This window comes from Jaculus jaculus, chromosome X (assembly GCF_020740685.1).
Source record: "Jaculus jaculus isolate mJacJac1 chromosome X, mJacJac1.mat.Y.cur, whole genome shotgun sequence".
Lineage (NCBI taxonomy): Eukaryota > Metazoa > Chordata > Mammalia > Rodentia > Dipodidae > Jaculus > Jaculus jaculus.
Window position 1 is genome coordinate 85,031,242 of NC_059125.1, and position 144,179 is coordinate 85,175,420.

Here is a 144,179-nt window from a genome sequence, read left to right on the forward strand (position 1 = left end):
AGTGCTTATCCCATTTATAATATGCTGACTTCACTCTCCATTGAAGAATCTGTTTTTCTTTTTCAGAAGGTAGCAAGAACCAAGGAGGAAGTAAACTACCCCTCGCATTTCAGCTAAGCCACAGTTGAAACCACAGAGGAATTGGGGAATTGAGAATGCATGCTGTTTCCATGCTGAACCTGATAATCAGCACCCAGGTGTAGGAGACAGATCCCAAGGATACTCAACACCTACCAAAACAGATCCAGAGGCTCCTAAATACCCTTCACCTTATCACTGAAGTAGTCTTAACACTCACCCACCATGGCTGAGAAAATTTTGAAGAGGAGAGATGGAAATATTATAAGAGACACAGGTTGAGACATCATGCCCAGAGCATTTCCTCTCCTCAAAAATCACTGCCTCCTGCTCCCACAATGCATAAACAACAACCTCATGGGGAAATACCTGCAACCTCACGGAGGAACTTCCCCAAAGAATGGAAGCAAGGATGGAGGAAAAGAGGGTACCAACACATGATGCATCCATATGAAATGTTAATAATAATAGTACACATAAAACAGGTCTTATCATTAAATAGGACACATCCAAAGTCCATAAATGATAAGAAACTTTTATAATTAATGATGGTATATTCATGTCATTTATGTTAAAAGTTATTGTTGTAGAAATTCTCTGGAAAGATCACTCCAATACCAGTATGATTTAAATTAGAGGAGTTAATTTCCCAGGGTTCAAAGAGCTTGAAGTAGCCATCCAAAGAGGCTCTGGCCCTGAGCTGAGATTTTATTTCCATTTTATAGTTTTCATAGTTAAGGGGAGGCATAAGTGAACAAACAAGATGTGGCAATTTTTATATCAATCATTTCTATAGTCATGCCCCCCCCTAAAAATAAACTCCATTTAACTTTGTTTTAGCTTAAACTGTCTACCCTTCTTATCATCCCTTTGGGCCTTTTCTGGAAAGTTCCTCCTTTGGGATTTTTCCACCTGTTGACAAAGATATAAATTTTAGCTCCTCAGCAATTAACTCTTACAGTAACTCAGTAAGTTCAACTTTTAGCTTCTTTTTTACCACATTCCCTCCTGTTTATCACCATCCCACCTTATGATTTTATATGTGATGGCTGGTACACCTAGCGTATCAATTGTATTTTAATTATTTCCATCCTAGATTAGAATACAGAATTTTAACGTAAGTCTCAGTATAATTATAATGTGAGATCCCATTAAAGGAGCTAGCCACTGTCCCCATGTAGTCCACATAGGGGATAGGCCCAAGGTCTGTGGTACATCAGCCTAAGACTTCCAAGGTCTTTAAGCATAACCTTAAGTGCCAAATGTGTGAGAACACTAACAACTTTACCATTAAATCCTGTATCTAACTTTCAGCAGCAGGAACTGATTCATGATTATTGTCCTTGAAAATATGGATGGCAACACAAAAGAGTTATTTTAATAAAATAAAGCCAAATAAAGAGAGCCAGTAGACCTTCTTTGTACAAGATCAGTCAGCACAAGTGACTGTGACTAATCCTATTGTGAGGAGAACACAGGACATACCTACACTTAGAGGAAGGGGGCTATAACACATTCCTCAAAAAAGAGAGAGAGAGAGAGAGAGAGAGAGAGAGAGAGAGAGAGAGAGAGAGAGAGGGAGAGAAAGAAAAGAAAAAAAAAAACAGATATTCCCATGAAAGGGAAGGAATGTACTTAAGAGGCAATAGTAAAGAACTGTATCTGTTCAGGGGTGAAACATAAAAGTCCCTTGCAACTAAACTTTCTCTATGGATTCAATGAAGTTATCAAATGAGTTGATAAGTCTAGCAAATGGGAGGAGTTAGAATCCTGCCCATATGTATGATTTTTTTTCTTTTTTGGTATCACATGTTAATGTCCTCAGGTTTTTCTCATGTGTGGACCAGCCAGCTTTCAGAATTGTGACTAGAGCAATGTCACATCCTTTTTGGCAGGGGCAGATGTCCTCCAGAGCTTGACTCTGAGGGACCCTCTGGGTCTCTGCTGACCTGTTAGCTGTTACATTTGGCTGAAGATAATGTCTTCTTGATTCTGGTATGGTGAGTTTACATCTCTTGGATAATGTGTGTGGGACCAATTTCCCAAGGGTATATGGGTCCCTTTGTATTACAGATTTTAAGGAAGCATCATCAGTGACAGATGAATCAGGGTTACCTCTATAAATCTAAGCAAAGAGATACTATAAAATAACAGCACCACCAATGTTAGCAAGTACAAACAGCAAGAACTCTACATTGCTTTCACATCCTAGGGCTATGCTCTAGTTTGCCCTAAAAGTACATTGGGGCTTGATTCTGAAATTGGTCTTATTGATGTACCTCCTTTTAGTAATACATATCAAGTAGGGATTGGACTAATACAAATCAATGACTATCAGGGAAACATAATCAGAGAGGACAATTTTTGGATCTTTGATTTAAAGATAAACATTGGCTAATTAATCAGGGCCAAGCAAAGCCAGAAGGCATGAGTTAATAACTTTCTGCTATAAGCCATCATCTGATAGGGCAGTCTATTTGTCTGAATATTGGTTTATATTGTAATTTCTTGTAGTTATATTCTCTTTGTTCATCTGATGTATACTGTAGGCTTATAGGCATCTTAATCTCAAGTAGTTCATAATCTGATCAAGCACTTTAAGATATAATCAATTTTGTTTCTAAGCATTCTGTTTAACTTATACCTTTATCTACTTACTTTTCTTACCTTACATTCTGTGTAAACATTCTTTAACAATCTTCTTTATCAAACATTTAATAACCAACATTTAAAGTTTCTTCTTCAGTTTATCCTTTTGTCTAGATAATCTCATTATAATTACCAGCAAAACTTTTATTGTCCTTATCATAAGACCTTTTTTATATGACCATTTAAGTGTTTTTTTTTTTTCTCTAGTGTCCTCAATGGCTCTTTGAAAAACTTTTATAAAAGAGTAGACTAGACTTTACTTATATTATTTCCTCAGAATATACATATAGATCAGACTTTATTTACATTGTTAACTCAGAATAGTGGAATTTCCCAGTAACCCTGAAAACATTATATCACTCTATCCCTCTTTTTGTGCCCTTGGGTTTTGACAAGTTTAAGTTCAAGTTTAAGTACCTCATTACTGGACAGTGTTTTAGGAGGCAGCTGTACAGAGGTGATAGCTGGACTTGAAGCTTCTGGTCTGACTCTGGCTGAGGTTTTTTTTTTTTTTTTTTTTTGGTTTTTCGAGTTAGGGTCTCACTCTGGCTCAGGCTGACCTGGAATTCACTATGTAGTCTCAGGGTGGCCTTGAACTCTCTGCGATCCTCCTACCTCTGCCTCCCGAGTGCTGGGATTAAAGGCGTGCGCCACCACGCCCGGCTAGGCTGAGGTATTTTTGTTTGTTTGTTTGTTTTTCCTAGGGGGAGTTTTGGATTTCTCTCAGGGTTACAGGGAAGATCCCTGTTCTTGACATTTTGTAACTTTAAGAGTAGGAGAATCTTGCAATATTCCCTCTGTAAAATCTTTGTTACTATCATTGTTCCATCTGGGGGGGGGGTTCATTTAACATTAAAAGCTGGCTTTCCAAATTTACAGAAACTTTTAATTTTCCTGGTATCATCTTAGTATTATAACCTCCTGAACATTCCCTTTTGAAGTATGGCCATGAAATCTAGGACAGTGGGCTTGGTGGAGGAGTTTGGCCACAATGAATTTCCTACTGTCTTAGTGCTGCAGAAGAGACACAATGGCATGCACTGCTCATGACAGAAAACATTCTGCAGCCTTGGGGCTGTGAGCCAAATACATGCTGTATAAACATTCTTATCAAGTGCACTTTTCATACAGAGTCCATATGGCCATCTTACCCTCACACATTTATTCATTCATTTAAAGTTTTAACAACTTTCCTCATCTAATCTCATTCATAACCCTGCTTGAGCTATTTACAGAGACTGGAGTAACATCAAATCTTATCTAGCTAGTTACCAAGATCAGAGTACCATCAGTCCTGACTGGAACAACATCGGTCCTCCTGACAGAAAGAGTGCCATCACCTTGGAAATGCATCTAGGCTTGTGGATTCCTCTTGTGGGGATCAGTCCACACCAGCTTCTCCAGACCTAACTAATTACAATCCCAATTTCCCCAGGCAATTCTTTCTTTGTCCAGAAGTCTGACTCAGTGTCATTTCCTTCCATGCAAGAACTCTGGTCCAGGGTTCCACAGTCTCCTTGTGGCACCTGGAAGGGGACCCTACAATCATGTGCTTCCCAGTTCCAGAGACCTTTGGCAAGCTTGGAGGCCCAGGATCAGCAATACTTCTGACTAATGGGGGTCATAACAAAGGAAAATCTCACTGGGGCCTCAAGAGATACAGAAATTCTCTGGAAAGATCACTCTAATGCCAATATGAGTGAAAGTAAAGCAGTTTATTACCTCAGGAGCCAAAGAGCTTGAGGTAGCCATACAAAGAAGCTCTGGTCCTGAGCTGAGATTTTAATTCCATTTTATAGTGTTCACAGCCAAGGGGAGGGGTAAGGGAACAAAGAAGATGTGGTGATATGCATATCAATAATTTCTATAGTCAGGCCACCGTAACAATGAACTCCATTTTACTTTGTTTTAGTCTAAACTGCCTTTCCTTCTTGTCATCCCTTTAGGCCCTTTCTGGACAGGTCCTTCTTTGGAATTTTTCCATCTGCTGACAAAGATAAATTTTAGATCCTCAGCAATTAACTCTTATAGTAACTCAGTGAATCAGTTCAACGTTTAGCTTCTTTTCTACCACAGTATGAAACTTTACATGTATTGATATAGAAAGGTCCCTAAATGTAATAAATTTAAGAACTTAAAAACTGTGGAAAATAAGTTTAATAAAGTCTTATAATTTTTTCATTAATAATAACAAATATTGCTATGTCATACTTAATTTTCATATAAGGTATTGTCTTCACAGAACTGTGTCAAATTATTTTTATATTTCTCAGTATATCATAAAAATTTGTACCATTAAACACATTTGATAATTAGAACCATTTGTTAAATAATAATGTAATAAAATTTTAATGAAAGGAAAGTATGCTTAATCACCTAAATTTATAAAACTTTGTAAGTGGTAAAATAATAATATAATATTAATAATAATATTTTCCTACAGTAGTCTTAAATATTTGCATTATTTTACTACTTAGTTACATGAGTGTGGTTTGATCATACTCATCCTCTTCCCACTCCCACTAAAAAAACCTTATCCTAACTAAGCCTGCTCCTATTTTCATGTTTTTGTTTTGTGACCTACTGATTTAAATTAGGGTTGGTTATATTAGTCTGTCTGGGGACTACTAACTGGAGTATGGGCAATTTACCAGTGCCTATACAATTAAATCCCTATGTCATACAAAATATAAACCATAAACAATCTAGGTAAATTTATATCAATGTACTCCTAAAAGTCACATATGTTCTTATTTTACATATATGCCTATTTTTTTGTTGTTTCATACTTTATTTATTTACTATATTTATTTGAGGAAAAAAGAGAAAGAAAGATGCAGATAGAGAGAGAATGGGCATGGCAGGGCCTCTAGTCACTGCATACGAACTCCAGACTCATGCACTACCTTGTTAATCTGGCTTACTGGCGAGTCAAACCTGGGTCCTTATTCTTCACAGGCAAGTGCCTTATCCACTAAGCCATTAATCCAGCCCTATTATTTTTATTTTTTGATACAAGATTTCATGTAACCAGGACTGAACTCATTATTCTGGAATTATAGGCATGACCATGTCAGCCAAATTTCTTTTTTATTGACTTCATTTTATTTTGTTTATTTGTGAGATAGAAAGAGGCAGATAGAAAGAGAGAGGGTGGGCACACCAGGGCCTTCAGCTGCTGCAAAGGAACTCCATACACATGCACCACCTTGTGTATCTGGCTTATGTGGTTCCTGGGGAACAAACCTAGGTCCTTTGGCTTCACGGGCATGTACCTTAACTGCTAAGCCATCAATCCAGGACAAAATTTCTTAATTTGATGTCCAACTACTTTATACAAGAGAAAACTTTTGTAATGTAACATTGCATAATAAGTAAGTCATGTATTTAATACCAATTAGTGAGGATATAGAAGATTCTTATTAACTTAAACCTGTCCTATTTCTGAGCTGGAAACAAATCAAACATAGAAACAAAAAAAAAAATTTACTATTTCACTGATACTTTTCATTATATTTTTCCATAAGCAAATACTAGCTAGCTTCTTGAAGAGTTTTGAGAATTTTCATTTATTTTCTACAATTTTATGACAAAAAGTTACCATAAGGGCTAAGCTACATAGTTGTGGGTGATGACATTATACAATTTACTGTACTCTTTGTTTATTGAAGAAAGGTATACTTCTATGTGTTAGGTATTTCAATAATTATTTCATTTTTGATTATTTTCTATTTATGAAAGCACAAATCTTAAAAGTTTTTAAAAAGACATTGGTTGATTGAAATTATACTTCAGGTTAAGAGAATTTACTTCTCCCTAGTCATATGATTCACTACTCTTAGTTGTTCAAAATATTTTCCAGATCCCTATCTATATCATTAACATTTGGGACTCCGGTCCCAACTAGCCTGTCACTTTGCTCTCACCCTAGTCTTGCTTATTCAAGGTAATTCTCAATTCTTAATCGTGAATAATTAAAATTCTAGCTATTAAAAATTCAAAATTTGAGCCTGGCATGGTGGTGCATGCCTTTAATCCTAGCACTCAGGAGACAGAAGTAGGAGGATCTCCGTGAGTTCAAGGCCACCCTGAGACTCCATAGTGAATTCCAGGTCAGCCTGGACTAGAGTGAGACCCTACCTTGAAAAACAAACAAACAAAAAAAGACAAAATTTGGCTGGAGAGATTGCACAGTGGTTAAGGTGCTTGCCTGCAAAGGATCCAGGTTTGATTCCCAGTACCCACGTAAGCCAGATGTACTAGGTGGTGCATGGATCTGGAGTTCATTTCCAGTGGCAAGAAGCATTGGCATGTCCATTCTCTCTCTCAAATAAAATAAAAAAAATATTTTAAAAAGTAAAATAAAGTCACAATTGAATATGATTTCTTTTGATGTGGGTTCCACATTCAAGCTCTATACCATTTCAAGAGAAATAATTAACAAAGAAGTTCATTTTGGGTTGGGGTGTCCAACTTAAAATGTGATCTTCTCTACCTAACATCTACCTAACATCCTTGGAAATATTTAGTTTCAGAATGTTCAAAAAGGAAGAACTCAGGGCTGGAATGATAGTTCAGATGTTAAAGGCACTTGGTAGCCAAACCTGACCACCTGGGGTTTAATTCCTCATTACTCAGGTAAAGCCAGATTCACATAGTAGCACATGCATCTGGGGTTTATTTGCAGTGGCAAGAGGCCCTGGTGTGTCCATTTTGTCTTATTCTCTTTCTCCCACCCTCTCTCTTTATCCTTGCTAATAAGTAAAAAATATTCAAAATATAAAAAGGAAGAGGTCAAGCTTATTGGACCATTAGCTCCTATAATCTTCAATACATTTGTTTTGAAATACATATATAGTTAAAATGAAACATAAATATATGAATTTTAAAACTCACTATATACTTAATACTGCAGTGATTTCCCCTACTATTTTTTATTTTTAAATTTGCCACACTTTTTCTCAACTTTACCACTCTCCTAACAATTCAGATCTTTGTGTTGCTTTAAGGACACTTAATTGTTATCTGCAGGCCCAACCAATTCCACACTATTCTCATACAAGTTCATGTGGGTTCAAATATCACAAATACAAATACACACACACATACAAATATATGTATGAATACTATGTTATATATTGCAGAACCTAGAATCTGATCAAGTCTATCTTCTATTATCTTATTACATTGCCCAAGTAACCTGTCTTGTATAGTTTATGTGTGTGGTGTATGCTCACGTATATGCCCTTAAGTGCACCTAATGCAGTCACCTGTGGTCAATGCACTCACCTGATGTGGCCAGAGCAGAAGGTTGGATAACCTACCCCAATGCTCTTCTGCCCATTCTTGTTTGAGCCAGAGTCTCTCATCCTGGAGCTTGCTGGTCTTTTTTCACAATCTATAGTGATTCCTGGGTCTCTTTTCCCCAGAAGGGCTGGGGTTATAGGAAAACATGGCCAGGCATGGCTGTTTAACATGGGTTTTGGAGATTCAAACCTAGGTGTTCTCCATCCTCCTTAAGCCCTGTGTTTGATCAGAAAGTTTGCTTAAGCACTGAGCAGGTTCATAAGGCTCTAAAACTTTAGATATTTTGTAATACAACTGTTTGACCAGTGGGAGTGGTATGGGGAGCAGAATAGTGCATTTGCCTTGTGTATCTATGTTACTATTTTCTTCACTCTACTCAAGTATTTTCTATCACCTCTCTCATCTTCCTTCCTCCCTTCCTCCCTCCCTCCCTCTTTCTTTCTTTCTTTCTTTCTTTCTTTCTTTCTTTCTTTCTTTCTTTCTTTCTTTCTTTCTTTCTCTCTCTCTCTCTCCCTCCCTCCCTCCCTCCCTCCCTCCCTCCCTCCCTCCCTCCCTCCCTCCCTCCCTCCCTCCCTCCCTCTTTCTTTCTTTCTTTCTTTCTTTCTTTCTTTCTTTCTTTCTTTCTTTCTTTCTTTCTTTCTTTCTTTCTTTCTTTCTTTCTTTCAAATTCTCTCATGTAGTCCAAGCTGGCCTCCAATGATCTTGCTTTATGGTGAATACCTGGTCCTCCTTCCTCCGCAGCCCAAGTGCTTTTCCATAACTTCTTTAGCAGGCTGTTACTACTGCTGCTGTTTATGAAATCTCCTTAGTATCCCTGCCTGCTATATTGAAAGAAACAGGAAACATTTACATTGACTATAGTGGAAATTCATAGCTCAACTCAGGACAGGAATAAGCTGATTAAGGAGGAAATAGTAACAACTATATGAGAAGAAAAGGAGGAGGTGGCAGAGGTCACCTTGGTCAGGTTGGGAGCAGGAAAGGGAGCAGCAGGCTTTAGTTTTCAAACACAGTGAAATAAAGAGATAAAACAGCAAAGGGGTGTCAGAGGACTGTGTTATGCAGTTCTCATTCACTGTCTACTACCTTCATTCACCACTAGCTTCTTGTGACATTCATAGACATTCAAGGGAAAAATAGACAGACACACATCTCAATAAAGGTGCAAGCACAACAGGTTTCCTGTATTTATACCCTTTCCTTAACCTGCTTATGTGGTTGAATAATCCTACTCTAACAGCATGCATTTCAAGAATCCAAACTTTACTGGTGCATAAATTATTGGCATCTGATCTCTTACCCTGCTTGGAAACTTACAACTAAAAAATACCAGGAAACGGTTTCCAGTTGTTTCTCTTATTTCCAACCAACTTGATTCATCTCTCAATTTGTATTAAGGACTGATAGGAAAACAAACAAAAAGCTTCAAGCACAGGATATTTGAGTGAAACATGCTCCCTGTTTTTACTTTCTTCATTATGTAAAATACAGAGGGGGAAGTTGCTAAGCTTTGTATGAGTTGTTAGAGCAGTAAGGATGTTACATTCCTTATAGAAGTTTTAAAGGTTCTGCTATATGTGAGGCTTAGCAGATACTTTGTCAACCTATACAGCTACAGAACACCATATCTATTACAGTCTTCATTTTATCTCTGTTATAGAAGTAGAACTTCCCTATTGACACACAATAGGCTCAGGGTAACTTTTATTAATGGTTAGTCAGCCAGACAAAAAGACCCAAGGAGAAGATGGATGCCAACATGTCTGTAGTGATAGGACTAGGGCTTACATCTGACCCAGTCTCTTTCTTCCTCAGTTTAGCACACCTGTTGTCTGACCCTTCCTGAATCAGCCTCTTGACCCCACCCAACAATCATGTCTCTTCCTTACATACTTAAGGCTGATGATGAGGCTTATCCTAATTGACTGTTTAATCCACACAAATGGGTCTTGGATATGTGTTTAACATCCTTCCTCTTCTTCTTAGCCCCTTTGGTAAGCTCTGTATATGAGGGAGATATTCTTTGTCTAGTCTTCTGTTCCCCTTCCTACCTGGGAAAGAGAAGTATTTGTTTTTGTGAGGGAGCTTTCCTGCCTTATTTATGGGTGCTTTCCTACTTGACTACAAATGTGATCTCTCTTTAAACTCTGAGACCCCTATTCTCACTGAGTCTTCTCTACCCCCCTATATGAGGGGAATCTTTGGGCTTGGGGTCTTCTGCTTTGCTTTCCACATGTATGTGAACCCCTTCCTCAGAGACATCTCCCTTACCAGCCATGCTTTTTGGCTTGGGCTTCCTTGAATCCTAACTCTTCCTAAAAGAAACCTTATAATTCATAATTAAACTTTCTCTGAGTCCATGTTTTGAATCCTTTGATAATTTGGACATGGACCAAAAGTTGGAATACATGGGTCTGGGGTCTCCTGAATCTATATGTACATTTCATTCCCACTTGGACTCCAAAATCCTGCATCCCTATGGATTTATTATGAATGCAAAATCTCAAAACAGTGTTTTGAGAATTAAATACTGAATTAAAATACTCTCTCCTGGAGGAGGGAGTAAACAGGTCAATAAGTCTAGGAGAGCTAAAACTTAAGACACTTCATTAGGGTTATATAAAGGACAAACAAATACTTGTAAAGACTCTCTGAGCAGCTGAACTGCCTTCAAATGGTGCAATGTGCTCCAGAGATGCAGCTTCCATGAGTCATCACCTATGTTGAGGTGGGATAAGGAAGTTTAGGTGACTAGAACCTGAAAGTAAAAAACCGGAATGTCTTTGGGCCTATCTTTGAAGTCTCCACTTTGCTAGAGAATAGAGAAGAATATGTCTTCTTCTTCTCTTTCCTAAAGGAGTGCCCTAGACCTGTTTTTCCATGAACAACTTGATCCCCTCGGGAGCTCCCCTTTACTAGAATTTAAATCTATTCCTGATATTGCAGTTGGTTAGCTTGGCCTCAAAACTTGATGTCATGGCTGGCCTCTTCTTGAGGCAGTCCCTAGCCCAGACCAATCAGCCATCACTCTAGTTCACCTGATCCTAAAGGTGAAGCCCACCACAATAAGGTTATAAATAAACCCTTATTAGTGGAACAAACTCTGTTAGCTGGCTCTTGAACTTCCAGGATTTGGTTAGCCTTTCCTAGTCTCAGTTAAGGCCCCATCCACTCCCCACCCCTACTGCCATATGGGCTTTAAACCCTCTTGTCTCCTTCAAGGCAGAAGCTCTATGTGCTACCTCCTCTTTCCTTCTCTTAGTCTAATAAAATCTCTCTAAACCTTACCCTCTGGCCTATAGATTTTAATTATTTAAAATCATAAGTCAAGGATCTGGAGTACCTGAAATGTATTGGTGCCTTACTGTATTGTCAAGGAATAACCCCAGGATTCCTGTTTCAGGCCTTTTGGTGATATGGCTACTTTTGAATCATCTGTTGCTCCTGTAAACAACACCCCACCTTGCTCTGTAAGTAATCCCAATGAACATATTGGCTCACCAAAACTGGATTTGGTGCAAGCATACTTGGGTCTATCATTTGAGCCCTATCTGGAGTGAAGAGACTTATTTTTGCATCTCCCCAGGGGAAAAAAGTTTTCCTTAACAAATAGGCACTATCAAATATTTTATCAGTACTATTAAACCAATAGTTTGCTTCTTGATATTTATATTACAATTTAAGACTTAAGAATATGTGACTGGTTAAGTATATTTCATGAGTTAAAATTTTTTTTAAATATTTACATAGATGGGAGGGAAAATTATTCGTAAGAAGCAAAGACAAAAGGAAAATATAAAACTAGATATTTTTATAGGACTAGGATGACTGTTAGGAAATTTTATGGCTAAGAACTAGATAACTTAAAACTCCATCTTCTTCCTGCCAGAGTTCTTTCCTACAAATTCTTGATGGCAAATGTATATTTACTGGAAAATGGAAAATGTGAAATATGATAATACTTGTTTATTTCCATTATTCTCCCTTTATACTGTGTGCAAAGTTCTATGGCAAACTCACTGTGGGGTCCTGGTTCTACTAGTCTCAAACCCAATTCTCAGGATTTAATTACCTTAGGACCAGCTGAATGGCACAAAAGTAAAAGATGATGTCACCTATAAGAAAAAAAGAGCCATAATAATACAATGTGAGCACCTCCAAAGTCAAAATATAGGATATAGGAACATGTGAAATCAACACTTTCTACAGATAGCCTTTCTTGGTGAGATACTCCTGTGGCTCTCCCCCAACCTCACCTTGCTCCAAAGGTATTTTCACTTCCATTCCTTATATTCTACCTACTCCAGGACCATTTTCTTTCCCTCTATCCATTCTCCTCCACTTACCTTTTTTAAAATTTTTTTTATAGATTTATTTATTTATTAGAGATAGAGACTGAGACAAAGACACAGAGAGAGGGAGAGGGAGAGAGAGAGAGAGAGAGAGAGAGAGAGAGAGAGAGAGAGAGAGAGAGAGAGGAAGAATGGTGCTGCACCAGGGCATCTAGCCACTGCAAACAAACTCCAGACACATGCACACCTTGTGCATCTGACTTATGTTGGACCTGGAGAAACAAACCTGGGTCCTTAGGCTTTGCAGGCAAGCACCTTAATCACTAAGCAATCTCTCCAGCCCCCTTACCTTCTTTTACCAATCTCTTCTCCTTCTTCTATGTCCACCTTCCTCTTATTCCTCCCATCCCATTCCTCTCCAACAACTTGAATGGGTATCTTCTAGTTGGAGCTTACAATCTAGGAAATATATCAAAGTTAACATAGTCATCTTTATTAAATTTTTATTTTCCTTAGTTTGCTCTAGTTTGGGTATGATAATATCATTTTTTATAACAGCAAAATACTCATTTTTATAGCATTAAAGATTATTTTACATTCATTTTAGGTTGTAATTAAATGGAAATGAAAAATAGTATCAAATGAAACAACCACTGTTAGAGAAAGGCAAAGTACAACATATAACAAAGAAAGTGTGGTTTCTTTAGCTTTTAGTTACACATTATAAGATGAGGCAACTTTAAAAAAATACTATGCCATATTTCATGTCTTAGTTTAAAACAATAGCTTCATTATAGAATTTATAGGCTGGTATTTCACATAAATTCACAGAAATCAAATGCAGTAATTAACATTTAAACTGTATGCAGGAATTTTTTTTGTCCAAGCAGTAACATTACACAAAAACATATTTTAGTGGTCTAGGTACTTTATTTCTATAGCAAAGAAAAGAAGGCACAGCTAGTGCAAGCATATTTATCCTCTTAGTCTTCTGAGCTGGAAAAAAAAAGAAAGAAAACACATTTGCATGGGTAGTTAAGAACATTGTGTGTGTGTGTGCATGTGTTTCCAAGCAAGTATTTGTATAAGGATTCTGACAGTTTCCACAGGTACAATCTAATAGGAACATGACCAAAGAACTTCACAAAAATCATTACTATAGCACCAAACACAACATGCTTTAGATATAACAGCAGTTTACATATTTTGAAGAACATTATACTACCACAGGCTAGATAGAATTGATACTTAAGACAGTTTTTAGAACATTTTCTACATGGACTACCAAGAAAACACAGAAACACAGGACTATAACCAGTAACTCTGTTCAAGTTATAGGGAAGGTTTTATTTTCAAGGCTATATTGATCCATCTTCATTTCTGCTTGCAAGAATTTTTAAGATTCTTGAAGAATCTTAACTAGCCCCTTCTTTATTTGTAGTACTTCCCGTTTCCATAATACTTGCCATCATGATAGTAGGTACCATTCACTTCTCCTGTGTAGTAATAGATTGATTTCAAGATCACATTATCATGCAAAATTTGGCCAATTTCAAAGTCCTCATCAAGGATAGCATCTTCTATTGGTTCCAGCTTCCCAATCGTAGGAATCTCGGGAGGACTAAAGAAATTGAAGAATGATGAATTGGGAACAACTCTTGGCAGTATTTCAATGTCTCCAGTAGCAGTTGTGCGACTGTGGGTGATTGTAATAGTAACATCCTTTCCTCTTCTCCAATCTATCTTGCAACCTTTGCAATCTTCAATTTCCCATCCCCATGAAAAGAATGGATCATTATGATCTGGTTTTGATTTTATTATGTATGTCTTCACCAGCAGCTCATTTCTGAAGTATGGATTAGGCAGGAAATGAAATTCAAAGGTGTAACTTACAGGCTGGCCAGGTTTTGAGAACTTTAGATTAACATCAGACAAGAACTTCAAAATGGGCTCATCATACTTCTGAATCATAGGCCCAAGCTTGTCAACATTCTTTAAAACAGTCAGCCAATAGTTGGGAATGCCTTTAGGAGCTTCCCTTTTAGGTTTTCCCTTTCGAGCTCTTTTAAGATTCACTCTTTCTTTAGGCCTTGTCTCAGAAAGTCTCTTTTGTGCCTCTCTTACTTTAGGCCTTGCATTAGACTCTGCTCCTTTAGCCTGTTCCTTGCGGTCTACCTTCTCTTGAGGGGCTTCTCTGGGATCTTCTCTTGCTTCTGGAAATGCCTCCACAGAATCTGTAGAATCAGCATTTTCTTCAGCTTTCAACTCAAGAGTATCTATAGGAACTTCCTTTTCATCAGCTTTTATCTCAGGAGTTTCTTTAAGAACTTCTTTTTCAACAATTTTGGCCTCAGGAATTTCTTCACGAACTTCCTTTTCTTCAGCTTTCACCTCAGGGATTTCTTTAGGACCTTCCTTCTCCTCAACCTTTTCCTCACATCTTTCTTTAGTGGCTTCTTCCTCTTCACCCTCTAAGGGTGGCATTTCACTGGGGGTGTCACACTGCACTTCCTCATCACAGCTGAACTCCTCATCCTCTGAATTCCATTCACATTCTTTTTCTGTAGGTTCATATTCAGCATTTATGATTTGAAATCGCCTATCATATAAAGGCTTATTCAGTTCAGCATATTTTCTTTCAAGATCATGAATTGCCTGTAAGAACAAGCCATCCACCTTGTCACATTCATCTTGAATATTTCTGAGTGCCTGCACCCTATTTCTAACTGCCTGAGGCAGGCTATCCACGAAACTTTTACCAGAGGGCTCCCGCCGTGCCCCTCTGAAAGGTTCAGGTATCCTCTTCTTTCGGTAAAAGTAACTGCCACTGCTGCTGCTGCTACTGCTGCTGCTGCTGCTGCTGCTGCTGCCGCTACTAGTAGTGGCGCTGCTAGAGCTACTGCTGTCAGATTCTTCCCCAGAATCACTAGCTGAGCTAGCCATCGCCTCTTCAGCAACCCCCTCAGCAGCAGGTTCCGTGACCATCTTAAGATCTGCGTCTGCCATGATGCAAGCCCTGCAAACCTCTTTTAGGTAGTCGCTACCTCAGAGACCGAGCGCCCGGAGGTGGGCAGAGAACGACTCACGGATGCTTGAGTGGCGCGGTGAAGACCCGGGCTGCGAAGGTGGCGGCAGCAGGGGCCGCAGTACCCGAAGGCTTGCGGCTGCAGATGCGGCGATGCGGAGGAAGCGATGGCCGGAGCCTGGGCGGCAGCCGCGGCAATAAGGCCGACAAGGCCTCTCCGGCAGCAGCTAGGGCCGACCGAGGCGAGCCGCAACGGAATAGCGCGCTGCGAGACCCCAAATCTCTTCTCGGTTTAGCTCGCGAGCCCCCACCCCTTGCAGACAGACCTCCAGTAATTTCCATCCCAGAGTGCTTTAGTTCGCTCTTCATTGGCTGGGAAACCTTGATTGACAAACATTACGCCCAAACCAATAGCCAAATCGCAAAGCCGCTTCCCCGGTTCCTCCCACCTTCCCAGATGCTCTGAGGTGGCTGAGGCACACACCCCTGCAAGACGGTCCCCATCTCCAAATTCTAGCTTTATAGCTTTAAATTTCAAAGGATACAAATAAACCAAATAAAGCATAGGTAGGAGGTAAAAATACCATCCAGAGTTCGTAACACGGGAAGGAGGGTCTTCCTCCTCAACTGTCCATCCTGAATCCCCATTTGTCTGGTCACGGGCCTCTTGACAACACTGTTTAATAGAGAGAGAGAGAGAGAGACAGGCAGAGAGAAATGCTCTAAATGGCGTCATTGGATATTGTGACTATGGATGATTGGGGGAAAAATCCCTGATTTTCTCTAAATATTCTATGAGAGTGTGTTTTTGCACTGGAAAAGAGGGGAGTCATTTATTGACAGAGGGGGGAGGGGCTAGACAGCAGGCATATTGCATTCCACGTAGCAGATTTAATAAATCTTGTCTGTGATGTTTGGCAAGCCTGGTTTATATCCATCTACAAGGTTTGCGAACCCAAGTTGCCGTGAGTCAGTTACACCATTTTTTTTATTGTATTTCTCCTTCTAAACTGTCATATAATATATCCCAGCCTTGCTGCTGAATTGCCACGTAGTCCTTTTCAATGCTTTTAGCAACGTTTCAGATAAAACAAAGGGGTATTCAAATGTTAGATAGTATTATTGAAAAGCAGACGGTTTGTTTTAGACTTTTGTGCAGCAGGTTTCAGTTCCACAAATTGCAGGATGGGAGGGGGTATTGGTGCGAATGAAAGTGCATCCTCTGTCACTGTTTACGATGTCATCTGTCACCAATATTGTTCTAATATTATAAGATTTAATCTATATTGAAGAATGATTTACAAGTCCAGTAAAATGTGAATAAACTTTTACAAAAAATAAGTTTAAAAACAGGTATATACATTTTTTTTTTTATTTACAGGATTCATTTCTGCTAAAGAACAACTCCCTTGGTACAGCCAAAAAGACCAGTGTTTACTTTTCCTTGAAAGGTAAGGAACATATTAGTCCATTTTTATGAATGACAAATATTACCCGTTTGTACTTGAATAAAAATTCACAGCATACAGTCTCTTAGAGATTTGATTGGAAGATAGCTTTATATTTCTGCAGAAGCATAAAAATTCAGAGGTGATTTGGCATACTAATGACAAAATAACCTACCTAGCCACTTTCACTTTTTTAACTTGGTCATAAAATAAAAGTACTATATTAAGTATAAAATATTATCTTATAATTTTTAAATATGGAAAGATGGAAAAGTTAAACTATCTTTTTTGCAATACTTTTCAGTATAGAGTTTGTTCTTTGTCATTTACTCACACATTTTTAAATTAGGAAATAAAAGCTTTTCTAATTTTGAATTTAATTTATTTTTGTCAAATTATATATAAATTCTGAGGATAAAATTTCAATATAGAAAATATCAGTGATAGTAAAAATTTAATTTCAACAACAAAATAATACTATTACTAATATTTTGATGAATTTCTTTCCAGAAGTTTACTTGTGTATATATGCACCTGCTTATTTATGTTTACTATTTTATCTGGATTTGTAATTTGCTAATGTAATTCATTAATTATGTCTATATTTTAGGATAAATCAATATCTTATTTTAAATAGATGCTCATTTCATGAAAATAACTGCCATAATATAGTTAAACAGATGCCTACTGGGGAGAAGATATATCTCCAAATAGTTACATTCATTATATACACACTTTTCATGTTATAAAATAGATGTTCCTGGAAACTTCTAAAATATATTGTTTACATTTAAGAAATTTATCATAGGATTTCTTCATATAAGTTACAGTATTGCATAAACTGTAAGCTTATTTTGTTATTTTATTTATCTTAGTTACCTCCATAAAGTTATAACCATTTACAATGCATGAGTTCATTTATTCCATCGTTCAAATGGTATATTATCCTGCCTTTCCTGTGCCAGGCACATTACTAGATGCATTACAGTATAATGGCAAATACAATGAACTTACCTTTCATTTTGCAATTTTAACACAAACATTCTACTATAGATACAATTATTTCAATCCACAGGATATACATATATTATTCTGCAACTTAGTAGTTGTAGTTAAATTAATTGACATATTTTTAAAACGAGCATTCTTTTGTTGTATGTTCCAGTAGTTTAGTGGTTTGTTGTTGTTGTTGTTAACATGGTAAGTTTTGTAGCATCAGGAATAAGTACTTTTGAATCAGCTATGTGTTAGGAACCCAGATTTATTCATTTTATTTGTTTAGTTTATTTGTTTGTTTTACAGGGCTGTGTATGGAACATAGGGGCTCACATGTGCTAGGGTACTCTACCATTGAGCTATAATCGTAACAGTAGATATTTTTAAATTTATTTTACAGCTACATAATTTTACCATTTAATGAATAATGTTTTCATCTATACTTATTTTAAATATCTCTTTTACCACATTAACTTCACTGGTTGGGTCTATCTGAATTCTATTTTCTATTCATTTGGCTGTACTTTCTGAAATAATAATGAAACAAAAAAATATTACTATAAATCAACACTGATCTCAAACACTTATGAAGCTGAGACTTGACTCAGTAATACTGTAGTTTTAAGATACTGAATTGAGTTGGTTTTTGGTTTTTTTTTTCTGTGCTTTTGAAACTGAAATGTTTTGACTGTCACATTGTTGAAATATATAGTAATTAAATCAACTAAAGAGAGCTGGAGATATAGCTTAGCAGTTAAGGCACTAGCCAAAAGACCCAGGTTCAATTCTTCAGGACCCATGTAAGCCAGATGCACAAGGTGACACGTGCATCTGGAGTTGGTTTGCAGGGGCTGAAGGCCCTGGTATGCCCATTTTCTCACTCTCTTTGCCTCTTTCTCTCTCAAATAAATAAAAGAAAAATTATTTAAAAAAAATCAAGACACCAAGGCTTAATCACTATGCAAATTTTAGGGGATGCCTCCAAAATAATTTATCAATATTATGAATGCATATTTCTTAGATTACTTGTAAGATTAAATGTCATATGTTTATTCTCCAATTGACAAGTATCTATGGCATTTGCTTCTTCCCAACTGAATTAAGAAAGAAATTATTGAGTGGTAAAATACCGAATATAAAATTACATTGTCCTAGAATTAAGTCAACTATGAGTATTTTAGAAGTTTTAAATCTTATAACAAACATTGGGCAACTAGGTCTTGGTAAAACAATTCTAAATTTATCAATTTAGAAGCATTTCATTATCTTAGATTATAATTTTTACACACTGATATTGGAAATTTTTTGAGAAGAAAATAAGGAAATAAACTTGTAAAATTCACATACTGATGCTGGATTTAGGGGGTTCAGCAGGGGTCCCCCAAGTTTGGGTTCTGTCCTACCTTTAACAAAGAATTGATAAAGTCAGACTCAAGAAGGACAAATTATGAATTACCAAGTTTATTTAGGAAAAACAATCACAAATTGTGGGGTTTATTTTAATTGAGGAATCACAAATTGTGGCATTTATTTAAGGGAGATTTGGCTCTATGAAGAGCAGAGTCACAAACATCTGCAAAGTAGTTAACAGGCTTTCTTGTGGGTTATAAGGTTTATTCAAGAGAAGTTGATGGTTTGTGGGGGAAGACTGGAGTAGAGCCACAACACATGGAGGGGATTTAAACTTAGCCTTTCGAGGAAAGACTGAAGTAGGTTTACAAACACATGGAAAGATAGAACTTAGGTTTATATGTAGGGAGACTTAGAAGGAACACATGGCCTCCTCCATGTGTTTTCCTGTGGAGATAAGTTAAGAGGGCAAATGATGAGGCTCAAGGAAAAATAAGAGGGGAAATACCAAAGGAGAGACCAGGAAATCCAGAGGAAAATGAGTAATGGACAGTTACACTCATGCTTACCCTGAGTTTAAAGAAATCACAGATAGCAGACCTAGAGACAGTGAAAGTACTTATATGGTGAGTCAATGAAAGCACACACATGGTAGATCTGGGGTGTAAGGGAAATAAGGATGTGATAAATTAGGAGGCCAGAAGAAAATCATGCATGCAATTAAAAGTAGGAATTTACCCCAAACTCAGCCGGGCGTGGTGGTGCACTCCTTTAATCCCAGCACTTGGGAGGCAGAGGTAGGAGGATTGCCATGAGTTCGAGGCCACCCTGAGACTTCATAGTGAATTCCAGGTCAGCCTGGGCTAGATTGAGACCCTACCTCGAAAAAACAACAACAACAACAAACAAAAAACCAAAACAACAACAACAAAAAAGAATCTACCCCAAACTATAAAGCAGAAGCAGAGGCAAGTGAAGAGTTCTCCCAGAGCAAGAAACAGTTATACACTCCTTTTGATTCAGCCAGGCTGGGTGAGGAAGAAACCAGACTCATGTGTGTTCCTGTAGCCCAGACAAAGAAGAGTGGGGCAGAGCAGGAGCAGAGCTTAGTAGGGTGGAGTAGGTGTGGTAGCGACAGGAAGAAGACAGTTTGTATATTCGGTGCAAGAATTCCAGAGCCAGTGGACCTGGGCCCATTTAGGTAATGTTTTAGACTGTGAGCAGCAGGGGCGACAGTACAGCAGTCTCAAACACACATGGGTTCCATTTCGGGCAAGAGTTCCATTCTTGTGCCAGGGTGAGGTGGCATGTGGGGTACTGGTTTTCATTAGTCCTCAATCTCTAACTAAAGTTACCTTCAAAAGGCTAGTTTTCTCCTATCCTTCAATACTAAAACAATATGTTAATGAACTATTGTGATTTTTTTTAATTGAAAAGTTATTTTCCTTAGCTGTACACTATGACAATAGTTGATATTAGGTGACTTTTCCTAATTATATTCTGCTATATTCTATATTCTGTTCTGGTTGTGCATTTCTTACCTTAGGCATATTATGCTACGCTATTATTTTTATAGTATATTGTCTATTATTTTGTTATTTTATAGAGTGGTTTCCTAAAATAAATATTTCTTTATGTAACCAATTTCATCCCATGTATTTTCTACTGTGAATATATTTACAATATTAGTTCAAGTATATTATATATGCATTTTCATTGTAAGATCATATGCAAATTTCTTAAATAAGAATATGTTCTTTGTTCTATTATTTTATATTTTTCAGGGGAGGGCTAAAAGTTTATCCTTTATACGAACTGATGTTTAACACAAATTCTGTTAGATCACTTAAACCAACAAAGCCCTTTGACAACTGTAATAAATTTCCTGATGTGATTAAACAATCCCTTCAATCTACCACATCTGATACAGACATGTATACACAAAATAAGATAGCAACATTTTTTGTTGTATATGTATAAAAATGAACATTAAAGATCATTTATTTTGGGGATTTTTTCTTTCAAAGTTTTCCAAAGGAGATATTCTGGCAGGTTTTCTCTGTACATAAGTTAATCTTCTTTTTAAAACAGCTGTATTAAAATATAGCATGCACAACAACTTTAATAAATGAATATATCTATGAAATCATCATCACCCTTAAGGTAACAAATTATTTTCACACTCAAAATTTCCTGATGCTCCTCTGAGTCCTTTGTTTTGTCCCTTGGCAATCACCAATCTGTGTTCTGTTTTTAGAGATTAATTTTCATTTTCTAAAATTTTAAATAAAAGATATTGTGGAGTATCTATGATTGTGCTGTATTCTTTCACTAGCATAAGTGTTTTGATATGAGTTCATATTGTAAAAGCCAGACACAATGGTGTGCCTGCAATCTTAGCCCTAGGAAGGTGGGAACTACAGGATCCCTGGGAAATGATGAATAACTTCTCTAAACAAAACTAGTGAGATCTGTGTTCACTGAAAGAATCTGATTCAAAATTATTGTGGACGTAGATTTAGGAAGATCCCTGATGTCAACCACTGGCCTTTAACTGCACACACACTTACACAAGAACCTACACATAAATGACCATGTTCACCACAAACACACACACACACACACACACACACACACACACACAGAGAGAGAGAGAGAGAGAGAGAGAGAGAGAGAGAGAGAGAGAGAGAGAGAGAGAAAGAGCATATAAAAAGGTTGTTTTTTTTTTCTGAGTAGTGATCCATTATTGGAAGAACAACAATTCGTTAAAAAGCATGCATTTGTATAATTTTGAGTACTGAGCTACCATGAAAAAAGCTGCTATGATCTTTGAACATACAATTATTTGTATGGACATATGTTTTCATTTATTTTAGAAAAAAAAATACCTAGGGGTCGAAAGGCTGGCTTATGCGGTAGGTGCATATTTAACTTTATAAGAAATTACCTGTATCTCAATCAAGTTGTTTTCATTATCACAACCAGTAAAAATGGTTGGTGTGGTTAATCTTTTTAAATAGAGCCATTAAGAAAGAGAGTAGTATATTATTGTGATTTGCATTTCCGTATTGACTAGTGATGTAGCTCATCATTTAATGATCTGACTAACCATTCACATATCTTCTGTGTAATACATATTCATATTTTGTCTATTTAAAAAGGGAATGCTGTTTGTGTTAGTATAAAGTTTTCAGGCTTTTTTTTTCATACTGAAGGTACAAGTCCTTTATCAGTTTTGACGTTGTAAAATATATTTCTTTCTTCCAGTATAGACATTATTTGTTCTCTTTTAAACTTTTATTTCTCTCTTTCTCTCTCTCTCTCTCTCTCTCTCTCTCTCTCTGTGTGTGTGTGTGTGTGTGTGTGTGTGTGTGTGTGCCTGTGTGTGTGTGTGTGTGCACATGCCTGTGTATGTATGTATTGTAGGGAGGGAGGTCTCAGGGGGATGTCATCACAAAGGAACACCAGACACATGCATTACTTGTGTCTGGCTTTACATGAGTACTGGAGAATCAAAGCCAGGTCATCAGATGTTTTATGAAAGTACTTTTAACCACTGAGCTATCTACTTATGTCTCTTTCTGTTCTTTTAACATTGCCTTTTATGATTTTCAAAGAGCAGAAGCTGATGGTCATGATTGAAATCCAAGCTATCTTTTCTTCTTCAAAGTACCATGTGCTTCATTTCAGGATCCTATGTCACAAGGTCTTTTGCGATCCCTTTTCCTAGAAAGTTTACATTTTTTTCAGTTTCACACTTAGGTGTGATATGTATTTTTTTGGTATCGTGCAAGAAATAGATTAAAATACACTTAACCTCTTTTTTTGCATATGAATACTCATTTGGGCCAACACTACTTTTTTTTAAAGAGTCTCTTCATTGAATTGCCTTTGCACACTTGTCAAAATTATTAGCCTTTAGTTGTCAAAATTAATTGTTCCATATATGAATGGGTCTATGTTATACTATTTTTCTGTTACACAGTGAACTGATTTTAATCCCCTAATTATTGCATGCATTTGTTAGATATATTAGGGGGAGAATAGAACCAAATAGTGGGAAAGTAGAATGTCCTTACTGCAGAGACAATAATAGCTAGATTTTTTATCATTGGCTTTTCATTTCTGCACCTAAATATTTGAGAGGGACAGGTAGCAGCAGCATAAATCTATAAAGCAAAGAAAAACAAGATACATAAAGGTAATTTAATTTTACAGAGTAGCTGCTATATAGCACAAATAATACTTCTGTTTTTTTTTCACATCTGCCAGAAATGCCAATTTACTAAAATAGAAATAGCAAGTAGTTATAATCTACTATAAAGTGTGGTTGAAAAATAAAAAATAATAACACATTGGTTGTTATTGTTTTACAGTATTATTTTCAAAACAAAATATTTTATACACATTCCTTTGGTAAGTTAGATACAAATGAACAGAATGTGCTGTATTGCCATAAATTTTAGTTTTATAAAAAAATACTTATGAAGGGCTGGAGAAATGGCTTAGCATTTAAGGCTCTTGCCTGCAAAGCCTAAGGACATAGGTTCAACTCCTCAGAACTGATATCAGCCAGATGCACATGGTGGTACATGCATTTTGAGTTCATTTGCAATGACTAGAGGCCCTAGCATGCCCGTTGTCTCCCCCCTGTCTCTCAAGTAAATAAATATAAAATATTTTAAAATATATTTATGAATAGCATTTGGAACTATATAAGTGTAGAAAATTATAAAAGGGCAACACATTATCTTTCTATGACTGGAGTCTTTTTTCATTTAAAATAATGTCCTCCAGGTTCATCCATGACATCATAAATGCCAGGATTCCAATAGTATTTAAAGATGAAAAATGTTCTACTGTGTATATATAGCACATTTTATTTATCCACATTTATGGACACTTAGGTTTATTCCATATCTTGCTTATTGTGAATAATGAGTAATAAACACAGAGAACATACTTTCTTAACATTCTGATTTCTATAATGAGTGTACTGATTTGTAATTCTGTCAACAAATGTACAAGGATTCTTTTTACTCCATATCATTGGCAATAGTTATAATATTTCTACTGTTTGATGGCAGCCATGTCAAAAGGTATGGAGTGAGAGTCTATTGTTCTTTATTATGGTGTCTTGATGAAGCATGATTTATATTTTTATATGAATATTGGCCATTTATATGACTTGTTATTAAAATTGATTACTTAGCTCCTTTGTATTTTTCCATCTTATTATTTGAATGATTTTGTTTTTGCTTGTTTCTTTGAGTGCCTTATTTGAATATTAACGCCTTCTTAGATAATTTGCACATTCCTATTCCATTCTGTAGATTAATTCTTTACCCTGTTGGTTATTTACTTAGCTTCCCAGAAGCTTTTCATTTAATGTACTATAATTTAAGTACTTCTATTATTTTGTGAATGTTAGTTTTCAGGTTAAATAGCATATACCATTAAAGAATATAAAATAATAAATATTACAGGGAGGACACTTTTACAAGGTTACTCAAGAATTCTTTTCAGCAGTACCTAACAAAAGCATTTCACTAAAACTGAAGGAAAGTGCACTTTTTTTTTTTTTTCGAGGTAAGGTGTCACTCTGGCCCAGGCTGACCTGGAATTCATCTGTATTCTCAGAATGGCCTCCAACTCACAATGATCCTCCTACCTTTGCCTCCCAAGTGCTGGAATTAAAGGCATGCACCACCTCACCCAGACATTTTAATTTTCAAACATGGTTATGGTTTATTTAATTTATAGGAAACTGAGGGAAAAGTCAAATAATTTAAATAGTGAAAATGTTAATGGCATATTTAACATCAGTAATTATTTCCACAATTTGCAATTTATTTAAACACAGAAGAAGACCAGGTTGACATTTTCTGTCAATTTACAACCAGAATACTAAAATATATTTAGTTATTTTAGTTAATCATGACCTTCATTTGAGGAAAAGTGATTGTTATGGGGATGAACATATTCCCACAGAAAGGAGCAAATACAGATCGCACTACTCTTCAGACCTGATGATCATTTTATTACAAATTTACAAATAAGTAATATACAATACCTTTTCTTCAAGGGATTTATCACCAACCTTATACTGTCCTATACCATTGTTACATAACATCATCATTATTCCATACTTACTAATCCCATTGCTCAAAGTCACATAGATTATTATTGGAAGAACTCAGATGTTAAAGCAGATGGTATAACACTATATATTGAACCTTAACCATTTAAATACATATTTAATGAACAAAAATGAATGGGGTCCTGGACAAAAAGACAAGGCCACTTTTCCATTGCTCTCTTTTTTTATTATTTATTTATTTATTTATTTATTTATTTATTTATTTATTTATTTATTTAAGAGCGACAGACACAGAGAGAAAGGCAGATAGAGGGAGAAAGAGAGAATGGGCGCGCCAGGGCTTCCAGCCTCTGCAAATGAACTCCAGACACGTGCGCCCCCTTGTGCATCTGGCTAACGTGGGACCTGGGGAAACGAGCCTCGAACCGGGGTCCTTAGGCTTCACAGGCAAGCGCTTAACCGCTAAGCCATCTCTCCAGCCCTCCATTGCTCTCTTAACTATTATCTTCTCCAAAGTACTAACAGCTTTAGGAGCACCATTCCTCTAGTTCTATTGGTTTATACTAGAGTCTTATCTAACCAACCAGGAATAGAAGATCAAAGTAACTTAATCAAAATTATGGTTTTCATCAGTTCTAGCATACCCAATATCTTCCTTTGTTTCATAGCCAAAATCTAGGAGGTCAGAGTTTAAAGCAAAAGCTGTATTGTTTTTACAAGTAAAGGAAAATACTCCAGGAATTTCACCACATAGTATGCTCAGCAGCAAAAATCACTGCAGCATGAGGAGACTGAAGCTGCTCCTGGAAAACATGGAACTCCTTTGTAATCTATGCCTTTTAAATATTTTTATGAATATATGAATTATACTTCACAATTAATTAATTTTAGCTTCTCTATTGAATAAAATGTCCTGCTCCTGATAATTATCCATATATCATAATTTTCAAGGGTTAGCACATGCTCTGGGGAAAGACAACCTGGATGGAAATCTTGCCACATTATGGCATATATGAGCTATAAAGCTTATACACATCTGTATCATGGTTAATTCATCTAGAAAATAAAGATCAAATGTAGAAATTTTGTCACGGGATAACTATATAAGAACTAAGGTGACAATTTATGTAAATTATTCATCAGATGCATACAGGCTCAATAAGTCTTATCTATTATACCTTTGACAGGGCCACACAACTATTTTTATCTCAGTTAAATAAGCATGATCCAACATTGAGGCTAATGGATTTAATCAGTTTCTATTACTGTGCTTTATATGTATGCCCTTTCTTTAAAATCAGGAAATTAGTAAACCTTGCTTTGTGATCCAAGGTAAATTTTTTGGAGGTGGGGAGTTGAGGTAGCCTCTTACTCAAGCTCAGGCTGACCTGGAATTCACTATGTTGTCTCAGGGTGGCTTGTACTCACAGTGATTCTCCTACCTCTGCCTCCTGAGTGTTGGGGATTAAAGGTTTGTGCCACCACACTCGGCTTCCAAAGTAATATATTTTATTAAATAGAGAACTAATATCCTTGGCTAACCTATTCTCTACTCTGGCAGGTTTTTCTATTAAATAGAACAGTGATTCTTCAGCAAATATAGTATTAATACATCCAAGTTCAAGATACTTGATACTTCACTGTTCTCTATTTCAGCAATGAAAGGATGGGAAGAGAGGAGGTTGCATCAGGATTGAATATAAGTAGGAAATTTGCAAGATGTCTATTGAACCAATTATTGTTTTGAAATATCATTAAAAATTTCTAGAATCATTCATTCTTAAAAGAATGAATTGCCTTCCTGGCAGCAACACCATTTTCACTTGCTGCCATCCATACATACATACATACATACATACATACATACATACATACACACACACACATACACACACACACACATGTGTGTGTGTATGTTTTCTTCTTAAAGTGTGTGCGTGTACATGTGCAGGGTCTTTGTGTCTACATGGAGGACATAGGACAACATTTGATGTCATACTCAAGAATGCCCATCCACCTTTTCCATTAGATACCATCTAACATTGGGTCTGAAGCTCACCAAGTAGGCCAGAGTAGCAGGCCAGTGAGTTCCGGGGATTCTTTGCCTCCCTAACACAAAGAACATAGATCTGCACCACTGGCATTTTGGAGACTGAGGACTGTACTCAGATCCTAGTGCTTGCAAAACAAGCACTCTACCCACGTAGCTATTTCCCCACCCCATAGCTTATCTTTTAATTGCAACTTAATTTTTATGTGTTAATTGTACATTAAATTTGTGAAATTTAATGATGTATTATGACCACATGACAGATTCCATTAATTGACCATTTTTTGCAGTGTAGAATTCTTATTTAGGTAGCCAACTTCTAAATATTACTATCTCACTTTATTAAAAGATAAGGCAGCATAAAGAGTTTTAAAATCTGGTCTTTAAAATTTTCATACACATATATTACATTTAATCATATGTATTCCACATTTACCCCTAAGTCTCACTGTAACCCTCTTTCTCATCTTTGACTAGTGGATATGCTATGGAAGAGAATGACTTACCTTTCCTGGCAAACTTTAGCTGTCATTAGCTCATGAAAAAGAGGACTGGCCTCTCATGCCCTTCCCTTATCCATGACAGAATATTGGCTTACCCAATCATGTGCAGACTTTGTTCTGGTAACTACATCTGGAGTGAGTTCATGAGTGCAATGGCCTTGTCATGCCTAGACATTAGAGTTCCATAGCACTATGTTTCTCCACCAAATCTTAAATTCATCCCATCCTATTTTCTCTGATATTCTCTGAACCTTGAAAGGAATGATGTATATGTCTCAATGACAGAGCTCATTAGTCTCTTGTTTCCAGCACGTGACCAGTTTTGATTTTTCCTCATTTAATGGCAAATAGGAAAAAACAGAGTTAAAAAAATAAAAGATTTTTTTTGACCTGGACTTAGAACAGATTTTATCTGATGTGTAGATATAACGAAAAATATTTAGGAGGCAGTTTGATAACATATTTGTTTTTCAATACAATAAGGTGTTCCTCCCTAGTTCTTTAGGACCAATGTTCTCTCTAGGCATAAGATTTTGACCTGATTTTCAGTATCCAGCATGTGTTTCCTCTTATAGTGTGGTCTACAAGTCCTCTCATAGAGAGGTTGTTTAATCCTATAACCTTCATTCCATTTTTGCACCAGAGAGAACAACTTTTTGATAAGTAAGTATTGCAGAAAAATGTTTTCACAGCTAGGTGATATTGCTTATGGAAATCAAGGTGGTATTATTTATTTAGACAAAACAATTCTTTAAATGTTTTGGTCATTTGGAAAATGCTCCAAAGAAGAAGTACCATAACTGTTTCATTAATTTTGAGACTAAGAATTGACTCATAGTATTTATAAAAATGTACATAGTTTAGGTCATATGACAACTGTATGTTACAAATTAATATATTTACTACAATCCCATCTACATAAAATGTATATATGCATAAATGGTGTGCAGATACATTTTTGTTTTCATAAAAAATCCCATCTAACTCGATCAATCACAAATTGGTGTATTTGAAGAAATAAGCAGTGACATTTAAGTTAGTGTTGTGAAGAACCTCTTGAATTTGTAAACCAGATGCATGTATATTTATAAGTAATTAAAAATAAGACAACAACAAACAAAATTAAATCAGAAATTGGTTCTTTGGGCTGGGGATATGGCTAGGTGGCAAAGCACACTTGCTACAGAAGCATGAGAACCTGAGTCTCATCCCCAGAATCCACATAGAAAAGTGGGGGCTGGCTGCTTATGCCTATAACCCAAGCACTTAGTTGTCTAGAGACATGGGATCATTGATCACCTACTCTATAGGTTGAAAAATGTAAAGATCCAGGTTCTAAGAGAGGAAGAAAGGGAGGGAAGAAGGGAGAGAACTTGACTCAAGGAAATAAGTCAGAAGAGTGTGAGGACACCCAACCATCCTTCTCTTGCTCTTCATATATGCATAGAGCATACACAGCAACATATTTGTGCCTAACACACACACACGCACACACACACACACACACACACACACACACACACACACACACAAATGGGTTCTTGTTTGGTCAGAGTTTGCATAATGAATGGATGTTGTACCCAGTGAACTTTCACAAGAGTGGCTTCATCTGTGAATAATTCCATGTTTTATAATAATTGGTATTTCAATCCTTTGTATATAAAATTGCCCTTTCCTAAGCATAGAATTTCACTGGCATGTTTATAATGTTATCAGAAGCAGAACTATGCCATCTCTTCATATGTTCACAATCTTTCACTTGAATTATTACTTCTTACATAAATATTCATCTTTATTTTCTGTTAACTTGAACAACTATTTAATAAATAATTACTTTTTCTTCAACATAATTTTGTTGCCAAGAAAGCTTTGATATTTAATGGGACATCCTTCTTTATTTTTGCCCTTATAGGAAAAATAGCCAATTTCTACAAATATATGTCTAGATTTTGAGAAATCCTTTTTTTCCCCTGTGGTTTTGTGATGATTTAAATAAATTTCTACTCATAAAGTATGGCTTGATCATAAAAATTGCTAGGCAAATTGTACTTTTTCTGCAAATGATATACTCCTAATTTAGTTGCAAATGATGTATGCTTGCTTATAACTTTATAATATGCTTACTAAGAGATTCTGTTTAATTCTGTAAGAGTTATGCTTACTGGACTGAAATTTAAAATCACTGGACTGACATTATTATAAAATTTTATAAAAAGCCATTAATGGGATGCACATTTCCGTAAGATAGCTATGACAAGTGATAGAGTATTTTGAAAACTGTTCCCTGATATATTCTTGCATTCCAGCTATCATTACACTATTCAGGTATCTGACACATTTCATATGGATTATTTACCTCATCTTCATTTCGCCTCTTCCCTCAAGCGCCCTTACATCCCTTGCAATATACATGATGCTATGGAAACCTTTCAAAAACGCCATTTTCATTGTGTCATACCTCTCCTTATTGAAAATATGGAGTGATTTTTCAGTAAAAATAACAAGTTTTAGAGAAAAGAACACCAGTGTAAAGGTTTAGAATTCAAATCATAGCTATGGCACTAGGCTCTGAGGAAGTAATTTTTTAGAAGTTAGATTCCAGATTCAAATATATACATATTTACTACTTTTCTCAGTATGTGATCTTAGAAACTTACTTAATCTAATTTTTCAGGCTTCTTATCAATGAAATGTGGCGAGTGATTATAACTGTCATTTTTTTTCCATTTTTTTTTTTTACTTTCAAACATCAAAAATAAATCTGGAAAACTTATAAAATTTCCATTCATTGCAAAAATACCAGTCTTCCAGTATATATATAATAACAGGAAGATAACAGGAACCCTATCTAGAATAGTCTGATAACTTTATCTAATCTGAGATAAACTCAAAATTCAGATACTTTCAACTTGATTACTTCAACTGCTGTAAACAGAAAATGAGTGTCATGCGACAGAGAAAATAGATGTCCAATAATCTAGCATAAAGGAGATATTCAGTATGCACAGGGACCAGTTGTCATATGTTCCCAATAATATGCTAGTTAAATTCCTCCATGAGACATTGATGGCCTTAGCTTTTTTGAACATAACTACCCCTGCCAATCCTCTACATAAACCTAAAATTCTCATGTCATCACTTCTTACTCAGTTCACCTTCCTGACTGAAAAGACATTAAGATTTCTCTTTTTATTTTTTATGTGTGTTTGAGGGTGGGTGGGTGGGTGCACCAGAGTCTCTAGCAAAAGAGTGCCTGCCCTGCTTGATGTGGGTGGCTGGGGAACTGTACATTGGCCAGAAGATTTTGCAAACAAGTGCCTTTAATTGCTTATCCATCTCCCTAGCACCTGACCTCTTTTTCATCTCAGGTTAATTTTCCTTTCTCTGAGCTGTGAATTATTGGTTTTCTGTTTTCAAAACATATTTTCATGTATATAATGTGTGTTGAGCATATATCTTTTATTGCTCTCTTCACCATCTTTATTCTTGTCTCTCCACCTCCTGCTAATCCCCACTGTCCTCCAAGTAAATTTCACTTCTACTTTCATAATATATACATTTATGTTTTGTGTGACTGTATAAACTCAATAGCCACAAACGAATAAAAACATGATATTTATCTTTTTTAGAATGGCTTAATTCATTTAAAATAATTGTCTCTGATTGCATTTCCTCTCCTGCAAATGACTTAACTTTATTCTTTATGGATGAAAAAAATATCCATTGTGTATATGTACCATGTTTGCTTATATATACTCTGTTATTGACACCTATGTAGATTTGATAACTAAGCTATTGTGCTGCACAAAACATCATTGTGCAATTATCCCTGGAATCCTTCAGGTAATTACCTGGGTGATCTACATGTTTTGGTAAGAAATTTCTATACTGATTCCCACAGAAGCTGAACTCTTTTTGTTTCTTCATTCTATCTTAATTATAGGGTGCTCCATGTTTCCTTTTGTCCTGTCCACCTTCTTTTCACCTCCTTTCTCCTATCCAGCTATTTCTTATGCAAACTCTTTATCAAACATAGGATTGGCAAATACTTTCTCCTATTCAGTGACTAAATAACAGTGTTTGTTTTTCTATGAAAAATGATTTCACTTGTGTCTAAGAACATTTCCAAATTTGAACCCATAACATTTTTCTTCTATACTCTCTAGATTTTTATAATTTTAGCTCTTATATTAGTTTTGAACCATGGCCCTTGGTGTGTTTTGAGTTAATATTTTGCATTATATGAAGACCTTTTCAGATAGATAGATTATCTTGTACTCATACTTTAATTTTAATATGAGTTTGTTGATTTCTGCAAAAAAATATAACATGGAATTTTGATATAAATCTCATTTAATCTGTTAATTATTTGGTGGAGAACTGTCATATTGAATTGAATCTGCCAATCCAACATACTTTTATGTCTCTCCACTTGTTTATATAGTCACTAATTTCTTTCAATTTCATAATTTTTAGCATAAAAGTACTACTAGAAATTCTGAAGTGAATGAGCTGAGAACAGTAATTGTGGAAGTAGCTCTAATCTGTGGAAAACCATTTAGTGTTCTATTACAAATTCTGTGCTTTTAAACATAGATACTTTCAAAATGGATGGATTGTTGTCAATTTTCAGAATTTTGAAAGGATTCTTAGGTTAATTTTGCTCAGGTTTATGGTACTTTTGGGGAAGATTTTCTGTTCTCTCCTCATTTAACAATAAATTAAACTACCTGCGTATTTTGTATGATTTATGTTCCAAATACTTCTAACACTAAAACCTATGCCAACAGAAAAAGAAAATTTCAGCTGGGTGTGATGGTGCATACCTTTAATCCCAGCATTCCACAGGCAGAGGTAGGAGGATTGCCAAGAGTAGGAGACCACCCTGAGACTACATACTGCATTGCAAGTCAGTGTGGGTTAGGGCGAGACCCTACCTCAACCTTCCCCCCCCCAAAAAAAATACATATTTGGAGCTGGAGAGATTTCATAGTATTTAAGGTGCTTGCCTGTGAAGTCTAACAACCAGGATTCAATTCCATAGTCATCACATAAAGCAAGATGCACAAAGTGGCAAATGTATCTAGAGTCTGTCTGCAGTGGCTAGAGGCCTTGTCATGCCCATTCTCCTCTCTGTCTCTCATCTCTTTGTCTCTGCTTGCAAATATATATGTATATATTTGCACTTATCTTGTGAAGAGAAAATATTTGGCTTATTAAATTTATTTTCTCGAATCAAACTGATCATATGTTTAGAATCGTGATGAAATAGTTATTAAGACTGGTTATATAATGTAATTCAAATTAACAAGAACATATATTGAACAGTAATTACATGCCTGACATCATGGGAAAAATTATATGAATAAATCAATATCATTCACTTAAAAATCTAACAGACTGGCTGGAGAAATAGCTTAGTGGTTAAGATCCTTGCTGGCAAAGCCAAAGGACCAAGATTCAGTTTCCCAGTACCCACATAAAGCCAGATGCACAAGGTGGAACATTCTTCTGGAGTTCATTTTCAGTGGTTAGAGGCCCTGGAGCATGTACACACCCTCTCTCTCTCTCACTATCTCAAATAAAATATTTTTAAAAATCTTATAGACTATGCACTAGTTATGTTCTATCATCAAAGTCCATATACTTCCTTATGAAAATATTAGTTTTAATTTTGTAGTTATTCATTAACTCAAAATGAACATCTATAAAATCTGTGAGATTCAGAACCATTATTGTATTATTCACTTTTTTGTCACCAGCACTTTACAGCACAGTGCTGGTAGTATATTCAATGTCTGCTAAATGAATGAGTGAAAACATATTATGGAAATATAGCATAAAAGATAACTTTTCCCTAAGAGAATCTGAAAAATCAAGAGTTGTAAAGAATTCTAGGGGATGGAGAGATGGCTTAGTGGTTAAGGAGCGTTCCAGTGAAGACTAAGGCTCTGGATTGGATTCCCTAGTATCCATATAAGCCATATGCTCAAGGTGGCACAAGTGTCTGCAGTTAGTTTGCAGTGACTGGAGACTGGCATGCCTGTTCTCTCCCTCCTTCTCTCTCTCTCTTTCTATATATATGTATATATTCTAGCCAAAAGAAACAATGTGCTTTAACCAGGTGTGGTGACTCACACATGCAACTCTAGCTCTCTGGAACCTGAAGCATAAAGATTATGAGTTCGGAAAAAAAATGTGCTACATATCAAAGTCATAGTCAGATTGAGCTTCATATCAAGATCTTGTCCCTGTCCCTTACCCCCCAAGAAAAAAGAAAGATAAAAATGAAAAATGAATGTTAGACATCAATGGTTTTGTAAATATCATTTAATATTTGAGGAATAAAAAGGTACTTTTTGAATATAGTACAGAAATTCCCAGAAGTTAATGTGATGAGTGGAAAAACTAAAAGAAAAAAAAAAAGAGTAAGAGAAAGACAGTGAAGGCTATATGTGATTGAAGAATCAGCTTGAAGCTGGTGTATTTCTGCAAATGTAAGGAATTAGAATAAGATTAAGTATTAGGGAGTAAGTAAATTAAATGAAGGGTAAAAGATAGGTAAGCTGCTGGAAGCCAAGTGTGGTGGCACATGCCTTTAATCTCAGCATTCAGGAGGGAGAGGTAGTAGGTTCACTGTGAGTTCGAGGCCACCCTGAGAATACAGAGTGAATTCCAAGTCAGCCTGGGCTAGAGTGAGACCCTATGTTGAGAAACAACAACAACAAAAAGTAATATGGCAAGTGAGATAGAAAGAGAGAGAGAGAGAGAGAGGTAAGGAGGGACCTGGACATACCCAGTATACTGTGTTTACAGAGGAAACGGGATTATTTGTGGGACTTCCTTGGAAACTAGCTTGTGTGCATGACTATATATTATGCTAGAACACCTTTTGAGAACCAATGCCTTTCAAAATATAGTGCACATCCTAGTATTTTAGCTAATTGTATGATTATTCCTTTATATAACTAAGGTTTGACATGTTTAAGCATTAGAAACTACAATTTGTTCCTCCTAGTTGCTCTTTTGGCATATTTTCAAAACAAAACAATAAAAAGGCTGGGTAAAGACTTAAATAGATATTTTATCATAAATACAATCTTAATTAAAAATGAATACTACTATAAATGGAAAAAATACCTATAGTTTAGAACTTTTATAAAATAAGGGGTTACATTTTTTAAAAGTGGAATAAGAGAGTGACCACCGACAACAACATTGGGTTAGCAGAAAAGATATCATGTATTATGATTAGAAATTCAAAGTTCAAATGAAACTCTGATAGGAATATCAAAAGATGAAAATGCCAATATGAGTGACCATTGTAGGGGTATGATGATATGGCACATTTGCTGTTCATGAATGTCTCCAAACATTATAAAATGTTTTCAAAATATTCTACAATTACTTTACTACGAAATTTACATGTAAAGCTTCTACCATATGATACTATTGCTATGTCAGTCTAGAAAATACCTTAAAATTTATTTCAAATATTTCAACATCATATATCACCCACAAAAAAGAATAAGAAAAAGAGTCCTGGGGATATGGATCAGCAGTTGATGTGGCTTGCTGTCAAGACTGCTGGCTTTAGTTCAACTCACTGGCACTGACATAAATCTAGACACAAAGGGCCTTATGCATGTATAATCCCAACACACTGATAGCAGTGTGAGGTGAAGCCAAGAGAACCAGTAAATTTATGGATCAATGAGACTGGTGCTCATGAAGTGAAGAGGCGAAAATAAACTAACAAGGAAGACCCTATCTGAAACAGGGTAGAAGAGAGAGGACAAATACCCTATCTTCAGACTACCTCACATGTGCCATGATACGCACATGCCTATACACATATATCATACACATTCGTGCTTACATACATACAGATATACATGCAAACAAAAAGGATATGAAATTAAGGAGAATTAAGAAAAAATATAATTTTACTAAAATCATCTGCTTACAAAATTAATCCAATATTCTGTTTATGAGAAGAAATTTCAATTTGAAAATGCCTGGAATGTCAGCTGAATGTCAAATATGAAAGAATAGACCAACATTATTAATTGAGACAGAACAGGAAAAAAGAAAACTACAATAAAGAGGAATATAATGACATGTAGTTGTGGGTTTCCTGCATTGTCTAAAACACAGAATACTGTGACTAAGTACTACTCCATCCCTGATCCAGTGGTGATGCATATATGGGAGAGAGAGAGAGAGAGAGAGAGAGAGAGAGAGAGAGAGATTGAGAGTAGATGCCCCATGCCCAAGCTTGTTGAGGACAGAAGATGATGTAGAGTTTCTTCCTCTATACTCTTTTGCATTATTTACCTATAACAGTATCTCTCACAGAACATGTAACTTCCCACTTTTCAGTTAGACTGACTGATCCAGGAACCCGTGCAATCCTCCTGTCTCCTCCCCAACTTAATATGGGGTTAACAGCATGAGTGTTCACATGTTTGCTCCTAGCTTTCACCATGAGTACTGGGGATTGAACTCAGGTCCTCATGTTTGCATGGCAAGTACTCTTAGCCACTGAACCATCTCCCTAACTCTCCAAAATTATGTGTAAGGTCATAATCATGAAATCTATACACTGATTCCAGGATCACTGAGTGGATTTATGATTTCAACCTTTTATTATCAAATTTGCTGTCATGCATTTCCATTAAGAGACAAGATATTGCTGTATAGTTTGAATACATATGAAGCCCGCTACATAGGCTACACTGGCATCAAATTTCAAATCTTATCTCTGCTTTCCAAGAGCTAAGAATACAGATGAGGGCCACCAAACCAGGCTTATAGTCCTTTTAGCTATTTGTATTCTCTAATAGTGACAGAACATAATGTTTACCCAACTGAGCATTCCTGAGTTTACAGTATTTCTTATATGCTAGCCAGTGGAAAATGTGACTACAAAACAAACATTAATAGGTCTAAAACATATTTGCTATAACAATTTAGTCATCTTTTGACATTAGAAACTATTTTATTAATGATGTATGTGGAAAATTAATCTGGAGATGGATGAATTAAAAATGAAGAAACAAAACTTGGTTGACTGGCAAACATCAGTTTTTAGGATGAGGGTATGTCTTAACTAGATTTTGATTGATTATGTTCTAGCATATATATATATTTGACCTTTCTAAGTTTTGTATGCCTAAGAATCATGTCAGGGATCAGGTATGGTGCTGCATGCCTGTAAAATCAGCACTCCTGAGGTCAAAACAAGAGGATCTTGAGTTTTAGGCCAGGGTAGGATAAGTAGAATGTTTAAAATAGCCTGGTAAGTTTCACAATTCTCTCTCTCTCTCTTTCTCCTTCTTCCTCCCTCTCTCCCTTCCTTCTTCACCATACTCACAAAATACCAAAATAAAATTAAAAAGAATTATATCAGGGAAATATTGAAAAGGAGTCATGATGACTAGTCCTTGAGAAATTCTGATTTAGTTGGTCTCCTGTTCAATATGAAATACTTGCCCCCTCTCTCCCCAACTATCTGTTCATCATCTGTCTATATTACTATCATCTATCATCAACCTATCATCTATCTATTTATTTATCATCTTTTTTTCTAATTTTTCATTAGTTTTCTATTCAGCAAATACAGGCAGTTTGGTACCATTATTAAGCTCATCTGTGACCTACCCCCTCCCCAATGGCCCCTCCTTGTTGATGTATATGGGTCATGCATTGTGGAGTTAGCCCACAGTTATTGGTATGATAAATGTCTTTGCATATCATGACCCAACATATGGCCCTGACATTCTTTCTGCCCCCTCTTCTGCAAAATTTCCCTGAGCTATGTTGGGTTCATTTTTGGTCTGCTTCAGTGATGAGGTTTTGAGGGCCTCTGAGGCTCTGGCTCTATGATTTGGTAGGAGTTGATTTTTCTCTGTGTTGGTCTCCTTCCCACTTGTGCTGGTATCCAGTTCATCAGGTAAACAGAACCCTTGCTTGTTTTGCCAACTTTCCTTAGTTTCAGTGGGGGCCTTTTTGAGGTATGATGGGATGGCTCTCTCGTTAGGATCTGCATCCATCTGAAAAAGAGAAGCAGAATCTCCACCGGAGAGTGAGTTATCACCAGGACAAATGAGATAACCCTTATGCACACACGTATTTTTTTGTATATATACATTTTATATACATATGTGTGTGTGTGTGTGTGTGTGTGTGTGTGTGTGTGTGTGTGTGTGTGTGTTTGATTTTTTTGTTGTTTGAAACAAAAAGCAAGATCTTGCCACAAAATCCAGCCTGGCTTCAAACTCACAGTGTAGTGCAGGTTATTCTCAAACTTATGATTCTCCTAGTTCAGACTACTAAGTGATTAACTTAAGATATCTCCAATGCATTTTTACAGTTAGATTTTTGTATGTGGATTCTTTGATAGAGACAGTGTGTTCATGTTATTAAATAAAACACTCCTGCATTTGCTATTTGCTATTATAGCCTAAGAGCCAGAAATTTGAATTATTGTGTCTTTACACAGTATGAATTGGCCTTCATCATCCTCTTACCACAGACACTGATAGAATGGCAAATACTATTTCCATGGAAGGAAGAAAATATTATATGTACACATAATAATCATGCAGATATCATTACCCATCCATTTTCCATGAACCAACACCTTGATTTGTATGAGAGAGAGAGTACTCTAAATGTGTAAATGTATGTATCCTGGGCTTCCTGCATACTAGATAAGTATTCTACCACTATCCTATGCTTCCAACATGTATTCAGCCCCCTACCCCTAACTTCTGGGATATAAATATAAACAACTTTTATTTTTTAATTTACTACATGCAGGGAAAATCAGTAAGGATTTTTAATAGGGGAAAATGAAAGCATGGAACTGTTAATACTGATAATGTTTAGGCTTATATGTATTATGGTATAGAGATAGAATTATATCATTAGTTTTTTGTTTTTTTTTTTGTCTCAGGGTGGCCTTGAACTCAAGGTGATTTTCTTACCTCTGCTTCCCTAGTGCTGGGATTAAAGGTGTGCACCACCATGCCTGGCTTTCATTAGCTTTTATTTTTTTCTTGTGAGATAGGGTTTCTTATCCATCACATAGACCAGTGTTGCCAGAACTCTCTCTGGTGCCTCAGATGGCCTAAAACCCGTTTAGCCCAAACTGACATCAAATTAACACTCTTCTCACCTGAACAGGTGTGTGACATCACGCTTCATTCCACAATCTATATTTTTAATGTTTTCCAGTTGTCTGTAATGTGAGTAAGTGGGCATTATTTGAAGAATAATTTTTCAGAGAAATGGGTCTCAATCTTTTTGGTCTGCAGTTACAAGTTATAGAAGACCTTAAAACACACCTGTTTATATAATATCTGATGAATAACAGCTATTAATATTTTGGTTCATATATATGCATATATATGTATATATAATATACATATATATACATATATACATATATAATATAATGTGATATATATATATATATATATATATATATATATATATATATATATATATATGTTTAGAGTTAGCTCATTTGGAAATAACAATAATAAAACCACTGCATGTTAACTAAATAACATTTTATTTAAATACATTATTTTCCAAACTACAATCTAGCAAAGAAAGTATTATTTTATATTTTTCAAGTTTCCTTAATATTTGAGACTTAGTGTATTGGGAGGTGCTTCTTCAGTTGAAATACATGAATAAAACTAGGCTTTTGTTAAGTATATAAAAGGAAGACTCTTGCAGATAACCTACAGGTACATTTTGAGGTTTTTTTCTTAGAGGTATAGCTATTAGTCTTTTGAGAAAATTCTATGTTGTTCAATCCGTATTGGCGATTAAAACTTAGTGACACTGTAAAACACATAAAATTAATTTACTCCATTGATTAAGGTAAGGAGAATTGATTTCACCACTTTTATTTTTTAAATTCTTATGTATTTTGTGTGAACAAACCATGTATTGGTCCCATTCCCCTCATATTATCCTCTTATATAACTTTCTAAACTACTTCTGGGAATATACCCTAAGGATTTTACACCATAATACAGATATACTAGCTCATCCATACTTATTACTGCTCTAGTAACAGTAGGTAGGAAATGAAGTAAGCCTGAAGAGCCATCAACTGATAAATAAGATAATTAATATGCAGTACATATAAACAATGGAGTTTTATTCAGCTATAAATAAAAATTAAATTATGAAAATTGAAGGAAATTTGGTAGAACCTGAGTGACTTAAAATAGTCCCAGAAACACAACTGCTGTATTTGCTTTCTCATATGCAGATTTTAATTTCAAGTTTTTAGGTTTGTGTCTCTTAAATTAAAGTGATTATACAGGAAAGGTAGCTAGAATGGGACTTAGAGCAGAGTATGTAATTTGTTGGGAGGAAATAGAGGAACACATATAATACTACAGTAGATGAGAGCACGGTGGGGTTGTTAAGCAGGAATAGGGGCCAGGGATGGGAAAGAAGAAGGGATGATGGGGAAATTAATCAAAATTTAGGACATATTAAAACTGACTATTTTGTAAGCTACTTAAAAACATAACAGAAAAAAATATAATAAAGTTGAATAAAAATACAGTACATGGGTGGCTGAAGCTGCTCCAGATCAAAATACATTTTATATGTATATATATATACACACACACATACATTTGTCAGAATAAAATATACCTCCAGTATCATCATTTCGTTAATTATTTGGTTAAATTTTAAGCCCTGTAGAAATATAATAATAAAGACCTAGGTGGTGGAGAGTAGAGGAATTTCCCATAGCCACATAAGAAAAATATAATAGTAAACAATTAAGGGTTAAAAAAGTGAGACCAAGGAGTAATTTGTAGTTGCTTCTAATGTTTATGATTGTATCAATAACTAACAATGTGAAGATACTCGCTTATTTTCTGAAGTGTTAGTTTTCACAAATAAACTTTTTTCTCCATGATGCTGACCAAATTTAGTTGTATTTTTGATACTTTAAATTTTATTCTTATGAAATAAGCCTTATTGTTAAGTTACGTGAAAGATTTTAACAAACATTGTATCATTTTTTATTTATTTTTGGTAAGAGTGGAAGAACCACAAAAGAAAATGGGGGGGGGGATGAAAAATCTGAAAAATTGATAGGGAATTCCAGAATCCGAATTAGGTAAGTCTTTAAAAAAGAAAGCAGTGATGTACTTGCAAATTATGCTGATTATGAGGTTAAGATGAAGGATAATTGAATATTAGTTTAGTGATATGGACAAGTAATGTTACTATGGAGGGGCAAGTTGAAAGCCCCATTGGTGTGGATCCAAAAGAAACCCACGTAAGAGTAATTAATGACTCTTGAAATAACACTTTTCATGGAATTTTTCTATAAAGAAAGCAGAGAAATAAAACAGTAGGGGATAGAAGAAGATGATTTCTTTTGGTTTTTAAATGAAAGTAACAATCATTTTAGTATGTCAATGTATCTGAAAGTTTCTTGAATAAAGAAAAAAAACCATGGACCCTTTCCCTACCAAATGCATAAACTACTTGGGAAAATCGTAATAAATGGTTATACAAATAATTAGTAATGAATATTAACAGAACTTTTATAAAATCATATCAAAGTATTATTACCACTCCTAACTTTTCTTGACTTTAAAAGACTTCTCTAAGTATATAATATTGAAGTCACATTAAGAAAAGAATTACTATATGCAAAGGCCCTGAATGGATAGAATATCTTGAATCAGAGATTTTGGAAGAAGGCTATTGAGTTTAAAGCACAGAGAAGCTACAAGGATGAGTATGGTAACAGGAAAGGTGGAAGAGGTAGGTACTCCCTGATTGTACGATTTAAGTTTGAGATCATAGCCTCAGTTAAGATCTCTGCCATGTATGCTAAGTTCATTGGGATCTGGCAGCATGTACAGGGCCCACCCAAAATGAACCAGTCAAACCTGAAAGATAAAAAGTAAGACAGGAAATGGAACTGAAAAGGGGATTATGTGAACATGATTTATATTGCTGTAGGAATGACATTTTAGCTAAACCATTGTATAATTTGATAATCCATTATTTTAATATGTAAAATGTATTCACTTTTTTTGCAATTGAAAGACTTGTAACTAATCAAATCATACAGTAAGCAGATTTTTGAGATAATAAAGTATAACCTACAATGTGAGTCCCTCCTTAATATTTTCCAATAGTTTCCTTTTTTCTCCTAAAAATATATGATACAGCTTATGGGATTGATATGTATGTACACTGTGAAGTCAAGAACTTTTATCCTTTTGTTTTGCTTACTTTCTCTGTTCTGCTTAATTTAAAAGTTCATTATAGGGCTGGAGAGATATCTTAGTGGTTAAGGCACTTGCTTGAGAAGCCTAAGGACCCAGGTTTGATTCCCAGTACCCACGAAAGCCAGATGCCCAAGGTGACACATGCATCTGGAGATGGTTTTCAGTGGCTAGAGGTTCTGGTGTGCCTATTTTCTCTCTATCATTCTATCTTTCTCTCTTTCAAATAAATAAATATTTTTTTAAGTTTGTTATAGATCTCATGATGTTTCATATAGAAATACTTCAATATATGTCTCCTAAATATGCTGTTTTTATGTCCTCTCAATAATGTTCTATTTGAGCTGCTCAATGATTTCCTGATATTATCTCATACCTAACCAATATAATATCTAAATTGTTCGATGACATATTATAAATGCTAAATAGCAATCATGATCATCTAATTCTAAAGCCATCATCACTCCAAAATTTTAGCTCATGTACACATTTTATTAAATCAAGGTAAAATCTTGTCATTATACTTAGTTATATCCACTTAATTTTTTACTTCCTAAATTGGTGCTTTTTCTTTTGCATGAAGTTGCTGATTAGAAAGGACTGGTCATCTGTTTTATTCTAAATTTGTCTTCTTCTTTCCTCACCCTATCATTTAACTTGTTGTTCTTTTCCTATCTTCATCATTACCTGGGAAAGTACTGGTTATATTTATTCTGACATACCTGGAGTAAAACTTAATTTTTCTAAGATGCACTTTCACTGAAAGTTAAACCCCCAAAAGCCTTGGATTTATCTGTCTTAATAGTTGTGGTTGCCTCAAAGTAGGATCTCTGTAGGTGTTTTGTGAATGAATAAATTACTTACATTCAGATGGGATTTTTTTCAATAGAGATTAATGTCAGGTTAAGATTTTTTCTATTTTTAATTGATTATTGTTATATTGCATCTATGTAAACATGATTTATTTTTCCACAATAGTAAATAAATCTGATAAAAGTGGTTGTCCATGTTAGCAGGTCATAAACACATTGTTTCCCTTTTTTTTTTTTTTTGTTGTTGTTGTTGTTTGTTTGTTAGTTGGTTGGTTGTTTTTTTTTTTCTTTTGGAGTTTGAAGCAACAAATTGCTTTTTACTGCTTGTTGACTTGATACTTTATGTAAGCAAAACTAACTTCACAGTTCTGATCCTTTGACATCCATCAGCTTCCCATGTTATAAGGCTACTGGCATACTTCATGACATGCCTTCTAATATTTTAAGTTATCATCTGTGTTCTGATGATGAGGAATTTGCTGCTGGCACATTTTGAAACTCATTTTATCAAGGAGAGTACAAGTTACTATTAGGGTTGCTCATTAAAATAATTAAGGGGTTGAATAACTTATCTGTTTGATTTCATTCAGGGCTATTGCTAGATTAAAGTTTCAAATTAATTTTTAAAGAAGTTACCTGGATTTCCTGAGTTGCAGGTAAGTCACGTAAATGTGTTGGAGATTTTCATATACTTTAATCATGCAATTATATAAGACAAATTAGTTCAGTGTCAGTCAAAGGGTAAAAAAGATTCAGTGGAGCCAATGTGTGCAACTGATTTCTCACTGTGGAATTATGCTATCTTCTTGATCCCAATATGATAGCTGCTGCTGGCAATGATACAGCAAATATAGAAAAAAATAGTTGATAAACTGGTTTGTGTAACATGGTGTTAAGTGTCATGTTAGAAAACTCTACGATTTAGAATATCTGACAAAGCCATATGCCGGGGTCCAGCCCTGGCTTGAAGGAGGGTCCCCGAAGAGAGGTGTGAAAGGGAGCGGCAAAATAATGACTCAAAGTCAAGTTCTGGTGCAAGCTGACGGGCTAATGCTGAAGGCAGCTGAGTTTTTCTATCTTTTTCTCTCTGCCTCCTTTTCTGTTTCTATTTTTTTTTATTTTTCTCTTTCTATTTTTCTATTTTTTCTTGTTTTTTTTCTTTTTCTATTTTTTGTCTTTTTTTCTGTTTTCTGTTTTTCCCTGTTTCTATGCTTCCATGTTTCTATATTTCTCTGCTTCTCAGCTGCCACAACTCTTAGTCTCAGTCTTTTATTTTCTGATCATGTCATGCAAGAACAAACTTCAAGAAAGGTACAATTTTACAGAATTCATAGAAACTTTTTGTTATTCCTTATCATCAAACAATCTCATAATTATTCACCTCAAGTAAAGTCATCAGGCCCCTGTAATGATTAACTGTTTTTACATTTTCCACATGTATGTGCAGTCAAGCACTTGTGATTTCCTGGACTTCTACTTTCAATTACTCTATTAAAGGTGAGAGGTAAAACAGCCACAAATGGGGCTTCCCATCATTAATCACTGATCCAGCAGATCCATGTATCCTTTAATTATTTATTTTGAATTTTCCTTTTCACGTCCCTCCAATACTTAGACTTTGGTCCCCCCAGTTGAACTATTTCTGCCTTCAGTTTTTTTTTTTTTGTTTGTTTGTTTTTTGTTTTGTTTTGTTTTTTTTCTGTAAGGATTCCTGGTAGAGTCAATTGCAATTGCCACCATTTAGAAAAATTAGTCATATAACAATGTTTACATTGTTCCAGGAGGTTCATTGTTTCCTCCTAAGTTTACTGTACTCCATGCTTGACTTTCTTTAAGGTCTTTAAGGAAAACAATTAACTTTGACCCATGTTCTTGTTTTTCCAATTCTATGCCATAGCCTCTTTCAGATACATTGACCAACACTTTACTGACACCAATTTTTACTGGAAAAGTAAACTTAGAGATTGGGACATCAAGTGAAAGAGAGAAAGACAAACATTATACAGAAAACCACATATTTCTGTAGCTTAGAGAGCCAAAGATTTTTCTATAGAGGGGCCACATTGGACTTCAAGGAAGAGACAGCTGGGCTGGAACTATGTCAAGCAGCTCTTCAGCGCTCGATTCCTCGTGATCCTGAAGTGGCATGCTTGCCGTCTCCGGCAGCGATAAATAAGGCATAGCATTTTTGACAGTAGGGTTTAAACTTTTAGATCTTTAGGAATTGGCCCACCAGGAAAGGAAAAAATGCTAACAATTATCTACAAATATAACCGGAAGAAAGATGCTGTTATGCAAAGGAATGAGCATAAGTAGTAAGAAATCTGAAATTGCAAGGGCAGTAGTACTTAGTAGAAGGTATGCACTATTCAGGTTGATTCAGTTAGTTTTCATTTCCTTTTTTGTTGATTGTAGTACTGTTCCATAAGATCACTTTTCTTGTGTGTGTGAAGAAAAAAGGGAAAACTTGAACTAGTTCAATTTAACTGTTCTCAATATCAGGTTGAGTAGTAGTTGAAGGTAATAAATGTGGGTTTTTTTTGTTTTTTTTTTTTTTACTTTTCTATTTATTCATATTTTCAAAAAATAGACTCAGTATTTTTAAATTATTTATTTATTTAAGAGTGACAGAGAGAGATAGAGAAATAGAGAATGGGCAAGACAGAGAGAAAGATAATGGGCACACAGGGCCTCCAGCCACTGCAAATGAACTCCAGATACATGTGCCACCTTGTGCATCTGGCTTATGTGGGTACTGTGGAATTGAGCCTCGAACCACGGTCCTTAGTTTTCACAGGCAAGTGCTCAACCACTAAGCCATTTATCCAGCCAGCTTAGTTTTAAGCAGCTACATGACACTTCCAAAAACTACTAATCTAGCCTAGACTCTCATCTCTACTCCACAATACTACAGAGATTCTATACTTGATACACCTGAAAAGTTTAGGTTGATTTTACATATAAGCAAAACACAATTATATTAAGACTTCCCAACTTAGGAAAACCGATCTCATCAGTCAATTTAAATTTTATTTTAATTTGACTCTCTTCTAACCTTTTAGGGGATAATTTGTCTTATGGCCTGAATATAAGGTATAGATAGATAGATGCAATGCTAAGAATAATAATTGCATTTTCATTAAAATCTTCAGTTGGAATTCACAGTGGGATCTTCCACTCACCACATTCTTAAATGGGGTAGGCTTTAAGGTAGACACCTAAACATCCAATCTTTTCTTTAGCCATTACTACCTATTAGGGTTCTTGGACAAATTATTGACCTTTCAAAGAATCTGTGTCAAATTGGGAAAATAGTTAAGTGATATAATACATAAAGACCATTAGGAACAGTACTTGTTCCTTATGAATGTTACAAACTTCCAATCATTTTATGTGATCAATGGCAATTTTGATGTATATATCAACTCTAAATTTATATAGACATGCTAAATTTTCAAACTATATCCACCTATGTCCAAAAATATTGTATTTGAACTTGGGGACACAGAATTGAATTGTAAAGGAGAGATTTCATATTAATTCTATTTTTAGAAATAAGAAATAATACACAGAAGATGTCATGTGATTTGACTGAGGGTACTCAGACAGTAGTAAAATCATTAGGTTTTTATCTGTAATGATAAAGAAATTTAATGATGAGTTGTCACATTAGCAAGATTAGGATAACTTATGTAGTGAATTATCTTAACATGCTTTGTTTCCCTTCATACAACCACCCCTTTCTTAGAGCTATTCCTACAATTGGAACTATTTTCTTCTCCCACTGAAGATGAGTACTGACTGATCACTTTTACTTTATACAGTTTTCCACATTAGGCTAGATATATGAATGTGGTTCCCTTTGATTCTAGCATAATAAAGTGATATTAATATAAATTTCATACTTTATAATATTTCTGAGAATACCTTACTAATATTACTGGTAACTGTCTATGATTTAATCACTGTTTCAAGTTTATATGCAGTGGCCTTTGAATTTTAAGGAAATGAATGTGAAAAGATATGTACTTATGTAAAGATACATAGTTGTAATACCTTTAACAACTACGATGCTAACATGTATGGTACAAAACAAAGATATGGTTTTAGATATCCACATAACTATAATGTTTGGGTAATGTGTTATGGAAGGTACTAACATATCATCATTATAGATGGAAATCCAAGTAAAATTAGTTATAACCATGCATGAAGACTTGTGTGTGTTCTCTGACAAAGTAGCAATGAGCTTCTCTGGTATTTTGCTTCCTATACTTAGGGTCTTAATCATTTAAAATTGTAAGGAGAGATGAGAAGTGAATCTTGGTAACAGTAGATCCTAGGGAAAAGTAGATATTAGAATATAAATCAGTTTGGTTGCACTGTGCTATGTCCCTTCAATTATACCATGATCTCCTATTAGTTTAATCACTTCAGCTTAATGCCAAAATAAAGACTTTAATTATAAGGAATCAATGAATGGTAATGAACAAAATTAATTTTTAGATATTGAAAGCTAGGCTGTATTGATTTCTTAGTACTAGAGAGGTCCCGTCAAGGATTTCTCCAAGATATATGTGATGAAATATTTGATAATACAAATTATAGCAATGGGCAGAAGGGATGAGGAAATACTGTTTGTTTGAGATATATTTATATTAATATTCATGTCACATAGGTGAACATAAATCAGTATTCAGTTATATGTGGCTTATGTAAGACAAACCCTGGGATAGAAGGATTGGCATTTTCAGCACATTTTGGTTCAAACATGTGTAGTTAGGCTTAACTGCAACCAAAAACAGCTTTTCAAAACAATGAAGAATGTTGCTTGTTTGTATACCATATATATCAACTTGACCAATAGAATCAATAGAGTAGATATTTTCTTGTAAAATGCTCAACTTAATTTCATAATTATGTGAATTCTGTCTTTTTTAATTTTTGCTTGTGGAGAATTGCAGGCTCTGTTGTTATTTTGTTTATGGTTTCTTGGACAAGGTTATGTGCTAAAAGAACAAAATTTGGGATTCTTGGCTTTCTAAAGGTGTTTGCTTAGTTCTTCAGACCATTCTCCAGTCCTTTTCAAATAATCTCAGAAGTGAATACATAGGAAGTCTATTCCTACTACTTCAGAAATAACTATAAGATAGATCCTAGTTTTAATTAGTCAATCATGTCACGTAGATATCACATTGTAATCAAAAAGTGTTATGTATCCCATCTCCAAATATATATGTATATATAATGTGTTAAAACAATGTGTGTTCAAATCAAAATGATAATGTATATTTACTATTTGTTAAGAAGCCTGTGAGCAACAGAACCAAAATAGCAGTGAGCACACATAGAAAGAGTCTTGTTTTATAATGTTAATTTATAGTAAAATATACCAAAACTCATTTTAGAAATTTCTGACTGTTAGGTAATATAGAAAATTTAAAAATTGAGCCTTCAAAGTCTATTAAGAGTCAGGAAGTACATGCATACTTAAGCAAACAAAATGATTGGTGTGTGTAAAAAAAAGCCTAAGTGAGGTCAGAGGAAGAGATTGAATAAAGGAAAGGAAGAGGGAGGGCTAATCAAAATCTAAGAGGATATAAATAAGTCATATGGAAACCTACTTTTTTGTACAATGTAACACACAGGAGCCATAGATTGTTACTAGGAAATTTTCAGTGCCAGATATGGGATACTTTCCAGTGAGTTGTTGGCCATGGAGGTCCCTGATGCCCCCCAAACATTACAGAGCATTGATGAGGCCCTTGGTTTCCCACGAGGAATAGATGGGAAGACCCTATTACTGAAGACTCCACATACTTGGGCTGCAAGGTCACTGATAAATCCTTCTGGAGCTGAGCTGATAACCTCCTCCTTGTAGACCACCTGACAGAAAGCTGTAAAAAGCCACACTGTATGCAGTTCAATGGAAGAGAGAGAAATCACCAGTGAAGACACCCAACAGTGGACATTGCAAGCCTTATATTTGGCCAGCCAAGCCAAATGAGCCAACAGGTGCAATAGTGGCACATCTGTTATGGGGAAGCCAACTACCATCTAATTTGACTGGAGGCCCACTCCATGGGAGGGAATCCATCCCTGATACTGAAAACCTACAACAGGGGTAGTCATGAGCCCTGGGGGTATAACATCTGCTGCTGTCTGGCTAAATGTATATGCTATGCTCACCAACCTACCCAGTAGCACTTCTATTAATGTTCATACTCATATATTAATGGTACTCTCACTTTTGTTTAGAGAAGCTTCTCTTTTCAGATGGCAGTGAACTTGGGATGACTCAGAAGGCACCATGGTGCTGAGAAGATGTAACAGAGGAGTGCTCAGCACTGAAATATCTCAATTGCACCTTCTTTGGCTCAGAGTCCATTGTGGAAGAGGTGGCAGAAAGAATGTAAGAGCCAAAGGAAGGGTAGGACTCCTTACAACGTGCTCCTCCAGACACAAAATGGCCTGGATATCCATGACCTCACATTGCCTAACACCTATACAAAACAATCATAATAGGAAGAAAATATCATGACATCAACATAAAAGAAAGCCTGACTGAGAGGTTGAGGTGATATGATGGAAAGTGGAGTTTCAAAGGGGAAAGTGGGGGGAGGGTGGTAGTTACCATGGGATATTGTTTACAATTATGGAAGTTGTAAATTAAAAGAAGTTTCAAGGGGGAATTTAAGGGTAGACTAGTGGTTATTAGAGGTTAGGGAGAATGGGAGGAAGGCAAAGGAAGGGATAGGAAGAGGTTGATCAATGTGTATAATGGGTATAAGTGATGGTTAAATATGAGTAGTGAGTCTGATGTCGCACAGGAGAGTGAATGGAAAAGTAGTGTGCATTTCAAAAAGTAGGAAGAAACAACTCTGAATTTTTCGCCATAATGAAATAATAAATGTTTGAGGAGATAAACATATTTACCCTGATTTGAACCTTACATTGTATGTATATCAATGAATACATGCATACACACACACACATATATATAGACACAGACATTATATCACAGCATCACATGGTACTCAAATAAAAGAAGTACTCCTAGTGACAAAATCTGGAACTATTTTATCAAAAAATAAATTAATGCTTATCCAAAAAATAATATTGTTACTCATGAACCTATGCCTATATGCACAATTGAATAAGTTAATTAGGGTGAATTGATGAGCCTTTTATACTAAGAAATTTTCCCCCATCAAGAAAGTTTAAATAACTCCCTATTCCTAAAGAGAAATATACATGGTGACTTCCCTTCAGAAAGAGTACAATGTGCAAAGAGAGATCATTCAATGCATGAAACTGACATATTCCTGTCAGTTGATTAAGAAAATCACATGAATTATAAGTCACATTAGTGATTTAAACCACATATACGATGTGATGAGACTGATATTTTCTGTGTTTTTCTTCATTAAAACTTATAACCTAAGAATAAATATAAATTTTTAAAAGTACAAGTTTAAAAAAATTCTACCTAATATCTACATGGGACACAAGAGTAAATAGAAGGTGATATCTGAAATGTATTCCTGGAAAAAGAAAGAAAAATCCTTAAAACAACAATAGAAACAGAGAGGCTCTTTGAATAAGTGGATAGACTTTAGCAGATATTCCATATCAATACTGACTGCAAGTCAAACTGTGTCCAGGGGATACCAAAATTTCCTGTAATGTCCTTCAACCTTTATATAAATTTAAAACTGTTTTAAGTAAAAAAAAAAAGTTTAGAATTTGAGCTGATAGACATGTTAATTAGCTGAATATAATTATTCCAAATTGTATTCCTAAATATGAGTAGTGACTTGTACCCTATGTATGTATGTATGTATGTATGTATGTATGTATGTGTGTGTGTGTGTGTGTGTGTGTGTGTGTGTGTATGGTTTGTCAATTAACCATTTTGAAATAGCTTAGATTATACTTTGCATTATTAACATAAAAACCAAACAATAATGGTTTCTTTTCCTGAATATCTAATATTTTGAATGTTATAGTACTAAAACCAATAAATAACTAAAACATTTGGCTAAAATTTATAACTGGGCCACTTTCATAGCTATTGCTTTATATTTTATCTCTTGCATCTGCAATAATTTGTTGTTGCAAAACTGATCCCTTGCCACCTGACAATTCTGTAAAAGGAAGGAAACTGAAGCAACATTTAAAATTCTATATCATTTCCCAGGATTAACAAATGTTGTGTGATACAGCTATACTGAAGGGAATCCACCTGGTCTTACTTCAAATTTTAATCAGTGGTCTGAAAACTCCAGTGGCATCCTGTCTTTTTAAATCAACACAGGACACTTTATTAAGAGCAAAATGAAAGTAAAGTTTTCATACACTGTCAAATGGGCACTGGCCCACTCAAATGGAGAGTATTCAAGTGCCTGTATCTTGTTTGAAGAAATAATGTTGGCACCTACCATTGTCTGGAACAAAGTGTGTGTTTGTATATATATACATACATACACGCACATACATATATATATATATATATATTACAATGAGTAGTGAAAATGCATTTTATACACAAATACACACACGTTAAGAACTCAGATATATGACAAATGTATCTACTTCCTCTACTCTCTGTCAATCTTCTAATATAGGAAAATTTATTGCATGCTTTCTTGGTTTTTGCTTTTTCCTTAGACAAAAAAAAAAAAAAATATGCTCTATAACTTGGTTTCCTTTCTTTTTTTTTAAAATTTATTTGAGAGTGACAGACACAGAAAGAAAGACAGATAGAGGGAGAGAGAGAGAATGGGCACACCAGGGCCTCCAGCCACTGCAAACAAACTCCAGACGCGTGCGCCCTCTTGTGCATCTGGCTTACGTGGGACCTGGGGAACCAAACCTCGAACCAGGGTTCTTAGGCTTCACAGGCAAGCACTTAACCGCTAAGCCATCTCTCCAGCCCTCCTTTCTTTTCTTTATTGAGACAGGGTTTCATGTGGCCCAGGCTGGTCTCAAAATCGCTAACTGAGACTGGCCTTAAACCCCTAATCTTTAGCCTCCAACTTTCAAGTACTTGAATTACAGATGGGACCACTCCATGTGGTGACTTTCTATTTTATCTTTGTTTTTACGTATCACTCATTCTCTCACTCTCTCTTATCTATATTTTTAAAACCTTTTTCTAATTGTCCTTCATTGTTTTGGACCAAAGCTTCTCAAATCTTTCTCTACATGTGATCCCATCTCACCCAACAAATGATTGTGCTACTCTGGGCATATAAGTACATAAAATAGACGTACAAAAGAAACATTTACTAATAATAACTCATCAATAAAATTGTGATGAAAACAATTCTAATATTACCTTAAATTGAATCTTAAAGCAAAGTTCAAGCTAATGAGATAGGTGTGCTTATGTACTTTTCCATGAAAAAATAAATTTGGTTAAGTATTTAAATCTACAGGATATAGTAGAAAGAGCATGTTTCACATATTAAGAGCTGATTGATATTTTGGCTATAATTGTCAATGTTGTAAACACAATTTCATATTAATATGTAATTAAATTTTGTGAAGTGTGTTTAAGGCCATGTCAGAATTTTTTTGAGATTTTGTCCTAATATCAAGCCAAAATTCAATTAATTATTTATTTAAATCCTATGTATTTTAAAATAACTTTAATATATGAAAATACTGTAATTTGATCATATTCCCTGCCCATTATCCTTTTTTTCTCCCTTATAGTCAGCATCCATTTCACTGTGGACCCTTCTCTTTTTAAGTAGTCCTCCCTTTCTTTGGTTGTCTCATTACTTTTTTCCTCCTCTAACCTCTGTGTCAAAATGTTGATCAAAACTAGCAGTTTAACCAGTAATTTTAAAATCAAACATTTAGAGCAATCCAATCCAAAGATATACTAATTTGAGACATGCTGAGGACTGTTGGTAAGAAAATATTAAAAGCCTTTGTTTTCCATAATTATACCATGTCATTACTTTAAGATCAGTACTGCAAAAGCTGTGTAATTCAAACATGTGATAGTCTTTAATCTAAGCACATGTGGTTCATGCAGCATTTGGAGTGCTGGTTTCCATAGTTATGAGTGTGTATGTTGTATTTCCAGAACTCTTACTGCCATGGAATTGTGTAATATAGGCGAGCACTGTCGTAAACACCCTGGATTCACTGCCTGGTTGATTTTTGAATTAACTTCTGTGCACTCATACTCAGAAACATTTTACTATTGTGAAAATTACTGTTTCCACAACATTCAGTTATGAGATCCCATAAAGAAGCTGTGTTTAGTCAACCTGCACTTGTACTCAAGTCACTTCACTATAAAAATGGACAGCAAAAATGACTTTCATGCACATTTCACTGTAGTGTAGTATAGTCATTGGGATGACTGTCTCATTATCTGCTATTTTCCTTCCCTAATGAATCAATGTACTTTATGTTTCTTCTTTCTGAATTTCCATTTAGTCTTTAGCCCACTGTTATCTTGTTTCTGCCCTTGCTGCTTAATTGAAATCTTATTAGCAAAACTTAATAGTGACTTCTTTTTTTAAGTTTTTTTTCATTTTATTTTTAATTTGAGGGAGAGCGAGGCAGAGGAAGAGAGAGAGAGAGAGAAAGAATGGGCATGCCAGAGCCTGTAGCTACTGCAAACAAACTTCAGACACATGTGCCACCTTGTACATCTGGCTTATGTGGGTCCTGGGGAATCAAACCAAGGTCCTTTGGCTTTGTAGGCAAGCACCTTAACCACTAAGCCATTTCTCCAGGCCCCAATAGTGACTTTTTAATAGTGGGATATAATGGATATTTTCATATCTGAATTGACTTGACCAATCAGCTACCTTTTTGCTGCTTTCCATTTTTCTTTAAAATTGTAATGTTTTTTTATCACTTTATTTTTTGGAATTTTTGTTGTTAGTGAATAGAGTCAAGTTGGTACCATTGTTAGCCTCCTCCCTGTCCTTCCCCCTCCACAGGGACCCTCCTTGTTAGGGTATATGGGTCTTGCATTGTGGGATTAGCCTTTAGTTTTGGAAAGGAGGAAATGTCTCTGTGTGTCATAACCCAACATGTGGCTCTGACGTTCTTTCTGACCACTCTTCCACAAATTTCCCTGAGCCATGTTGGTTTCATATTAGTTCTGCTTCAGTATTGAGATCTTGGGTGACTCTGTGTCTGTAGATATCTGGTTAGGTAGGGGTTGATTGTTCTTTGTGTCTATCTCCTTCACTGTTGTGCTGGTTCCCAGTTCACCAAGAAAACAGCATTCTTGCATGTTTCCCCAATTATTCTTAGTTTCAGCTGGGGCACTTTTCAGGTATGATGGTATGGTTCTGTCCTTAGGATCTGCATCTATCTGAAAAAGAGAAGCTAAGTAGGTTAGACCATGCTTTGCTCTCTCATTTAGCACCTTCTGACTATAGATGCGCTAGCTGTCTGGGAACTGACTCACTTCCAGCTTCCAGCCATGTCACTCCATGCTACATACCAACAGTGTATAGTGTCTTCAGCAGAAGGGTCTTATCATTAACCTATGGTGGGTCATCAAGCACTCTGATATAAATTTTTCTACTATTGGGAGACCTTGTAGGTCTCTGTGATCAAAAGCTCACTATGGATAATAACCACCTGCTGGTACCGGGAGTTACAGGTCAGTGCCCAAGAAGAGAAGGACAAAAAGGATAAGTGATATAAAAGAGATATATAGAAGGAAGAGAAAGAGAGAAGCAAAAATAGGAGTAGATAATGGTCTGTTTTCATCATACCCTTTCCAGGGCATTGTGAATCCAGTGGGCCCTCTGAGGGTCTGGTGGAGGTTCAACAATTTGGTCTGTCTTTTAGGATAGAGTTTTATGATACCATTGCCTTTTGGGTGCAGTTTTGTGGGCCCCACTCCCTCCTTTACCCTCCCCTCACTACCCACCCTCCATATTGTTCACTCCTCAAGATGCTTGGTAGGTTGTGGGCAACTTGGGTAGATTCATGTTAGGAGCTGTAGATGAGTGAGATTATGTGTTGATTAGATTTCTATGATTGGGTGAGTTCACTGATAATAAGCTTTTCTAGGTTCAACCATTTTTCTTAAAGTTTCATTATGTCTTATTTCCTTGCTGCTGTGTAGAATTCCATCATGTAGATATACCACATCTTAGTTATATATTCATCTAATGATGGACATCTGGGTTGATTCCAGCTCTTGGCTAATACGATTGAGCAGTTGTAAAAATGGTTGAGTAAATCTCTCTGAGCTGAGGCATGGAGCTTTTAGGGTACATGCACAGTACAGGAATGACTGGATCCATTGGTAACTCTATGGTCAGGGTATTTTTTGTTGTTGTTTGTTTTTTGGAGTCTCCATATTGCTTTCCAAAGAGGTTGTAACATCTTACATTCCCACCAACAGTGGCTGAGGGTTCCTATTCCTCCACATCCTCACCAGCATTTGTTTGCTTTTGATTTTTTGATGTTTGCTATCCTTACTGGTGTAAGGTGGAATCTCATAGTAGTTTTAATTTGTATTTCCTTGATGATTAGCGATAATAAACATTTCGTTAGGTGTGTGTTTGCCATTTGTGTTTCTTCCTCTGTGAAATGCCTACCCAGTTCTTTGCTCCATTTTGTGAGTGGGTTGTTTGACTTTTTATTGTTTAGGGTATGAGTTCTTTGTAGATACTAGAAATTAGGCCTCTGTTAGTTGGATATTCAGCAAATATTTTATCCCATTCTGTGAGTAATCTATTGGCTCTGCTTATTTTATATTTGTTTGTGAAGAAACTATTCAGCTTCATAAGATCCCATTGGTTGAGTGATTGTTTAAGATCCTGTGCTACTGGGGTTTAGTACAGGAAATATATTCCCATTCCTATATCATGATATGTTCCTCTTAACTTTTCTTTTGGTAGTAGCCGAGTTTCTGCTGTTATATTGAGGTCTTTGATCCATTTGGACTTGATTGCTGTGCATGGCAAGATGTGTGTAACAAGTTTCAATTTCTTGCAATGATTATCCAGTTTCTCCAGCAACTTTGTTAAAGATGCTGTCTTTTTTTCCAGTATATATTGTTAGGGCCTTTGTCAAATATAAAGTAGCTGTAGTTACTTGATCCAAAGTCTGGGTCCTCAATTCCATCCCATTGGTCTATACTCCTGTTTTTATGCCAGCACCATGCTGTTTTTATTACTATGGCTTTGTAATATAGCTTTAGATCAGGTATGGTGATGCCTCCAGAGGTTTTTCTTTTGCTGAGGATATGCTTGGATATCAGAAGCCTTCTGCTTTTCCATATGAATTTTGAAATTAATTTTTCTATCTCCATGAAGAATGATGTTGGGATTTTGATGAGAATTGCATTAAATCTATAGATTGCCATTGGAAGGATTGCCATTTTCAAATGTTAATTCTGCCTATCCAGGAGCGTGTGAGGTTTTTCATTTTCTTAAGTAACCCGCAATTTCTTTTTTGAGTATTTTTATGTTTTCATTGTACAGATCTTTTACTTCCTTGGTTAATGTTATTGAAGATATTTTATTCTTTTGTTGCTGTTGAAAATGGTATAATGTCACTTATTTCTTTCTCTACATTTTTGTCATTTGCATATAGAAAGGTTACTGCTTTTTATGCATCGATTTTGTATCCTGGTACTTTGCTGAAGGAGTTTATCACCTTTAAGAGTTTTGGAATGGAAGCTCTCAGGTCCCTTACATATAGAATCAGGTCATCTGCAAATAAAGCTAACTTGACTTCATCCTTTCCAAGTTGTAACCCTTTGATTTCTTTCTCCTGTGTTACTGCTTGAGCTAGGACTTCAAGTACTATATTAAAGTGCAGAGGTGAAAGTGGACTCTCCTGTCTTGTTCCTGATCTCATTGGGAATTCCTTCATTCTCTCTCCATTAAGTATTATTTGGGCTTTGGGAGCTTTGTATATAGCCTTTATTATGTTAAGATATAAAACAACCATACCAATTTTTCTAGTGTTTTGATCATGAAGTGATGTTGTATTTTGTCAAAGGCCTTTTCTGCATCTATCAAAATGATCATGTCGTTTTTGTGTTTAGCTATGTTTATGTGGCATATTACATAGACAAATATCCATATGTAGAACCACCCCTGTGCTTCTGGAATGAAGCCCACTTGATCAAGTTGTATAATGGATTTGATGTGTTGTTGAATTCAGTTTGCGAGGATTTTGTTCAGGATGTTCGTATCTAAGTTCATGATTGAAATATGCCTGTAGTTTTCTTTTCTTGTGGCATCTCTGTCTGGTTTTGGTATTAGGGTGATAGTAACTTCATAGAAAGAATTGAGGAGCTTTCCTTGATCTCCAATTGTGTGGCACATTTGGGAAAGATTGGTTTCAATTCTTCCATGAAGGTTTGATAGAATTCAGCTGAGAAGCCTTCTGGTCCTGGACTCTTCTTTTTGACTTTACATTTATTTGTTTATTAATTTTATTAACAACTTCCATGATTGTAAACAATATCCCATGGTAATGCCCTCCTTCCACCCCCCCCCCACTTTCCACTTTAAAGCTCTATTCTCCATTATAGCCCCTCTCCCTGTCAATCAGTCTCTCTTTTATTTGATATTATGACCTTTTCCCCATATTATGATGGCCTTATGTAGGTAGTGTCAGGCACTGTGAGGTCATGCTTATCCAGGCCATTTTATGTCTGGAAGAGCACGTTGTAAGGAGTCCTGTCTTTCCTTTGGCTCTTACATTCTTTCTGCCACCCCTTCCACAATGGACCCTGAGCCATGGAAGGTGTGATAGAGATATTTCAATGCTGATCACTTCTGTCATTTCTTCCCTACACCATGATGCCTTCTGTGTCATCCACAGATCACTGCCATATGAAAAGAGTAGGTTCTCTACCAAAAGTGAGAATAGCATTAATATATAGTTATGAATATTAAGAGAAGTGCTTACTGGGCAGTTTGATGAGCATAGTATATACATTTAGCCAGACAGTAGCAGATGTCACACCATAGGGCTCAGGACTACCACTATTTTAGCTTTTCAGTATCAGGGATGTATTCCCTCCCATGAAGCGGGCCTCCAGTGCAATTAGAGGGCATTTGGTTTCCACCATGACATATGTGCCACTGTCGTACCTATTGGCTCATATGGCCTGGCTGGCAACATATTAGGCTGGCATTGTCCACTGAGTATCTTCACTGGTTATTGCTCTGTCTCCCATTGAACTGCATGCATAATGGCTTCTTCCAGCTTTCTGTCAGCTGGTCTACATGGAGGAGATTATCATCTCAGTTCCAACAAGTTTTCTCAGTGACCTTGCAGCCCAAGTATGTGGAATCTTCGGCAACAGATTCTTCCCATCTACTCCTGGTGGGAAACCAAGGGCCTTGGCAATGGCCTGCAAAGTTTTGGGGGCATCTGTGGCCAACAACGCAATGGAAGGTATCCCATCCCAGGCACTGAAAATTTTCTAGGAAGAATTTTTATTTTTTTTAATTAGTTTTTTATTCTGCAATTACAAGCAGTTTGGTACCATAATTAGGCTTATCCGTGACCTATGCCAACCACATTGGCCCCTCCTTGTTGAGGTATATGGGTCGTGCATTGTGGGGTTAGACCACAGTTATTGGTATGATAAATGTCTCTGCATATCATGACCCAACATGTGGCTCTGACATTTTTTCCCCCCTCTTCCACAAAATTTCCCTGAGCCATGTTGGGTTCATTTTTGGTCTGCTTCAGTGATGAGGTGTTGGGGGCCTCTGTGTCTCTGGCTCTCTGATTTGGTAGGTGCTGATTTTTCTCTATGTTGGTCCTTCCCCCTTGAGCTGGTATCTGGTTCATCATGAAAGCAGCACCCTTGCTTGTTTCACCAATTTTCCTTAGTTTCAGCCTGGGCCCTTTTGAGGTATGATGGGGTGGTTCTCTCCTTAGGATCTGCATCTATCTAAAAAAGAGAAGCAGATTCTCCAACAGAGAATAAGTTAGCACAAGAACAAATGAGATAGCCCATACTGTTTTGGTAGAGAGTTTCATAGGTGTAGGCCTTCTTATATGGTAGCTTGATATTGGAGAGTGGACTTATATTTGGATATGGTTCTGACTTCTTTCCCAGCTCCAGCTATGGGTCTCGTACCACTGAGGGGATCAGTTAGCCAAATCAAGAGCAGTTGGTTCCCCACCATGGCTGTGTGCCACTATTGCACTTGTGTGGGCATCACAACATGTTATTTGCTACTACGTAGGTTGGACCATGAGTTGCTTGGACAGATATTGGTCATTGCTCCAGGGCACCCATGTAGCACCTTCTGGCACTAGACACACTGAATGTCTGCGGACTGACTATCTCCTGGCTTCCAGCCATGCCGTTGCATATGGTGTATTTAGCAATAGGGTCTTACCAATAACCTTTGGCGGGTCATCAAGTACTCTGACAGAAATCTGTCATTCTTTTAGAAAACCTTGTAGGTTTCTCTGCTCAAAAGCTTATTGTGGGTGATAGCCCCATGCTGGTACTAGGAATTACAGGTCAGTGCCCCCTAAGAAAATGAGGAAAAAAGGTAATTAATATATAGGAGTTAGGGCTGGAGAGATGGCTTAGCGGTTAAGTGCTTGCCTGTGAAGCCTAAGGACCCCGGTTCGAGGCTCGGTTCCCCAGGTCCCACGTTAGCCAGATGCACAAGGGGGCGCACGCGTCTGGAGTTCGTTTGCAGAGGCTGGAGGCCCTGGCGCGCCCATTCTCTCTCTCTCCCTCTATCTGTCTTTCTCTCTGTATCTGTCGCTCTCAAATAAATAAATAAATAAAAATTAAAAAAAAATATATATAGGAGTTAGAGAGGAGAGAGAGAGGGAGAGGGAGAGGGAGTGAGAGAAGATGTAGAGGATTTAGGTTAGACTTGATCCTACCCTCTCAAGTGTCTTGTGGTTCAGGTGTGTCCTGTAAGGGCCTGGTGAAGTTTCAGCCATTTGGTCTACCTTTTACGAAGTAGAATTTTATGGTACCATTGTCGTTTGGGACTAGATTAGTGTTTCCCACCTCTTCGATTCCCTCCCCTCTCTCACCATCCCTCCTAGTGTCTAGTCCATGAGATGCTTGATGGGTATTTAAGGTATCTTGGGTAGATTCAGGTTAGGTGCTGTAGATGAATGAGACTATGTGGAAATTTCTTTTTTTTTTTTTTTTTCTGTGATTGGCTAAGTTCAGTGAGAATAATCTGCTCCAGGTTCAACCATTTTTCCTCAACTATCATTGTGTCATTTTTCTTACTGATGTATAGAATTCCATTGTGTAGATATACCACATCTTAGTTATCCATTCTTCTAGTGATGGACATCTGGGTTGATTCCAGTTCTTAGCTATTACAAATTGAGCTGCTACAAACATGGTTGAGAAAATCTCTCTGGCCTGTGTTTTGAAGGTTTTAGGGTAGATGCCCAGTAAGGGAGTGACTGGGTCCGTTGGTATCTCTATAGTCAGCTTTTTCAGGAGTCTCCATATTGCTTTCCAAAGTGGTTGTACCATCCTAAATTCCCGCCAAAAGTGGATGAGTGTTCCTGTTTCTCCACATCCTTGCCAGCATTTATTTTTGTTTGATTTTTTGATGTTTGCAATCCTTATTAGGATAAGGTAGAATCTCATAGTTGTTTTAATTTCAGTTTCTCTGATGATTAGGGATGATGAAAATTTTCTTAAGAGTGTGTTTGCCATTTGTATTTCTTCCTCTGTGAACTCCCTGTTCCTCTCTTTTCCCCACTTTGTGAGTGGGCTGTTTGACTTCTAACTGTTTAGATTTTTAAAATCTTTGTAGATTCTAGAGATTATGCATCTATCAGTTGGATTGCCCACAAATATTTTCTCCCATTCTGTGGGCAATCTATAAGCTTTGCTTATTGTATGCTTGTCTGTAAAGAAACTCTTCACCTTCATATGATCCCATTGGTTGAGTGACTGTTTAAGATCATGAGCTACTGGGGTTTTGTTCAGGAAGTCTTTTTCCATTCTTATATCGTGGAAAGTACTTCCTTAATTTTCTTCCAGTAATACTCGAGTTTCTGGTCATATATTGAGGTCTTTGAACCATTTTCATTTGAGTGTAGTTCATGGTGAAATGTGTGGATCAAGTTTCAATTTCCTGCATGTGGTTATCCAGTTTGTCCAGCACCATTTGTTGTAGATGCTGTCTTTTTTCCAGCCTATGTTGTTCGGGCCTTTGTCGAATACCAAGTACCTAAAGTTGCTTGACCCAAAGTCTGGGTCCTCAGGTCTATTCCATTGGTCTATACTCCTGTTTTTATGCCAGTATCATGCTGTTTTTTTTTTTTACTATGGCTTTGTAATATAGCTTTAGATCAGGTATGGTGATGCCACCAGAGGTAAATCTTTTGCTGAGGATATATTTGGATATGCGAGGCCTTCTGCCTTTCCATATGAAACTGGAGATCATTTTTTTTTATATCTCTGTGAAGAACACTGTAGGGATTTAAATTTGAATTGCCTTAAATCTATATATTTCCTTTGGTAGGATTGTCATCTTCACAATGTTAATTCTGCCTACCCAGTAGCACAGGAGGTCATTCCATTTTCTCAAGTCCTCCTCAATTTCTTTTTTGAGTGTTTTTATGTTTTCTTTTTTTAAAATTTTTAAATTTACTTTTATTTGAGAGTGACAGATACAGAGAGAAAGACAGATAGAGGGAGAGAGAGAGAATGGGTGCGCCAGGGCTTCCAGCCTCTGCAAACAAACTCCAGATGTGTGTGCCCCCTTGTGCATCTGGCTAATGTGGGACCTGGGGAACCGAGCCTCGAACCGGGGTCCTTAGGCTTCACAGGCAAGCGCTTAACCGCTAAGCCATCTCTCCAGCCCTGTTTTTATGTTTTCGTTGTATAGATCTTTCACTTCCTTGGTTAACATTATTTCAAGGTATTTTATTTTTTTTAGTTGCTATTGAAAATGGGACTATGTTCCTTATTTCTTTTTCTGTATCTTTGGCATTTGCATATAAAAATGCTACTGATTTTTGTGTATTGATTTTGCATCCTGCTACTTTGCTTAGGAGTCAATGACCTTCAAGAGTTTTGGGATGGGGTTTCTTGGGTCTCTTACATATACAATCATGTCATCAGTGAATACAGCTAACTTCCTCATTTCCACATTGTGTCCCTTTTATTTCCTTCTCCTATCTTATTGCTTGAGCTTGGACTTCCAGTACTATACTGAAAAGCAGAGGTGAGAGAGGACAACCCTGTCTTGTTCCTGATCTTAATGGGAATTCCACCAGTTTATCTCCATTAAGTATTATTTGGGCCTTCGGGGCTTTGTATATTGCCTATATTATGTTAAGATATGTACCAACTATGCCAATTCTCTCCAAAGTTTTGATCATGTCAAAGGCCTTTTCTGCATCTATCGAAATGATCATGAGGTTTTTATGGTTAACCTTGTTTATGTGGTGTATTACATTGTTACATTTCCATATGTTGAACCACCCTTGTGTTCCTGGGATGAATCCCACTTGGTCAGGGTGGATGATGCTTTTGATATGTTGTCAGATTTGGTTTGCGAAGATTTTGTTCAGGATCTTTGAATCTAAGTTCATTATGGAAATAGGCCAGTAGTTTTCTTTTCTTGTGGTATCTCTGCCTGGTTTTGGAATTAGGGTGATACCAGCTTCATAAAAGGAGTTGGATAGCTTTACCTGTTCTTCAATTGTGTGGCACAGTTTTAGGAAGATTTGTTTGTGTTCTTCCATGATATAATTCAGCGGAGAAACCATCTGTTCCTGGACTCTTCTTTTTGAGGAGGATTTTATTACTTTTTCAATCTCCATGAGTGTGATGGGTTCATTGAGGTGATTAATCTGCTCTGAGTTTAGCTTTGATAGATGGTATGCACCTAGGAATTTATCCATCTCCTACACATTATCCAGTTTTGTGGAGTAGAGGTTTTTGAAATAAATCCTGATGATGCTCCCAATTTTACTTCTGTCTGTTGTGATCTCTACTTTTTTGTTTTGAATTTTGTTAATTTGAAGCTTCTCCTTTTTTTGCTTGATCAAATTGGCCAGGGGTTTGTGGATCTTGCTTATTTTTTCGTTGTTTTGTTAATTATCTTAATTGTTTCCTTGGTTTCCAATTCATTAATTTCTGCTATGATTTTAATTTTTTCTCTCCTTCTGGAGCTCTTTGGGTTGGATTTTTCTTGTTTTGCCAGTGCCTTTCAGTGGACGGTTAGGTTATTGATTTGGGATCTCTTTGTCTTTTTTATGAAGGCATTGAGTGCTATGAATTTTCCCCTGAGGACCACCTTCATTGTGTCCCATAAGTTTTGGTATTATGTGTGCTCATTGTCATTCAATTCCAGGAATTTTGAAATTTCATTTTTTTTTAAATTTTTTAATTTATTTGTTTGAGAGCGACAGACACAGAGAGAAAGACAGATAGAGGGAGAGAGAGAGAATGGGTGCGCCAGGGCTTCCAGCCTCTGCAAACGAACTCCAGACACGTGCGCCCCCTTGTGCATCTGGCTAACGTGGGACCTGGGGAACCGAGCCTCGAACTGGGGTCCTTAGGCTTCATAGGCAAGCGCTTAACCCCTAAGCCATCTCTCCAGACCTGAAATTTCATTTTTTATTTCATCCACTATCCATTTATTGTTTAAGAGTGTGCTCTTCAGTTCCGAGGTGCCCTTGGGATTCTTGGTGTATCTTTTGTTGTTGATTTCTAGAAATATTACATTGTGATCTGATATCACACAGGGAATTATGTCAATTTCCCCAAATATGTGGAGGCAGTCTTGTGACCCAGTATATGGTCTATTTTAGCGAGTGTTCCATGGGCTGCTGAGAAGAATGTGTAGTCTGTGGATTTGGGGTGGAAAGTTCTGTAGATGTCTGTTAGGTCTAAGTGCTCTGTGGTTTTGTTGAGCTCTCTTACTTCCCAGTTGAGTTTTTGTTTGGATGATCTATTACTGATAAAGGTGTATTAAAGTCCCCAGCTATGATGGTGTTGGAGGTTAGTTCTGTTTTATTGTCAAGTAGGTTTTCTTTTATGAATTGTGGTGTCCCTGTGTTTGGTGCATACAGATTTATGATTCTAATATCCTCTTGATGGAGATTGTTCCCTTGATAAGTAAGAAGTGGACTTCTTTGTCTATTTTGATTATTTTTGGTTTGAAGTCTATGTTATCTGATATTACTATAGCTACACCTGCTTGTTTCTTATTCCCATTTGCTTGGGATATTTTTTTCCACCCTTTCACCCTGAGGAGGTGTCTGTCTTTAGTGGTAAGATGGGTTTCTTGAAGGCAACAGATTGAGGGGTCTAATTTTTTGATCCATCCTGTTAGCTTGTGTCTCTTGATGGGTGCATTAAGGCCATTAATATTTAGGGTAATGACTGTGAAATTTAATTTGATCCCTGCCATATTGTGATGGTAGATGACTGTTGGTGTTTTCATAGGTTTTGATGTTTTTTGTGCCTACTCTGAGTTTGGTTATTGTTTATCTGCTTCTTGTAGGCAGTTGAGTTTGGTTTTTTGCTTCTTCTCTGTGGAGAATTTCCTTAAATACTCTCTGTATGTTTGGTTTTGTGTTCATATAATTGTAAAGCTGAGTTTTGTCATGGAAAGTTTTTCTTTCACCATCCATTATGAGGGATACTTTTGCCGGGTAAAGTAGTTTGGGTTGGAAGCCATAGGTTCTTAGATTTTGGAGTGTTTCATTCCAGGCCCTTCTAGCTTTCAGGGTTTCCATTGAGAAGTCTGAAGTAATTCTCATGGGGTTACCTTTGAGAGTGGTGTGCTGTTTTTCCCTAGCTGCTTTTAGGATTTTCTCTTTGGTGTCAATGTTTAGAGTCTTAATGATAATATGTCTTGGGGAGTTGCTCTTTTGGTCCAGTCTGTTTGGAGTCTGTTGGCTTCTTGTATCTTGATGGGCCTTTCTTTTAAGAAACTGGGGATGTTTTCTTCAATTATTTTGTTAAATAAGTTCTCCATGACTTTGGTTTGAAATTCTTGTCCTTCTGGTATTCCAATGATTTTGATATTAGAATGCTTAAGTGTATCCCACAATTCTCTCATGTTCTGTTTGCAGGAACTTTTGAACTTACTGAAGTCTTTGAACTCTCAAACCATTTCTTCCATTTTGTCTTCCAGATCAGAATTTCTATCCTCTATTTTACTGACTCTATTTTTGATAGCCTCTAGAGAGTGTTGGACTTGTTCAATTAAGTTTGCATTTTGTACTGCTTTTCTATGTATCATTTCCATTGCTCTGTTGATCTCCCTTTTCACATCATTTTCTGATTTTCTTGATGATTCTTGGAATTCATCCTTGCATTTCTTTATGTCTTCATTTAGTATGGCCAGCTGATATTTAAGGTCCTCTTTTTTTTTTCACTTTCTTTCAAATTACTTAATTCTCTTTAAACTCCTTCCAATATCTTATCAATTTATTCTAGCTTAGTGATGGTAGCATCCACATGATTGTTGGTCCTTTGTTGCTTTCCTGCAATTTCTATCAGTAGGTTGGTCAGGGTTGCATTGCTCATCACTTCATGTTTATGTTTTGACCCTGATGATTCTTCTATGTTTTGGTTAGATGTATTATCATTGTAGGACTAGGTGATCTAACTGGATTTTCTTGTATTTGATTTTTCATTTTATTTCTTTTGTGCTGTGGTTTGCCCATGCCATGACAGTGTGTGGGCACGTAGGTGGATGGATCAGCCTGGGCTCTAGCGCAATGGAAATCTGAGGCAGCCTGAGGCAGTTGTCAAGCAGCCTGGGCTCTGGTTCCCACTTGCCAAAGCTGCCTATCTACTACCTGACCAGGGCACAAAAGTTGCCTGAATTCTTAAGTGGTAATGCACCAAAGCTGTCTGCATTTGAGCTTGCGGGGGGGGGGTGAGTTACCAAGCCCCGAAGCAGCCCAAACTCTGGCTGGGAACACTAGGACCTGGAAACAGTCTGCACTCCCCCACCACAGGAGAATGGGGGATGGCACTGTGATGGGGCATGGGACAGGGCATGGGACAGGGCGCAGGATGTGATGCCCCGACGGGGTGCAGGACTGGGTGTGGGATGGGCGCAGGACAGGCATGGGATGGGGCACTGCAACTGATCACGGTGACAGGGTGCCCAGATATTTGGTGGAATCGGTGTTCTACCCGGCCGCAAGGGGATCTGCGATTCCCTGTTTTTCCCCCTCTATGCCCTCCCACTGACAAAAAGACCCAGAAAAAACTGTAATGTCTTGCTTATCTTTCCCCGGGATTTGCAGCACAGCTAAGCAGTTGCCATCTTGGCTTGAAGTCTCTAGTTAGAATTTAAGGCTCCTGCATGTTCCATTGTCAAAAAAAAAAAAAAGGCTTCAATATGATTTATTTATATCCTCTTAGATTTTGATTAGCCCTCCCTCCATATTTGCTTTTTCTCTTCCCCTGAACTTATTTTGCCCTTTTCACCCCCATTAATCTATTCTTCTACTCACATATTTACAATTCCATGGTATTAAGTACCCCGTCTCTTCCTTTCTCTTCCATTTATATCTGTTTTGTAGCTTATTGGCCTTTGCTACTGAGTTTGATTCTCATTCAAACAGAAGTCCAATCATCTGTAGCTAGGATCCACATATGACAGAGAACACGTGACATTTGGCTTTCTGGGCCTGGGTTACCTCACTTAGTATAATCATTTCCAGATCCATCCATTTTCCTGAAAATTTCATTGCTTCATTTTTCTTTACCACTGAGTAGAACTCCATTGTATAAATGTGCCAGATCTTCATTTTCCACTCATCAGTTGAGGGACATCTAGGCTGGTCCCATTTCCCAGCTATTGTCAATTGAGCAGCAATAAACATGGTTGAGCAATTATCTCTAAGGTAATGAGATAATTAGGATATATGCCTAGGAGTGCTATAGCTGGGGTGTATGGTAGTTCTATTTTTAGCTGTCTTAGGAACCTCCACACTGATTTCTACGATGGCTTGACCAGATTGCATTCCCCCCAACAGTGTAGAAGGGTTCCTCTTTTTCTGCATCCTTGCCAGCATTTATGGTCATTTCTTTACATGATGGCAGCCAATCTGACAGGACTGATATGGAATCTCAATGTAGTTTTAATCTGCATTTCTGTGATGAATAGGGATGTAGAACTTTTTTTAGATGCCTATATGCTATCTGTATTTCTTCTTTGGAGAACTCTGTATAATTCCATAACCCTTTTTTTTTTAATTTTTATTAACATTTTTCATGATTATAAAATATATCCCATGGTAATTCCCTCCCTCCCCACCCCCACACTTTCCCATTTGAAATTCCATTCTCCATCATATTACCTCCCCATTACAATCATTGTAATTACATATATACAATATCAACCTATTAAGTATCCTCCTCCCTTCCTTTCTCCACCCTTTATGTCTCCTTTTCAACTTACTGGCCTCTGCTACTAAGTATTTTCATTCTCACGCAGAAGCCCAGTCATCTGTAGCTAGGATCCACATATGAGAGAGGACATGTGGCGCTTGCTTTCTGGGCCTGGGTTACCTGACTTAGTATAATACTTTCCAGGTCCATCCATTTTTCTGCAAATTTCATAACTTCATTTTTCTTTACCGCTGAGTAGAACTCCATTGTATAAATGTACCACATCTTCATTATCCACTCATCTGTTGATGGACATCTAGGCTGGTTCCATTTCCCAGCTATTATAAATTGAGCAGCAATAAACATGGTTGAGCATGTACTTCTAAGGAAATAAGATGAGTCCTTTGGATATATGCCTAGGAGCGCTATAGCTGGGTCATATGGTAAATCAATCTCTAGCTGTTTTAGGAACCTCCACACTGTTTTCCACAATGGCTGGACCAGATTGCATTCCCACCAGCAGTGCAGAAGGGTTCCTTTTTTTCCACATCCCCGCCAACATTTATGATCATTTGTTTTCATGATGGTGGCCAATCTGACAGGAGTGAGATGGAATCTCAATGTAGTTTTAATCTGCATTTCCCTGATGACTAGTGACGTAGAACATTTTTTAAGATGCTTATATGCCATTCGTATTTCTTCCTTTGAGAACTCTCTATTTAGCTCCATAGCCCATTTTTTGATTGGCTTGTTTGATTCCTTATTATTTAACTTTTTGAGTTCTTTGTATATCCTAGATATTAATCCTCTATCAGATATATAGCTGGCGAAGATTTTTTCCCATTCTGTAGGTTGCCTCTTTGCTTTTTTCACTGTGTCCTTTGCAGTGCAAAATCTTTGTAATTTCATTAGGTCCCAGTGGTTAATCTGTGGTTTTATTGCCTGAGCAATTGGGGTTGTATTCAGAAAGTCTTTGCCAAGACCAATATGTTGAAGGGTTTCCCCTACTTTTTCCTCTAGCAGTTTCAAAGTTTCCGGTCTGATGTTAAGGTCTTTAATCCATTTGGACTTAATTCTTGTGCATGGTGAGAGAGAAGAATCTATTTTCATCCTTCTGCAGATATTTATCCAGTTTTCAAAACACCATTTGCTGAAGAGGCTGTCTCTTCTCCAATGAGTATTTTTGGCATTTTTATCGAATATCAGGTGGCTATAGCTACTTGGGCTTACATCTGGGTCCTCTATTCTGTTCCACTGATCTACATGTCTGTTTTTGTGCCAGTACCATGCTGTTTTTGTTACTATGGCTCTGTAGTATAGGTTAAAATCAGGTATGGTGATACCACCAGCCTCTTTTTTGTTGCTCAGTATTATTTTAGATATTCGAGGTTTTTTGTGATTCCAAATGAATTTTTGGATTGTTTTTTCTATTTCCATGAAGAAAGCCTTTGGAATTTTGATAGGGATTGCATTAAATGTGTAGATTGTTTTAGGTAAGATTGCCATTTTCACGATGTTGATTCTTCCAATCCAGGAACAAGGGATGTTTCTCCACTTTCTAGTGTCTTCTGCAATTTCTCGCTTGAGTGTTTTAAAGTTCTCATTGTATAGATTCTTTACTTCCTTGGTTAGGTTTATTCCAAGGTATTTTATTTTTTTTGATGCAATTTTGAATGGGAGTGATTCTCTGATTTCATCCTCTGTGTGTTTGTTGTTAGCATATATGAAGGCTACTGATTTCTGTGTATTTATTTTGTATCCTGCTACATTGCTGTAGGTTTTGATCAGCTCTAACAGCTTGCTAGTAGAGTCTCTAGGGTCCTTTATGTATAGAATCATGTCATCTGCAAGTAATGATAACTTAATTTCTTCCTTTCCAATTTGTATCCCTTTTATGTGTGTCTCTTGCCTTATTGCTATGGCTAAGACTTCCAAAACTATATTAAATAAAAGTGGGGACAGTGGACACCCTTGTCTTGTTCCTGATTTTAGTGGAAAAGCTTCCAGTTTTTCCCCATTTAGTAATATGTTGGCTGTAGGCTTGTCATAAATAGCCTTTATTATATTGAGATATGTTCCTTCTATTCCCAGTCTCTGTAGGACTTTTATCATGAAGGGATGTTGGATTTTGTCAAATGCTTTCTCTGCATCTAATGAGATGATCATGTGATTTTTGTCCTTCAACCCATTTATGTAATGTATTACATTTATAGATTTGCGTATGTTGAACCATCCCTGCATCTCTGGGATAAAGCCTACTTGGTCAGGGTGAATGACCTTTTTGATATACTCTTGTATTCTGTTTGCCAATATTTTGTTGAGAATATTTGCATCTATGTTCATGAGGGAGATTGGTCTGTAATTTTCTTTTTTTGTTCTATCTTTGCCTGGTTTTGGTATCAGGGTGATGCTGGCCTCATAGAAGGAGTTTGGTAGAATTCCTTCTTTTTCTATTTCCTGTAAAAGCTTAAGAAGCAATGGTGTTAGCTCTTCCTTAAAAGTCTGGTAAAATTCAGCAGTGAATCCATCCGGGCCTGGGCTTTTTTTAGTTGGGAGATTATTGATAACTGTTCGGATCTCCATGTTTGTTATAGGTCTATTTAAGTGATTAATCTCATTTTGATTTAATTTAGGTAGGTCATATAGATCAAGGAAATCATCCATTTCTTTCAGATTTTCATACTTTGTGCAGTATATGCTTTTGTAGTATGTCCCTATGATTTTTTGAATTTCTCTGGAATCTGTTGTGATGTTGCCTTGTTCATCTCTGATTTTATTAATTTGTGTCTCTTCTCTCTTTCTTTTGGTCAGATTTGCTAAGGGTTTATCAATCTTGTTTATCCTTTCAAAGAACCAACTCTTTGTTTCATTAATTCTTTGGATTGTTCTTTTTGTTTCTATTTCATTAATTTCTGCCCTAATCTTTATTATTTCTTCCCGTCTACTAATTTTTGGTTTGCCTTGTTCTCCTTTTTCCAAGGCTTTAAGGTGAAGCATTAGGTCGTTTACTTGCGACCTTTCTAATTTCTTACTATAGGCACTTAAGGCTATAAATTTACCCCTTAGAACTGCCTTCATTGTGTCCCAGAGATTTTGGTATGTTGTGTTCTCATTATCATTTGACTCTATAAATTTTTTGATTTCCTTTTTGATTTCTTCATTGACCCACTCATCATTTAGTAGTGTATTGTTTAGTTTCCATGATTTTGTGTATGCTCTATAGCCTTTCTTGCTACTGATTTGTAGTTTAATTCCATTGTGGTCAGATAGAATGCAAGGAATTATTTCAATTTTCCTGAATTTGTTAAGATTTGCTTTATGTCCTAATATATGGTCTATTTTAGAGAATGTTCCATGTGCTGCTGAAAAGAATGTATATTCTGTAGCCTTTGGATGAAATGTCCTGTATATATCTGTTAGGTCCCTTCCTTCTAAGACCTCATTTAGTCCAGATGCCTCTCTGTTTATTCTTTCTCGGGATGACCTGTCAATTGATGAGAGTGGGGTGTTAAAGTCACCCACCACCACTGTGTTTGGTGTTATCTGTGACCTTAGTTCTAATAGTGTTTGTTTGACGAATTTGGGAGCCCCCATGTTAGGTGCATATATATTTAGGATTGTAATGTCCTCCTGTTGGAGTGTGCCCTTAATCAATATAAAGAGACCTTCCTTATCTTTCTTGACTAACGTCGGACTAAAGTCTACCCTGTCTGATATTAGGATAGCAACCCCTGCTTGTTTTCTAGGCCCATTTGCTTGAAACACCATTTTCCAACCTTTCACCCTAAGATAATGTCTATCCTTTGTAGAAAGGTGAGTTTCTTGGAGACAACAAATTGTAGGATCCTGCTTTTTAACCCAGTCTGCAAATCTATGTCTTTTCGTTGGGGCATTGAGACCGTTAATATTAAGAGATATTATTGAAAGGTGTGTATTTATGTTTGCCATTTGTGTGTGTGTGTGTGTGTGTGTGTGTGTGTGTGTGTGTGTTACTGGTTCTATCTGTGCTCTCTTCTGTTAACTGGTATTTGAGTATAGCTTGTTTTTTCTAGGTTCCTTATATGTGTGCTTTTCCTTTTGTTCAGCATGGAGGATTCTATCAAGTATTTTATGTAGAGCTGGTTTTGTCTTCAAATACTCCTTTAACCTGCTTTTGTCATGGAATGACTTTATTTCTCCACCTATTTGAATGGATAACTTTGCAGGATAAAGTAGTCTTGGTTGACAGTTGTTATCTTTCAGAACTTGGAATATATCACTCCAAGCCCTTCTGGCTTTAAAAGTTTGTGTTGAATAATCTGCTGTAATCCTGATGGGCTTGCTTTTGTAGGTAACTTGGTTTTTCTCTCTAGCTGCTTTCAATATTTTTTCTTTGGTGTGTGTGTTTGGAAGTTTGATTATAATATGGCTAGGAGAGGTTCTTTCTGGGTTTTGTCTGGCTGGGGTTCTAAAGGCTTCCTGTATCTGTATTGGCACCTCTTTCCCATTTTGGGGGAAATTTTCCTCTATGATTTTGTTGAAGATGCCTTCTATGCCTCTGGAGTGGAGTTCTTCTCCTTCTACTATGCCCTGAATTCTTATATTGGATCTTTTCATAGTGTCCCGAATATCTTGAAATTCCCACTCATACTTTACTATAAGTTTGTCTTTCTCTTTGTTGGACTGCATTAGGTCTGCCACCTGGTCTTCTAGCTTAGACATTCTGTCCTCTCCCTCATCCATCCTACTGGTGAGATTTTCTACAGAGTTTTTTATTTCATTAACTGTGTTCTTCATTGCTAGTAATTCTGACTGGTTTTTCTTTATTATTTCTATTTCCCTATTTATGTCTTGTATTGCCTTCTTTATTTCATTAAATTGGTGTCCTGCCTCTTCTTTGATTCCTTTGATTTCCTCTTTGATTTCCTCTTTGATTTCTTCCTTGATTGTTTTCATGTGTTCTTTGACCTCTTTGAACATATTTATAATTATTCTTTTGAACTCTTTCTCAGGCATTTCCTCTAACTCTTTCTCTCTGGAGGACATTTCTGATGCATTAATACTTTTAGGTGGATTTATATCATCTTGCTTTTTAGTGTTTCTTGTGTTATAATGTATATATTTTTGCATCTTGGCTTAAGTTAATGCTTGGATTTTCTAGCTAGCTGTGTATTCTTAGCTGTATCAATTGATTTGATGTAATATATTTTCAGGGTAGGACCTTAAGGTATTAGGTGTGGCTCTTAAGACTCTCAGAGTATCTACAAAGATGTTCTTAGGGGTTGAGTTTCCCTGCTATAGAGTATTCAAGCAGGCTGAGTGGAATAAAATACAGGTAGATTCTAAAATTTAACTAAACACTGTACACATTCAATCAAAAACAGCCCCGAGTATGTATGCAAGAGTAGTTATTGTAATGACCAGCTCTTCTATCAACAAAGAGGTTTAGTTTTCTGGTCTGTTGAGGGATCCAAGTCAGCTTGTGTCCTAGTGAGACCCTTCCCTGGTACAATCCCAGTTACCTTGGGTGATTTTGGTCTCAGTCAAGTTGCTGCCTGGGTCGTCGGGCTGCTGTTCTGATTTCTGGAGCTGGGCACTTGCTTTTCCTACGGGGCAAACTGAGCCGCTGCTGCTGCCTCTGCTGCTCCCATAGCTGCCACCACCGGAGCCACCACCGCTGCTGAAGCTGCCGCTGCCGTGACCACCGCCGCTGCTCCCCCCGAAGCCGCTGCTGCGGGATCTGCTGCCGCTGCCACTCCTGGGTCCGCTGCTGCTGGGGCCGCTGGTACCGGTGCTGGAGCCGCTGAAGTTGGTGCCGAACTCTGCTCCTGCTTGGGTCCCGCTGTCAGCCCAAGTTGGCGTAGCCGGGTCCCGGGCCGCTGCTGTGTTCGCTGGAGCTGGGCTCAGGCGGTGGGGGAGGGGAGGGAGCCGCGGCTGCTCTGGTTGTCTCGCTGCTCCACGTGTTCTTGTACCTCGCGGTCTTCTCCTCCGCTGCTCGCTGCCGCTCTCCCCTCACGTTTCCCGAGTTGCGGAGAGCGCGGTGTGAGGGGAAGATCCCGCACCTGGCTTTTCCTGCGGCTCGAGCCGAGATACTGGTGGCTTTCTGCTGCGCCGCGGCTGCGGCGTTTGGCCGAGTTGCCTGAGCCGCTGGAGCCGCTTTTCCCACCTGTGCAGGCTCTGGTTGTTCTATAGCTCTTCTACTTCTCCGCTGCCGCCTCAATTTCCTATACACCTCACTTTTTAGTAAAAGTGTGTATTTTGCTGAGTTTTTTTGGTCTTTTTCCCCCCTAGGCTGCTTTGGCGTGGTACCTACGCCGCCATCTTCCCATAACCCATTTTTAATTGGGTTGCCTGATTTCCTATAATTTAATGCTTTGAGTTCTTTGTATATCCTAGATATTAATCCTCCACCATAGGGTATAGCTGGCAAAGAATTTTTTCCCATTCTGTAGGTTTCCTCTTTGCTTCACAGTGTCCTTTGCCATACAAAATGTTTGTCTAATGTTAAGGTGTTTAATGCATTTGGACTTAATTCTTGTGCATGGAGAGAAAGAAGAACCTATTTTCATCCTTCAACAGATACATATCCAGTTTTCCCAGTACCATTTGCTGAAGAGGCTGTCTTTTCTCCAATGAGTATTTTTGGCATTTTTTTTTTAAAGATCAGGTGGCTATAAGTACCCAGACTTACACTTGGGTCCTCTATTCTGTTCCCTTGATCTATATGTCTACTTTTGTGCCAGCACCATGCTGTTTTTGTTACTATGGTTCTGTAGTATAGGTTAAAATCAGGTGATACCACTAGCCTTACTTTTGTTGCACAGTATTGTTCAAGATATTTGAGATGTTTTATGATCCCAAATGAATTTTTGGATTGATTTTCTCTTTCTGGGACGAATGACATTGGAATTTTGAGGGGGATTGCATTAAATGTGTAGACTGCTTTTGGTAAGATTGCCATTTTCACACTATGGATTCATCCGATCCAAGAACAAGGGATGAATTTTCATTTCCTAGTGTCTTCTGCAATTTCTCAATTGAGTGTTTTAAAGTTTTCATTGTAGAGATATTTCACTTCCTTGGTTAGGTTAATTCTGAGGTCCTTATGTTCATGCAATTGTGAATGGGAGTTATTCTTGGATTTCATCCCCTTTGTGTTTATTGTTGGCATATAGAAAGACTACAGATTTCTGTGTGTTTATTTTGAATCCTGCTACATGGCTGTAGGTGTTTATCAGCTCTAACGTATGCTGGTAGAGTATTTAGGGTACTTTATTTATAGAATCATGTCACTTGCAAATAATGATAACTTGATCTTTTCCTTTCCAATCTGTACCCCTTTCATGTGCATCTCTTGCCTTATTGCTGTGGCTACAACTTCCAGCACTATATTAAATAAAATTGGGACAGTTGACACCCTTGTCTTGTTCCTAATTTTAGTGGAAAAGCTTCTCGTATTTCCCCATTTAGTAATATGTTAGCTGTAGGCTTATCATAAAAAGCCTTAATGTTGAGATATGTTCCTTCTATTCCCAGTCTCTGTAGGACTTTTATTATGAAGAGATATTGGGTTTTGTCAAATGCTTTATCTGCACCTAATGAGATGATCATGTGATTTTTGTCCTTCAGTACATTTATATAATGTATTACATTTATCAATTTGCATATTTTGAACCATCTCTGCATCTCTGGGATAAAGCCTCCTTGGTCCTGATCTTTCTGATATATTCTTGTATTCTGTTTGCCAATATTTTTTTGAGATTTTGTGCATCTATGTTCATGAGGGAGATTGGTCTGTAATTTTCTTTTTTTGTTCTATCTTTGGCTGATATCAGGGTGATGCTGGCCTTATAGAAGTAGTTTGGTAGGATTCCTTATTTTTCTAGTTTATGGAAAAGCTTAAGAAGAAGTGGTGTTAGTTCTTCCCTGAAGGTCTGGTAAAATTCAGCAGTGAATCCATCTGGGCCTGGGCGTTTTTTAGTTGGGAGATTTTTGATAACTGCTTGTATCTCCATGCTTGTTATAGGTCTATTTAAGTAATTAATATCATCTTGGTTTAATTTAGGTAGGTCATATAAATCAAGGAAATCATCCACTTCTTTCAGATTTTCATACTTTGTGGGGTATTTGCTTTTCTAGTATGTCCCTATGATTTTTTAATTTCTCTGGCATCTGTTGTGTTACCTTTTTCATCTCTAATTTTATTAATTTGTGTCTCCTCTCTTTCTTTTGGTCAGATTTGCCAAGGGTTTGTCAATCTTGTTTATCCTTTCAAAGAAACAACTCTTTGTTTCATTGATTCTTTGGATTTTTTTTTTGTTTGTTTGTTTCTATTTCATTAATTTCTGCACTAATCTTTATTATTTCTTCCTGTCTACTGATTTTTGGTTTACTTTGTTCTTCTTTTTCCAATGTTTTAAGGTGAAGCATTAGATCATTTACTTAGACCTTTCTAATTTTATTATATATGCAATTAAAGCTAAAAATTTCCCTCTTAGGACTACCTTCACTATGTCTCAAAGGTTTAGTATGTTGTGTTCTCGTTATCATTTGACTCTATGAGGTTTTTTTTTTTATTTTCTTCATTGACCCATTCATCATTATGAGTGTATTGTTTAGGATCCATGATTTTCTGTATGCTCTATCACTCTCTTGCTTTTGATTTGTAATTTGATTCCATTATGGTCAGATAGAATGCAAAAAAGTATTTCAATTTTCCTGTATTTGCTAAAATTTGCTTTGTGTCCTAACATATACTTTATTTTAGAGAATATTCTATGTGCTACTAAAAAGAATGTGTATTTTGCAGCATTTGAATGAAATGTCCTGTACATATGTTTTAGGTCCTTTTGTTCTATGAACTCATTTAATCCAGATGTTTATTTTTGCCAGGATGACCTGTCAATTGATGAGAGTGTGGTGTTGAAATCACCCACTACAACTGTGCTTGCTGTTATCTGTGACCTTAGTTGTAATATCGTTTGATTGATGAAGTTGGGAGCCCTCAGGTTAGGTACCTATATATTTAGGATTAAATGTACTCCTGATGGAGTATGCCTTTAATCAATGTAAAGTGACCTTCCTTATTTTTCCTAACTAATGTTGGACTGAAGTCTACCTTGTCAGATATTAGGACAGCAACCCCTGCTTGTTTTCTAGTTTAATTTGTTTTAAACACAATTTTTCACTCTTTCCCCCTAAGATAGTTTTCATCTGTTGTAGAAGGCAACAAATTGAAGGACCCTGCTGTTTAACCCAGTCTGCAAACCTATGTCTTTTCATTGGGGCATTGAGGCTATTGATATTAATAGATATTATTGAAAGGTGTTTATTTATTTTTGCCATTTTTTGTAGTTCTTCCAGTTTTTCATTTGCTATCTTATATTACCTAGTATTTGAGTATGGTTTGTTTGTTTTTTTCCCAAGTTCCTTATATGTGTGATTTTCTTTCTCTTCAAAATGTAAGATTTTTTCAAGTATTTTCTGTAGAGCTGGATTTGTCTTCAAATACTCCTTTATCCTGCTTTTGTTTTGGAATGTCTTTATTTCTCCATCTATTTAAATGGATAGCTTTGCAGGATAAGGTAACCTTGGTTGACAGTTGTTATCTTTCAGAACTTGGAATACATCACTTTAAGCTCTTCTGGCTTTTAAAGTATGTGTTGAGTAATCTGCTGTGATTCCGATGAGCTTGCCTTTGTATGCAACTTGATTTTTCTCTCTAACTGCTTTCAATATATTTTCTTTGGTTTGTATATTTGGGAGTTTTATTATGATATGGTGAGGAGAGGTTCTTTCCAGGTTTTGTCTGGTGGGTGTTCTTAAGGATTTCTGTATATGTATTGGCACCATTTTCACAATTTGGGGGAAGTTTTCTGGTATGATTTTGTTGAAAATGCCTACAATGCCTTTGGTGTGAAATTCTTCTCCTTCTATTATACCCTGAATTCTTATGTTAGACCTTTTCATAATTTCCTACATATGTTGAAATTTCCTTTCACACTTTTCTATTTGTCTTTCTCTTTTGTGGACTGTATTAGATATGCCACCTGATCTTCTAGTTTAGATATTCTGCCTTCTTCTTCATCTATTCTACTGGTGAGATTTTCTACAAAGTTTTTTTTTTTTTTTTTTAATTTCATTGACTTTGCTCTTCATTACTAGTAATTCTAACTGTTTTTTGTTTATTCTTTGTATTTCCTTATTTATATCTTGTATTGACCTCTTTACTTCATTAAAATGGCTTTCTGTGTCTTCTTTGATTCCTTTGATTTTTCTCTTTCATTTGTTTGATTTCCTCTGATTTATTTGAGCATATTTATAATCATTATTTGAAATCTTTCTCAGGCAGTTGCTTTAACTCATTCTCACTGGAACTCATTTCTGATGCATTACTACTTTTTGGTGGATTTATATTGTGTTGAGTTCTGATGTTTCTTGTGTTATAATGTACGTATTTTGCATGTAGGATTAATTTAATGCTTGGATTTCCTAGTTAGTTGCTGTATTATTAGCAATCAGTCTGATGTTACATATTTTCAGGGTAGGAGCTTAAGTTGCTAGGTGTGGCTCTTAAGACTCTCAGAGTATCTACAAAAGTGACCCTTGATGTTGGATTTACCTGCTATGAGAATATTCAAGTAGGCTGAATGGAACAAAATATAGGCAGACTCTAAAATTTAACTAAACAATGTACACATTCAATGAAAAACAGCACAGTTTATTTATGCAAGAGTAGGTATTATGACAACCAGATCCTCTAACAAAGTCACAGTCCCTTAGGGTGTGTGTTGCCCCACATCCTTAATCCTGTCAACTAGGAAGTTAAGATTTCTGGTCTGTTGAGGGTTGCAAGTCAACTTGTGACCAAGTGAGACTCTTTCTTAATGAACAAAACAAGAGGAAACAAAACCACTATAAATCAGGATGCAACAAATAACAAGCCCACAATACAACTTATTTAAGAATGGCAAATCCAACCATCCATCACATTTGACATATAATTTTTCCTGATATGGAAGGTGCAATTAGCACTTCTGATTCAAGCTTGTATACCAGGCTTATTTGGTGGGTACTGACCTGGTGTAATCCCAGTTACCTTTTGGGATGATTTTGGTCTCAGTTATGCTGCAATCCTGCATGGGTCTCTTTATGATGCACTGTGGGTTCAAGTAGGCTGGCAGGTTTGCTGGATCACTGATCTGGTCACCAATGCTTGGTGCACTGATCTCCCTTCCATAGGTCTCTGGTGCTTGCTGGCACTTGCACTAGTGGTGGAGGAAGAGAGGCTGTGGATGGTGGCTGTAGTTCTCCCACTGGTCCACATAATGCTCTCCCTTGTGATCTGCTTTTCCGTTGGTTGCTGCAGTCCTTCCTTCAGGTTTCTTGTGTTTGTGAAGAGCTCCAGTGTGAGTGGAAAATCCCCTCACCTTGCTTTTCCTGTGGCTCAAGCTGAACCTTGCAGCTGTGGATCTGATACCACATCAGACCTTGTGCCCCCATTTCTGAAACTGCTTCTGCCTGCCTCTGTGGGCTCTAGATGCTCTGGATCTCTCCTACTTCTCTGCTACCATTGGTAATTTCTTATACATCTCAAATTTTAGTAGAGGAGTGTATTTTACTTTTTTTTTTTTTTTTTTTTTTTTGGCCTTTTCCCCCCGAGGCTGCTTCGGCATGGTTCCTACACCACCATCTTCTTGGGGAGCTTTTTTGTAACCTTTTCAATTTTGATGGGTGTGATAGGTTTGCTTAGTAGATTAATCTACTCTGAGTTTAGCTTTGGTAAATGGTATGTATCTAGGAATTTATCCATTTCCTCCATCTTTTCCAATTTTGTAGGGTAGAAGTTTTTGAAGTAAGACCTTATGATTCTTCCAATTTCACTTATGTCTGTTGTGATCTCTCATTTTTCATTTTTAATTTTGTTAATTTGAAGTGCTTCTTTTATTTGTGTGATCCAATTGGCAAGGGGTTTGTCAGTCTTGTTTATTTCTTAAAAGAACAAACTCTGTTTCATCAATTTTCTTAATTGTTTTATTAATTTCCAATTCATTAATTTCTGCTCTGATCTTAATCATTTCTTTCCATATGGAGCTTTTTGGGTTGAATTCTTCTGGCTTTTCCAGTAACCTTAGGTAGATGGTTAGGTTATTGATTTGTGATTTCTCTGTCTTTCTTATGAAGGAATTGTGTCCCATAAGTTTTGGTATGATGTGTTCTCATTGTCATTCATTTCTAGAAATTTCTCTATTTCATTTTTTATTTCTTCCACTACCCACTTATTGTTTAAAAGTGTGCTGTTCAGTTTCCAGGAGCCAATGAGATCTTTGGTGAGTATTTTGTTATTATTTTTTAGCAATAGAGCATTGTGATCTGATATCCTGCAGGGGACTATGTCAGTCTTCCTAAATCTATGGAGACAGGCTTTGTGACACAGTATATGATGTATTTTAGAGAAGGTTCTGTGTGCTGCTGAGAAGAATGTGTAATCTCTGGATTTGGGGTGGAATGTGCTATATATATCTGTTAGGGCTAAATGTTCTATGGTTTTGTTGAAGTCTCTTACTTCCCTGTTGAGTTTCTGTTTGGATGTCTATCGATTACTGATAATAGTGTATTGAAGTCTCCAACTATGATGGTGTTGGTGTTTATTTCTGTTTTATTGTCAAGTAGGCTTTGTTTTATGAATTGTGGAGCACCTGTGTTTGGTGTGTAAAGAATGATGATTGTAACATCCTCTAGCTGGACTGTTCCCTTGATCAGTAGGAAGTGGCCTTCTTTATCTTTTTTGCTTTTTTTTTTTTGAAGTCTATTTTATCTGATATTAATATGGCTACACCTGCTTATTTCTTATTCCAGTTTGCTTGGAATATTATTTCCCCTCCTTTCACCCTGAGGAGGTGTCTGTCTTTAGTGGTGAAGTGGGCTTCTTGAAGACAGTAAATTGAGGTATCTAAATTTCTGATCCACCTTATTAGCTTGTATCGCTTGATGGGTGAATTAAGGCCATTGATATTTAGGTAATGACTGCGAGGTGTGATATGATCCCTGCCATATCATGTTGGTTTATGTGGTTTAGTGTTTTCATAGATTTTGAAGTTTTTTGTGCCTTCTCAGAGTTAGGTTATTGTGATCTGCTTCTTGTAGGTACTTGAAGTTGACTGTTTGATTCTTCTGTATGGAGAATTTCCTGAAATGGACTCTGTAGGTTTGGTTTTGTGTTCATATTTATAAAGCTGAGTTTTGACATGGAAGGTTTTTCTTTTACCATCTATTATGAGGGATACTTTTGCTAGGTAAAGTAGTTTTGATTGGAAGCCATGGGTTATTAGAGTTTGAAGTGTTCCATTCAAGGCCCTTCTGGCTGTTAGGGTTTCCATTGAGAAGTCTGAAGTGATTCTGATGTGGTTACCTTTAATTGTGATGTATTTTTTCCCCCTAGCAGCTTTTAGGACTTTATCTTTGATATCATTGTTAGTCTTACTGGCAATATGTCTTGGAGAGTATGTCCTTTGGTCCAATCTGTTTGGAGTTCTGTTAGCTTCCTATATCTTGGGCTTTTTTTTTTTTTTTTTTTTTTTTTGAGAGAGAGAGAGTGGAAGAGATTTCTTCAATTATTTTCTTGAATAAGTTCTCCAAGCATTTGGTCTGAATTTCTTCCCCTTCTGATATTCCCATGACCTGAATGTTAGGACATTTGAGGGTATCCCATATTTCCTTCATGTTAGGTTCACGGAAATTTTTGAACTGACTGAAACTTTTGCACTTTCCAACTGTTTCTTCTGTTTTGTTTTCCAGTTCTGGGTTTCTATCCTCCAAATAGCTGACTCTATTCTTGAGAGCCTCTAAGGAGTTTTGGGCTTGTTTAATTAGGTTTACATTTTCTACTACTTTTCTATATATGGTTTCCATCCTTCTGTCAAGTTCCCTTTTCACATCATTTTCTGATTTTCTTGATGCTTCTTGGAATTCCTCCTTGCATTTCTTTTATGTCTTCATTTAATATAGTCAGCTATTTTTTTTTAGGTCCTCAATTTTTTTGTGTGTGTTTTTTCAAAGTAGGGTCTTGGTCCAACCCAAGCCCACCCAGAATTCACTATGTTGTCTCAGCATGGTCTCGAACTTGATGATCATCCTATTTCCTCTTCCCGTGTGCTGGGATTAAAGGTGTGTGACACCATGCCCAGCTAGGTCCTCTTCATTTTTTGCTTTCCTTTATATACATTAACTGTGTTTGGACCCTTTCTATTTTCTTATCTATTAGGTCTAGTCTAGTGATAGCAGTGTCCACACAATTATTGGTCCTTTGTTGCTTTTGTGCAAGTTCTACCAATAGGTTGGTCAGGGTTGCATTGCTCATAACTTCATTTTGTCTTTCTGATCCTATTGTCTCTTCTATGTTTTTCTCAGAGACTTCCATTGTAGGACTGGGAGATTTTATTGTACTTACTTGCATTTGATGTTCTTATGTTATTCATTTTACTTCCTTTAATATGGCTAACCATGTCATCTAATATTGATTTTCTGATTTTTCAAAGGTAACAATGAGGCTTGTTATTGGAGAGAAATATAAATATGATATAGTTCTGAGGATTATTTGCATACTTTAAAATTCTATTGCTCCTGTGTTTCTGTGACTCTGGCATTTCATTCTGGTGACTATCTAGCTCTAATAGTCTGGTTAATTGTCAAAAATGATCATTATATACTTTTCTTTCTCTATTAACCTTTTTTCCCCAAGGTAGGGCCTCATAGTAGCTCAGGCTGACCTGCGATTCACTGTGTAGTCTCAGGGTGGCCTCGAACTCACAACAACCCTCCTATCTTTGCCTCCCAAGTGTTGGAATTAAAGACATGTGCCACCATGCCCAGCTCTGTTGACCCATTTCTTATTGATTTCAATGCTCAAAATTTTTCATTTCATTTGAAATCTTCCTGCAAGGTATTTTATTTCCTCCCCATGACGTCAATAATCACCCAGTGATTGCTGATCTTATTACTCTAACACATATCATTTTTATAACTGTCAGCTATCATATATCCAATTCTCTACATATGGATACTTCAACCATTAAGAGTCAGAATTGGAGTCTAGAACATTTCTCAGTATAGTCTATTTTTTAAGTGATATCATTTATTTTGTATGGCTCTTATGTTATGGCACAAGCCAGAACTTTCCCTTAAATTCTTTACCCTCATCTCATATTCACAAGTCATTAATTTCAATAAAATTTTCTTGAAAATACCTCATATGTTTTCCCATTTTTGTTCACAACACCATTATTTTCAATGATATTATTTCATGGTAGTGAACATGAATGCAAAAATGGTTTCATTGGGCTGGAGAGATGGCTTAGTGGTTAAGCGCTTGCCTGTGAAGCCTAAGGACCCCAGTTCGAGGCTCGGTTCCCCAGGTCCCACGTTAGCCAGATGCACAAGGGGGCGCAGGCGTCTGGAGTTCGTTTGCAGAGGCTGGAAGCCCTGGCGCGCCCATTCTCTCTCTCTCTCCCTCTCTCTGTCTTTCTCTCTGTGTCTGTTGCTCTCAAATAAATAAATAAAATAAAATAATTTTTAAAAAATGGTTTCATTGCCTACAGTCTTAAAATTCAAGGTTATTGATTAATTTGGGGGAGGGCTCCAAAGCTTCTTCCCACCTTTGTGGCCTTACCTCCTATCCCCACCCTCTTGTTCTTAGCTTCCAACCATCACAAATTGAATGGTACTATTTAATTTTTCTTAATTTCTATAATTTTATTTATTTATTTATTTATTGAGAGTGAAGGAGAAAGAGGGAGGAAAGGCAGATAGACAGAGAGAATGGGCACACCAGGGTCTTAAAATTCTGCTAACTTACTCCAGATGCATGTGTCACATTGTGCCTTACATGGACCTTGAGAAATCAAACCTGGGTCCTTTGGTTTTGCAGGCAAGCACATTAGCTGATAAACCATCTCTCCAGTCTGTGGGGTACTATTTTAAACCCTATGTAGTTCTCATACATTGCTTCTGCTTCTTAAAGTGCTCTACATTTCATGATTTCCTGAGTGAATTTGTTTGTTCTCCAAAGTTCTGTACAAAAATACTTAACTCAAGAGTCTCCCTGAATTATCCACCCATGTATCAACTTATGTTTGTTTACTAGTGAATAAATATTGAGTATTTTGTATGAGCCAGTAATATCAGAGTAAGTATGACAAACCATGTCTTGCCTTTATCCTCACTTGCCTATGTCTGCATGACTTGAAAGTGGACAAAGACAAATGCATGCACACCCATACACCCCCCCCCCCCCCACACACACATGCATTGATAACATGGTTGCCAATTTAATAATTGGTTATAAACAAAGTTCTGGGATATAGAAAATAAGGATGATTGTACACAGAGATACCTGTTTATTGCAAGTTTGATCTATATGACATCATTAGTATTTGAACTATCTGTGCTTGTAATATAAGGAGTTTTCTATGAATAAGCCCACTAGTTCCCTTTCTGAGGAACTGGTATTTATTCTGAGAAATGAAGGATGCAATGGAATTGTCTTTGCTCTCTAAGCTTAGACATTTGTATGTTCAATGAACCAAAAGTTTGTGACTACATGAAAGCGAGTAAGATCATGTAATGCCTTTATAGAAATTGTCATTAGATTTTTTGTAAAAATATAAAGCTTCTGGGTTTTTATCATGATTCTCTGATAGGCCTGAAATGAAAGAGAGTAAGGATAAAAGTTGGGTTTCCAATTCAGAAGCTGATAAATGGTGCTATAGAATGTTTTATGTTTGCAGGGTTGAAAATGTTGCAGTCTTTGATTTAAATATTGATTCTATCATTTTTAGCTGTCACTTATGGATTATATTCAAATTCCCTCAGCTTCACTACTTACCTGTGAATTAGTTATACTAATTTTGATGGTTTGAATCATTCATGTGTAGCCTCATGTGGTATGAATACTTGGCCCCTAGATAGTAGTAATTTAGGAGGTTGAGTCCTGCTGGAAGAGGTGTATTGCTAGGAGTAGACCTTGAGATTTGTTACCTCAGATTTCCACTACTACAAAGGCTCACTTGTTGCTTTCTTCCATCTTCTTGGGCAAGATGTGATACCCAAATTTTATGATCATCTTTCTGTGTCATGATGAAGCTCTGGCTCCAGACTGAAAACCAAAATAAATAATTTCTTCCTATCAGCTGCTTTGGGCTTAGTGTTATGTTCCAGCAAACAGACACTAAACACACCAGTAATGAAATGGACTTAGTAGACTCTATTCTAGGAATTGAGTGAGATAATCCAATGTAAACCAATCACAGGCCCTTTGTAATAAACATGCAATGGATACTAAAGATTAAAACCCAACTGAGAAGGGCTACTAGTCTGAAATAGTTGATAAAAAGTTGTTTAGAGAGAAGGGAATGGAATGGCAGCTACTATCATGCAGGTTTAAACCATATAATCTAGTTAGGCTGGGATACAACAGTTGAGAAAAAAAGACTTTTTTTTTTTTTTTTTACTATAGAGATAGATAGAGAGAGAGAGAAAGAGAGAGAGAGAGAGAATGGGCACACCAGGGCCTCCAACTACTGCAAACAAACTCTTGTACTGGGGAATTGAACCTGGTTCCTTTGGGTTTGCCAGCAAGCACCTTAACCACTAATCCATCTCTCCGGCCCAGAAAGAAGATTTTTTTTTTTCAGTTGCAATTCTTGAGTCTAGGAGTGGGATAGATTTTGGTGCAATTAGCTAGGTAAAAGAAGAGCAGCCTTGTACATATGTTAGGCCTATAAATATCCTTGAGTATACCATGTAAGTCATGTAAGAAAAAAAAATAGCATCATGCAATATAAAATGGAGTAGTTACTAAACACTTCAGATACCTGTCCAAATTATACGTGAACTTTATAAAATACTTTTAACTTTATATTTATTCATTTTCTTGTGTCTATAATATGTACAAGTCTTACAATAACATAGTTTGTTCTTCAAGTATAAGATTTTGGAGTTTCTACTGTACTATGTGATAAACACTGAACAATTTAGCTCATATGGTTTACTTTGTTGTATATGAAAGTTGTTTTATAATTCTATCTGCTTCTATTATAGAATGGAGTTTGCTGGGGAGATCAGCACAGGAAGACCTTAAGGACTGTGTTTATCCTTATTCTCCCTGGAAGCTGATCATCCACTGTGAGAACTATCTGGCACCATGGGAAAGCGGGATAATAGAGTGGCCTATATGAATCCTATAGCAATGGCCAGGTGGAGAGGCCCAACTCAATCTGCAGGCCCAACGATCCAAGATTATCTGAATCGACCAAGGCCCACCTGGGAAGAAGTGAAGAAACAGTTAGAAAATAAAAAGAAAGGCTCAAAGGCCTTAGCTGAATTTGAAGAAAGAATGAATCAAACTTGGAAGAAGGAGCTTGAGAAAAGCAGAGAGAAAGTATTAAGTGGGAATATGAGCTCATCTAAAAAGAGAGACAGAAGGAAAAAGAAAAAGAAGAAATCTTGCCACTATTCATCTTCCTCAAGAAGCTCTGATTCTTCAAGTACTCCTTCAGATTCAGAGGATGAGCCAAAGAAACACAAAAAGAAGAGACGGAAAAAAAAATACCATTCTCACAAATCATCTGAAATTTCTGTGTCAGGATCAGAGTCAGAGAGCAAGGGATTGCTGAAAAAGAAACAGAAATCAAAGGATGAACCCGAGAAAGAAAAATATATTCAAAGCCTCAGCAAAAAAAGGAAGAAGGCTTGTCTGGAGGCTCAGTCATGGTCATCTGAGTCTATGGCAGATTCAGAGGATGAAGAGGAGGTGCCGGCAAAAAAGAAGAGAAAACACGAAGAGCAAGAAAAAGCAATGGAGAAAGGCAAGAAAAAGAAGAAGAAGAAACAACACAAAAAGCATAGTAAAAAGAAGAAAAAGAAGTCTAGCTCAAGTCACAAGTCAGTATAACATCAAGGGAAATAAATCATAAGATTTTTGTATTTAAAATTAAGCAAAGTCTAACAGAAGTGTCAACTGTGAAAGCTAGAGCATATTTACCAAAATGCATGAGATATCCTCTTTTGGTAGAGTGATTCCTGGACTTTGAGTTGCCAGTCAAATGCCACTGTGCCAGAAAGGACTGTATTTGTTGCCTGCAGCTTAAGAGTAGTGTTTTCTTTCTTTCTTTGTCTTTCATCCAGATAGTTATTCCTCTGGGAGCTAAAAGTATTGTCATACTAATGATAAAAAAATTAGAATCCAGGTAAAATGTATTTGACTATAATAAATAATTTTGAACAAAAATGTATCTAAAGTCAAAATGTATGTAATGTGTATGTAATTGGTATACATTTTGAAAATATAATCAGAAATAGCCTGAAAACTATAATTGACAGTTTTGAAATAAGGTTGTAACATTATTGTCGTAAAAATTCTTACTTTTATAGATAAGCTTGGTTTATTTTGCATTTTTCTTGACAACATTTTGTTTACATAGGGAAAGGGCTTGCAACAGGGATTAGGGCAGGGGTTGCTACTCTGGCTAGCTAAATAGTGTGCCTTTGAACCTTTACACATCCTATTTTTGCCAGTGTAGCAGCCATTATTTTTTTCTTAGTGACATTCTAGAATGCTGTATAATGTTTCACATGACAAGAAAGCACTTTACAGCATAAGCCCCCAAAGCTACGACATTTACCTCCACTTCAGCACTATTTACTAAACAGTACTAAATACTATTTGCCATTAGACTATCACATGATTTGGATTAACTATGGTAGGTTTGAAGGTGAATAGTTTTAAACAGCCTATGATATTTTTTGATTAATAAAGGTTGTGAAATTTTTGTACATTTTATACTGTTAAGTTTTAATTATTCAGTGATATTATTTATATACTATCCTTTGATTATAATTTATGCTGATGATGCAATGTTCAAGTTTATATTCTCTTATTCTATCAATATTAATTTAATTACTATGTTCAGTTGCACACTTATCAAAATATTTATCATGTAAAAAGAAGGTTTTAAAAACATGGCAACACCTTTATATTGAAGCTGGTTTACTGTAAGCAAGTTGAGTGCCAGACCTCTAGTAAGCTTTCTATCTTGTGACATCAAATTATTGCCAAAATCTTACTATATTGTTTAAAAGTGTGGTATCTTAAGCATCAATATTGAATTAAGATAGGAGTCAAATTTATGTTACAGTGATATCATTTATCTTTCTGAGTCTATATAATCCATATTTTACTAAGAGTAGGTGCCTTCTGTCTGTTGTTGATTCACATTCACAACTGATGTTAAAACTGAGTTCAAAAATATTTTTACTTTAAATTTTTATATATCAGAGTAGCATAAATTATAAACATGTTGCAAAAACACCTACTACAGAGGATATACTAATTGTTGTTATAGGTACAAAGTATTTTGGCTTGATGGGAGTGGCTCAGCAGATAACAGATTATTTAATCACAGCTTTTTTGAATTACAAATAAAATTATAAAGATATAAAATGTCCAACAGATTTGTGGCTATTTCTTTTTGTTCAAGGTAATATTGGAACCTCTCAGTAAGGTCCTTGGGGTATTACAGTATTAGCATGTTTGATTACAGCAAAGCTTCATATATTGTTTCTTAAAAGTATACATATATGCTGTTTAAGAAAAAAAAACTATTACATTTATGAGGTATTTTGTATGCTTATAGAGTTTTTCAATATTATTCATTAAATGTTTTAAAAGTTATATTATTTGTAGAATACAGCAAAACATTTATAGATCATCATATATCTCCTTGCTCCTTTTCAGTTCCCAGCTCTTGGTAGTGGATGATGCTAATGGCTATTTCTAGCAGAGGTATTCAAACCAGAAGAAATTTTGATAATGGAATAGTCACAAGTCTTGCAAGATCCTCCAGCTCTCTCTTTACCTGACAGGATCACCTGAACACAAAGGCTGACCTTCAAGTGTGCAAGTTGAATATGTCACACCTTAGAAGGATTCTGTACTGAAAATCTGATAGACTTGCAATAGACATTTTTGAGAGTAAGAAATAAATTGTTCCATGTTAAGTCAGTCAGATATTGGGTCTTTATTGTTATGGTATCACCTACCCTAATATGAACAGTAATAGGACTCTAAATTGTATTTTATTACTTACATAAAATAACTTACTTATCTTCTATCACAAATACCTGGAGACTGCAGACTGACCCACAGAGATCATAAATGTCACAGTAGACAAACATGTCCATTTTAGTTGCTTTCATTTTCACATGGTGATTCAGGAAGATGTTGGTTTTATATCCAACTTCACTCCTCTGATTATAGCTTAGGGAATATTCCAGGAAAGAATTTGAAAGGAAAAGTTTTATTTTTTTTTTTAAAGAAAACACTCATGGGCACATGCTCATAAAAAAATATTGGGGGTCTAATTATACAAGTTGTCACAGGGAAAATACAATAGAAAAATACAGAGAATAATAAACTTAGTAGATTTAACTGAACATTTTATATGCTGTCTCCAGATTGAAGCAAAATCATTTTATCTTAATGTAAAAAGCACTAAGGTTGTTCATAGTGATTTGCTTTCAGTGATTAGTAACTAAAATAACTTTAGTCATAAAATTCTACTTGCTTGACCATTATCCTAAAAGAATTAATGAGAACTTCAATAAGAAAAAAGAGAGATGGGGAAAAAAATCAATGTGATCTAGATTAGGGATTTAGTTGCAAGTACAAAAAAAGAATTTGAAAGAGCACAGACTAAAGATGAAAGTTCATATTAGCGATAAGGTGAATGTACAAAATCTAGGGTTCTGGTTTTATATATTGTGATATCTTTGTAATTATAGATTTATTGGGAGGGTGAAGTTGTATAGTTAACATTGCTACATTTTACTAGTCACTTTCTATTTGGCTATATTTCATAAAATAATGCTTGATCTGAGATGTTTGTTCTTACTTCATGCCTCACAAAAATTGTAGCCAGTCATTAAGAAATCCCAATGAACTTTAGATTTAAACTGACTTTTCCATTTCTGCCTGAGCTGCAAATAGGTTTTGTTCTTTCATCAAATCAGACTAGCACTTTTTTGACATATTAATAGCAAATTCCTTTGTTTGGTTTGAATTATATATAGTATTATATATTTGGATACTTAGATTTCAGATATATACTATATTGAAATTCCTTTTCTACTATTTCTAGATATGTGACTTCCATGTAAATCATCCACTTGTGTGTGATTCAATTTTCTCATATACAGAAATCAGACTTGCCAGGAAAGATGAATTTGCGAGTGTAGTACTGCGCTATGGGTTTAACCAACCACTTTATGATTGTATTTTAAGCCTGCTCCAAGGGAGGAAATTCATGGCTGATACTGTAAACCCGGTAAGAAGCTCATGGCTGGGGAAGCCATAGGTCTAATTAAGGATGCTATTGTTGTTTTGTTAAATGACTAAGGTATACCTATGAAATTGCCTTCTTTAAAAATAATTATGAGATGGGGAGAGAGAATGTGTACATGCATGTGCACGAGGGAGAGAGAGAAAAAAATGGGTATACCAGGACTTGTAGCCTTTGCAAATGAACTCCAGATGCATGTACTACTTTGTGCATCTGGCTTTACATGGGTATTGGGGAATCAAACCTAGGTCCTTAAAGATACAGGCAAGGGCAACTGCTGAGTCATCTCTGCAGCCCCTTGCATGATTTATTAATAACTATGTTTATGACCATAGATTATTGCTGCTCTCAGCTTCATTTTGCAGTGAGAAGCAGGAAATACAAAGTCTCATAACAAGATAAAATGATTAGAATAAGTGACAGGTCAATGCTCTGCCATACCCATAACTTGTATACCATTCCTTCCAAATTTCAGGGAATATCACAGAACTAGTCGTAGAATGAATGTCAAAGCTAAATGAAGGGGAGTGTTGTGGAATTCTGACTTTCAGGTATGACATGGCCATGGCTTTCTTGAATTTGTAGCAATTGTTACTATGTACAGAAGATCTGCACAAAACTGGGCCCAACCACTTCCATTAATGGACTGCAGTGCAACTCATGAGGCCCCACCCCTGCTTGAAGTCGTACACAGAGTTGAGGGTTGATGGAGTGGGAAAGATATTTTCTTCAGTGGTATAGTCACCAGTGAAGTGCTCACATTGCTGTTAACACACCCCTCACCCATGTTCTTGCAAGCAGCTTGAATGAAATGTATTGAATTGTTAAAAAAGTATGCAAATAGAAAGAGAACTAGTTGGGAAGAAGAAGGAAGTCAGCAGGAATATGAGAGGGAAAGAGAGGGTGATGAAGGGGTAAATATGATCAAAAGATATACACTTATGAAAATGTTATAATGAAACAAAGTATGTATAATTAAGAAATACTAATAAAAATCATAAAAATGAATCTGGGGTTTTATGGAATATTGACCAACAAAGCTGATTTTGCTACAATTGGGAAATCAGTGGGAAAATATTATTGATCCAAAAGACTACTACGAGAATAAGATAACACTTTAAGCATTTAACCCAGTTCCTGGCCAATAGTAAATATTCAATAAATTTTATTTATTTTTGTCTCCTTTTCCAACTTTTGCTATTATTATTACCTTTATTGCCATTATTACTGTTGTATCATCATCACACACACAGTAGATATTTGCATCTCAAAGATAGAGGTTGAGGCTGGGGAGATGACTCAGTGGTTAAAGGTGCTTGCTTACATAGACTGCTGAACTGTGTTCCTTCCCCCAGAACCATGTCATCCCAGTTGCACAAGGAGGCAAATGCATGTGGAGCTTTTGCAGAGGCAAGAGGCCTTGATGTACCTATACTCTTTTTTTTCTTTCTCTTTCTCTCCCTCTCTTTCTCTCTCTCTCTCAAATGAATAAATAAATATTAAAAATAAAAGAAGGGGGCTGGAGAGATGGCTTAGCGGTTAAGCGCTTACCTGTGAAGCCTAAGGACCCCGGTTCGAGGCTCGGTTCCCCAGGTCCCCCGTTAGCCAGATGCACAAGGGGGCACACACATCTGGAGTTCGTTTGCAGAGGCTGGAAGCCCTGGCGTGCCCATTCTCTCTCTCTCCCTCTATCTGTCTTTCTCTCTGTGTCTGTCACTCTCAAATAAATAAATAAATAATGAACAAAAAATATAAAAAAAAATAAAAGAAGGGAGAAGTTTTACTTAGGGAGATGGCTCTGTGGATGAATTTTTTGCTGCACAAGAAGAACAGCAGAGATAGGAGAATTTTCCAGAAGCTTGCAATCTAACTAGCCTGGTGAAAAGAGCAGTGAACAAGAGACTCTGCCTCAAATGAAGTGGAAGGTGAGCTCTAATACTGAGAATTTGTCCTCTGACTTCCATGTGTACATGTGTATACCCACACTGACATGCATCATACATTCACACACAAATTTTGCACACATTCCACACATACCAAAAGGCAAAACAACAACAACAAAACCTACAGGGTTTTTTTTTTTTTTTTTTTTGCAATGATGATACACATGCCTTTTAAATGATGTGTCTCTGTTATTTTTCATTAAACTGTAGTAGTTGATCAGGCCCTGGGAGATTCTAATTGGATGAACTTCTTTAATGTTATATATAAACTCTAACTTGGCATGTTTTTTTTTTAATTTTTTTTTTTATTTTTTGAGGTAGGGTCTCACTCTAGCCCAGGCTGACCTGGAATTCACTATGGAATCTCAGGGTGGCCTCGAACTCACGGCGATCCTCCTACCTCTGCCTCCCAAGTGCTGGGATTAAAGGTGTGCACCACCACGCCTGGCTAACTTTGCATGTTTAATTCAGATGTATTAGTATATTTTATTTTTTTAACCATTGAACTATTTTATAACTTAACATAAAGAAGTATTTATGACTGTTAGAATCCATAAAGCTTAGACAAACTATTTTGTCTAATACATTGTTTGTGTATAGTTTATTTCACTAAGAAATGGGGAGCTTCCTCAGTTTTCCTAAGAACAAAGTCATAATGAATAAATCACTTTTTACAAGACTTAGATTATAATAGGTTATAACCTCAGTGATAACCACCCAGCAAAACCAGCATGAACAAGACAGAAACCATCTTAAAATTACAGAGTTTTAGCCAACACTCAGGAGGCAAAGGTAGTATATTTTGTATATTTTATTACACACTCTTTCAGTTCAATGTTTTCATATATTTAGAAATATATACATGCAAAGCAGTCAATGCTAGAACACGTGAATCACCACAAAAGTTTCATTTTCTTTATGTCTCCTGCCTCTACTCACAGTCTCAGCAAAACCTAATGCACTTTCTCTATCTCCGCAGATCTCCTTTTTTTTTTTTTTTTTTTTGCCTTTAAAATATGTGGTCTTTTGTAACTAGCATCTTTTACAAGGTGAATCATTGTTTTTGCTTTAATTTTTCATAGGTATAAATTTGTATTGTTCATCTATTTTAAGACAGGAGTCAAAATTGTATAATAAAATGAAACAAAATTTAGTGTAATCTACATTGTTCTAAAATCAAGAAAAATACAATCTTTAATATTTAAATATGTCAGTATCATTATTCTGCTTTGTGCTAGGTCAACAGATTGTATATAAAAACACATTTAGTGAACATGTTTTTCTGGATGTATGACTTCTCAAGAATTTAGATGGACTTGGAATCAAATTTTATGATGAGGTTGATGATATTAACATGATTATTATTTGTTTTCAGAAGTCTGCAGAATACAGAACAGATTAAGGAGTACATGTTTAAGTTTATATTCCCTTTAATAGTCTACACCTTTAAATGACTAACCCAAAATCTTTTATGGTGTTTTCTGAGAAACAATGAAAAAAATGATTATCATTAGTAATAATATTTCCATTAAAATCATATTATTAGTAATTATAGTTAGCATCTTGCTTCCCATGTGAGGGAAGTAAATTCCTTGGTCTTTTTGATTGAATTTTAGTTCAAATGAAAGATGTAGAATTATTTTACATAAAGTAGAAAAATCATCCCCTTTGCTATCTTCCTAAAAGTACACAAATCTATAGATAATGGACAATTACAATGAAGAGGTAATTACTTTTAAAGGTAATGATATTAAAGTTAATGCAAATTATCAAATATTTTATTAATTTTATTTCTTAAAATAAACCTTGATTAAATAGCCATTAAAATATGAACCTTATATAAGTCATATAAAGTGAAAACCCTAGGGAATTGATAGGTTCTGCATTTATTTTTAACATCCTGAAGAGTGAAAATCCAAGTCAACTATGTGAAAATGTGCAGAGCTTTCAGGTAACTTCCCTTAATAATTTTATTCTGGAATCATACCAAAGAGTTTTCAACAATAATGCTAACAAATTGGGGGAGATCTATTTTTTGGACTTAGGATGTAACTATGTAGCATTTTCATGAGAAACATTTTACACAAACAATTCTAAAGTCTATATTGAAAACACGATTAATATTGAAAATGAATGGCTTTACATCTGTTTCTCATCCAATTTCCTTAGACAGCATTGTATCAAGCTGAAGGGTTCAAATACATTGTGGAGTCAAACTCCTACCATTCTCTGAAGGACTATCATATATAAATGAGTCCTATACCAAAGAATATTTGTATTATCTACTTTGGTGGTTTGAATGTAAAATGTGTCCCCATAACCTCAAGTCTTTGTAATTAAACCTTTCATTTAGTCTCCAAATGATAGACTCTTTAATTGGTGGAAACTTGCCAAAGGTTTATATCACAGGGACAGATATTGAGGTTGATGAAACTAGCCCACTGAATGTTCAGAGCAAGTTTGCTCTTGCTGTTCTGTCTCTAATGTGAATTGTGATGAAGTGAGCCAACTTCCTTTGCCATGATGAAGGCTCCCATCACAATTGCAAGAATGAAATAAATCCTTTCCTCCCATAAGCTGCTTCTGCTCTTATATTTTGTTTCATCAAGAAGTACATAATTGCCATGCCTATTCCCCAGTCTCATGGTAAGATTATTGTTGTACATCCTTATATTTATATTTATTATGTATCTATTAATACTAGCAAAAATTATGAATGATGGGGATTTGAGTCAGGTTATAAGGCTTGTAGAGAAAGTTCCATAAACCACCTGCCCAATCTATTCACCTCTAATTCTTAATACTCCCATGCTTTATTTATGCACACACATACACATACACATACACATATGCATATATATATATATATATATATATATATATATATATATATATATGTATGTATGTATGTATATTCTATCACTATGTTTTAGTATTTCACTGTTTTAATTGGCAACTTCCATAAATATAGATAATATACCTTGATAATAATCCCCTCTCACCACCCACTTTTCTTCTTCCGAATCCCCCCACTGAATAGCTTCTTTCCAGCTAGCCTCTCTTCTATTTTTATGTTATCACTTTTTTTTTTCTCATGTTATTTATGTCTTGTGTAGGGAGCGTCAGCCAATATGCGGTCATGAATACATGTACACAATGTCATAAGTGGCCATTGGACTTTACAAAAATCATTCACATAGGATTCTTGGTTAAGACCAGAACTCATGTTAGTACTTTAATTGTTTGTCATTAGTCTAACATGAATATAGAAACTTAAATGTATAAAATATGTGAAAACTTATGCAGCAACTTGTCATACTTGCACTATGAAAGTACATACATGTTTTGCAGTACCTGGTACATGTTATATTTTATGGAAATATTAGTCCTTAGTGAAATGTAAAAAAGAATACAAAAATGTGAAATTGAAAATTTGGCAAAAGGATGCTGTGCTATTGAAATTTGTTAGGAATTCATTTAGGGTACATGATACTTTCTACTCATTAGTGGTAAGTAGGATAACACCATCATCTAATGAGCCAAGTTTATATTCTATAGGAAATAAAGGTGTCTATGTTTTGAATGAAAGGATGGTCAGTTTGATAGTCCTGACTGATTAGAAGATTAAAGGAGAGCATTTTGCAGGTCAGTAGTTACACACTAGATTCCAGAGTCTGTGATAATTGATTTTCTTCAGTAAACAAGTCATATTTGAAATTATGGAAGCAAATGGCATCACTCCTGAATTATTTTCATTTATTTATTGTCATTGTCTATGGTTCATTTTGCATTTGCAACCACCAGCATAATATAACATAAGAGGGTATATGTGAAAAGTGTACCCTACTTCTTCTAAGCTTTCTGGTGATGGTATTTTTTGTGAAAATTCCTTTAGGACTTCTAGGGGATGATATTTTGAGAATAATTGGTATGGGATATGTTAAAATTATTAACATTTTGACTCATTAGAATTTAATTACAGAATCTACTTGATTGTTAGTTATTCACTTTGTTCTTGAGCCAGCATACGAATACTAAATTGTAACTGAACATATCCATGCATGGATTCCATTGAGTTTTAAATTTCACTTGCTTCTAATTAACATTTTGTAATACAGTGTCATACATGCCTCTGACATTACATGGAGCTGGTAAAAGTAGTGTTGATTCACGCAAACACACACACACAATAATTGTAGCTGTGGAGCAACTAGTCCTAATGTTACTAATGAAAGTGCTTTATTCAGCATTTATCTTGCTGCTACTAAAAGAGTTTAAGGCATACAGGATGTCTAAACTTGTCTCACTGAGTGAAATGGAAAAGAATGAATAACTTGAGCCAACTGTGCTTCCTTTTTTAAAAATGTCTTTCAGGGATATATATTGGCTAAACCCAATAGGAGACCAAAAAGAATGTGGTCAACTGATGTAAAACATAATGGTTAGAATAGCTGAGCAGAAAGAGAATTTGGGGGGGGGGCAAATGATATTTAGTAGAAAGGTTTATTTTCTGAGCAGTTAACATGTATACAAACTTCAACCCTAATCAGCATTTTATCTAGTTCGATTAATCTTTTTATCCAGTTCGATTAATCTTGTCAATGTCCCAAGTCCCACTTTTATTTGACAACTATATATATATATATATATATATATATATATATATATATATATATGTATGTATTATAAAAGGTTCACTATTCAATCTCCAGGCAGCATAATGCTTTTACTTTGCAACTGAGGAGAAAGGAATTCAAAAGTATTTTGAGTCTCCTTCTGAATAGATAACATTTTAATATATCTATACCTATATCATCTATATATGTATATCTATATCAGTATCTCTTTGTACTTATAGATTATGATAGATAGATAAGTAGCTCGAGATCAAGATAGATATTACTATATTCTAACAAGATAAAATGTTTCAGTTTTGAAATTACAGTCATTATAATTCTCTTCACAGTTTCAGGAAGTAAGCTACTAGTAGGAAACTTCATTTTGTGTTCTAAGGTATTTCTAATTTAATAGTTTTCAATTGAACTTGTTAGGTTCCTGCATGAATTTCTGCATTCTTTAATCAGTTTCACTTAAATTATCTCGTGACTAAAATTAAGTTTCACACTTCGAATCCATTTCATACTGCATCTCTCTGAATTTAACAGGAAAAGTTCTATTCAAAGAAGATGTGGTGGTCTGAATCGGGTATAGGTGTCCCCCATAAACTTATGTGTTCTGAATGCTTACTTCCTAGCTGATGACAATTTGGGAGGTAGAACCTTGCTGAAGGAATTGTTTGTCTATGGGTGGATCTTGAGATGTATTATCCCCTAGCTTGTCAGAGTTAGTCAGCTCACTCTCCTACTGCTGTTTTCCACTCATTGTGGCAAAGGTTATGTTTAGCCTGTACTCATGGTATGCCATCAGTGAGCTTCTCCACAAGACAGTAGACCTAAATGAAACCTTTCTTCCCGTCAGCTTTTGGCCAGGTGTTTTGTGCAAGCAATGAGAATGTAACTACAATAGGAGAGAACATTTTCTAATTACACTGACCCTATCTGACAATTTAGCAAATTCCTTCCTTTTCTAAAAATATATTTCATTTTATTTATTTATTTGACAGAGAGAGAAAGAGATTTGGTGCATCAGTACCTCCAGCTGCTGCAAACAAACTCCAGACACATGTGCCACCTTGTGCATCTGGCTTGTGTGGGTCCCCGGGAATTGAACCTGGGTCCTTTAGCTTTGCACACAAGCACTTTAACCACTAAGACATTCCTCCAGCCTAAATCTCCCTTTCTTAATGTTGTTTACCTTAACTACATGTGTAAATTTCCTTTTGCTGTGTAATGTAATGGATTGAAAGTTTTCTTGAAATAAAATTGTGAGTATTTTGGGAACATTTCTATCTACCATAATCCTCACAGTGGTTTTCTAAATGCCTCCTAAATATAAAACACACACACAGAGAGAAAGAGAGAGAGAGAGAGAGAGAGAGAGAGAGAGAGAGAGGGAGAGAGAATGGGGGGGGGACCTTTTCATTCTAAGGTCTTCAAACAGAAACTAAAAATATAAAAACTGGCCTCAGTCTGAGTTCCTTGTGCAGACACTGTCCAGGTAGACACATTCGTCTGGAATGAATAAGTCAAACCCCTGTTTTCTGGTTCCTGCCACTTCCCCAGTCTGAGTTCCTTACCCAGACAGTAGGTGGGCAGGTGCAGCAGTCTGGATTGAGTAGGCAAGACACCTGTTTCCTGGCTTCTCCCAAATCTCTGGTCTGGAATCCCTGCATGGGTCTGTTTGTTTGAGGTTGTTGCACGAAATAGGCCAGATCCCTGATCCTTTTTTCTCCAAGTCCTCTGGTCCTGGTAGGTCTCATTGTGCATTGTTTGAGGAAGCCTGATCCCTATGTGATCTGTGGAATCAGGCCTTTTGCTTTGGTATCCTGCCTGGACATTGGGTACCAACAACCTTTTTCACCTGAGTCAGAAGGTACATGGGCCAAAGGACAAAAACTTGATTCCTCCTCAATAAAGCAAAGAGTCTTCCTAAAATAGATATATAACAGTGCAAAAATTCCAAAAAAAAGTCAGAAAACTGAGAAATCTTCACCAAGGGTGCCTACTCCTACAATGGAAGCCAACAATGAAATCATAGAGAAATCAAAGGAAATTCACTTCCAAAATGGAAATACAAAAAACAATGAGGCAATGATCAAAAAAATTGCTGATCTAGAAGCAAACTATCAAAGAACCAACATTTATATCAATGAAATTAAACAGAATTGTCTACTAGAGCATTTAGCTTTGACAGTAGGCATAACTAGATTGAACAAACCATTAGAATCCTCCAAAGATATATGAATAAATTGAAGGTGACTCAAAAAATGGAAGATCTCAACAACCAGTTGATTAAGCTTAGTGAAAACTTGATTAAATGCAAGAATGAACTGCAAGAAGCATCAAGAAAATCAGAAATTAATTTGAAATTGTACCTCCTAAAAGAGATGGACATGATGCAAAATGATACAACAGAAAATAAAAATCAAATAGAAATTATTTTTAAAAATCTCTCTAGAACTCCTCACCAACAGAGTTATTCATGTGGAAGACAGAACATCTGACCTGGGATAAAAGACCAAAGAAATTGATCAGGAAACCAAATACTTTGCTAAGTTCAAAAAATCAAGTGATGGGCAGCAGTGGTAAGAGAATCACTGTGTGTTTGAGACCAACCTGAGACTACATAGAGAATTCCAGGTCAACCTGAGTTAGAGTAAGACCCCACCTCCAAACACTACCCCCTGCAAAAAAAGTAGAGGGTGGGCCAGGGAACTTGCTCAGTGGTTAGAGTATTGGCCTCACAAGCATAAAGGCCTGGGGAGCCTGAGTCGCCCTGAGATTGACCCTAGCACCCATGTAAAAAGTTACATGTTGTAGTAGAAAAGAAGCAAAAGTTAAATTGATTCACTGAGTTATTGTATGAGTTAATTGTTGTGGATCTAAACTTATCTTTGTTAGCAGATGGAAAAATCCCAAAGACCTAGCTGTCCAGAAAGGGCCCAGAGGGACTATAAGAAAGACAGGAAGTTTAGGTTAAGACAAAGTAAACTGGAGTTCCTTGTTAGGGTGGCCTGACGACAGAAATGATTGATATGCAAGTTACCATGTCTTGTTTGTTTATTTATCACTCCCCTTGGCTTTGAAAACTATAAAACAAAAATAAAATCTCAGCTCAGGAAAAAAAAATTAATTGGACAAAATATTAGGGAATTGTGGGACACCCTAAAATGACCAAGCATCTTGATCATGGGTATACCAGAAGGAGTGGAAATTCACTTCAAGAGGCATAGAGAACATACTCAAAAAAAAAAAATTTCTCAATATCTCAAAACAGAGACTCATCCAGATACAAGAAGCCCACAGAACACCAAACAAACATGACCAAAGATGAAACTCTCCAAAACACATCATACTAAAAACCCTTAACAATGAAAACAAAGAGACAATGTTAAAAGCAGCAAGGAAGAAACAACTCACAACATACAAAGGCAATGCCATCAGAATTATATCATATTTCTCAATGGAAACCGTGAAAAACTATGGCTTCTGACCCAAACTCCTCTACCCAGAAAAAGTATCCCTCATAATATATGGTGAAAGAAAAACCATCCATGAAAAAAAACTCAACTCTATGATTCTATGAACACAAAGCCAAACCTATAGAGAACACTTGAGGAAATACTCCACATAGAATAGTCTAACAACCAATCTCAAGAGCCAAGAAGAAGAAGAACACAATAACAAAAATAGACCAGGTTCAAAACTTTACATAACACAAGTAAGCACTAAACAATATTAAATACCTCATCATGGCAGGGGTTAATTAAAAACTCACAGTAATAATCTTATATAGAATTGGTCATAACTCACCCATCAAAAGACACAGGTTATCAGGATGGATCAACAAACTGTGCCCTTCTATCTGCTGTCTTCAAGAAACCCGCCTCACCACTAAAGATAGATACATCCTCAGGGTGAAAGGTTGGAAAAAGATATTCCAAGCAAAAGGAAATAAAAAACAAGTGGTGGTTGTTATATTAATATCTGATAAAAATATACTTCAAACCAAAAGTAATCAAAAAGGACAAAGAAGGCTGCTTCTTACTAATCAAGGGAATGATTCAACATGAACTCATCACAATCATAAATATAAATATATATGCACCAAACAGAGGTGCACCATGGTTTATAAAAAAAATCTCCTTGACAATAAAACAATATCATCATAGTTGGAGATTTTAATATTCTACTATCATCAATAGACAGATCAACCAAGTAGAAAATAAAGAAGGAAAAACAGAGCTCAACAACATCATACATCAACTAGACCTAACAGACATCTACAGAATTTTCCACCCTAACACTAGAGAATACACATTCTTCTTGGCAGCCCATGGAACTGTCTCCAAAATTGACCATATATTAGGCCATAAAACAGGACTTCATAAAGTTAGGAAGATTGAAGTCACTTCCTGCATCATGTTAGATCACAAGGCTTTAAAGCTAGAAATTAACAACAAGGGACATATCTTGAACTCCACCAGTTACTGTAAGACTAAACAACACACTTTTATATAAAGAATGGGTAATGGAAGAAATCAAAAAAGAAATGGTAAAATTCCTAGAATTGAATGATAATGAAAATATAATTTGCCAAAATTGGACACAATGAAGGCAGTCATAAGGGGAAAATTCATAGCCCTAAATGCCTTCATTACAAAGGAAGAGAGATTTCTTAGGTCAAGTAACTATTGCTGGTTGATCTTAGAGAAAGGTGCCAAAAATGTAGACTGGAGAACAGACAGCACCTTCAAAAATTGGTGCTGGAGAAATTGGGTGACCATATGTAGAAAAATGAAATTAGACCCACTCATTTAGCCATACACAAATATCAAGTCCAAAGGTATTAAAGACCTCAATATAAGACCTGAAACTCTTCAACTAGTGTAAGAAAATAGAAGGCACTCTCTATGACATAGGACTTGGAAAAGACTTCCTGAAAAACCCCAGTAGCTCAAGAAATTAAACAAGCATTCAACCAATGGGGTCTCAGGAAGCTGAAAAGCTTTTGCACAGACAAACATAGCATAAGCAGAGCAAAAAGATTCCCCACTGAATGGGAGAATATCTTTGCCAGCTATACCACTGACAGAAGCCTAATATCTAGAATCTACAAAGAATGCAAAAGACTAGAAAAAAAAAATCAAACAACTCACCCCAAAAGTGGGGCAGAGAACTAAATAGGGAGTTTTCAGAGGAAAACTTCCAAATGTTTAACACATACTTAATAAACATGTTCAACATCCCTAACCATTAGGGAAATACAAATTAAAACAACAATGAGATTCCACCATACCACAGTAAGGATAGGAAACATTAAAAAAATCAAATGAAAACAAATGTTGGCAAGGTTGTAGACAAATAGGAATACTTATTCAGTGTTGGTGGGAATGTAAGCTGGTACAACCACTGTGAAAATTAATTTGGAGACTCCTGAAAAGGATGAATATAGAGCTACCAGTAGACCCTTTTATTCTTTGACTGGCCATTTGCCCTAAAAGCTCCACATCTCAATTCAAAGATATTTGCTCGATCATGTTTATAGCTGCTCAAATCATAATAATTAAAGCTGGAATCAACCCAGGTGCCCATCATTAGAGGAATGAATAACCAAGATGTAGTTTATCTATGTGATGGAATTCTGGTCAGCCGTAAGAAGAAAAAAAAAAAAAATGACACATTGGATCTTCCTCAAACTGTACCACACAATTGGAGAACAGAGAAAGTTACCCAACTCCTTTTATAAAGCTAGTATCATCCTAAGTCCAAAACCAGGCAGAGATGCCACAAGAAAAGAAAACTACCGGCCTATTTCCCTGATGAACTTAGACGCAAAAATCCTGAACAAAATCCTCACAAACTGAATCCAACAATGCATCAAAAGCATTATCCATCTTGACCAAGTGGGATTCATCCCAGGAAAACAGGGGTGGTTCAACATATGGAAATCTGTCATTGTAATATACCACATAAACAAGGTTAAATATAAAAACCACATGATCATTTCAATAGATGCAGAGAAGGCCTTTGACAAGATACAACATCACTTCATGATCAAAACATTGGAGAAAATTGGCATAGTTTGTACATATCTTAACATAATAAAGGCAATAAGCAAAGATCTGAAGGCCCAAATGATTCTTAATGGAGAGAGAATAGAGGAATTCCCACTAAGATCAGGAAAAAGACAGGGTTGTCCACTCTCACCTCTGCTTTTCAATATAGTACTGGAAGTCCTAGCTCAAGCAATAAGACAAGAGAAGGAAATAAAAAGGATACAATTTGTAAAGGAAGAAGTTAAGTTAGCTCTATTCACTGATGACATGATCGCATATGTAAGAGACCCGAGACTCCATCCCAAAACTCCTGAAGGTGATTAACTCCTATAGCAAAGTAGCAGGATACAAAATCAATACACAAATATCAGTAGCCTTTCTATATGCAAATAACAAACATAGGAAGAAAGAAATAAGGGACATAGTCCCATTTTCAGTAGCAACAACAAAAATAAAATACCTTGGAATAACGTTAACCAAGAAAGTGAAAGATCTATACAACACAAACATAAAAACACTCAAAACAGAAATTAAGGAGGACTTGAGAAAATGGAAAGACCTCCCATGGCTCCTGGATAGGCAAAATTAACATTGTGAAGATGACAATCCTACCAAAGGCAATATACAGATTTAATGCAATTCCTATTAAAATCCCTACAGTGTTCTTCACAAAGATAGAAAAACTGATCACAAATTTCATATGGAAAGGCAGAAGGCCTCACATATCCAAACATATCCTCAGCAAAAGAACTACCTCTGGTGGCATCACCATGCCTGATCTAAAGCTATATTACAAAACCATTGTAATAAAAACAACATGGTACTGGCATAAAAACAGGAGTATAGACCAATGGAATAGACTTCAGGACCCGGGCTTTGGGTCAAGCAGCTATAGCTACTTGATATTTGACAAAGGCCCAAACAATATATGTTGGAGAAAAGACAGCATCTTCAACAAATTTGTAGAAATATGGTTGAACTTAGAACAGATCATTGTACATGAACTCACACAATCAGAAAGACAACCGTCACATGATCTCAATCATATACAGAGCCTAACCTGGATCAGCCCAAGTTTCTGACACAACTAGATAGCTTCTTGAGGCTTGCACAATAGGGAGGGTAGGGTTTGAGGGAATTGAAAGAGTTGAAAGGAACACAAAACAAAACCCAAATTGAACTGGTGCCATAGAATCCTATATCCTGGATGTCAGATTAAAATGTGGAACCCTCAATGGGACCTTGGTGGGAATGACTGAATCCTAGGGCCCTTAAGATGGTGAGATAAAACATAACCTTAAATTTCTCTTTCTTCTCTTTTTCTTTTTTCTTTTCCCTTCAAACTGGCCTATAATACCATGTACCAGGATGGGATCTATATCCACAGCAAGCTGTTAATCAGAGAGACCTACTAGATTTCCCAAAACAAACAAGTCAGACTTCTGCCAGAGCACTTTATTACCCACCAGAGATCAATGGTAAGACCCTCCTGCTGAAGACAACATACACTGTTGGCACAGACCATGGGGAAACATGGTTGGAATCCACAGGTCAGCCAATCTGCAATTAGCTTTTCTAGTGCTAGAAGGTGCTACATGAGCTACTGGGGGAAAGTGGCCAACATCTGACCAAACAACTCAAAATCTAAGCAACTCAGAAGCAAACAACCTGACATGATGCTCACACAAATGCAATAGTGTCACACAGCCATGGAGGGTAACCAACTGCTCTTGGATTGGTTAACAGATCCACTCAGTGGAAAGGAAATCATATCTGGAACTGGGAAACAAGTCAGAATCATATCCAGATTCCACTTTCCATTGTCAAGCTCCCACTAACCTTAGACTGTAAAAAGGTCTATCCCCCTTTTTCATTCTTTCTAATTAATTATGGTTATCCCATTTAACTGGTGGTGACTTCATTCTCCATTAGTGAATATGCTTCTTTTTTACAGATGGGATCTGAACCTGAGGTGATAAACAACCCAGTGCACTCCACCTCTGTACCAGCTGAAATCACAGAGGAATTTGGGAAATGAGCAAGTGTGCTGCTTTCTTAATGAATGTGATATCAGCACAAAGGTGATGGAGATAGATATTGAGGACACTCACCACCTACTAAACAAAGATCCATAGACCCTAAGTGCTCATCACTGAAGCAGACTTAAAATGTCCTCAGCATAGCTCAGAGGGAATTGTTTAGAAGAAGGGGAGGAAAGATTGTTAGAGCCACAAGTTGGGACAATTTGCACAGAGACATTGCCTCTCCTTCCCCCATAATGCATGACCCACATACCCTGTGGGGTTGATCTGCATCTCAAAAGAGGAAGGACTCTACAGAAAAGGGGAAGGGAGGAAGGAAAGGATCTTACAAACATATGTTGTTTAAATACTAAATATGTCCATATATAATACAAAATAAAATTAGAAGAAAAGCATAAAAACTTCTTCAGCTTAGAAATATGTTTCTTCTTCTAAACCAGTTGTGTATAAAGAGTTGGATATATTCTTTTAAGTATAATTCTTAGAACATAATTCATCTTCATTTACTAACTTATGACACTACAGATATAAACTGTGTGCTCCATATACACTTGTTGCATTGGCATAAAGTAGTAGATGGATTATTAGATATAATTCACAAATATCAGACACAAACTACTTAAATACTGGAGGATCATTTTGGCTCAGGGTTTCAGAGGGTAGCCAATCATGGCAGGAAAGGCATGTCAGAGCATAGTAGCCAGGCCATGAAAAGTTAGCCATTTTTGTGTGTGCAGTCCTACACATTCTCCAAATTGTGCCACCAATTGGGGACCAGTTCAAAAACATATGCATTCAGACAATAATAGGTATAGTCATTTTGGTTTCCAAGAGGGAGAACAAAGAATAAAAAACCAACAATTTCAAATAGTATTGAACTCAGTCTTTTAATCTGTTCTTTCAATACTTATAAGTACTTGTGTCTGTGTGTGTGTGTGTGTGTGTGTGTGTGTGAGAGAGAGAGAGAGAGAGAGAGAGAGAGAGAGAGAGAGAGAGAGAGAGAGAGAGAGGCAGGGCCCAGGGTTAAAACAAGCTTTAACTGTCAGACTAGACTAAGTGCCCCAGGCTATGGAGAGGTGGCAGCAGCCAGAATCACTGGACACATCTTGGGTACCACAGTGGCAGGGGAGTTCTTCCACCCATTTTGAGAGGTCACAGTGAGCCAGACTCCTTCCCCCATTTTCAGAGGTTGCATTGAGCCTGGATCCCCCGACAAATATCCTGAGCCCCAAGATCGACAGGTAGTAGGGCCACTCCTTCTCCAAGCCCAGGATACCTTGATGTTCAGATAAGACTCAGGCTTCACTCATAGCCCTGTGACCTTTGGCCAGTTGCCTAGTAAGCTCCTTATATGGATCATCCAACAGCCTTCAAACAGCCCATCCACCTGCAACCCTCTTCCTGCCACTATGTAGATCAACTGATTTTCTCCATACATGCTGAAATGAATGTTCCTAGGCATTTGCAAAGTTTGAATCCACCAATCCCCTTAGGATGTTCCTCCTCTCTCTCTCTCTCTCTCTCTCTCTCTCTCTCTCTCTCTCTCTCTCTCTCTCAACTGCTTATAAAAACTCAGTCCCCTGACAAAAACAAACAAACAAACAACTGTTTTCTGAAGCTATCTCCTGGGTAATTCTTTCTGTCACACTCACAGCTGGTCAAGACCATGCACTTTAAGTTGTCTGAATGTCTCTGGGGAACTGCGGCCCTGAGAGTCCAGGGACCCGTGTGTGTGTGTGTGTGTGTGTGTGTGTGTGTGCCTTGCTGTGTTCTCTGAGCTGTACTTTTGTAGGCTGTTAGTATGACTCTCCTCTGGGGAACTGCGGCCCTGAGAGTCCAGGGACCCGTGTGTGTGTGTGTGTGTGTGTGTGTGTGTGCCTTGCTGTGTTCTCTGAGCTGTACTTTTGTAGGCTGTTAGTATGACTCTCCCAGAAATCTTTCATTTTTCATTTGAGTTAGCATGCATTTGAAGCTGAACAGTTTGACTGCTGCCAATAGCATTTCAAAGGATCAGCACAATATGTTAATTCTACACTTTCTCTGATCCTTTCAACCCCAGATGAAGTGGCTCTACAATTATAAAATGCTCATGATCCTTGTGGATCAACTGTTAGAAAAAGAACTCACCTCATCTAGGAGATTAAAATGACAAGTCTTTCTGAAATGAATATTCTTCTATGTGTTTCTTCTCCAGATATGTCTAAATAATAATATTCTGTGACCATCAGAAATTCCTGGTTTTGTCTGATAATAACTACAAGCTACTTTATTGATCTCATCAATGACATTTTTTTTTGTTTTATTTTTATTTATTTATTTCAGAGTGACAGAGAAAGAAAGAGGCAGAGACTGAGAGAGAAAGAGAGAGGATGGGCATGCCAGAGCCTCCAGCCACTGCAAACAAACTCCAGATGCATGTGTCCCCTTGTGCATCTGTCTAACATTGGTCCTGGGGAATCGAGCCTTGATCCAGGGTCCTTAGGCTTCACAGGCAAGCGCTTAAACACCAAGCCATCTCTCTAGCCCAACATTTTTTTTTAATATTTTCATTTATTTATTTGTAAGGAGAGAGAATGGGAAAGAGAGAGGAAATGGGTATACCAGGGCCTCCTGACAACAATCAATCTCCAGATGCATGTGCATCAGTCTTTATATGCATACTGGGAAATTGAACCAGGGCCATTAGGCTTTTCTAGGAAGCTCCTTAGCTGGTCCATCTCTCCAGCTTCCTACAATGAGTACTTTATATATCTGAAAACTTATCTTTAATATCTGAAAGAGTTTCTTTTTTGTTTCACAGATTTTTCCCTTAATTTGCTCCAGTGTACCAAAGTATGTTTTTACTTCCTGTGCCTTCCCCATCAGTATCCTTTAAGTCCATAAGTCTAATATCCATATGTTCACATAGCTTATATTTTCTGCAAAAATGATTTATAATTTCCTTTTACTTCTCTCTTTCTCCTCAGCACTCGCAAGTAACATCCATATTTCTATTGACAAGATGCTTAGGAGAATCTACACTTGTATATAGCATATTCTTCAGTGTTTACCCCAAATACATTCATATTTGTTATACATAACCACTTCACTGTGGGTACAAAATATGTGTTGTTTTCATACAGATGTCATGGGAAAATTACCACAAATTCAGCAGCTTAAAACAACACCAGTTTATCACATAATAGTTATGTGGCACAACAGTTACTAAAGTCCTTTGCTCAAAACACAAATGAAGATATTGAAGAAATGAAGATATCTATTTCATACTGGAGGATCTTAGGAAAAATCTATATCTAAAAGTTTTCAGTTGTTTGCCAAGAATATATATATATATATATTTGGTTTTTCGAGGTAGGGTCTCACTCTAGCCCAGGCTGACTTGAAATTTACTATGTAGTCTCAGGGTGGCCTCGAACTCATGGTGATCCTCCTACCTCTGCCTCCCGAGTGCTGGGATTAAAGGTGTGCGCCACCACACCCAGCTCAAGAATATTTTCTTACATCTAAAGGATTGAGGTCTCCTTTAACTTCCTGATTGTCAAGTATGGCCCATCTTTATGTCTATAGGTTATCCAGTTTCTTTCTCCTGATTTCCACGTGTTGTACTCCAACAATGGCAGGAAGATTCCCTCTAATGCTTTGAATATCTCTGATATTTCTTTCTTCTAAGTCTAGCCATATAATTTGTTACATAACTACTGTGCATTTTACTATATAATAACATATTCACATGCTCCTGGAATTATCACATGGACATTTGGAAGGACAATTCTACCTACCACAATATTTTATGTAAATTAATAGGAGAAAATATAGGCTATTATATTTTCCTTCTTACATTTGATTTTGCTACCTTATTTAGATATTCTATTTGAAATCAGTGAAAAACAAAGAATGTAGTGTACTATCTAGTCCACTACTTGATTGCTAATATGTGATTGTTTTTTCATTATCTAATTTTAAATGAAGGGAGTTTCATTTCTTCATTGGGTTAAATTACCATATAAAAGACAGAAAATGTTAAATATTTTTGCTGATCTTAAATAAATGATAGCCTTTTCAGTGGAGAACAAAAGCTCATTAAATTCTGATTATCAACCAGGTTTACTAAATTTCATAATTTTTAAGACTCTACATGACTCCACAGTGATTATCAGTAACTCCACTGAAATGGGCCCTCAGTAGAATGGAGGAGGGTGATGTAACAGTGCAATAGGTTAATATAATAAAGTTTTCAATAAAAAAGTGAGTTCTGGAAAATTATTTGACTCTTCCCTCTTATGGCTATACTTCACTAATAATAATTCATCAGAAAAAGAACAATGAAGCTTTTGAAAAATTAAAATATTCAGAAATAATTAATGTAAGTTTTTGATTGACCTTAAAAGACTTCACCAACTAGAAAAAAAAAATCAAATTTATCTGAAAACTCTTGCTATAAAAATAGCCTTATTTCACCATTTCCAAAAGCTTATTTTTGTGAGTCTGAGAGTGAATATTGTAACAAATGACAACTAAAAAGAAAAACAACATATATCCAAAAAGTAACTTTAAAATATGTATAAAAGGGGTTGGAGGGATTGCTTAGTGGTTAAGGAGTTTGTCTGCAAACCAAAAGAACCTAGGTTAGCCAGATGCAAAAGGGGGTGCACGCATCTGGAGTTCGTTTGTAGTGGCTGGAGGCCCTGCCGCTCCCACTCATTTTCTCTCTCTCTCTCCCTCTTTCTCTGTCAAATAAATAAATAAATAAATTTTTCTAAAAAATATGTATAAAAGAATTAGAAACAAAATGAGATAGAAAGGAAAGATTGTGAAATTGAATGAATATAAGAGGAACTCCTCCAATACCGAGTTATAGGGCAACTTTTCTGTTTGTTGTTGTTGTTTGGTTGGTTTTTTGAGGTAGGGTCTTGCTCTAGCCCAGGATGACCTGGAATTCTATGTAGCCTCAGGGTGTCCTTAAACTCACAGAGATCTTCCTATCTCTGCCTCCTGAGTGCTGAGTGTTGGGATTAAAGGCATGCACCACCATACCTGCCCCATAGGGCAAATGCCCATAGGGCAAATTCTTTAAAGAAAATGGTGGTGATTATTTGGTTAGCAGTCCACAGATGTAACTAGACACTCTATCCTCAATATTATAAGAAAAAAAGCTGTAACTGTTCTAAATTTTTCTAGAATGCAATGATGCACTTTTGCAATAACATGGGAACACTGGAATGATAAGAACTCAGTCGCTGGAGATAATCAAGATTTGTATACTAATTCCAAACCATCTATGATAAGTCAGGCAACTTAACTTCATAGTACCTCAATTTTCCAATTTTTCAATGAGGTTAGTATCTGTCTCATTGGGTAATGGTGACTATTAACTGAGTTTCTAAATATAGGAAGCAGACCAATACCTCATACCTAGTAATTGCTATCCTCAAACAGCAACAATAACAGGAAGGAGGTTTAGTCTTATGTATATTTTTAGGATGTCTAAAAGTCTGGCATTACCAGATAACTTAAGACCAATAAGTCCTACCCCCACATTATTCATGATGTTTTTCAGCTTTGATGATAACTTAAAGAATGTTTCACAGTGTCATAAATTCCATATGTTAAGTCCTAGTTCATTTCAGAGGAAGAGGGAGATTTACCAAGGTTTGCAAGGTTAATTTAAAGGCAAGCTTCATGAAGGAAATATTATCTTGTTTTGTTTTGGTCCTTGATGCATCACAACTTTTTAGAACAATGCCTCATGCAGAAAAGAAATTTACTGAATTTTTGTATAATATATAAGTGATAAGCAGCTCCAAAAACTGTGCCAATTTGATTATTCTTCCAACATTCCAACACATTAAATTATTTACATGACATTGGGATTGGGAGATAAAAAGGAGACTTGCCTGAGTGAGAAAAATTGATTGGTAATGATTCTTAGTCATACTACAGAAATGTCAAATCCTATTTTATACAGAATTCTCTTGTCCTTTGAAATTCCAAATAGTCTATAACTATACATCCTAATATATAGCCCTTTTTAACATGCAGATGTGATTGGTACTTTAACCTAATTAACTGAATTGAAGAAAAAAGTGAAAGGCATTATGCACCTGCAGTCCCATTCAAAACAATCAGACCATGACTTCATTAATTTCTTAATTTTTTCTATGTATTTTGTGAACTTAATCATGAATCAGAATTTCCTGGAAGGCATGTTAAAATAAATTGTGGTCCTTCAATTGGTATTAGATGGAGCCTGATAATTTGCATTTTATCAAGTTTCAAGAGGCTATTGCTGAGGATAACATGAGACATCACTACTGTGAGGAAAAAGTTGAGCCTAGCATTATATGTTCTTGGTGTTGAGGACATAGTGGTGAACATGTGCAAATTTTGTGTCCTCATGGACCTTATGGCATATTGGGGAAAACAGACAAACACAAGTTATCTGGTATGAAAAATTTATCAAAGGAAAAAAAAAAGTTTATGATAAGGTTATAGAAAGTTATGGGGTGCTTTTATAGGTAGTATATTCAGGGAATAGTTCTGTGCTAACTGACATCTATGTAGACATTTTAATGAATAGGAGCCAATGTGTGAGAAATGAGTTTATTTTTATTATTTTTATTTTTTAGTTAGTGAATACAGTCAAGTTGGTACCATTGTTAGCCTCCTTCCTGTCCTGCCCTCTCCACAGGGACCCTCATTGTTGGGGTATATAACTCAGGCATTGTGGGTTAGCATTTAGTTTGGGGTAAGAGGAAATGTCTCTACGTGTCATGACACAACATGTGACTCTAACATTCATTTTGCCCCATCTTCTGCAAATTTCCCTGAGCCACGTTGGGATCATACTAGGTCTGCTTCTGTGTTGAGGTCTTGGGTGCCTCTGTGTCTCTGGATATCTGGTTTGGTAGGGGTTGATTGTTCTCTGTGTCTAACTCCTTCACTGTTGTGCTGGTTCTCGGTTCACCAAGAAAACAGCATTCTTGAATGTTTCTCCAGTTATTCTTACTTTTAGCTGGATCCCATGTGAGGTATGATGGGGTGGTTCTGTCCTTAGGATCTGTGTTGATCTGAAAAAGAGAAGTAGATTCTCCAATGGAGAGTAAAGTTACCACAAAGTAAATGTGATAACCACTGTTTTCTAGAGAGAGTTTAATATGAGTGGGTTTACTTTTGAATATGGTTCTGATTTGTTTAACAGATCCAGCTATGGATTCCTCTCCACTGAGCATATAAGTTACCCAAATTGGGATCAGTTGGTTTCCCACCATAGCTGTGCACCACTATTGCACTTGTACGAGCCTTGCATCAGATTCTTTGCTTGTAAGTAGGTTAGACCATGTGTTGCTTGGGCAGATATTGGTCATTATCCCCCAGTTATTCATGTACCACCTTCTGGCACATGACACATTAACTGTCTGGGGATTGACTCTCTTCCAGCTTCCAGCATATCACTCCATGATACATATCAACAGTATATGGTGTCCTCATCAGTAGGGTCTTGCCCCTAACCTATAGCAGATCCTCAAACACTCTGACATAAATCTGTCTACTTTTGGGAGATGTAGGCTTCTGTGATCAATAGCTCATTGTGGATGATAACCACCTGCTGGAACTGTGAGTTATAGTTCAGCAACCAAGAAGAGAAGAAAGAACAGGATAAGTGATATAAAAGAGACAGAGAGATGAGGCAGAAGAGGGAGGGGGGCAGAAAGAGAGAGACGCAGAAATAGGAGGAGGTAATGGACAGTTTTCAGCATACCCTCTCCAGGGCCTTGTGAATCCAATGTTCCCTCTCAGGGCCTGGTGGAGGCTCAACCATTTGGTCTGTCTTTTAGGATGTAGAGTTTTATGGTACCATTGCCTTTTGGGTAAAGTTTTGTGCCCCTTTCCTTCCTTAAGCTCCATTCCCTCTCCACTATCCCTATTGTTCAGTCCTCAAGATGCTTGGTAGGTATGTCAACAACTTTGTTAGAGTCAGGTGAGGAGCTGTAGGTAAGTGAGACTATGCAGCGATTATCATTCTGTGATTGGGTGAGTTCACTGAGAATAAGATGCTCCTGCTTCAACAATTTTTCTTCAAATTTCATTGTGTCATTTTTGTTTACTGCTGTGTATAAGTCCATTGTGTAGATATACCACATCTTAGTTATCAGTTCGTCTAATGATGGACATCTGGGTTGGTTATAGCTCTTGGCTAATAACAATTGAGCAGCTATAAAGATTTTTGAGCAAATCTCTCTAAGCTGAGGCATGGAGCTTTAGGGTACATGCCCAGTAAGGGAATAACTGGGTCTGTTAGTAACTCTATAGTCAGTTTTTTTAGGAGTCCCCAAGTTGTTTTCCAAAGTGGTTGTACCAACTTACATTCCCACCAACTGTGCATGAGGGTTCCTATTTATACACATCCTTGCCAGAATTTGATTTTTTTTGGCATTTGTTATCCTTCCTTGGGTAAGGAGGAATCTCATACTAGTATTAATTTGAATTTCTCTGATGATAATGGATAATGAACATTTCCTTAGCTGTCTGTTTTCCATTTGTATTTCTTCCTCTGTGAACTGCCTATCCAGTTCCTTGCCCAATTTTGTGAGTGGGTTGTTTGACTTGTTATTGTTTAGGTTTTTGAGTTTCTTGTAGATTCTGGAAATTTGACCTCTGTCAGTTGGATATTCAACAAATGTTTTCACCCATTATTTAGGTAATCTATTGGCTCTGTTTATTATATATTTGTCTGTGAAGAAACTTTTCGGTTTCATAATATCCCATTGGTTGAGTGATTGTTTAAAACCATGTGCTACTGGAGTTTTGTAAAGGAAGTCTTTTTCCATTCTTAATTCATGAAATGTTCCTTCTAACTTTTCTTTCATTAGCAGCTGAGTTTCTGGTATTATATTGAGGTCTTTGATACATTTGGCCTTGATTATTGTGCATGGGAAGATGTGTAGATCAAGTTTCAATTTCTTACAAATGGTTATCCAGTTTGTCCAGAACCATTTGTTGAAGATTCTGTCTTTAGTCCAGCCCATTTTGCTAGGGCCTTGGTCAATTATCAACTAGCCATAGTTCTTTGACCCAAAATCTGGGTCCTGTATTTTATCCCATTGATCTATACTCCTGTTTTTATGCCATTATCATGCTTTTTTATTTATTACTATTCATTTGAAATATAGCATTAGATCAGTTATGGTGATCCCTCAAGAAGTTTATTTATTTATTTATTTATTTATTTATTTATTTATTTATTTATTTGCTGAGGATATACTTGGACATCTGAGGCCTTCATTGGACATCCATGGCCTTCTGCATTTCCAAATGAATTTTGAGATTACTTTTTCTATCTCTGTGAAGAATGATGTTGGGGTTTTGATGGGAATTACATTAAATCTGTAGATTGCCTTTGATAGGCTTGCCATTTTCACAATGTTAATTCTGCCTATCCAGGACCATGGGAGTTCTTTCCATTTCCTTAAGTAATCCTCAATTTCTTTTTGGAGTGTTTTTATGTTTTTCATTGTATATATCTTTCACTTCCTTGGTTATTGTTATCCCAAGGTACTTTATTTTTTTGTTGCTATTGGAAATGGGACAATGTCACTTATTTCTTTCTCTGTATCTTTGTCATTTGCATATAGAAAAGCTACTGATTTTTTGTGCATTGATTTTGTATCCTGCTACTTTCCTGAAGAATCTTATCACCTTTAAGAGTTTTGGAATGGAGGTTCTTGAGTCTCTTTCATATAGAATCATGTTGTCTGTGAATAGCGTTAACTTTAATTCTTCTTTTCTAAATTGTATTTCTTTCTCCTGTTTTATTGCTTGAGCTAGGACTTCCAGTACTATATTAAAGAGCAGATGTGAGAGTGGACACCTCTGTCTTGTTCTTGATCTCAATGGGAATTCCTTAATTCTCTATTAAGCATTACTTGGGCTTTATGAGATTTCTGTATAGCCTTTATTGTGTTAAGATATAAACCAAACATACTGATTCTCTCCAATGTTTTGATCATGAAGTGATGTAGTTTTCAAAGGCCTTTTCTGCATCTATCAAATGATCATGTTTTTTTTTGTGTGTGTGTGTGTGTGTTTAGCCTTGTTTGTGTTGTGTACTACATAGACAGATATCAGTATGCTGAACCACCCCTGCATTCCTGGGATGAAGCCGACTTGATCAAGTTGGGTAATGGATTTGATGTGTTGTTGAATTCAGTTTTCAAGGATTTTGGTAAGGATGTTTGAGTCTAAGTTCATCAGGAAATAAGTCTGTAGTTTTCTTTTCTTGTGGCATCTCTGCATGGTTTTGGTATTAGGGTGATAGTAACTTCATAAAGGAGGTGGGGAGCTTTCCTTGATCTCCAATTGTGTGGCATATTTGGGAAAGATTAGTTTCAGTTCTTCCATGAAGGTTTGGTAGAATTTAGTTGAGAAGCCATCTGGTCCTGGACTCTTATTCTGGGGAAGGTTTTTTTTTTTTTTTTTTTTTTTTTCTTATCACCTTTTCAATGGCAGTGGGTGTGATAGGTTTGTTTAGGAGATCAATCTGCTCTGAGTTTATCTTTGGTAAATGGCATGTGTCTAGGAATTTATCCATTTCCTCTAGATTTTCCAATTTTGTGGAGTAGAGGTTTTTGAAGTAAGACCTGACAAGTCTCCCAATTTCACTTACATCTCTTGTGATCTCTCCTTTTTCATTTCTAATTTTGTTAATTTGAAGCACTTCTTTTTTTCACTTGTTCAAATTGGACAGGGGTTTCTCAATTTTGTTTATCTTTTCAAAGAACCATCTTTTTGTTTAATCAATTTTCTTAATTGTTTTCTTAGTTTCCAATTCATTAATCTCTATTCTTATCTTAATTATTTATTTCCATCTGGAGCTTTTTGGATTGGATTCTTCTTGATTTTCAAGTGCCCTTAGGTGGCTGGTTAGGTTATTGATTTGGGATGTCTCTGTCTTTCTTATGAAGGTATTCAATGCTATGAATTTTCTTCTGAGGACTGCCTTCATTGTGCCCCATAAACTTTGGTATGATGTGTTCTCATTGTCATTCATTTCTATCAATTTCTGTATTTCATTCTTTATTTTGTCCACTAGCCATTTATTGTTTAGAAGTATGCTGTTCAGTTTCCAGGAATCAATGGGATTTTTGTGGTTTTTTTTTTTTTTTTTTTTTTTTTTTGTTAATTTCTAGCAACATAGCATTGTGATCTGATATCATGCAAGGGATTATGTCAATTTTCCTAGGTCTATGGAGGCAGGCTTTGTGACCCACAATATGATCTATTTTAGAGAATGTTCTGTGTGCTGCTGAGAAGAATGTGTAGTTCATGGATTTGGGGCTGAATGTTCCATAGATGTGTGTTAGGTCTACATGTTCTATGGTTTTGTTGAGCTCTCTCCCTTCCCTGCTGAGTTTCTGTTTGGATGATCTGTCTATTGCTGATAATGGTGTACTGAAGTCCCCAACTATGATGGTGATTGGTGGTTATTTCTGTTTTACTGTTGAGTAGGCTTTGTTTCATTAATTGTGGTGCACCTGTGTTTAGAGCATGAACACTGATGATTGTAATTTCCGCTTACTGGACTGCTCCCTTGATCAGTAGGAAGTGTCCTTCTTTGCCTTTTTTATTATTTTTGGTTAGGGTTTTGAGACATCCTTTTAATTCTCCTGAAATAACACTTGGATAAAATACTTAACATTTCTAAAGAAAGTAAATCTACATTTTCTATCTTGAAGAATTTGAACCAGTTAATTTAATCTGCTTTACTATTATGGTGTGGTAATGGTATTTATTGGGAACAAAGGAGTAGATTTTAATGGGGAAAGACAAGAAAAAGTATAAAAGAAAATTAGGACATTTAATATTTTGGAGAGACAGAATAATGGCCTAGATCAAATGCTTCTTTGGCATCCATGACAAACAGACACACTCATAAACTATTCTAAGGAGCAAAGGGGATACATAGAATAAGTATGTGACCTGTGTGGAGGAGCACGTTGTAAGGAACCCTACCCTTCCTTAGGTTCTTACATTCTTTCCACCACCTTTTTCACAATGGACCCTGTGCCATGGAAGTTGTGATAGAAATATCTCAGTGCTGAACACTTCTTTGTCACTTCTTCTCAGCACCATAATGCCTTCTGAGTTATCCCAAGGTCACTGTGATCTAAAAAGAGAAGCTTCTCTAACCAAAACTGAGAGTATTAATATATGGGTATGAACATTAAAGAGAAGTGATTACTGGGCAGTTTGGTATACATAGTATGTGCATTTAGCCAGACACCAGCAGATCTTAAACCCCTAGGACTCATGACTACCCCTGTTGTAGGTGTTCATTGTCAGGAATGTATTCCCTCTGTAGCAGACAGCTTCAGGTTCACTGAGATGAACTTCTAGACCAAGCACAGTTATGGAGGAAGGGATATTTATTGAAGCTTACAGATCCAGGGAAAGTTCCATAAATGGCAGAAGAAGCTGGCCTGCCTTCACAGGACCAAGCAGAGAGAGAGAGAAGTACCAGAAAAAAGCCAAAAGCCACACAGCACATTTCAGGAACTCCAGCTAGGCACACTTTGTATATCTTTAGATTGAAATCTGAAACCCACCATCACACCTTAAGATCCACCCAGTGACATTGCCTCCAGCCAAGTGGCTACAGAAATATAAACATATAAATAACTGACTATATTGGGGGCCATATATTCAAACCACCACATTCTGCCCCTGGCCCCCAGTGGATTTATAACCATCACACATTGTAAATTATACTCAGTTCAGTTTCAAAGGTTCCCACAGTCTTGACCTATTTAAGATATTTAGACCTGTAAAATCAAACAAGTTAAACATTTTAACATATAAAGGCACAGAGTAAACATTTTAAACTGGTATAAGGCATAGCAAGGAGAGACTAAAACACTGTAAACTCAACCACCATCAGACAAACATCAAACTTCTGCAGTTCAAGTCCAATACAACCAAAGATTGACAGTCTCCAGATTTTCCAAGTCCGCCCCTCCAGCTGGGCAGAGTAGCCAGGGAACCCTTACATCAGGCCAACAGTGCACACTATGGTAGTGCTTGCATAGTGTTTGTATATCCAAAACATCTTGAGGTCTTCATGAAAACCACAGTCCATCTTCCAAAGGCTCTTTCAGCCTACCTGGGCATCATACCTTGCCTCATGCTGCATTCAGCAGCAGCTCCTGGGACCATGTGCAATTCATGACCACTCCTCGCATTTTTCATTCTTCTGAAACCAATACCAGGTATGTAGGACACAGCCATATTCTTAATTCACAGACAAAACAAATCACAGCCTTGAAAAGCAGGTTCCTTCTCCAGTCAACTCTTTCCAAAAGTGTTTGTATTTCCATGATAGTCTTTCCTCAGGCATCCTTTCCATGGTATAGCAATTGGACCATCTTCCTTTAAGATTTCTAATGTGTTTGACAATAACAGATTCAGTAACCTAAAACCAGTCTCAGTACCTGTAATTTTAACTTGCTTGAGGTTTTCCAGCTTAAAATCTTAAATCTCTCAGTCCAGTATCTTGAGCCAAGCACATCAGTCCATTACAAATTTAACCTTGATCAAACTCTCTGGGCCTGGGCAGCAGTATTTAGCCAGCCCTTATGCCAGTAGCCCAGTTCCAGCAAAGTTATCTGTTGCCTTTCCTTCCCCTTAGAAACCTCATAAGCCAAGCCTCAAAGTTCAATACTGTCTGCACTTAGCATTCTCAAAGTCTGATTAGAATAGTCCATAAAACATGGCTTACCACTCCAGAAGGTCTCTTCAGTTAGAAGCACCAAATCCATGCCTATTTCTCCAAAACAAAGGTTCCAAAAGATCAACATTCACATGGTCAGGTTCATCTCAGCTCCTTGGTAACAAGTTCTGTAGCAGACAGCTTCAGGTTCACTGAGATGAACTTCTAGACCAGGCACAGTTATGGAGGAAGGGATATTTATTTAAGCCTGCAGATCCAGGGGAAGTTCCATGAGTGGGAGAAGAAGCTGGCCTGCCTTCACAGGACTGAGCAGAGAGAGAGAAGTACCAAGCCAAAAGCCACAAGCCACTCAGCACACTTCAGGAACTCCTGCTAGGCACACTTTGCATGTCTTTAGATTGAAATCTGAAACCCACCATTGCACCTTAAGATCCACCCAGTGACACTGCCTCCAGCCAGATAGCAGAAGATGCGAACTACAAACAAATAAACACCTGACTATATTGGGGGCCATCTATTCAAACCACCACACCCTCCCATGGAGCAGGCCTCCAGTCAAATTAGAGGATGGTTGGTTTTCCCCATAACAGACATGCCACTATTGCACCTTTTGGCTCATTTGGTCTGGCTGGCCAAATATAAGGATTGCAGTGTCCACTGTAGAATATCTTCACTGGTGATTTCTATCTCTCCTATTGAACTGCATGCAGCCTGGCTTTTTCCAGATTTCTCTCAGCTGGTCTCCATGGAGGAGTTATTCAGCTCAGCTCCAGCAATATTTCTTAGTGACCTTGCATCCCAAGTGTATGGAGTCTTCAGCAATAGGGTCTTCCCATCTATGCCTGGTGTGAATCCAAGGGCCTCAGCACTGGTCTGTAACATTTTACGGGTATCAGGGACCTCCCTGTCCAACAACTTACTGGAATGTATCCCATCCCTGGCAATGAAAATTTTTTATGGCTCCTATGTATTCCATTGTCCAAAAAGGTATGTTTCCATATGACTTATTTATGTCCTCTTAGATTTTGATTATTCCTCCTACTCCTTTGCCTTCACTCAATATCTTCCCCTGACCTCACTGAGGACTTCTCATCCCCATTAATCTGTTCTTCTACTTACATATATATGATACAATCCTATTAAGTATCCCCCCTTCCTTTTCAATGCCATTTATATCTCATTTCTAGATTACTGGCCTCCAGTGTGAAATGTTATTCCTCACTTTCCCCTCTTTGTATATCCATTTTATTATCCCTTCATTGAATCAGCCCTGTTATTATTTGATTGTGGTCAAGGAAGAGATTGAGAAACCAGGCAAGGATTTCCACCCAGTGTTACAAGTTTTCACTATATCAGAAAGAATTTCAGAAACACAATGAAGTAATGCATAGCCTAATACAATTAATTTTGTCCAATGTGGCTCAAGGAAGCCTAAAGACTGGATGCCCTGGAAGTAAGGAACTTTTAGGAGAGAGTGAAAGTACACACTCAAGGAGTGAGTTGTGCCTAGCAAGTGTTGGGCTGCTTGTCTTGTGAGGAAGTTTAATGGGAGTGTGGGATTATTCATGAGCTGAGGTTGAAGAAAGGTAGGGGATTTCTAGAATACATCAACTCTATAATGCTAATGTTATAGAGATGCACTTATGATGAAAAAAGGACAAGTGCTGGTCTTCTCAGTCTCCCTTGCTATTTCAGTCATTTGGGATAGTCTTGGTCTTCCCTTCTTTGAGTAAAACACAAAAACCCTCTATAATATTTCTATGATATTTAATCAATTTTCATGAGCCATGTCCTTTCCATGTTTCCCTGAGCAGACATCTGAGAAGCATTTTTGTACTTCCCAAAGGGTAATGGTCAAAAGTGAGATATAAAATTTTGAATTAAACTTGATGGTGTCATAGGGATACCATTTAGTTATCCAATATAAATTATTTATTTTTATCATCCCACTCTTAGTTTCTGGAATAAAAATGAAGAGGAAAATGTTTTTTAAAATTGTAAAATTTTCATATATTTAGTCACTCCACCCCTCTTTTTACTGGGATTTGTTTCTGGTTTTGATATTCTGGGAGTAGGTTTGGATAACACCTATATTTGATCAAGGAAAGATGGGGCATACAGACTTTTTTCTCCCATAGGCCTTTGTTCAAATGCCATCTTTTGTCCTGATAAAATTGAAAGAGATAGGAAATCCAATCCCTGTAACTGTGATTAGAGCTGATGGCAGGTGTAGCTTGCAAGCAACCTGTGGAAGTCTACTTTTACCCTGCCAGTCAGACAAATGACCATTTCCTTATTACTGTTCTAACAGCACAGGAAGTAACTTGTGTCTCAATTGACCATGCTTTTGGCAGGTTCTTTCCCTTCCTGTTTTGATAAGGGTTTCGCTTGGTCTCTTGATCGCATTTTTTCCACCTCATTTGCATGCACTCAATCAAAGTACAGCTGAGTCAATATACATCCCTGGGCAGAACCCTTTTCTCCTCAGACTAGCCCTGCTTACAGTTTGGAGTTCAGAACAGTCATTAAGGTACAAATAAATTCCTCCTAGCTTTGATCACCTTTCCTTTTCTGTCCATTTCATTCTTTGTTGTGGCAAGGTGATCCCATAATGATTACTGATAAATGTACTGACTGCCTTCAGCAGAATAGGGAGGGAATAAAAGGTGTATAAGATTATAACCTGATTGGAATATGACCAATTTCCAAAGTGTTTTTATATTAAAGTTCTCAATTAAAAGAAAAATAAGAGGTTAAGGGACCTTCATTTGAATTTCTCTATCCTTAGTCTCCTGTCTAGCATTCCTTATCTTTTGATAATTTCTCCTTTGTATCATCTTATGGATTATTGTTTAACTTTTCATTTTTGCAAATACATACACAATTTTTGCCTTTGGTGAGTCTCAACTTTTTCTAGGTTTCTTTTACATATGCTGTCACTGAGTGTTATTCTCCCTTGTTTTAGTGGTTATCTATTATGACTTTTGCTAATGTCATTTTAAGTTTAAAATGTAACCACCTGGAGTCGTGCACATCAAACACGATTTGTTAAACAGGTTTATATCAAAGGTGAGTTTTTTAAAAGCAGTATAATCATTTGAAAGTGGAATTCAATTCTACTTCTTTATTTATTTATTTACTTTCAATTCTGCTTCTTTCATAGATCAATTAACATAATAGTATGCTTTACAACAACTTTGTATGAAATGTACTTCTCAGAAAACGTTTTGTAGCTACAATTGACCAATTTTATGTTTAGAATTCATAATTATTTTATAGCCATTTATCACATCAATTCCCTGATGCATGAAAGAAACTCCATTTCACAATTTTTAAAGAAAAAATAAGTTTTCACTTTAATTAATCATGTGATTTCAGGGTTTCTTTTTTCCATTTTATTTGTTTTGTTTCTGTAAGATCACATTCATTTAATCTCCTTCTGATACAAATTTCTAAAATTTTGATACTCATTTGGGCCAGGGATATAATTTGCAGTTCAGAAGTTTCTACCTAAATGAGAGGAGAGTTCACATACTAAGATAATGGCTTTTGTTCTAGGTTAAATGTGCAGATGTAAGAAGATATAGAAAACACTATAAAATTGCAATCATGCTTCCTCTGGGTTTCTTGGTATTGTATGTATTTCCTGTGAATTGAAACATTATCTCCTTGAGGGAAGAAATAGATACACAAGAATCATAAGACTCATGCAGCTAATGGAACATAAGTGGCTCAGTCAACTCATGAAACTTACAAGATTCAGGGATGTTAGAAAATTATGGGAGCCATGAGGCTTCTTCTCTACTTTATATATACAGTGAAGGAGATATTTCTTTGGAGACAAGTAAAAGTTGAGCAAAGAACTAGCCTTTGAGAGTAACCACTAAACCTATGGTAGACGTTTTGGTGATACAAATGTCTGAGTTATCCATGTTCCTACATGAAACACTTGTGAACCCATCAGCTCACCCAGCTAGACTAGAGAGGAATTATTTTATATGTCTTTCATTACTTCATTATCAAGGATCAAGAGACATGCGCTCACTTTTTGGGAGGAAATGTCACACAGTAGTTCATATCATGCTATTAACAGTCTAAAAATTGTGGTCATATAGTGAAAGGTTTACAGATTCCTTGGCCTTGTATCTTTCTGAGACTGTATTAAGGAAATCACTTCAGTTCTCCAGAGATAGGTATGTAACCAAAGCATGCACTGGAGGGAATAGAGTAGGGTATAAATACAGCATTCTTACTGAAAAGATAGCAACCTTACTCATCCCCAAAATAAAATGAATGACTTCTTTAAAATTTCTGTATTATCCACATCTAAGATGCCCATTAAGATGCACAATTCTCTGGAAAAGAACAAGTCCCCAGACAGTTAGCTCATCTAGTTCCAGAAGGTGCTACACAAAGTACTTGGGGAAAGACCAACATCTGTCTAAGCAAATCTTTGTGTAAGCTACTCAGCAACAAACAACCTGACATGATGCTCACCCAAGTGCAATACTGGCACAAAGTCATGATGGGTAACCGACAACTCTTATATTGGCTAACAGATCCACTCAGTGAAAAGGAACTGATAGCTGGAACTGAGAACAAGTCAGAATCCATCCAAATAATGAGTTCGCTCTCCAATATCAAGCTCCCACCAATCTTGGGCTGCAAGAGGGCCTACACCCATTAAATTCTCTCTAAGCTTATAATGGTTAACCCATTTAACTGGTGCTGACTTCACTCTCCTTTGGAGAATATGATTCTCTTTTTCAGTTGGATGCAGAACCTGAGGAGAGAATCAGCCCATCACACTTTACCAGGGCCCCAGCTGAAACTACAGAGTAATTGGGGGAATGAGAAAGAGTGCTGCTTTCTTAGTAAACCTGATATCAACACAATGCTGAAGGCTATAGACACTCAACTCCTACCAACTCAAAGATCCAGAGACACAGAAGCTCCTAAGAGTCCACCACTGAAGTCGACCTAAAATGAACCCAATTTGGCTCAAGAAAATTCATGGAAGAGGGGCTGCAAAGATTGTTAGAGCCAGAAGTTGGGTCATTATCCACAGAGACATTGCCTCTTCCTCATAACTGATGGCTACCCCCACAATGCATGACCTACAAATGGCATCCACAGTGAGGAAGGTCCCTTCAGAGGGGGGACAGGGATGAGGGTAACGATGGTACCAACATGTGCTATTACACACTGAGTGTATGTATGTATGTATATATATATATATATATATATATATATATATATATATATATGTATATGTATATATATGTATATATATTTATTTATTTATTTATTATACACACACATATATGTACATATATATATATGTATTTCTGTTTAGACTGAAAAATTAATCTAAGTATCAAATTGATTATTTAGTGATCATCCACTGTGTAGTGAATGCAGTACTTAGTGTAGTTGGTGCAATGATAAACAGGCTTTTGCCTTGAATTCAAAGAATTTTTATCCTGATAATGATGTAGGATTTTGAGGTTCAGGGGTCCTCAAGGCCTGTTAATCCCTACTATTAGGTTTTGTCCATTTTAACAAAGAATTGAGAAAATAGAATATGAGAAAGGTAAATTATGAATAATGAAGTTTATTTTAAGGGAAATTCTATCCAGGAGATGGCTAGAAAGACTTAAAATTGAAGAGAATTCTCTTTCTTGCCTGGCTGGAAAGGCAGAGTGGAGAACGGGGGATAGGAAAATCTCCAATACAGAAGCCCATATGAAAAGAAACACAGATATGAATATATATATAAATATATATATATAAATATATATATATGGAGAGAGGGGGGGGATGAGAGAGAGAGAGATGAGAGCATAGGCTAAAAGAATTAGAAGAAGAACATGCATACACATGCGGACAATAAAGTATGGAAGCATAAGCCCTTCACCTCTATACTAACATAGGGGTCAGAAACAACTAAGAATATAATAGTAAGCCTGGCGTGGTGGCACACACCTTTAATCCTAGCACTGCATCATTGGAAGTATGTTTCTGCAAGGTGGTCAATCAGGCTTGCCCTTGTACTGACATTGTACTGTATGATATGTCTGTAATGAATATTGTCAATGATTCATATATGACAGTTGTAGTGCTCATGCTTAATTACCTTTCTTTTTCATATACTAATGAGTGCCACTATACACAATTAAAGTGAGTACAGTTAAGAAACCTGAAAATGCCAAATTTTGATATAGATGAGGAACAATTGGAAGCTTCACTCATTGACAGTGGGAATGGGAAGTGGTTATATCCTCTGTGACACTCAGTTTGTCACATTTATAAATTATTGAACAAACACCTATTATACAATCCACTCTTTGTTCTCCCAGGTAGTTACACAAAAGAAAAAGAAAGAAATGTCCATACTAAGCTTGAATGTGCAAGTACATGCACGGCAGTGTTATGCATAATAGCCACAAACTGGAAGCAGCCTGACTTCCCATCAGTAGGAAGAGGATGTGTAGTTAAAAGTTGACATACCCTTGCATTGAGTTACCTGTCAGCAATAATGTGAAGCAACAAGAAGAATTTCTAAAAGTATTTTAAAATGAAGAAACCAGACATGCAAGATGGATATTGTATGATTTACTTGAGATTCTAGAAAAGTCCAAATTATAAGGATAAAATCTCCACTGTTTTTTAGAGCCTAGAAGTTGCTGGGAAGAATTTACTATAAAGGAACAAAAGGAAACTGGAGAAATAGAGATAATCTGTGTCTTCTGATGTTGATCATTTTGCTATATACATTCAGGAAGTCTCCTCAAATATTAAATCAAAATGAAAATTTCTATTTTATATGAACTATGCCATAAGGTTAACAAAAGAAAATACCTCTGATCTTTTGTTCTCTAAGATTATTTACAAAACTGACATGATCACAAGTAATGTGACAAGTTGAGGTGATTAAACCTGTGAAAATGATCCTTGTATGAAGTAACAATGCCTGTTTTGTGTTTTCTCTTATCCTTACTTAGTAATAGTTCAGACACTTTAGTGAGTGAAAAGGAGACCCTGCCAATTTCTACAAAAGATGTTCAGTAGCCATGGTCAGGGTTACTGTAAGCCTTATGGCTTGAAAAAAGCAAAGGCTGAGCTATGGTGTGCAATTAATTTGAACCAGCATTATCAGTTCTTTTACAAATGCAGGTTGAAATTATTAGTAGGTTTTGAAATCATTTTTATATTCCATTACACATTTTTCTTTTCATTCAATTTTATTTTTTGACAATAATCACATATGTTTATTGAGTATAATGTAATATTTTTTATTAGTTATGTATATAGTATGTGTACAGCCATGATGGTACCATCATTGGCCTTCACCCGTCATCCCATCCCCACTTGTGGATTGTGGGTGTTGCATTGTGGGAATGGCCTTCAGTTATGGGGGAGAGGCAATGTCTCTGTGCATAATGACCCAGCTTATGGATCTAACAATCTTTCTGTCCCCTCTTCCATAAATTTTCCTGAGCCATTTTGGGTTCGTTTTAGGTGTATTTAAGTTACAGGCGGTCTTGGGGGTCTCTGTGTCTCTGCATATCTGATTTGGTATGGTTTCAGTGTTCTCTGTATCTATCTCTTTCATCCTTGTACTGATAACAGGGATACTGAGAAAGCATCTCTTGCTCATTATTTCACTAACTCTATGGCTTCAGTTGGTGTTCATTTGGGGTGCCCTGGGCTGATTCTCTCCTCAGTTTCTGCATCCGAAAAAGAGAAGCAAATTCTCCAATGGAGAGTGAGGTTGGGGCAAGATGCATGGAGATCTATTATTATTTTAGAGAGAGTTCAATAGGCATAGGCCCTCTTGTAGCCCAGTATTGGTGGAAATTTGATATTGGAGAGCAGGTTAATTTTGGAAATGGTTCTGACTTGTTTTCCCATTCCAGGTTTGGGTTCCATTTCACTGAGTAGATTCATTAGCCAAATCAAGAGCAGTTGGTAACCCAACATGGCTGTGTGCCACTATTGAACTTGTGTGAGCATCATGCCAGGTTGATTGCTGTTGAGTAGCTTAGATCATAAATTGCTTAGGTTAGATGTTGGTCATTTCCCCCAGTTGCTCATATAACACCTTCTAGCATTAGACAAGCTAACTGGGGATTGGCTCTCTTCCAGTTTCCAGCCAGGCCACTCCATGTTCTGTCCCAACAGCATATGGTATCTTCAGCAGTAGGGTCTGATCATTAAGCTTTTGTGGGGCATTAAGTACATTGACAGAATTCTGTTTTTTGTTTTTTGTTTTTTTTGGACTTACTGTAAAAACCTCTACTCCACAAAATTGGATAATATGGATAAAATGGATGAATTCCTGGACATATACCACCTACAAAAGCTAAACTCAGAGCACATTAATCTCCAAAACAAACCTATCACAACCACTGAGATTGGAAGTGTAATCAAAAACCTCCCTAAAAAGAAGAGTCAAGGATGGGATAGTTTCTCAGTTGAATCCTATGAAACCCTCATGGAAGAACTGAAACCAATTTTTCTTAAATTGTGCCACACAATCAGAGAACAGTAAAAGCTCCCCAACTACTTCTATGAAGCTAGTATCACCTTAATACCAAAACCAGGCAGAGATGCCACAAGAAAAGAAAACTAATGGCCTATTTCCCTGATGAACTTAGATGCAAAGATCCTGAACTAAATCCTCGCAAACTGAATCCAACAAAACATCAAAAATATTATTCACCTGAATATAGTAGGCTTCATCCCAGGAACACAGAGATGGTTCAACATACAGAAATCTGCCAAAGTAATACACCACATAAATAATCTTAAACACAAAAACCACATAATCCTCTTGATAGATGCAGAAATAGCCTTTGACAAAATACAACATCACTTCATGAAACACTTTTTTAAAAGAATTTTAAGATGGAATAAAAGATAATAGAAAATATATTAGCATGTCAAGTGATTAAAGAAAAAAATGATTTATATCATATCTGAGTCATGTATGCATTTATTCAAAACCATATATACATATAAAGAGAGTAGAAATAATTGTATCTATTGTACGTATGTATATTTAGTGACTATAGTACAAAATATTGGTCTGGAAAGATAGTTCAACAGTTAAAGGCACATGCTTAAAAAGCCTAACAGCCCAGTTTTGATTCCCCCATACCTATGCAAAGTCAGATGCACATAATGTCACATGTTTATGGTGTTTCTGTTTGCAGTAGCAGGAGGCTCTGGTGTGCCTATACAGGCTCAGTGTCTGTGTTAGATTGAATAGATGGCTCCCGATATATTTAGTGTTTTATTACTTTGTAATTTGCATCTTCAGCTACCTGGCTGGTGGTGGTTTCACTGGATGGATCTTAAGGTGTGATGGTGGGTTTGAAATTTCAATTTAAAGATATGCAGAGTATGCTGGCTGGAGTTCATAAAGTGTGTTGTGCTGTGTGGCTTTGGGCTTTTGGCTTGTGCTTCTCTTTCTGTGTTTGGTCCTATGAAAGCAGGCCAACTTCTGCCATTATGAACTTTTCCTGGATCTATAATCTTCAATAAATTCCTTCTTCCATAACTGTGGCTGGTCTGGAAGTTCATCTCAGTGAACCTGAGGCTGTCTGCTACAGTGTTTCTTTCTTTCTTTGCTCTCTCTTTCTCTTAAATAATTTTTTAAAAATACAAAACATATTTTTTATTATAGATTTTAATCCAAAAAGGTTAAAAGTATGAAACCCAGTAGTAGATTTTGAGTATTGATGTGGCCCTTCCCAAGCCTGATGGGGCCAGAAGTACATGGTCTGAATCTCAGACATCTTTGTCTTGGCAAAATACTCATTCTTCATGTATGTTTTGATGAGGAGTTAACATGGCAAGAACTTGTAGGCAACCAATTGACTTACATCCTTGATGAATCTATTTTACTAGGGTTTATTAAAGGTTTTAGTTTTGTAGGTCAGTATCCTAGGCTATATTTCTCTCAAATAACTGTTGGTAAAAATCCAGAGATAATGGAATGACAAGTATTAAGCCTAAGGACAAAGGACCATTTGCATATATAGTAGTAAAATTCCAGGTTAATCATTATTCCACTAATAGACTTCCCTTAATATGCACTATTTTTAGTAGAACAACTGTAAAATATTTTGATATAACAAAACGTCTGATTTGGTAATTATTAGTATATATCATGCTTTCTTTTTTCTGGAATGTAAGAGTACTCAGTGCATAAAGAAAGCACTTGATATCTAAGAGATAAAGGGAGGCCAGTAATAAAACTGAAGATGAAATGATGACCTGCATGAGAGATTATTTTATTATCATTTATATTTTTACCTAGATCCAGTAGTAAGGCTGCTTAATTTATTTCTCTAATAAACTATTGGCATTTTTTGCCTAGTAAGCATAACAAATATCTTTCTTGTGGTTCAAATTTGAAATACCCATGACAGTCCCATTTTTGAAGATGTGTTTTCCAACTAATGATAGTTCTTTGGGAGGCTATGGAAAACATAAGTGTTGGGTCTAGTAAGAGGGCTGGCAGAAGATCCCTGGGAGGATATTATCTCAGGCTGATTTTTACTTTGCTCTCAGTCTTCTTGTATACACCATGTGAAAAAGTGGACAGTATAAGCTACCACCACCATGAGGAGAGCCATGTCTCTATGTCTTCTTGGAAGGAAATCATCCTACAAGCAAAATAGTCACTTCCTTCTTGACCTTGATTTCTTAAGTTATTTCTGTGCAGTATTTTGTCACAATGACAAGAAGAATAATTAATACCATGTTCACATGACAATATATGATTTGATTTCAAGTGTTTGGGGCAAGACAGTTGGGTGTCTATATACTTTCTGTCAAAACCTCACCAAACCATGAGCTACTCTGAGAATGGCTCATGATATCCATTTTATATATAAGAGAAAACACATTCCTACTATAGAGAAAAAGTGAGCAGTGTAATGATTAAGTATAAAATTGAGTCAAAATGTTTGGGTATCTCCTATTAGCCTCTCTTGGTCACCTTTCTAGCACAAGGAAGCAGGACAGAGAAGAGCAAAAAAATATGTGTGACTTGTAAACAGAAAAAAGATGTGAGGATATAAGAAGGACTAAGAGGTTGGGAGGGATGAGCCTGGGAAGAGTATCATCTAAAACAAACTGTGTTTAAAAAATTCCATAATGGGACTTCCACATAAGATGGCTACATAGATATCACATCAAAACAGCCTAGCAAGGGATTTAAGCAAAACCACAGCCAAATACACTTTTGTTCCAAAAAGTGAAGGTGTATAGGTTTTGTATGGGCCATAGCTGAGAAGCAGGAGAGACCGAGAATTACTAGAAAGGATAAAACTGGCCAGAATCCCACAGAGACACTTGTAGCCCACATGGATATGCACACTCACCCAGCCAGGTGCCCAACTGTAGTAGCAAAGACCATACAAGGGGATTTTCCAACCTCACCAAACCTGAAAGGGAGACAGTGGAGATCACATAAGAAGCTGCTGAAAGGGATGTAGGTGGGACTAGTTAAGCAGTTCCAGTACAACTCCAGGCTTCCTGCACTGTCCCATCCCCCATCTACAGAACTAATCCCTAATGAGTCTGTTTTCGATGAAATTCCTGACAGATTTCAAAAAAAAAAAATTTATCTATAATCAAATTAATCAAAGAATAACTCAAAGGAATCAAAGAAGAAAATGAATGCCTGAAATAATTTCAAGAAAGCACAGGAAACCAGCTTAATGAAATAAGGATATCCTTACAAAATGTAAGGAAATAGAAATATGGAAAAAAAGGCAGAAATTCTAGCACTGAAAAACACAGCCAGCCCCCCAAAAGAAAAACAAACAAACAAAAAAAATGGTGTGTCTCACCAGTAGAAAGGTTGAAGCAGAAAACAGAATATCTAAACTAGAAGATGAGGTAGCAGATCTAATACATTCCAACAAAGAAAAAGATAAGCTAATTGGAAGGTATAAATGGGAATTTCAAGATACTCAAGACACTATGAAAATATCAAACATATGAAGTCAGGGTATAGTAGAAGGAGAAGAATTTCACACCAGAGGCATAATTGGTGTCTTCAATAAAATCATAGCAGAAAATTTTCCCCAACTTGGGGGAAAAAAATGCCAATGCAGATATAGGAAGCTTTTAGAACACCAAACAGACTAAACCTGGAAAGAAACTCTCCTCACCATTTTATAATTAAACTACTAAACACACAAACCAAACAAAATATATTGAAAGAAGTTAGAGAGTAAAAGCAAGTCGCTTATAAATGCAAGACCATCAGGATCACAGCAGATTACTCAACACAAGCTTTAAAAGCCAGAAGGGCTCGGAATGATTTATTCCAAGTTCCAAAAAATAACAACTGTCAACAAAGATTACATTATACTTAAAAGCTATCTATCCAAATTGATGGATAAATAGGGACATTCCACAACAAAAACAGGCTAAAGGAATTTATGACAACTAAACCAGCTCTACCGAAAATACTTGAAGGAATTCTTCATGCTGAAGAGAAAGCAAAGCACACACATGAGTAAACATGAAAATATAAACCATACTGAAATAACAGTTAAAACAAGAGAGTAAAAGGAAACAGGAAGCACTACAAAACAAGAAGAATGGTGAGAATAAACACATTAACAATAGCCTCAAAAAAAAAAAAAAAAAGAAAGAAAGAAAGGAAAAAAGAAAGAAAAGAAAAGGAAAGGAAAGACAGAAAAAGGCACCTTGGAATAAACCTAACCAGAAAGTGAATGATCTCTACAAAGAGAACTTTAAAACAGTCAAGTGAGAAATTGCAGAAGACAGTAGGAAATGGACAGGCATACCATGTTCTTGGATTGGAAGAATCAATATTATGAAAATGTCAATAATACAAAAAGCAATCTACACTTTAAATGCAATCCCCATTCAAATTCCAATGACATTCTTCATAGAAATAGAACAAAACAATCCTAAGATTCATTTGGGAGCACAAAAAAACTCTATAAATCACCAAAACAATTTTGAGCAACAAAAATAAACCTGGTGGTATCACCATACACTATTTTAAGCTATATTACAAAGCCCTAGTAACAAAAACATCATGGAACTGGCACAAAGAGAGACACACAGATCAATGGAACAGAATAGTGGACCCTAATGTTACTCCAGGCAGCTACAATCATCTGAATTTTGAAGAAAAAAGTGCTAAATGTATACACTGGAGAAAAGACAGCCTCTTCAACAAGTGGTGCTAGAAAAACTGGATATCTATATGTAGAAATATGAAAATAGATCCTTGAATTTCTCCCTGCATAAGAATTAACTCCAAATGGATCAGGGACATTAATATCAGACCTGAAACTCTAAAACTGCTAGAGGAAAAGATAAGGGAAACCCTTCAACATATTGCATAGGCAATGACTTTCTGAATATGATGCCAATTCCTCAGGAAATAAAACCACTAGTGAACCACTGGGACCTCATGAAATTATAAAGTTTTTGTACAGCAAAGGACACTGTAAATAGAGCAACGAGACAACCTACAGAATGGGAGAAAATTTTTGGCCAGTTATACATCTGAGAGGATTAATAACTGGAATATACAAAAAAACTGAAAAAGCAAAACACTAAGAAATCAAACAACCCAATTAAAAATGGGCTATGGAACTAAATAGTTCCCAAAAGAAGAAATACAAATGGTATATAAACATCTAAAAGGGTTTCTACATATGTGGCCATCAGGGAAGTGCAAATTAAAACTACTTTGTGCCGGGTGAGGTGGTGCACACCTTTAATCCCAGCCTTTGGGAGGCAGAGGTAGGAGGATCACCTTGAGTCCGAGGCCACCCTGACCCTTCCAGGTCAGCCTCGGATAGAGTGAGACCCTACCTTGGGAAAAAAAAAAAATTAAAACTACTTTGAAATTCTACCTCATTCCTGTTAGAATTGCAATCATCAAGAAAAAAAAAAAAGATAAATGTTGGCAAGGATGTGGAGAAAGGGGAACCCTTCTACACTGTTGGTGGGAATATAGTCTGGTACAGCCATTGTGGAAATCAGTGAAGAGGATCTTGAGGCACCTAAAAGTAGATTTCCTATATGATCCGGCTGTAGTAGTCCTAGGCACATCTTATAATGACTCTCCTCACTACCTTATAGATACTTGCACAAATATGTTTACGGCTGCTATATTCACAATAGCTAGGAAATGGTACCAGCCTAGATTTTCCTCAATGGATGAATGGATAATAAATATGTGGTACATTTACACAATGAAGTTCCATTCAGTCCTAAAAGAAAGCCAAATGTCACATGTCTCATTTGTTGATCCTTGGTACAAATAGGTAGACTTGTGTGTGAGTTGGAACCAAATGTTGGTAGTTGAGGCCCATAAGCTAGAAGAAGATTGTAAGAGAGGGAGAAGAGAGAAGGACTTCAGGGGATGATATTGCATAGATGTAAGTAGAAGAACAGATTACAGGGAGTAAAATGGCCTAAGTGAGGCCAGGGGAAAAGATTGAGTAAAAGAAGGGTGGGGAGGGTCAATCAAGATTCAAGATTTCAGAATAAGACATATCAAAGCCTACATTTTTGTGTAATGGCACACACTGAAGCCACATATTGTTACTAGAAAATTTTCAGTGCCAAGGTTGGGATACCTTCCAGTGAGCTGTTGGCCAGGGAGGTCCCTATTGCCTCCAAAATATTACAGGCCATTGGTTTTCCATGAGAAATTTATGGTAAAACCTTATTGCTGAAGACTTCACATGCCTGAGTGGCAAGGTCACTGAGAAATCAAGCTGGGGTTGAGCTGAAAACCTCCTCCCTGTAGATCAGCCAACTGAAAGTTGGAAAAAGCTGCACTGCATGCAGCCCTATGGCAGACAGAAGCTATCAGTGGTGAAAACAATGGACACTGGCAGGCCAAATGACTGAACAGGTGCAATAGTGGCATGTCTGCTCTAGAGGAATTCCTCTACTCTCTAATTGGAGTACAGGCTGCTCTATGGGAGGAAATACATGCTTGGTACTATAAACCTAATACAAAGCCTATATCAAGGGATGTTATGAGCCTTAGGGGTATAAAACCTGCTCTGGTTAAATGCATATATTATGCTCGCCAACCTTCCCAGTAAGCACTACACTTAAGGTTCTGATTTATATATTAATGCTACTCTCACTTTTGGTTAGAGAAGCTTCACTTTTCAGATGGCAGTGACCACTGGGATGACCCAAAAGGCAACATAGTGCTGAGAAGAACTGAAAGTGGAGTGTCTAGCACTGAAACAACTCTAACACACACTCCAAGGCTCAGAGTCCATTGTGGAAGAGGTGGCAGAAAGAACGTAAGAGCCAAAGGAAGGGTACTACTCTTTACAATGCAACTGTACAGATAAAAATTGACGTCTATATCAATAACCTTGCAGTGCCTAGCAATACCTTCACAAGACCCTCATAATAGGATAAGAGATGATGACATCAAAATAAAGGAGAGACTAATGGAGAGAGGGAGGGGATATGATGGAAAGTGGAGTTGTGAAAGGGAAAGTGGGGCAGGGGAGGGAATTATCATGGTTTATTATCTGTAAGGATAGAATATGTCAATAATAAAATTATACAGTAAAAACAAAAAAAAAACCAAAAATAAATAAAAAGGAAAATAATTTAAAAACTTAAAAAAAAAATGCCACAATGGCCGCATGTGGTGGCATACACCTTTAATACCAGCACTCTGGAGGCAGAGGTAGCAGGATTGCCATGAGTTCGAGGCCATCCTGAAACTAAAGAGTGAATTCCAGGTCAGCCCAGTCTAGAGGGAAACCCTACCTCAAAAAACATATACATACATGTATATATATATATGAATGTTAGTATATGTAGTATACAAGTGCATAGTATACATATTTATATATGTATATACAAATGCCATTGTTATTCCTATAGCTCGGCCTGCTAACTAAATAATAATAAAATAAAATTAATTATTTATTATATAAAATACATATTTCTATATCTCTCCCTTTTGCTTCCTTGAGATAAATGGAAATAAATACTACAATGAAATGTTTGAAATCCTAGTCAAAGCAAAAATTTAAAGTATGGGGCTCATTTTATTGTGATGCTACTGATTGTGAAAACTCATGATATTTTTCCCTTTAATTTAGAGTGTTCTAAGTTTTGCTTGCACCTATATCTCTGTGATCTAACTATGGTGGATTCCACTGAGTCCATAGGGAAAGCTACCTAATAGATGTCAGACCATCTTCCTAATGTGTGAGCTCCTTCAAGGCAGAAAGTTGATCTGGTCCAGATGGTTTAAATCTAAGTGTTTTGTTTGTGTTCATTCAGTGATAAGAGAGACTGTGTGTGTGTGTGTGTGTGTGTGTGTGTGTGTGTGTGTGAGAGAGAGAGAGAGAGAGAGAGAGAGAGAGAGAGAGAGAGAGGAGAGAACCATAAATAATATGTTTTATAGTCAAAGTAATAGTTTTTAGTAAAAGAGGAAACCAGTCAAGAAGGAACCCTCCTCAAGAAAATAAGGAGCATTTTAATTCTTTGGTGACAAAAAGAAAAGAAAAGATAACATATAATTTATTACTGTCATCTGTCCAAACTGAAGGGCATTGCTTTAAGGGATGCTCTGGTACAAATGCTAACAAAAAAAAAAGCCTTCACTTATGTTTATGTAAGGGATGGAGAAAAGCAGATATCTGGGACATTCAACTGCCTCCTTCTCAGCAGGTGGCAGGCATAAAAGGGCACTTGGGTCCAGGGCTGCTGGAAATGAGAAAAGGGACATTGACTACTGCTGTTTCTTCTAGGCAGTAACAATGCTGGATGATTCACTAATTCTGTGGGACAGAAAGTGAGGTAGGAGAAAGGAACTCGTGTGTGTGTGTGTGTGTGTGTGTGTGTGTGTGTGTGTGTGTACACATGTGTGTTCTTGCCATAAATTCATTCCCTCCCTACACATTGATTCAATATTGATGTGCTGTACTCCCTTCAAATACTCACTCCTGAAGGCAGTTTGGCTCTCCCCTTCACTTCCCTCCAAAGCAAACAGACAAACAAAAAGGACAGCACACCCTTCCCCCACTGCTACCAAATGAGGAACTATATCTGGACTTGTGCCTTTCAAGATGTCTTTGCAAAGTGATTGCTCAAAAAGATGAGTTCTCACTGTGAGGCAGCGGGAGAATGTGGTCTTGAATTTCTAATGAGTGTACACACTGCAGTTCTTTTCTAAGCAAAATCTGCCCTGCATGCAGAATGGCGATCAGCACCATTTCTTATTCCAGTTTTCTACAGAAAAGCAATTGAGGGTCATTGCAGAGGAACAATCAATGTATTGGCTTTAGAAAGCAATTAACTCTTTCAAGTCACAGAAAGCTATACAGTTTAGTGTCTAATAATAATAGCTAACATTTTGGAAGTGCTTACCAAATGTCAGGTACTTTATAAATGTGCAACATAGGTAGATTCTTTTAATCCCCCTAACGGCTAGTAAGCTTTTCATCTGGGAACAAAACCCAGACAGTCTTGCTTTAAGGGCAAAGGGTAAGGCCTTCTGCATATTTGCCAATTACTACATTTTCAGTTCAGAAAGCTATACATTAAATCTGGCCTCTGATAATCTAGTCAATTGTATTATTCATCTAGGGAATCAGGAATATGAAGCCTACTTAAAATGTTCAAAGACAACAAGGGTCAAATGGTATAGATACCAGTTAAATTACAAGTTGAAATTTGTTGCGTGTATTTGGGCCCAAAATGTGTACAGACTCAACCAATTGTCTTCTATTAATATTAACATGTTGGGAAGCCATTGTAAGAGATCAGAAGTTTGATATTCTTCATGTGAAGGTTCTACAAGCTGTTTCATTTTCTTGTTTCATCAGGATTAAAAGTAATAAAATAAACCATTGTTACTAGCAGTAGGTGGTTCTTGTTTTTCTCTTATGCCCTGAAATGATTTTACAATCTCTTAATTTAATATCACAGAATTATCAAACTTTATAGTACAAGCTCTTTCCTTACTAAAAGGGTAGAGACAGCTTTGATACTGGAAGAAAGTCAGAGATAAAATGTAGAGAAATGAGTGATGGACAGAGTGAGTACAAAAAGTTCTTTTGAGGTTAACAGCTAAGGAATGTGGATAAGAGAGACCACCTGAAAGAAAATCTAGAATGTTCAAGGATTTCATGGTTTTAATGTGGGAGAGACTTTAAGCCATGTGTAGACTAACACAAACTAGCTAGAAAACAGAGAAAGATAGCATGAGTATGCATTAAAAATGGGACATGACAGTTAGAATAAGAATTCAGAAATGATAGAAAGAGATGTAATCCAGACTCTAGGCTGTAACATTCATCTGGGGAAAAAAAAAAGAGACTGAACCTATGATAATAATGTTAAATATAGATGTAAATAAGTGAGCAGGTTGGGAGCAGGGAAATACAACAGGTTTTGATTGAATATTTCTATGTTCAGAGATGACTATTACATTGAAGAAATTTGGAATAGATAATATAGGAAATGGTAAAAGGATCTTCCAAGAGACACTTTAACCAATCACATTATTTTGATGAGGACTCAGGTGTGGTTGAACCTATAAGTTTGTGATTGCATTAATAGTCATATTTATAGGGAGGTACCTAATTTCAATGAGCTACAGTAAGAGTAAAGGAGTTAAGAGTTAGGATTGAGGCAAGTTTTGCAATTTGCTAGTCATGGACCTACCTAAGAGATTAGGGGTTATGAAATAAGTGCAGTTGAATAGATAGATCATATTGCTGAAGGTAGAAAGAACAGTATCATTATAATGAAGTTGATTACAGGTGAATGGGAGAAAATGTAAGGTCTAAAGAGTGGATATGATCAAAGGTCATGTATGGCTGGGTGCACTGATATGTGACTGATCTATTCAATAGGAAGGCAGGTTATTTCAAGTTTGAACTGAACTCAGACTAGGCTAATTGGGATACTTAGTGACATGCTGATCAACAAAAACTAATAAAAACCATGTACATATAAGAATTATGATATAATTATATATATGCATATAATATATTATATGATACTACATATGTACATATCTATATGAATATTGTATAATAGGGATTTTTTGTAGATTAAGAGTTAGGCAGTATTGAGCAATGGCATGATTTTCTATATGGTAACCAATCACAAAATGATCTTGGGCTAGAAAATATGATTTAGTAGTATATTACCTTACATTCTTTTCACATTGTTTTGATACCTTTATTTACTAATTCATTTATTTTTACTATTTACTAAATGTATAGTCTTTTATGTGAATACTATTAACAGGACATATTTTAATGAAGTCAGAGCTATTTATTATGACTTAGAATCAGTGCATGAAATTTAATTATTGATTTAAAGTGCCAGTTTTAGTAGTCCCTAAAGGCAAAGATTTTACTAGTAGAACTCCCCTTCTGTGTGTGAATAACTATTTTATTACATGCATTAGTAGATGAGCTTCTTAGTAGCATTTTGTAGCATAGTAAGTTCTAATTATTTCTTTTGATGGTTCCTGGTAAATGAATGGATGACTACATGGGACGAGAAAGGATTGTAGAAAATGCTAATTGTGATTCCCAAACATTTAATAACATTCATGTATAAAATATATGTTCTTTGTGTAATTATCAGCAGGAGATGAAAGCCCAGATTTTAATGCTGTGAGACAACAGTCCTTCTCTGCCTATTTTGTTTACTCCCACATGGAGAGCACTCCATTAGTAACTTCTCTAAATAATGATCAGGCAGCAGCAACTTAGCCTTTGTGGTGTTCAGTGATGGTTTTACTTATCCTTTCCAGTCACTTGCCTGTACTTTGTAAGTCACACCTGAGTGAAAAATCCTGTTCTTATATGGCTCTCTGAGCAGGTAAAACTGTGTAATTCAGGAGATCATTGGTTAGAACAAAATATTTCTTTTCACATTATACTCTTCATTGTGAGTTAAGTTATAAAGCAGCTCTTTGAGTATTTCTCTGCTATATCCTGCATCTCATTCTTACCAATTCATATCCCCATGTACCAAAACATATTCCAACATAAGACATGAATTCAAGATTTCAAGAAAGCCATGGATATTAAGAGAAAATTAAGTGAAACTAGATTTTGAATACAATTTAGATCATATATCAGAATTGTTAGTTTTACTTTATGCCTACACTTTTGTGTATTTTATTTTCATAATGTGTACAACAGATATAATGTTGCAGTTACCTTAACGCTGTTGAGATGAGACACCAAACCAAAAGGAGATTGTGGGATAAAAGAGATTATTTTGGCTTACAGATTCATGATGATGACAGGTAAAATGGTGACATGAGCAGAGGCTCTTGTCCAACAACTCCTGGTTAATATAACATGGACAATGGCAGCAGAAGAGTGTGCCAAACACTGGCAAGAAGAAGCTGGCTATAACACCCATAAGCCCACCACCACCAATACACTGCTTCCAGCAAGGCTCCAATTTCAACCTTGAAATCAGCTGGTGATCAAGCATTCAAATTCATGAGTTTATGGGGCACACCTAATTTAAACCACAACAGATGATAAGCATATCTATTTGTAGAGTTATATGGACTAAGTGAGATAATGTATTTAAAACATGAAGCTTGTGGAGGCCTAGAAGTGAGGCATTTTTATCTCTGCTTGACGGACAAACATTTAATCCATCATGAGTTTGACTCTCAGATACATAGGCCTTGTCCATGTCTACCAGGTTAGTGACCACAACCAATATTCATGTCTCCTGGAGATCTGAACATTCTCATAGTTTGCTCTTATCTGCTGCTTAACTGTTTGTTGTATTTTAGCAAAGCTAATTCATCATCTAAGTTAGGAAAAGGCATCATATCAAAGCATCTATTATTGAGCCTGACTACACCTGCATGCAGGGTTATGGCACTGTATACAACAGCATCATCATACCCTAAGTATCTAGTAAAAATGCAGAACACCAGACTTCATATCAGACTTCTGAAGGAGAATTTACATGCCAGTAAGTTGAAGTAGATTTCCAAGATCTTTGCATGGAAAGTTCTGTGACAGTCAATTGTAATAGTTTGAATGGAATGCCTCCAATATATTCAGGATTTTATTAAAGTTTGTAATTTAGATCTGTAGCCACCTGTCAAAGGAGGTGTTACTGTAGTCACTGTTGGGTGGATGCTAGGGTTCAGCCCTGAGGCATAGGGGTGGATTTGAAATTCCAGTCCAAAGATATGCAAAGTCTTGAGCTTAGACTTGAGTTCCTGAAGGGTGTGTGTGCTGTGTGTTGTGGCTTGTAGCTTTTGTTTCTCTGCTTTGACCTGTGAAATTAGGCCAAATTCTTATGTCATTATGAAAATTCCCCTGGATCTATAAGCTTCAATAAAACCCTTTCCTCCATAACTGTGTCTGGTCTGGAGGTTCATGCCAGTAATGTGTGGCTGTCTACTATACCAACAGAAAGAAATGCATTTTGTTTTCTACTGATTACCGGTTTTAGTATGTTTACCATCATATTTAAACAAGTCAATGTATCCTATTTGTATATTTTATGATTTAGTCAAGATTTCATACTAACCAAGCATTTGAGCATCCAGAGCAAAATTACACTTTTTTCCTAGAAGGACAAAGACTCAAAGGGCAAGAATTTTTGTGTGGTAGTTCAGTTCCAAATCAGGACCTTCCTTAATTTCTCCTGAACATCTATGTATATAATTAGTTACCCATCTTTGAATTTTACTTATGCCAATAAAGTGCTAACAAAAAATGAATTGATCATATATATAATGCATTTCTTTCATTACATATAATTCTGGCAAATGTTTCAATTACTTTTAGATTTTTCTTGATGAAGAAAAATGTTGCTAATCATTGAGTGTCTCTTGTTTTCTCCAACAAGGAAGCAAATAGTTCCACAACACACTGTGAATTAGTAAAAATTGTGTTACCCTAAAAATGTTCTAAGCACCTTTGACTAAAATCTGCTGGCTGTACATGAGTGGTTTATTTACAGGCTTTCTAGTGTGTTATATTGTTAAATGCATCTGTTTCCATGCCATTACCATGTTGTTTTTATGACTACAGTTACATGGTATGTTTTGAAGTCAAATATTGTGATGTTACAGCTTTGTTGTTTTTGTTGAATATATTAATGTTTATTCACATATGGGAAGTTTCAAATAAGTTTTAGCATCACTTTACAATTATACGAAGGACACCATTAGCATTTTGATAGGAATTACATTGAATCTGCCAATCATATTGGGTACCATGGACATTTTAAAATATTCACTTTTTTCTAAATTTTTATTGAAAACTTCCATAATTGTAAACAATATCCCATGGTAATTCCCTCCCTCCTTCCACTTTTCCCTTTGAAACTCCACTCTACATCTCATCTCCTTCCCCACTCAATCAGCCTCTCTTTTATTTTGATGTCATCAGCTTTTCCTCCTATTATAATGGTCTTATGTACATATTGTTGGACACTATGAGATCATGGATATTCAGGCCATTTTGCATCTCTAGGAATATGTATTAAAGATTCCTGGCTCTAATATTCTCTCCATTGCCTCTTCTGCAAGGGACCCTGAGCCTTGAAAGGTGTGATAGAGATATTTCAGTGCTGAGCACTCCTCTGTCACTTCGTCTCAGCCCCATGGATCCTTCTGAGTCACCCCAAGGTCATTGCATCTGAAAAGTGAAACTTCTCTAAAAAAAAGTAACAGTATCATTAATATATGGGTATTAACATTAAGAGAAGTGCTTACTGGGCAGTTTTGTGAGCATAGTATGTACATTTAGACAGATACCAGAAGATGTTACACCCCTAGGGCTCATGACTACCCCTGTTGTAGGTTTTTAGTATCAGGGATGTATTCCCTCCCATGGAGTGGGCCTCCAGCCCAATTAGATGGTGGTTGGTTTCCCCCATAACAGATTTGACAGTATTGCACCCATTGGCTCATGTGACCTAGCTAGCCAAATATAATGCTTGCAATGTCTACTGTTGAGTATCTTTACAGGTGATTTATCTCTCTCCCATTGAACTGCATGCAGTGTGGCTTTTTTCAGCTTTCTTTCAGTTGGTCTACATGGAGGATATTTTCAGCTCAGTTACAGTAGGATTTCTCAGTGACCATGCAGACCAAGAAAATGGAGTCTTCAGCAATATGGGCTTACCATCTATTCCTGGTGGGAAACTAAGGGCCTTGGCAATGGCCTAAAATGTTCTGGGGGTATCAGGGACCTCCCTAGCCAGCAACTCACAGGATGGTATTCCTTCCCTGGCACTGAAAATTTTCTAGTAACAATCTATATCTTCTGAGTATTTCATTGTCCAGTAAAATAGGTTTCCATGTGACTTATTTATATTCTCTTAGATTTGGATTAGCCCTCCCCCTGACCTTATTCTTATTTAGACCCTTTCAGTCCCATTTATCTGTTTTACTACATATGTATATATATATATATATATATATATATATATATATATATATGCATATATATGCACATATATACACATATGTATGTATGTATATATATACACATATATAACATATATATACATATGTGTATACATATGTATATATACATATGTATACACATATGTATATTACCATCCTATTAAGTCCCACCTCCCTCCCTCCCTGTCTATTCTTGTTATATCTCTGCTACTGAGTTTTATTCCTACTCACATGGAAGTCCAATCATTTGTAACTAGGATCCACATATGAGAAAGGACATGTGACGTTTGGCTTTCTAGGCCTGGGTTACCTCAGTAAGTATAATCCTTTCCAGATCTATCCATTTTCCTACAAATTTAATAACTTCATTTTTCTTTACTGCTGAGTAGAACTCCATTGTGTAAATGTGCCACATCTTCATTATCCACTTATCAGTTGAGAGATATCTAGGCTAGTTCCATTTCCTAGCTCTTGTGAATAGAGCAGCAATAAACATAGTTGAGGAAGTATCTCTAAGGTAGTGAGACAAGTCCTTAGGATATATGCCTAGGAGTGGTATAGCTGGGTCATATGGTAGATATATTTGTAGCTGTTTCGGGAATATCCACTGATTTCCACAATGGCTAAACCAGATTGCATTCCCAGCAACAGTGTAGAAGGGTTCCCCTTTTTATGCATCCTCGCCAGCATTTATAGTCATTTATTTTCATGATGGTAGCCAGTCTGACAGGAGTGAGATGGAATCTCAATGTAGTTTTAGTTTGCATTTCCCTGATGACTAGGAATATATAACACTTTGTTAGATGTTGCCATATTCATTTCTTCTTTTGAGAACTATTTAGTTCCATAGCCCATTTTTTAATTGGGTTGTTTAAATGGCAACTGTGCAAACAGTAATCTACACATTTAATGCAATCCTCATCAAAACTCCAATGGCATTCTTCACAGAAATAGAAAAAAAATCCAAAAATTCATTTGGAAGCACAAAAAACCTTGAAAATATAAAACAATTTTGAACAACAAAAATAAGACTGGTGGTATCATCATACCTAATTTTAAACTATATTATAGAGCTATAGTACTAAAACCAGCATGGTACTGGCAGAAAAACAGACATGTAGGTCAATGGAACACAATAGAGGACCGAGATGGAAGTCCTGGTAGCTTTTTTTTTTTTTTTTGCCACCTGATCTTCAACAAAAATTCCAAGAATTCTCATTGGAGGAAAAACAGCCTGTTCAGTAAATGGTGCTGGGAAAATTGGATATATATTTGTAGAAGGATGAAAATAGATCCTTATCTCTCTCCAGGCACAAGAATTAAGTCCAAATATATCAAAGACCTTAATATCAGTCCTGAACCTCTGACATTGCAAGAGGAAAAAGTAGGGGAAACCCTTCATCATATTGGTCTTGGCAAAGACTTTCTGAATATAACCCCAGTTGCTCAGGAAATAAAACTGTAGATCAACTGCAGGGAACTCATGAAAATACAAAACTTTTGTAAGGCAAAGGTTGCTCTGAATAGAGCAAAGAGGCAACCTACAGAATGGGAGAAAATATTTGCCAGCTATATATCTGATAGGGGATTCATATCTAGGATATACAAAGAACACAAAAATTGAATAGCATATTCATTCTTTTAATGTATATATACACGATAGCTTCCCATTTTTGTGTTCTCTTCAATTACTTTCATCAATATTTCTTACCTTTTATTATAGATTTCTTTTATCTCTTCAATTAAGTTTACATTGAAGTTTTTTGGTAGCTTTTATAAATAGGATTAACTTTCATGAATTTTATTTCATCTAACCTACTGTCATCATATAGTATACTTAGCAACAGTACTTCTTTTTCTATGTTGATTTATGGATGTTGTATATTTTTTAATGGTAATAGAATTTTTGAAAAGTTCATCTATGAACATGAGAAAATGAATTTCACTTCTACAATTTGTATAATTAATATTTTTTTTCTGTTGACAAATTGTTGTGGCAGAATTTATAGTACTTTATTGAATAAAATTACTGAAAAGTGAAATTCTCACCTTCCATATTTTATAGAGAACATATACTTTCCCCATTCTGTATATTGCTTGCTTTTATCTTACTATAAGTAGTTATTTAGGGGTTGGATTACATTATGTTATATTATATCCTATATATAAGTTAGTAAGTATTTATTATCATAAGGTTCTTTTGAATTTTAACTTTTTTTTTACTTCTGCTATTGACATGATCATATGGTATTTTTATTTATTTCTTGATGTGTTATATAACATTAACATTGGCATGTATAGCATTCCTGGGATGAATTCCACTTAACCATAGTGAAGTATCCGTTCAGTGTTGCATACAGTTTGTTAATATTTTTGTTGAGCACTTTTATATCTATGTTCATCATGATATTGGCTTGTCAGTTTTTGTTGCTGTTTTTGATGTTGTTATTGCTCCTTATGTGGTTTTGGTATCAGGATGAACCTGACATCATAAGATATGTTTGCAATTATTCTTCTCTATGATTTTTGGGAGGTAACTTTTGGTGAGTTTCCATCAGCTCTTCCTGAAGTGTTTGGTAGGATTTAGAAGTGAAGTCCTCTGGTTCTGGACTTATCTTTGGTAGGAGACTTTCAATGCTTACTTAATGTCATTACTTCATATTATTCTATTCATTGTTACTGTTTTTCATGATTCAA

The 144,179-nt window shown here is 36.4% G+C and overlaps 2 protein-coding genes across 2 annotated transcripts; one reads left to right on the top strand and one right to left on the bottom strand.

The window, feature by feature from the left end:
* Nucleotides 1–12,812: 12,812 nt before the first annotated feature.
* Nucleotides 12,813–15,625, bottom strand: Nap1l3 (nucleosome assembly protein 1 like 3). Its single transcript, XM_004666745.2, has one exon. The coding sequence runs from the start codon at nucleotides 15,330–15,332 to the stop codon at nucleotides 13,758–13,760; it is 1,575 nt and encodes a 524-aa protein (XP_004666802.1). The 5' UTR covers nucleotides 15,333–15,625; the 3' UTR covers nucleotides 12,813–13,757.
* A 170-nt stretch (nucleotides 15,626–15,795) lies between these two features.
* LOC101615656 (protein FAM133A) lies at nucleotides 15,796–86,171 on the top strand. Its single transcript, XM_004666753.2, has 3 exons — nucleotides 15,796–15,918; nucleotides 16,733–16,802; nucleotides 85,317–86,171. Exon 3 carries the CDS (start codon nucleotides 85,420–85,422, stop codon nucleotides 86,167–86,169), a length of 750 nt encoding a protein of 249 aa, XP_004666810.1. The 5' UTR covers nucleotides 15,796–15,918; nucleotides 16,733–16,802; nucleotides 85,317–85,419; the 3' UTR covers nucleotides 86,170–86,171.
* Nucleotides 86,172–144,179: the final 58,008 nt, after the last annotated feature.

Bases quoted from the DNA above. Each gene is read 5' to 3' on its own strand.
- LOC101615656 (XM_004666753.2), top strand. From the start codon at position 85,420: ATGGGAAAGCGGGATAATAGAGTGGCCTATATGAATCCTATAGCAATG.
- Nap1l3 (XM_004666745.2), bottom strand. From the start codon at position 15,332: ATGGCAGACGCAGATCTTAAGATGGTCACGGAACCTGCTGCTGAGGGG.